The following is a 144,179-nucleotide window of genomic DNA, read 5'->3' as shown; positions in this document are numbered from 1 at the left end:
CTCGAGCAGTAAAAACATCCTGGTTAGCTTAATGACAGCTCCAGAGAAGTAGCAGAATGCATCCATTATTTTTCCCCTCATCTTTTTGAGCACAGCTAATGAAGAGAAACGAAAACCCCTTGCTGAGTGCAAGCAGCAACTGTGAGAGTGATGCACCGAGACGTAGGAAACACACTGGAGTGCAGGAATTCAGTTACACGGCTGTTTGCAAATTAATGGCTAAATCAATTAAATGAAAGCATGGGATTCTCTTGAGGAAAGTCTAGTCGCAAGGAGAAGGGGAGGGGTTGTGGGGTGGGGATGACATAATCACGTTTGCGAATCACCAGCAGTGTGCATGCTTTAATCCATTAATGGGGTTTTTATCTGTGATCATAAAAAGCAGGTTACATTCAGCCTGGAAGGGAGTGAGGGTTGGAGGAGAGGGGAGGGGAGAGAAAGAGCAAGAGACAGAGACAGAGAGAGAGCAAGAGAGAAGGGGAGCACAATTCACTCGGTGAATTGCTTGCGAGCTTGGGGCGGGTAATTAGGGATCTCAGGAGAGCAGTTTCTCAGAATAACCCTCTCTCCTTCCAATGGACCGAATGGAGACAGTGGTTCAGTCCTGCTGATATTTTTTAAGCCCTCCTCGCAGTTTGATGGGCATTCCCAGTGCTTTTGTGCACGTCTCGGGAAGCGTTGACGTGGAAAGGAGCAGCGAGGAGGGGGAGGTTGGAGACAAAAACTGCAGCTCTTCTAAAAATACGGAGGGCATGCAAGAGTGTGAGCAGGCTGGGGAGGAGGGCGAGGTGGGTGCACCTTGCACCATGTTCCCCGGGTGCCAGCGCGGAGCAGTTTCGGAGATGTCCCTCCTGTGACTGGACGCACCATGAGCATCTGGGAGGTGATCCTGGCTTTCGTGGTGGTGGTGCTGATGCTCGTGGCCCTGCTGGCCAACGTGCTGGTGCTGATGTGCTTCCTGTACAGCGCTGACATCCGCAAGCAGGTCCCAGGATTGTTCATCCTCAACCTCACCTTCTGCAACCTGTTGATGACTGTTTTGAACATGCCCCTGACCTTGGCTGGGATCATTTACAAGAGTCAACCGGGAGGAGATCAGATCTGCCACGCTGTGGGTTTCCTGGAGACTTTCCTCACCACGAACTCCATGTTGAGCATGGCAGCTTTGAGCATTGACAGGTGGATTGCTGTGGTCTTCCCTCTAAGTTATCACTCCAAAATGAGGTACAGAGATGCTGCTCTCATACTGAGCTACACGTGGTTGCACTCAGTGTCGTTCCCGATAGTGGCAGCTTCTCTCTCCTGGGTGGGTTTCCATCACCTCTATGCCTCCTGCACCCTGTACAACAAGAGACCAGAGGATAGGACACAGTTTGTGATTTTTACTGGGGTCTTTCACACCCTCAGCTTCCTCCTCTCCCTTATAGTCCTGTGTTTCACATATCTAAAAGTACTGAAGGTGGCACGGTTTCACTGTAAGCGGATTGACGTGATCACTATGCAGACCCTGGTGCTGCTTGTGGACATTCATCCCAGGTAAGGTGCCGGTGTGTTCAGCAAGTGAGACTCTTCGCTGCAGAGGAAGCAAGGACAGGGTTCGGTATGATGTTAAATACAGTCTGATTTGTGTCACAGCAGGGGATGGGGAGGGGGAGAAAGCAAGCATCCTTCTTGTCAGTTTCTATTCTGCATGTTTCCTTTACTTGTATTTGTTTTACCGGCTGCAGAAACAACTCTTTTTTGTGCTGATTAAGGGTTTGTTTGGGAGGCAGAGCAAACAAACAGGCAGTTTTGGCTGGGCATGCACTTCCCTTTGAGACAGTGATCAGATCACTGCCGTTTGTCTCCGAAGTTGATTTAACAGTTGATAGATTTGCATTTTTTGGCACTGTCAGCCCAAAATGCTGCTGGATCCCTAAGAAGGGGCAGGCAGAGGCTGCACATGTCCCTTCAGTTGGAATTCTGATGGGAAGCCGGGTGCTGTGTCCCACTCCTTCACCTGGCAGTTTCCCTATTGCCATGCTCTCTGTAACTTTATCTTTCCTGAAGGCAGAATTGTCAGGGAGTAACATCTGCAAAATGCATACACTCAAGTGCCTATGCTTACATCTAAGTGAGAGACTTCAGTAGTGATGTTAATACAACAAGCAAAGGGAAGTATAAAGTTCATTTCAAATTACAGTCTTTAAGCAAGCCCCTTGTGCCTAGACAGAGGAGGAGAAAAGTCTCTGGGGGCTGGGAGGATAAAGAGGTTGAAGGCAAGCTCCAAAGGAGAATGAATGTGTCCTGGATACTGTGCAAAGAGTCACGTCAGGGATTAGACCCAAACTATAAATCTTGCATGAATAGGTATGTCTGGATCTGGAAGGGATGCAGATTTGGTGTCTGATACAGGGGCAGAAGTCTGCCTGGAGCTAAGGAAAGCTGAGAGTAGTCAAAGAGGGCAGTCCCAAGCCAGACATCCCACCTGATCCCCCTTCGATGTCCTTTGCTCTGCAAGCTGGAGGCAAACAGCAGCTCTCTCCATTAGCAGGGAGCAGGGCTTCAGGACTGAAAGCAATGTGGCTGTCCTCAAAAAAAGGTCATAATTTGGGGATTCCTAAGCCCAAGACAAATAAATCTGAAAGGATCAGGGCAGGACAGCACACTGTTAGAGGAACAGGAACATTTGGTCAGAATTCTCCACTTAAGCTGTTTGATCTTGCTCTTGACCAAGTATGCAGAGCAGAACTTTGGGCAACTCCTATAACTGTTCTTGAGAAACACATGTATAAATCTTCCCTTATTCGCCAAGTCACATAGAGGAAAAAACACCCTCCTGCCCTACGTGCTGTCTGGTTGCTAAACTGTGCCTCAACTGGCCTTAGCTCCTGCACGCACTGTGAGATGTGGTGGTTACTCCCCGACAGTGCCATAAACCTACCAGGGCTATTTGAAATAGCAATCGTTGTGCCTAATGCTTAAAGTATGCTTGGACTGCACAGCAAAGTTTAGGAAAAGGACAAAGATCCCAGTGCTGTTTCCCCTCCTCTGCATTTTTTCTGGTCTAGGTTAACTTGAGGATGTGTGCAGTCATTGCACAGAGGGGTGGATTCAATGGGGCTGTGGGAATAATATCTCCTTTCTTCAGAGGAGGTGAATAACCTGTAGTGCTAACTCTTATTTATCTGTCACATCAGGTTATTCTAATGCTTCTCTCTAAGAAAGGAGTTTTAGCTTCCTTTTTAGATTGCATAACTGGTGGCTGATATGGTCTATGGTGATGTTGCCTTAACTGGGACAACTACCGCCACTGAAAGGGCTAGACCTCAGATAGCCTTCCCTGCTGTGAGAGCTACACAAAAAGCTGAAGGTCTCCTGGAGAAGTCAGTGATGTTCATAAAGCCCTGACACAGCAACAGCATCATTTGAATTACAGAAGTGATATATATATATGTACAGGCGTTTTCACTGTTTACCATAGTACCTAACAGCATAGACATGGGTGCTGGGAGAATTCGCATGAGAGAACTAAGTTTGCAATCCCACCTTAGACTACCCTGACTTCTCTGGCTTTTCACACTGTCTAGTTTCAAGGCTGAGAAATGTGTACAGACAATTTTCTGCTTCCTATGACTCAGAATCCACCCGCAAGGGGGTCCAGCGACAGGCATTATGACAGATGGCTTCATTACCTGTGACTTGGAAAGACATGAGTGATCTTCTGAAGATTATTCAAGATGAGTACAAAGGAAGCGTCTAAATACCACACAGATTTATGTGAATGTTGAGGGCACGTGCCCTTTCGAGTTAGCTTAGGCGTTTTTACTGGATACTGCTTCTTTCTTGACTTTGCTCTTAAGACCAAGATATCTTAGGCATTGTGAGAGTTTGGGCAAGATCCCACTTAAGTGCTTAACCCATGTGTTTCTTCACTCAAATTATCTATACTATCTTTTTTTGTGTATTCAGCTCTATGCATCTTTAAGGTCCAGTATCTCATAAATGTTGTTTAAAATACCAAACCTTCAAAGGGATATTTCCAAGATTTCCTAAGATATCAAGATCTTTAAACAAAAGCTTAGTCAATAATCCACTTCTGTTGCTAGTGTCACTGCTGGAACTCATATGTATGTTCTTATCTTAGTGCATGAAAGTGTGTGCAAAAGCAGAGTACTCATCTGCGTACATTGTCTATGTGAAGAAGTGAGATAAAATACCTTCCCCTGTGATGTGGTATTTATTAGCTACACCTGGAAAGGCTGAACAAAAGAAACTGGTTGAAGCGTACCAGGACTTCCCAAGTCATGTGTGAGCTCCAGGACTGAAAGACAGTTTTCTATGTGCCAGGAAGGAAAAGATGTTACTGGAGAAACTGTTAGAGACAAAAACCATGCCACCTTTACACCCTAACACCCCCCCAGTTTAACCTACTTTGGGGATTGCTTTTCCTACATCACTGTGTGTCTGGGATACTATGAATTTAATAACACACGACTTAGGTTAAGCTGTCAAAGATCATCTGTCTGCACCTAAAAATACTCCAAGTTCTCTAGCTCTTGCAGAACTGAGAGTACATAGGTTCTCTGGAAAAGGTGGATTTTTTTTTCCTTCTGAGCTGTCATTTCTAGCTGCAAATAACTGAGACGCAGAACATGTAACACATTTAGATGTGTTTTCATTCTACTTACGCATATTCTTTGACAGGAAGACAATTTGCTATTTCTAGGAGAACAAACTTTTCCTCCAGAATTTATTTCATTTTGCATACCATGATAACAGCTCCGGGTACTGACAATGTATACCATTATATACCATATATAAAACAGAGCAAAGGAAATACATTTTCCCTACCAGAAACAAAAAGTAATACAAGACTCATTGCCACAGAAATCACTGAAGCACACTGAGATCCTCTGGACATAACATGTTTAGATGATCAAACATATGTAGATAGAGCAAATAACGTAAGAGTGTGGCCATAAATCTCTTAGCTATTAATATATGTAAGTGTGGAATCTGACAATGACTCATCAGTTATAAAATTTATAATGAAAACAGAGATATTGATGCTAAGCAGTTACAAAATGCAGCACATGGGCCAGACCATTCAGTTTGCCCAAGGTGTGATTGTGTTACCACCAGACTTATGCAATGAGTCATCATGTAGCAGTGTTATGTGCGTAGACAGGGGTTTCAGGACTCAGTCTGGCTTTGGTTTTGCCCTTTCCCAAAGGGGTTTGTTCAGGTACAGATGGCCCTGGTGCTCTGGGAGATACAACCAGTGCTGCCCATCCAATCTAACCATCTGGTGAAGAGAGTAACTCATCCATTTCCCTCAAAAGGCACAAAAAGCACAGGAGTTACACAAGCAGGTAGAGATGGAGGATGGGATTTGATCTTATTACTCTGTTAGTAAGCTAATATGCTGATTCCAAAGGAGAGTTCCTGCAGTGAAAGTGTGACCTCAGCTCCTGCTCCAATCACCTAGCTGGCACACCAAAGGCCTTACCAGCTTTTCTGATGCCCTGGTGAGATCACCGGGAAAACCAAAAGAGAAACTCTTGTCCTAAAATGCCACAGGTAGCAAAAAATCCCAGGGGGTGACTAATTTGTATCTGTTTAGTTGGGCATCAAGCCTGGTGTGAGGTGAGCAATCACAATATCACAGCGCTGTGGATTTGTTATATGATTCCCAGCTTTGCAGAGCATTCAGCACAGGCAGAGCACAAAAGATTTATGGCCACACAGTTCACAGCTATGGGACACAGCGATTGCTCCAACATTGGGCTGAATGTTGAGAGCATGATTTTTCCCTGTTATTATTTCATTGTGTTTTATTGCTTATCTTGCTTGGAGGTTTCCCCTATATGAGGCAGTGATGTTGGAATTGCTGTTTCTAGGGAAGTAGCATGCTGCCTACCCCACTCTGGATATTTTCCAAGTCTCTGAATAACATGAGGCAAACTCTGGGTTCAAAAGAGTGCTTACAGTAATTCAAAAAGGAGCTGTAACTGAATTCAAGGCTGAATTCCACCACTTTCACTATATATAAACCTATATGACGGGGGTGTGTGCATATGAATGTATAATCATGTATTTCTCAGTGATTGTTTTTGGAGAGTAGGATGATCATACGATGAATTAATACTTGGTATTGCCCCACATAAATGCAGTGCACGTGGTATTGACTTCTGTGATTACAATAGTTCCTGGAAAGAGTGATTTCCATCGTTCCATAAGTAAAGCCATTAAAATCTGCTACCTGATATCATGATTCATGTTCTTGTTTGTGTTGAATGTCACGCAGCGTAAGAGAGCGTTGTCTAGAAGAACAAAAGAGGAGGAGGCAGCGAGCAACAAAGAAAATAAGTACCTTTATCGGTACTTTCATACTTTGTTTTGCACCTTATGTAATTACGAGGTAAGTGTGAACCTACATACTGGAAAAGAGTACTGAGATGCACTCTTAGCTCAGAGAAGTAGGGCACTCTGAGCCAGGATATGATTCAAGTCTCCTGTAAAAATGTGCACTGTTTCAACTCTTATGACAGAGACTGCATTTACTGAGCTAAAAAAGCCCTATATAAAACGCCATAATGCTTATGTGATCCACTCCTGATGCTGTCCGTGGACCAAACTCTGTCCCATCAACCCAGTCAATGTGTTGGTTGCATGGGAGTAATCTAATTTAGGAAGTCAGCCCATGGGATTTTGCGGGCTTTCTTCAGATTCCCACCCTGGTTCAGGGAGAGATACTTGTCTGAGTAGGTCAGACTGTAAAACTCTGGTCAACAAGATCCAACTGAGGTGAGAACATGGTCCACAGACTTAAATGATAGTTTTGTCTGGCTGGATAGAGTTTATTAGCCATAAACATCAAATATCAAAGCTGTTCTGTTATACAGCTAAAGAAAAATCCTGTGATTTATGGTCAGATGTCTATCTATCTCCTAGTTTATCTTTGGGAATGGCTCCTGTGGGAAACACAAAATTACTCCTATGAAACATAAAGTATTGGAAAGTGAGTATATCCAGAAAAGTGTTATCTAGTTGTTGAAGAAAATTTACAACTTGAATTCCTTATTAAAAGACTCTGGAAAAACTGAAATGCTGCTATGCAGAATGGAGAAAGAAAAGAATATTTTTAAAGTATCTCCTATTCTAATGCTATCAAATAGAAATTATTGGGCTGACTTCAGCCAAACTCAGATCCATCATAAATAATCATTAAAAAAGCTGAATTAAGACTTCATAAAAGTGGGCATGTGCCAACCCCAAGTCTTTCCAATTCAGCATAATATCTTGAATTTCTATTTCTAACAAAACTGCTCACAAGAAGGTATTGCAATCTCCTGGTAAAAACAGAAACCTGCATGTCACATTGGTTTTATGTTCATGATAATAATAGGTAATTGATTCATGCTGTTTATTTGTAACAATGTTGCAAACACATTTGTAACAGTGTTACTAGATTTACCTTCACTTTCACTTAGTAGTCACAAAAAAGCACTGTACCACACACTCTAAGGGAGTATGAGAGGATTTGTAATTATGGACACTTAAGCTTAGTTCTCAGGGTATAAGATATTGAAGTATTTGTCGCTTTGCAAATGGTTAATTTTCATTTTATGCTGGGTCTCTGAACTTAATGAGAATCGTCACAGTCCCAGAATAGCTGGCAGCTTCATCCTGAGTGATGCCGAGTGCTCTAACCAGAACTGTCAGAAGTATTTTTGTGCTCCTCCATAGGCATCTCAGCCCAGCAAACAGGCACCACCTCCTTCACCTTCTCTTAACTCTGTGGAATCCTAATTTGCTTCCCAGTAAACTTAAGATACAGAAGAGGGGTTAGAAAAATCCTTAGCCTCCTCCCTTTAGTCCATACAAGGGCTGTTTAAATATTCCCCTTCAGTCTGTTGAGGACTGATAGCTTTGCCAGAGAGAGCAATGATGAGAAGAGTCAAAATATAGCTTTCTGAACGCATGAAGATGCTTGCCTGCACAGGGATAGACTTGGACACTTGTCAGGCAGGGTAAAGGCTATCATGTCCCTGGACTTTTCAGTTCTGAAACATCAGGGGGATTCTGCTCAACAAGCTACAGGGAATTATGGAATCCTACAATTCTAGAATGGTTTTGGTTGAAATGGACCTTGAAGCTTGTCCAGTCCCAGCCCCTGCCACGGGCAGGGACACCTTCCACTAGAGCAGCTTGCTCCAAGCCCTGTCCAGCCTGGCCTTGAACACTGCCAGAGGTGGGAATTCCCTCTTTAGCTACTTGAGAGACTTTGCTGGACACTATACTGTTCTAGGACTTCCCTATGCCTCACAAGTATAGCTGAGGGTGCTGAAGTGAAGGGGACTAGGAGGCTTTTGAGCTTAATTATGTAATCAAGTATTATCTTCTGGACCAAGGCCAGTGCTTTGTAGGTAGAGGCAGAGATGGGGGCAGTCAATCAGTTCAAGGCAGTGAACAGAAGACAGTTGATGAAGTCTGTTGCTCAGCTTCTCATTTGGACAGCAATAATCTTAAATTAAATGTGCTTTTAAGTACTTCGTGTACTGAGGTGTGAAAGCAGCAAATCAAAGCTTTTATTATAAAACATCTTTCTGCTTCCACACTAAAAACTAAGAGTTGTCTCTAGCAGTTCCATGAACCGGTCACAGAGTTGTGCTAATAACCCTAATCAGATAAATTCTTCTCTAGATAAACCAGAGTTTTTCAGATTACATTAAGGTAAAAATCAGTTTAAGCTCCTCTTTTATCAAGAAAATGCCCTCCTAATTAGTTCAGTAGCTGATTCTTTTTGCTTCAGTGTTTCCACTGTACCTATATGACAGTTGTATTATCCCATAGTAAATATTTTTAGGCATAGCTTGTTTCTTGGTTTGTAAATATTCTATTAGCATACATCTCTTCTTTTGCTATATTTATCATTATGCAATTCAATAACGTTGTTCAAAACACTTTCTGCAAGGAGCTTTTGCATAAGAAAACTTAAAGTAAGTCATACCAATTTCTAATATTCATTTCCAACTCCAGGTATTTCATATTGAAATACAGAACTTTGCATATGGAAGTTAATAAGTGCTGTCAATGTGTGAGGAAATGGGCCTTGAATTAAAAATCCTGAAGTAATAGCAGAAAGACATTCATAACCCCAGTCCTCAGGTTACAGAGGAGGATGGTGGAACAGGCAGATTAATGTTCTCTTTATCATCTCTGGGGGACAAGGATAAGCAAACTGCAACTATGCTTTTAAACTGATTGCCTGCCTTCTGCATGCAGATCTTGCTCAGGCTTAAGAATTCTTCTGCAAGTTTTGTTCCTGCCTGTCTGTGCATATAAATGCATGATTTTCCTATGCAATCATCTTAGGTTGACACATCTGAAGAAAGAGGCCTTCGGGTCAAAAGCTTCAGCTGATGTTAGGTAATTTTCCTCCTGGGTGGAAAAATCTTTTGGTACAAGCTGGCCAGTCCTGTTTGCTGCCCTCATAGCTCTGTGCTGGGAGATGGTTCTTGCAGCTGTGGGGAACAGGAACGACTGAAAGCAATGGTTTGCAGAATTTGCAGTTCTTGCTACAGGAGTCCAAAACTGGTACTGCTTCCTCCCAGAAGCTGTCTGGTTGTAATACGTGCATCACTTCAGACACAAAACTGGCTCAGAGTAAATGAGGTAATGATAATTGTGATGCCATTTTTTGTATTAGGAAACAATTACTAAAATAGGGCTTTCTCACTAGCAAGACAACATACAAAGAATTCAGCCTACCAAGCAATAAAGTGAAAATAAAGTAAAATAAACATCAAGATAGAACTCATGCTCAGCTTATTCATAACAATAGCACAATAGAAACAAATAAAAGTATAATCCTGATACTATGGGACTTGTGTGGAGACAAAAAGAATCTGAAATATGACAGAAATATTAGGAATGCAAGAGCTGATACAAATCCTTAAGGAAAAGACTGTGTTTTTTCTTGTGAGAACTACATCATCTACCAGCTCCAAATACGCTGCCAGCTTTGTTTCGCTCCTGAACAACAAGTATTTTAGATTAAGACTGGTTTATCCATAGTTTTCTCTGTAACTCAGTTAAGTTCTCGGGTTTATGTAATACATAACAGATATCTTGCAGTTGTAGGAGCCTTCAAGCTGGACACGTACATGGTCATGAAAACATTTTACTGTAGTGATTAACTTCATGTGTATATAAAGGGTTTTCAGTGTGTATTATCTGCATCAGAGATCAAAGTATCAAATATCACAGCAAAACATCTTCTAGTTTTGAAATAAAAAGATATTGAAGATCAGAAGGTAGAAGAGTGGCTTATGGAAGCAAGATAGGAACTGATGTAGCTGATACTCTAGAATTTAATTTACAGGTAGCACTGAAATATTAATGCTCCTTCACTGAAAATGTCTTCTTTCTAGCTGAAACATTTCAAGAATATTGAAGCTATGCATGTAATTTCCTTCATAAATGAGAAACAAAACCCTCTTTCAGAGGCAATAAAGTATGGGACGTGCCTTGAAAGACTGAAATTTAATTGTTTGTGCAGAAAATAGAATTGCACAAATTCTGTATTTGCTTCTTGATATCTGCAAACATAATTTACCATCAAAAATAATGCACAAGAATTGTGAAATGTGTAAATATCAAGGATACTTTAGGAATGTAATCAAGGAAGATATTTCAAAGTCTGTTGGTTAAAGTGTAGGCTTAGCTGATCACTCAGTGAAGGTAAAATTAGTAAGTCTAGGCTTGCAACTCTATTTGATATGCTTTAAATGGAGATTGTCAACATCTTGTAGAGCTGACTGACAGAGACTCAGACATAAATCTGTCATATTTTGGTCATTTGAGTCATCCACTGGATTTAATTGAATTCGATCAAATTCACATCTGTAAAACGTTCAGTAAAAAGTAAATCAACCCGATGAAATTTAACACAACGAAACTCAAAATACAAAGAAGGCATTGAATATATGAAGTGAAGAATCACAAAGATGGCTCATGGTAGATTACAAAGTAAATATGACTCAGTAGATGATTAATTTCCAAATAGTAAATTCTCGTTTTCAAGCATAACAATGTGGGTGTCAGAGGGTACATTTTATTAAACAAGAGAGAACACACCAAACGAGACCACCTGGCAGTGTGAGCAAATGACAATTACGTCTGGGTTTCGATCCTACTTTGCAAGAAAGATATCAGCCAGGAGATGCAAGGAAAGGTTGAAAGAACGACATCATTTTTTTGGTGTAGATGAAAGAGAGATAAATGGACAGATGGACATTCTTTGGTATCTCAAAGCTGCTTACGGTGAGAAGCTGACACAAGTGGTACTAGTGGAGGGGCAAGAGCAATTCCCAACTGTTTTCATGTAACATAACCTCATCACCTCAGATGTTTCACACATCTGTGAGTCCAAAGAGTGTTTTGGCTAATGTCACCACCCCTAAAAGCATCATCTTACGGGTGCACATCATTTCCAATGAAAGTGATACACAATGTGAATAAATTGCTAGCACAAAATGCGCACAACTATGCTCAGTATTAGAATTACCAATACTGTGACAGTGGCTTAAGCCCCAGCACTAGGTGCAGACCATGGTGCTAAGCCCAACACACATATCTAGGGAGATACAGAGCTTTTGCCTTGGAGTTTGCAGTCTAGGCAAACTAGAATGGGGAGAGAAGACAGAATCTTGGAGTCAGTGCTGTAACAAATTAAGGCTCCTTAGTCCCACTTTCATGCTCAAATGATGGTCAAATGGTCTCATGCTCAAATGCCATCTGCTCAGATGGCAGACCATGCCATCTGCCAGTGCTATTTTAAACAACATGATGTAGTGAAAGTTTATGGAATGGGAACAAAATGACTAAGGAAAAAATCCTCATCCCTAAACTGCTTGAAGTACCAACACTATTGCCATTGCTGCTGCAGGAATGGTGCTGCAGAATGCACCTTGGATATGGTGCTTTGTCTGAAGACACATTAGCAATTGAAGTATTTTCCAGGCTGGTTTGACAGCACCTTCTCCTGGAGACTGTTTCAGCAAAGGTCTTATTTGCCCTTGCATAGTGGGGCTCTATAGCAGCACATGCAGCTGTTTGTCCTCTAGAAGAATCAATAGTTTCTCAGCAGCTGTAGAGGCATATTGAACAGAACTGCCCTTCAGTGTTGCTCAAAGACATGGAGAGAGAAAACCTTGCGGAGATATCAGTATTTCACTGTTAAATATACTCTATCCTAGTACAAAGTGATCTCTCTGTGTTAGAGCAGTATGAGGAATACATAAAGCTCTTCCTTCTCTCCCTCCATCCCCTAATGAGTTAAAAGTTTTGCCTTGCTGTATTTGTTGCAAATGTAAATGTTTGGCCTTTAAAAGTATGTTTTAAATTCAAGATATATTATGCCATCTCTCAAAGATGCATTTTCCTTCCTTGTGTGCTTTTCCTATGACCCAGACAAAGTGTTTAAAGGATCAAACTCTCTCTCTAGGAGCTGGACTGGCTAAGAAAGCCAGAGAGCACTGGTGATGGTGTTTCTCGAATGCTGACGTGGGGACCTAGAACCACAAGTTCAGACTAGATACTTGATTTTTAGACAGCTAATGGAAGGGGAATATGATTCCCATAAGACCAAGCAATGGCACTTGGTGTCCTGACCTCAGACTTTAGCCGTCAAAGTGTGGTTTTGCATCAGTATTTCAAAAATCATGTTAGGTTATACAGAAATAACTTTATAAAATACTTGTGGTTAAATTTGGTGTGCATGATGGATTCAGTGGTGACACTAAGTGTGAAAGTCATCAGGAAGCATATCTGGGGAGATGATATTCCTGTCATTCCCTTTAGAGCTATATTAAGTCTGTGATGAACTTCAGCTGCCAGAAATGTGATCTTATGGCACACACTAGAAAAATACACAAAAAGCATTAAATAAAGTAAATATATAATGAAGTGAAATGTTACTGTCTAACAAGAAATCTTTTTAGGACTGAAAACCATGGAGTCACTACAGAAAGTAACACACATTGTCTGTATGGATAAATTTGGCACAGAGCCTAAAAGTGTAATGGTTGAGGATATGTTATGGAGGAAATGATTTTGAGTAGATGCTGTGTGACCTATTTCATCAGCAGTAAACTTTCTGTGAAGTGTTGACCAGCTTATCTCAGAGTATTTATGATCCCCACAGTGGTGTTCACCAGGCAGTACAAATAGGGCTAGGGTACAGTAGCCTGCAGAGAAGGGTGCTCCTTTATCAAATTCCTTGATGGCCGGAGTGAGACAGACGAGTTGAAAACCCAGCTCTACATCAGAGATCTGTACTCAAGATTTAGACTCCAAAAGGCATATTCTAATAGCAAATAAATGGGATCTTTTGAAGACTGTTTCATATCCTGATGGAGTTATTCCATTTTGCACTAAATTCTTTCAAGAATTCAACATTTATTGAGGAAAATGAGTAAGAGAACCTGGTAGGAGGTAACACATCCAAGGTCTGCTTCCAGGCTCAGTAAAGGTACAGTTAAACATACAGCCAAGGATGTCTTGAAGTTTGGAGGCCAAGACACTCTGATAGGAGGTGTGTAGTCCCATCCATAGGAAATAGACTTCAAGTTTACATTTGCAGTGTTAGAAATGTATAAGTGAAGGACTACATTTTCATTTTCATGAGTATGCCATTCTTTTGTTTTCTTGCAGCTTTCCAGGAATAAATTGGTGTTTGGGGGGGGGTGTCTTTGCCTTACAGTTGTGCTGTTGTTCCACATTTTTAATGTGAACATTCACTCTTTTAACCTTCCTGTTTCCACAGACTTGTTGAATTATCCTCTGTGGTCCACATCAACTCCCACTGGGGAATCATTTCCAAGTGCTTAGCTTACAGCAAAGCTGTTTCAGACCCTTTTGTGTACTCTTTGCTACGGCATCAGTACAAGAAGACATGGAAAGACATCATAAACAAGATCCTCAAAAGAAGCTCCATCAATTCCTCTGCCCTCACAAGCGAATCGCACAATAGGAATATATTGCAGCTGAACGAATGAGGAGCCTGGTATGGGACCTACAAGACACATAAAATGATATATAGGAAACAAAAGTAACTGGCCTATCCCTAGTATCCTCAGCTGTCAAGGTTTCGGAAGGCAGTCCTGGACAGGTTGAAGCCCAGCCCATGTTTGTCGAGAAGCCCATGTAGCATCTAAGGGAGGCAGGCTGCTTTGTACCTCCTGCCTCCGACTAAAAGAGTGTTATTGATCTGTGGTCCTGCAGGCTTCACTAATACAAATCTCCCATTGATCTCCATCAGCAGTTACACATACATATAGGGGAAAATCTAGTCTTCAACAGAAGGACTCATGACAGTAATGGGAGCAAACTAGTGCCATCATAAGTTTATTCTAAAAAGCCACAGAGGGATATTTGTGCTGCATTTTTCACTGGCTGCAGGTAACACTCCCTCCAATGGGGATGCCAACCTGCCTTTACAAAAACCACCCCAACCTGGTTCTTTGAGTAGGTCGTGTATAGAAAACCTCTTAACAGGAAAAGCTTAATAGAAATACCTTTACCTAGATACTCATTGTGCCCAAAGCATCTTTCAAACTCTTCTAATACACAGTTTTTGAACAATCCTGTAGAATTGAAGGAAGAAAAAAATCACTTTGAAGTACTCTATGGCTGGATTCAGCCCTGTCTTCTCTAAGTTTTTCAAGTAATATTTCCACAGAATACCGTTAGTTTTCTCCCTATTAAATTACAGCAAAATAGAAATGGTAGACAGGATGGAAAGGTCACGATGCCTCCTGCATACCTTCTAGTATATCTGAGCTACAGAGAGATGGATTTTGCTTGATGCTGGAGAATGGGGCCCTGGGCCCAAGGGAAAAAATACCCCAAAGCACCAATCCTCTCAGAACCACCCACCAAACAACAAACCTACCAAAATACCCCCAAAATTGCTTTTTCTAATATCATTAATCATGGTTATTTTACCTACAGATATGTTACTTAAAGGAAAGATGAGCCTAAAGCTGAGTTTAAAAGTATAATTTCTAAACCAAATAGAGTAAAAATAATAGACCCCCCCCCCCCCATGAGTGCAGCCAATCTGAATCTACATCTCAACATGCAAATCTCAGAAGTTTTCAGTATAGACCTTTATAGCTGTAGACTACAGCTATGCACAGTAATGTTACTAACGTTTACTATACCTCCAGTTCAGCCTACAGCTAATATAGGCTTCAATACCAGTAAAATTTTGAAAACCAGACCAATCCTACATGTCACCCTTCCTCAGACACCACCACTGTATCTTAATTTTTGCAAACATGATTTAGTTCATTGGAAGTACAACTACAGCTAGTAGATGGCTTCACAACTGTCATGTAGACGCGATGCTGAAGCCACCCTTTGGTGTCTAATAGAGAGTTACTTTCCTGGGTAATTTTCAGTGACTTCTCTCTCAATTCAGTGAGCACACTATGAAATGAGACAGCTTTTGAAGTGTTTTTTTATTAATTAAATTGGAAAATATCAAGATCAATAATGACTCAGGCTTTATTTCTGTTGTTCTGATTTCTGAAACAATTGGAAACAAAGTTTTTTTCCTCATAAACTCTTAAAATTTTTTTCAGATCCAGAACTACTCATTTCAAATGCTTTATATCTTGATAAGCAAAAGACTTAGTACCAAATCTGACCTTAATTCTGCACATTTTTCTACAGAAAGTGACATAAATTCCAAAAGACAACAGCAAGTTAACATCAGAAATCAAATGAATTTTTGATGAATAGGTCAAGAAAGCTGCTGTCCAGTGGCCATAAAAAAAAGAGTTTCTTCAGTGAGGGTAAATACATGCCCAGATTTTGAATAGTCTTGGTCAATCATGCATGCAATGACAGCTTAAATAATAGCTGATATAACTGAATATTCTTGCTTATATTTTTCATGTTAAGAAAAGATGATCTGCATCATATTGAGAAAATAAGGACCTCAGTACTAAAAAACACGGGATTACATTTTAGTTATTACCTCCCGTGTCCCCCAGGCAAAGGGCACTGATGCCTACAGCTCTGCACAATCCCTGACAGCAAAGGTTAATGAGATAAAATAGTACATTCCCTGTCACTCATTTCAAATTATCAATATCAGTCAGTTTGCAAACATTAGCATGCTCCATTTGGCAAACTCTACCATGAATAGAAGTCTTTGATAGAACAGACATTATGTATTCTTTCATACCTTGTAAAAAGTGTTGTCTGCTGAGGTTTCTGTCTTGTGATTCAAAGCCCAGACAAGTAACTCAGTGAGAGGCTTCACCCCACCATCAGCGTACGTGGCGTCATACCTCAGCTGTTAGTCTGGAGAGCCTTTCTTTAGCCCTTAGCATAGTCCTACAGCTACAAGGAACCATAATAATATATAAATTGTCACGATTTATAAATGGAAGAATTAATATAATGAAGATCATCAACTACAATGTAAATAAAAAAAGGAGCTTCACTATTACTTTTAGTTATAAAAATATAACATAATTACAATAACATATACCCACAAATATAGAGACATACTTTAGAGTAAGTTTTCACAACACTTTCTTCAAAATTAGCCTTTCTCCAGATTAAATGGTCTACCTCATCTTAATCATTTTACTTCTTAGGCATAACCTAATTTTCTCAGGTGCAATAGGTAACAACACCCAGTTCAATACTTGTTTCTTAAGAAATTCATTTGTATCAGAATGCCGGATATTAGAAAATTATTAGTGAGTTTAGAAAGATAAAAACTCTATATAGGATTGTTATATGTTTTACTAAGACCACTTTTACCTGAGTAAACTACAACAGGATGATTTTTAAAGTCCACAGCTGTTGTCAACTTATACATAGGGCTGCTGCCAAAGTCAATGGGTCTTTTGTATGTCAATGAAGATAGTCCCAGAAGGATTTTGAATTTCAGATCAATTATTCACACAGAGTAAGCTAAATTCCCCGGAAACAAAATAAAACCCACTGTACATTTAGGATGGCTAGTTAAACATGGAGAAGAATACAACATTGGACTTGTCTCATTATCCTTGTATATCACAGTCAGTCACTGGTCGATTTACGTGTCACCACGAGCAATAAATCTCTCCCTTTGTATGCATTTAAAAATTCATCTTTCTTTCATGGTGCCTTTCTTGTAGACTTAATCTTAGAGAATAAATATAATTTCCCCTTACTTTCATCAGCTCTTTGACACATTGTCATATTTCTACCATCTGAAGCAGGCAGGAGTTGTAAAGGCTGGTGGCTTGACAAACTGACTCAGTATACAAAATAAAAGTAATACCTAACATTTCCTCATGACGTTTTGTAAGATACTAGAAATATGATTCTGTGGCTCGTTTGGTGCCAGTCAGCTGAATTCTTATAGGCAACTGGCACAAATCTAAAATGTATGTCTAAGTGATGAATGTAGATATAACTATCTGTCTGCTGAGTATATATGTACTATACAACACTGACTCAAGTGAGTTAGAATAATGATAAATGTAATGCACAGTACTTTATTATCTCCGATCATGAAGCAGAATTGTTCTCTCATCTAACAAAAACATGTGTGCGTGCGGGGGGGGGGGGATTGGATTTTCCATTTGTTATTTAAATATTTCTGAAGACGTTTGTGAAGTATGGCTGCAATGTGTGCCCAAAATATGGAACTGCATGTGCAAAACCTGCGCAGCTGCTTCAGCAATATGCAGTGTTCTGTTTGTTGGTAGCTGCGATCCATATGCAATAGCTATTCCTCACATGCATGTCCAACTAACATTTTCTTCATACCTTGTAAATTTGGCAGGCGGAACATTGGCAGATGAAGAAGACATTTCAGTCCACTGTGTCATTTTGCAAATTCTGAGCTTTTTCCTCCATTCATTTTACAGTTATTTATATCATTTCAAAGCCCTAACTGTGAACTAATATCCAGTTTTATGTCATTCTTTTTAAAGCAGTTTAAATGTGAAGATCTGGGTAATTGCATTTACCAAAAACTATGAGAGACTGATAAGACTTTACTGAATAAAATACCACGCGCCAGGTTCTCTCCTAACATAAATCGACATCATAGCTGCTTGTTTCACCTGAGGATCAGGTCCCATTAGATAACTATTTCCGTGTTTTATAGATCCGTCTTCTAAATGTGTAGAGCCCTGTTTTCGTGGTTTTGCAAATGGAAAGATGTCAGCAGGATTTAGTGAGTTCCTCATGTGCGTTTGTGCCCACTTGTAATGTCAGGCGACTGCATGACTGTTCTCTAAACAAGTTCTGTTCCTGTTCTTACTCTGAGTGAAAGACTTCAACAACCTCTTTTCAGTGACCCATAATCAGACTACTTTCTAACATCCCTTATGTGTGAAAAAGATCAAATCTAGACATTAAAAAAGTTCCAGGCAAACCCTTATTAAGCCTGCAGCAGTAGCCACGTGTATCACAGCACCATGGACCTCCAGAGGTCATCTTGTTCAGCCTCCAAAACACATGTCCCTGTCTCTTGCTGTACTTTACCTTCTAAATTCCACCAACGCATCTGTTCATTCTGCAGTAATGCTGGGAATTGGTCTTAGTTTGCTTCTGGTCAACAATGAAATCACCCTTGACAGAATTGATTAAAAAAAAAAAAAAAAATAACTTTGGGAGACAAATTTAACTCCAAGAAACAGCTGCAAAATAACAACTTCAGAGGTTACAAAACTGAGGCAGAAATGGGTCTGAATGGGAGGCTGAGAAGCTATCAACTGGTTTTGCTGCTGCAGCATGCGTTACCCTGGCTGCAGTAGGCTTTTCCTAGTGACCTGTTTCCACACGGAGAGCTCTCCAGATCTCTCAGATACCCACTTACCCCAAAGAGAAAAGTAAAATTTCCATCAAAGCTCAGCAGCTGCCATAGAACGAGCTAAGGCTTAGCCTCCATGTGTTAGGAAAACTCTAATGCTTTTCAGGTGGGCTGTTTGGAAATTACTCACGCTACTTGAATGACCAGAAATCACCTACATCTGGATGAGCCTTACCTTAGGAAACAGTATAAGTCTTAAAGCCCAAGAGGTTTAAGTAGCTTGGAGAAAATAATGCTTTTTTGTACCTGCATGCCTAAGGTTTTATAGTTCCCTCACCCCTCTTAATCCTAAATGAAGAAGGCACTAAGGGATCTGAATATCTTGTCCTATACATTTTTACACACGCAGTGAATACCTTTGAAATGTCCTTTGGGAAACTGATTGTTTTTCACTACAGTTGGAGATGTTTTCTCCCCACGTTAAACATTCTTGTGAATAAATGAAGCTTAAAAGCAAATCCAGAGGCTTCACACCTATGTCAACTCATTGTTACTTGACCCTAAAAATCACAAAATGCTTCAGCACATCACATTCAGCACAGAAAGCTCAGTTAGAGTTTGATCCTATAGTCATTACGTGTCTGTTCCAGCTGGTAGCCCTGGATAGTTAGGGTTAAGCATAGATTTATACATTTGCAGAATCAGGGATTAAATCTTTGTAACCTACCCAAGCCCAAATAAATGAGAACAATAACATTTTAGCCTTAAGTCTAATTTTGTTTTTAATTTGCTTTTTATGCTTTCAGCATTCAGTATATGAAAAATCTTTGATGGGTGAAGTTTCTTTATGAAAACCATCCTGCTCAAAAGGCAGCTGTTCCTGTTGAGGAGGGGATATAAAAGTTTACATGGAGAAAAGAGCTGCTGCAGTCTTTGTAAATTGTCTACTTACCTGTAGTCCTGGTGTGTATCATGTAAATATGTATTTAAGATTGTTGTTTTTTAAGCAAATAATGCTGATCTAATGAAATAGAAATGTTGCTATAGTTTATCATATATGTCTATATTTATAAGAAAGATGCTTAGCCCTATAGACTGTAAGTGCACTTCAGAAATGTGTGTATTGAGAGGCAAATGCATCAGGTGTATGACAGCATGCATGTGCAGTAACTGTGTAGTAAAATATGATTCTTTTTGTCAAAGAAATACTATTGCACATGGTTTTAATGTACCCAAAGGCATGAGTCTACAAAGATACATTACGATAAAGATCTTCATTTGGAGATATTGCTGAATACTGGGATTCGAGTCACCACAGTTGTACAGAGCTTTAAAGCAAAACCTTTTAAAGAATCATGCAAACAGCAAAAAGTTGAAAGCCTCAATCCTCCTGGGATTTGGATCCAGCAAGAGTACCTAGGGAAAAAGAAAAGCAGTGCTTTACCAAGGAAATGCCAGTGCATCCTAGTGAGACATTAGTGGGAATGCAACACGGCCTAGGGTATAAAGTTAGCTGTAGCTTTCCTCTGCTGTCCATCACAGGCAGTCCTATTTAGTCATATTGCACTTACAGTACCTTGAGTTCTTCAACAGAAATTAAAAAAGCCCTGTTGGGTATCAGGGTTTTACATTATCTGCTGACCACAAAATCCGTATGCAAAGACAAGCAGTTTCTACTCCTTTCGCTTTACTAATGTGATCAATGAGCTACAGAGGAAAAAAAACTCCAAATCTCATTAATTGAAGGATTTTTGTTAGGAAAAAAGAAGTCAGTGACAAGGCTGGGGCAAGTTCTCTGTGCTCTGCCATCCAGCCCAGCCTCATTTGAGTAAAACAAAGCTACCTGCATCAGCCAGAGTAAAGAATGGGTCTTTTGATAACAGAAACCATAGGGCTTCCCAGAGAAGATGTTTGAGAAGACATTATCACAGATTGCCTTGGAAAATAGAAATAGATAACTAAAAGGTGCCTTGATTTACCTTTATTTATACACAGGACATTTTTCTAAACCTTAGATTTTTTTTTAGTGTTTTTATTTTCTTAAGATCATAGTAGGATGAAAGATCTCATACATTTGGTAATCACTTTAATTCATAGAATCGTAGAATGCCAGACTGGTTTGGGTTGGAAAGGACCTCAAGATCATCCAGTTCCGATCCCCTGCCACGGGCAGGGACACCTTCCACTAGAGCAGCTTGCTCCAAGCCCCTGTGTCCAACCTGGCCTTGAACACTGCCAGGGATGGGGCATTTAATTATTCCCTTCTGAATTCTTGCAGGAATGTAACATATTGTCAGTCTCCAGATGCAGTTAGATGTAAACATTTTTCCCTAGATTAGATTATTAGATGATTATTTGCTTGTAAAAAATGTTAGGGGCTGGTTTTATAAATCCTCACTGTAAGGACAATGAGGTTGCTTGGATAAGTAAGGACCATTCATATAATGAGAGGAATAAAAGGTCTAGCCCTATGTATGTAAAATTCTGTTTTGCTTTGCAAATAATGAAAATAGATGGTTTCTATTTCTAAAAGCACTTATCCAGTCTGAAGACAGTTCTGAAATAACATTAATAACAGCTGCTGTACATAGGGCATGTTTTGATTATATTATTATAAATATACCACTATAATTTATTGCATTTTACTTTTTTTTGTGTATAAAAGTGAGATCTAATTGCAGGGGCTATTTATGTAGGGGAAAAATGGCAATATAAAGAAAACCTTTCCAAATTGCATGGATAGAGAGATGCACAGACCGATTCGTAATGGCAACATGCTCAAGAGTGCCATGGATTAACATGGATTCCAGGGTCCCGTGTAAGCTAAATTGCATTACTCTCTCAAAAGAGTCACTCATGTAAAGGCAGAAACATAAAGTTCTGCTGTGCTATTACCTACAAAGTAAAGAAATAGTATACAAGAAATCTTAATCCTGACTTCCAATTTCTGAATAAAGGGGCCTGTGGTGTCTATGCTGTTTACAATGGCTTGTGCTTTGTGAATACATATCAGATGTTGTAATATATTTTTATTACATAGAGTTAATGGCTAATACAAAGTGACATATACAAATAAATACAAACTATATCTGTATGTTGTGATTTTGTTAAAGTTGCTGTTAATGAAACGTGGTTATGATCAATGACTTGGTGTGAACTATTTTTTCATATAAAAGTTAATGTTTCCAAAAGTCCGTTTCACTTCATTGTTGCAAAAGTCAAGTAATGTCATTGCAATGATGTGACCGGCTCAGTCCTGCTCATTTTTGGAAAACAAGTACTAACTCAATTGCAATAGAATATTACTTCACTGTTATATGAGCAACACAAGTGAAATAATTGGAGAACCTTAAAACATAAAACATACATCTAGTCTTAATTCACACAACGCGACTTAAATTTACCTGTTCCTTGACATTTTGAGCACATTTCACACTTCGTGTGAAACCAAGGTTTGGGGGAGAGAGTTATTTGTAGTGCGGAGCTCCCTATTCCTGCTCCCTGAGCATCGCTGCCGAAGCAGAGGTCCCACACAAAGGTCTCTGGGTGTTTCAGACTAATTCTGGACACCACTCAAGAATCACACCCTGCAGAGGGAATAGACAGTAGTCCTCACAGAGCAGAGGTCTTTCATTGACAATGTGAAGTCAAAACACTTGGTCCCAAATGTTCTTTTGCTCAGCTGTTTTCTTGACCAGGTTGCTCCAAGCCCCTGTATCCAACCTGGCCTTGAACACTGCCAGGGATGGGGCAGCCACAGCTTCTCTGGGCACCCTGTGCCAGCGCCTCAGCACCCTCACAGGGAAGAGCTTCTGCCTAAGAGCTCATCTCAGTCTCCCCTCGGGCCGGTTAAAGCCATTCCCCTTGGCCTGTCCCTACAGGCCCTTGTCCCAAGCCCCTCTCCAGCTTTCCTGCAGCCCCTTTAGGCACTGGAGCTGCTCTCAGGTCTCCCCTTCAGGAGCCTTCTCTTCTCCCGGCTGCCCCAGCCCAGCTCTCTCAGCCTGGCTCCAGAGCAGAGCTGCTCCAGCCCTCGCAGCATCTCCATGGCCTCCTCTGGCCTTGCTCCAACAGCTCCAGGTCCCTCTTGTGCTGCTGCCCCAGAGCTGGATCAGGGCTGCAGGGGGGTCTCCCCAGAGCACAGCAGAGGGGCAGGATCCCCTCCCTGAGCTGCTGCTCACACTCTGGGGGTGCAGCCCAGCACACAGGGGGGTTCTGGGCTTAAGCGCACACTGAAGCCGGATCACGGGCAGCTTCTTGTCAACCAACACTGCCAAGTCCTTCCCCTCATGGCTGCTCCATCCCTTTTATGCCAGCCTGTAATTGGGTTTGGGATCGCCCTGATTCAGAGGCAGGACCTTGCACTCAGCCCTGTTGAACTGCATGAGGTTCACACAGCCCCAGCTCTCCAGCCTGTCAAGGTGCCTTTCGATGGCATCCCTTCTCTCCAGCGCATCAACCTCGCCTCACAGCTTGGTGTCAATGGGAAACATCACAGCTTCAATAGAGGTGGGTATTGATTGGTGAAAACAGCGAGATCTCCAGTCTTTTTCCTGTAATCTCTAGTCAGAGATTTGAATTGAAGTTTAAATTCCACTCCAGTGGACAGATTAGGCCTCTTAAGGGCTCTTTTGCTTCCCTTACACGTGTTAAATCTCTATTTCAGAAAAGAAGGAGACCCCAGAAGAGCTCACAATTCTCAGACACAGAATAATTTCTGATTTAACCAACATGATTACTTTGTGATACATCTTTATCTTTCCATCCTTTATTTCCACCCTCTATTTCCACCTTTTATTTTAAACAGCTCAGCAAAAAAATGTCCTTCTTTGTGTATGCTCTCCCTTCTTGTCACACACACACATAGATGGTTTCTGCAGATTAACGCCATGCTCTCAGAAAGGCTGGCAGGGCTGCACGAAGTAAATGATTTATTCATGTTCAGCTCACAGCCACTTTCACTTTGTACTGAGGGCAATGAACAGGCTCCAAGTGCACAGATTTGCTGTTGTTTTTGGAAGGAGAAGCTGAAGTCATTCCGGCTCTGCAAACCCTCAATGCCACAATAATGTTAAGAGGAAGACATTTGCCAGCATCACGGATCTGTCCTGGACTCCAGGCTCAGATGAATACTCAAAGGAAACCTGCTAACACAATGTGAGAGATTCTGGGAGTCTGTTCCCTCTGAATCTGTGGGAGGTTTTATTTTGCTCTGGTCTCCATTACAACTGCTTCTTTTTATCCCTGTGGAAGGACCTAAATATTGCCTTTCACATGACAAAGGCTGATGCAAAGGAATAGTAATTCCTGGAAAGTTTTGCCTGGATATTTAGCAGAGAGAATAATTACCCTGGAAAACGCAAGGAAATATAATTTCAAAGGACTTGCCATCCACATGGTTATAAAACTTGGTTCTTCTGCCAGCATTGTGCTAGAACCTAGTTAGAAGCCTCATGTCAACTTTTCCTATCCAGAATTTGAAGGAAACAAGCTGTAACACCAACACCACAGTGGACGTGCATCCAGCATGGCTGGAATAAAACTCTTTATTTCTTTATTTGTATTTAGTTGCATGTACAATGTAGAAAAGGAGCCCAGCCAAGCCATCAGAGTCCATCTCTTTGGTCAGTCTGGCCCCACACACAGGAGCATAACATGAGGAGGTAAATCTCAACACATCACCAGAAGGCCAAGAGGCCTCTGAAGGGAAAAGGTTGTGAGACATTTAGTGGTTTATGGGCCATTAGATAACAACAGGCTGAGCCAAACTGATATTATATCTCCATGCGTGGCTGTACAGACCATTTCCTATGGGCTTGAGCAGGTATGCCATGCAAACAATGCAGAAATACCCATATCTGTGCCATTTACTCAAATGATTTGTGTTAGTGTCACTCCCAATGTATTCCCAATGTATTCATTCACAGAAAGACTCTAATGAAAGATAAAATTGAAGAAAGCAAGCCAACACAAATATTGGGCAGTAAATAAGTGGCTATTCATGTTTAGTGTTGTGTCAGCAGAAACAAAAAGTGTTCCAGAGGAAAAGAAGATTAAACAACTACTCTTCAATGTAGGAAAAGTTCTTTTGGAAGGAGACAGAGCTCTGGAGATGCTTTTGCAGTTAAGCAAAGGAAAAGAGCTCCAGCCATTCCTGCCTTCCCTGTATTCTGCCTAGCACGTGTGTAGCTCTGGAGGCCCTCACTTTGATTAAACTGCAAATTTAGATCATTGCAGCACAGTATTTTCCAATTAATTATTAACCTTCAAGCCCCATATTTGAGTATGCACGTACTGAACCATTATATATGATCATCAGGATCAATTAAGTTTGATGGCACTTTTGAACATTCTTTCAGTTGAAAGAAGCACTAAAAGGAAACACTGCATATCAGCAATATAAAGCAACCTAAATGACTCAGCTTTCCAGCTGGGGCTGGGCATAGCTAATGCTATTTGACTTTTGGTTTTGGTATTAACACCTTAAAATTGCAAAAGTTTCTTTTCAAATTTCTTTTTTCTTTCCAGCATCTCCTGAAAGTGCTTTAAAAAGCCTGTTTCCAAGATGAAAAGTGATGTTCTGACATCTTTCGTAATGGTTTCATCATTACATCTGATGTAATGATTTAAAAATTCATTCTTCACATTTGCTGTCCAGGTATCATATTTTAACAACTGAAGCTACATATAATTTTGCTATATCTCCCTATATGTGATGCTATTTTTGCTTTCATCAGAAAGCTTCTTAAACTGTAAAATAAATTATTATGTACCTTTTCTACAGCCCATAATTCCTTTTGACGTATATTAAATATCTTGATTTTCATGACATATGGAAAGGGATAATGTTGGCTTGATTTACTCTGAACCTAATACTCCCCAAATATTAAATTTACCATTTGTTCAGATTTACCATCACAGATTTCACTAACTTCTTGCAATAAACCTCTCATAGTGCTAGTGTTTGATGAATAGACCCACTGGGGAAGAATCCAGCCCAAAATAGTTTTATTATCTTATAGTTCCTACTTCTTTGTATTGTAAAGCTTCCACTCCCAACAGGCAAACTGTCAAAATCCAATTGTTTCATTGAAAAACAGGTTTCTCTGGAATCCATACAGCTTCATATGAAAAATAAATGTGATATGAGCAGCCATACATGCAAAGCAATAGCATCTGAACTCACACTACTCCCATCAGTTATCACCTTTCAGACGAAGTATACTTAAGGTCTTGCATTTCAGAAAGTGAACACACATTTTCTCCCTCAAGGGCTGTCAGTCATCCCCTATGTTCCCACACTTGCTCCAAGACTGCTCACATTGTGTCCCAGGGCCTGTGTAGGGCACAGCATCTAAGCGAGGACCCAGCATTCTTGATGTCCATGTGCTTCTGGTCTCCAGGTTAGGCTTCCTTTGGCATGCCTGTTTTGCAAAGAACATATTTCCACATTATCATCTAGATCATCAAGACCTGAAGCCACCACTCCAAAGTCATCATTGTTCAAATGGACAGGAGCGAGGACTAGGTATATTAATAGTAAATGCATTTTCATCTTCTTATGCAGTGTAAAAGCTGCCAATTGAGCATATCAGACACCTTTAGGAAGTCCAATGACTTGATAACATAGGAAGTCAAATTTCCTTTTACCTTTAGGAAATTTAATATGTCTCAATAAAATAATGTAATCTGTTCTAGTAAGCATGCCTGTGCATGGGAGCCTTCACTGCTATTTAGAAGAGTCTATGCTCTAGACTAGCTTCTTGGCAGCAAGCTTTGCTTCTGTGGCTTTGCCTCTGTGCAGGGAGACTTTCATGCCAGCTGATACGGTGGTGTCTTGCCTTGTGAATAGGACCACTATTCCAATCAACCGAGACAGGTGTTTTAAGAGAGTAATTCAGAAAGTCCTTGCTGAGCACAGGAAGGCACCTCAGTAAGGTGAGAGGGCCAGCAGCTGAAATGTGTAGTCTTTCTTCCAATAAATTTGCTGAAGACTTCTAATCTGAAATTTGCTTATAACCACCAAATTCCTACTGTATGAGCCCTGCACACTTTTAACAAAACATTTCTATTATAACTATTACTAATGCCAAACAGCTAAAATTCTTATAGGCCCTTAAGGATATATTTATAATATAAGGAATATAAGGAAATAATAAAATGTTATCAGAAATGATAGCAGAAATGTCTTAAAAGATAGCCTGAAGTGACCTGCTAGGATATTGTAAAAACTAGAAGGCCTTGGAGTAAAGTCCTAAATCTGAAAGAATTTGACTATCAAATTCTCTATTTGCAAACAGGAAAGCATAAACACTAGATTTACAATCACGGCTCATCTCTCATGTGTACACTAACAGAATCACTTCCAGCTGCAATGCTTTGGACTGGAGCATAATAAAATAGTTGTTAAAGAAAATATTATAGTGAATCAGACATCTGGGGCTCCCTGCCCCCAGGTAGGCTTAGTTATAACTAATTCAGCTCCAGCAAAAGATAGCCTTATCTCTTTTATAAAACACCCAGTGATGGTTATCAATAACTTCCCTATCCTCTCCAGATTATTTTAGAGTTTTACTGTTCCTGTAGTTAGCTTATTCTCTATAACATTTGAACTTACTGTTGCAAACCTTGATGCAAAATGTATAGGTCTTAATCAATTTTATTCAGCTGCAGTTACAGGAGGAGTCTTTTTAGGAAGTGAGAATCTGAGGGGTTCAATATCTATTTACAAGAGACTAAAACTATAAAGGAAAATATCAGAAAAAAGCCCCATAAAATTCCCCAGCTTTTTTCTCCCACAGAATCCCTTTGAAGTGGATAAACACTTGCACAACAAGACTCTCCAGGCAGATGGATGGGATGCTGGCACAGTTCGGTTGCATTATTTCCAGGCTGCTAATGAGTCAACAGTAACACTCTCACATGGTATTTTTGAAAAGACTTCAGGAAATGAAAAAATTGGAAAAAAAACCCAACAACCCAAACCCCATATTTTCAGAATTTTGATCACTAAAACTAGTCAAAATCAGAGCTTTTTGCTGGTCAATGTCCTGAAGATGAAAGGCTTTGATGGTATTTTATATATAAAATGCACATAACCTACAACATACATGTAGGGGGCTGAAACTAGATGATCCTAAGGTCCTTTTCAACCCAAGCCATTCTGTGACTCTGTGATTCTATGTTATATGTAAACCCTGATGAGACACACACAGGGGCAGCACTGGCAGGTTCCTCCTTGCCTCACTCCCTTCTGGAATGCCTCCAAGACATTCCATCACACACACAAATACCTACTGCCAAAGTGAGGCAGGCAGGGAACAGACAACCTAAATATCTCATCTGCCATGAGGTGGGTGCTCCTCTGCAATTCCCAGCATTAGGACCAAGCCTCAGATTCCTTAAACAGTGCCAGATACCAGGGCCAGCAGGCTGGTCCTGAAACACTGCATATCACTAGATATATCATCTATATGCTTTTCAATTTTTTTAATCAATATCCTTTTCCTTTCTCTGAATGTCATCACGAGTGCTCCCATGATGCTCTTAGGTGAATACTGCTGTCTAAATGGAATGAACATAGCCTAAAGGGATCTCTTCCTCTTTCCTCCACGTGTTTTTAAAACATCTCTATCCCCTTTGTTTTAAAAGACGTGTGAGCAACACAAGCCTTCAAATAGAAACCATTTCCTATACACCCAACCCAGAGTCCTACAAGAGGCATGTGCCTGCTGGGCTCTACCCCACATCCCTTTACGGGGAATAGGAACAAGGCTCCTGCTCCTTCAGGCCAGCCCTGCATGCCACAGTCCCAGGGACGGGGCCGTTGCAGAATCACCCTCTAAGTAGCTATTTCTTTATGTTCAATCCAAATTCAGTCAATCCCTGCTCTTAGCAAAGCACAGTCCCCATGCTGGCTTTGCTTGTCAGATTGGCCTCTCGGCAGTTTGAGATGCTAAAAATTCGACTATTCTGGAGATCAAAAATAGCTATTATGAGAAGCAGGTGTTTTTTAAAAATTCAAAAATCTGATGGTTTTTTGAAATCAGTATCACAAGGTGTTTTTGCTGGGAAAAGATCCACCTGTACACTGTGGATTCCGAGAGAGAGCATGCCGCAAAAGTCAACAGTCAACCTCATACAAATGCCAACAGCAGAATAAATCAGAAGCTAACAGCAAACCTCCAGTACTCTGAGGTCTGATGCAAGCTGTGTCTTTTCTGAACTTGGACGCAAAAGCAAGAATCAGCATGGCACTTTGCTACACTGATTACATATAAAGATCACTTCCTCAGGATTGTAAATCCTCATTTTACCACTATGAGAATAGAAGAAAATATTTGAAGGTTTTAATACATACAAGGTCATGATATGTTAATTTTTACAAGGCTGCTGTTTCCTTCAATTTTCTGGTATAAAGATTGCTTCCAGTGCTTTATTATATGTCCTCATTTAATGCATTTCAAAAATATCTGTGAAGCATGAAACACTGCTGTTGATCTCATTGTGTTCTAATAATTGCATATTTGAAGAAAGCTGAAGACAAAACCTGACTGAAATTAAGCTTGTAATGCAAAAGAACAAGAAAAAAAAAAGAGTAGGAGTATGGTAATTACATGCTTACGACTGTGACAGTAGGCAAAGAAAACAGAGCAGCAGATGGTATCTAAATCTGAAGGAAAATGTAAATGATGCTGAACTCAGACCATTCTCTTTGTTAGAGGTGTATTAAAGTCTCTTATTTAGATGGTGTATTTAGCTGCAGGTAGATGTTGCACCAAAACTGCCTGATAATTCAAGGGCATACATCCAATATAGAAGGGATGTAGAAGCCACCTTTATTTGGATGAGAAATCACTTTATCAATTTCTAGGTACTGAAGGGCCTTTACCTCACTTTCCTGGCCATGGCTACAACTCCGCTTATCAATAAATTTACATTAGATGTTATATTTATCACTTGTAATCACACAGAACATCACCTTTTGTGACCTTGGTAGCCTTAACACGGTTATTTGCAATGAAGTCTGAGTCAGTAGTAACTGGCCTCTAATTCGATGGGAAAAAATCAACATAACACTAAAAGTCAACAAAAAGTATCATCAACATTTTAGGACGTGCTCCCAGGGAGGCTGCTCAGCTGCCTAATGCCAGTGTCATGTGAATGAGTGCAATGGAAAAATCAGGCCGCCCCCGTTTTCCATGTTTCCAATAGAACATGAAAGGCCAGCTCAGTTCATGGAGCAGGTCTGGCCAGCCAAGTGCTGACTTACAAATGAGGTTTTTTCAAGGATGTTACAAAGCAGGGCATGTGTGCAGTCCAAATGTCTCATCAGTGAAAAGTTATGTGTCAGCTTTAGAGAATAATTGGGTGAGTATAAACACAGTTAATAAGTTCCTCTGGCCTTGTTTTGCTCATATTGTTATAATTCTGGAGCGAGCAATGTGTGAACACACTGTAGAGCTAGGCAGCATTTGTCTAAAGATATTTGTACTCATACTTTGTTCCTCCTTTGCAATGCAAAAGAGAGAAGAGGAAGGGAATATATATCTATGCTTCTTCCATATTTACATACTTCTATATTTATATTGCATATAGATACATATGTTTTACAATATATTCATCCAAAGGAATAGTACAAAACCAAAAAAATCTATTATTTGATAAAAATATTAAATTTTAAATTAAAAAATCACTATTATGAAATTATGATTCTTTTTAATTCTCCTGTGTCAAGAGGACACAAAGAATATTGCTGCGTGCCAGCAAAACATAAACACACATGGGCAGTGAGCTCATCATCTCAGAAGAGCTTATGGTTACTTTAGATTGCTTCCTCTATTTTTCGGAGGACTCGCTCAGGCTTCTTCTAGGGATGGAGGCATATTCTTCCTTGTAGTAAAACCAAGCAGATTACATCGGGTTTATTAGGTGGCCAAGGTACTAGCTGTGCCTTTCTAAGTTTACTATTTCCTCCTCCATAACCCAAATTCCATGTGTGTTCCAAAACACCTGCAATTTTAAAGAGTGTCCCAAGGAGAGGCAAGTACCCAGTGTGTCCCTACGACTTCCCAATGTCGTGCAACTTGCTTGGCTCATCTTCACCGTGCATGAGCTTCCATAACATGGCCTGAACCAGCAACACCCCTTTATGTTTTGCATTGTGCTGAGGACCATCATTGCATTGTGCTCACGACCATCATTACATCGTCCTTGTCCCAGGCTGCCTAGCAATATATTTTCTCTTTCTATCTCAGTTCCTACCATCTGACAAGTTATTGCTTGTTATTCTATTTTGCTTCTTTTAATAGATGCAGGTGCACACACTGCTGAAATGCTTTCCCCAGGAGCCCGCAGTTCTTTAATCATCCTATTGAAGTGACTTTGCATTTGCCATAATTTTCACATTAAAATAATCTGCACACATAAAGTTGGTCAAATTATGTGTTGTGAGCAGCTGGTTGAGTTGAGCTCTGTTTGTTTACCCATTGTCCACTGCCTGTTCACAGTTATAGGGAGCTGCTGAGTCACTCCTTATGAGAATAGAAGACAGTCATTTAAAGTTTTTAATACATACAAAGTCATGATATGTGAATTTTTACAAGGCTGCTGTTTCCTTCCATTTCAATTTGAAGCTGTTCAAGAGATTTCAGATACTTTGAGCTGGGAGGGCATGAGCACTATTGTTTATACTGAGATGATCTGAGCTTACTGCTTCTAAAATGCCATGGGGCACCTTGCAGGCTAACACATAACCCAGTGATATGCCTGGTCTTCAGCAGGTTATCACAGTTTTTCTCATCATTAATGCATGTTGCACAGAGTCTTCCTACAGCAGCAGCATAACAAAAATAGCCTCATTGCTAAGTTGGCAGCAGCAGCCTCTATGGATAGAACAGTGAAGCATTAAGCCTTCAAAATAGATATATGTCCTGTTTATGTAGAGCCTGTACATTTTTGCCTTTCCATACTACATTTTTAGTCTTCTGATCTTACTGGCTGACATACATAAAACAAGGGATCTTCCAGGCAGCAGTTTATTGTCATTTGATGTGGTGTAACTGCTTGCTTTAAATATCTTTCTTGCGTGGACAGAATAGATATACATGTCCATTGCCCCTGCCTGGAGCAAAGGGATAAAGATGACAAACTCAGATACCTTCTGGTACTTCTCAAGAATCAACAATAAGAAAAAAAGTTACCATGCTGACCGTGAAGACCTCTCGTTTTTAAATTAACATGGTTTTATATCAGAGTTTCAATAAATTTGGGGAGTTTTGACTTGCAGAAAGAAATGTGCTGAGCCAGCAGCATGCCCAGGTGGCCAAGAATATGATACCTGGCTTGTATCAGCAACAGTGTGGCCAGCAGGGTCCTGCAGTGATTGTCTCCCTCTACTTGGCACTGGTGAGGCTGCACCTCGAATCATGTGCTCAATTTTGGGTTTCTCACTACAAGAAAGACTTTGAGGTGCTGGAGAGGGTCCAGAGAAGGGCAGCAGAGCTGGTGAAGGGTCTGAAGCACAAGTCTTATGAGGAATGGCTGAGGGACCTGGGGGTGTTTAGCCTGGACAGAGGAGGCTGAGGGAAGAGTTTATCGCTCTCTACAACTACCTGAAAGGAGGTTGTAGTGAGGTGGGGAATGGTCTCTATAACAGGACAAGAAGAATGGCTTCAAGTCGTACCAGGACAGGTTTAGATTGGATATTAGGAAACAGTTCTTCACTTAAGGTGTTGTCAATCACTGGAACAGGCTGTCCAGGACAGTGATAGGGTCACCATCACTGGGGGTATTTAGAAGACCTGTAAATGTGCCACTTACGGACATGATTTAGTGGTGGACTTGGCAGTGCTGGATGAACAGTTGGACTCAACAGTCTTAAAGGTCTTTTCCAACCTAAATAATTATGATTCTATGCTTTGAAAGGCTCTATATGTTTAAGAAGATGTCTCCTATTTAGAAATGCTTTCTATGAACTCCTACTCCAGAAATGCAGTCCTGCTCTTGAATGAGTCTCTTTGCTTCTCCAACATGAATTTGCTTATAACATATGTATATATGCATTGTTAAAGCTAACTGAACTTGCAGAAGTTTGAAAATTGTGCCTTTGCTTTTGGAACAACATATCAGTGAATTGAGAAGTACCAAACATTACTGTGACTACTGCTGCCACCATCCCCTCCCCTCCCTCTTTGTGTTATAGAGACAAGCACTGATGATGCTACTCAGTTTATTTGTACATGAAGTACTGTTTGCTTGAACACAGGAGGAACAGAAAACAAGGAAAGCATTTCCTTGCTCCCAAGACTCTTCTCTCTCACCTCCTTCTCCCTCTGGGATGCTCTGCATGAACATACTGTCAGCGTGTTTCAGGCTTTCTCTTGTTATTTTCTTGCCCCTTACACAGTTTCTCTTACAGTCACCTACACAATCACAAACAGCTTCTGGGAAATAACTAGCTAGGAAGAGAGGCAGCTACAGCTGAATTTCAGGGAGTTTTCTGTACAAACCCTAATGTACAATGCTGGATGTGCCAGTTATCCACATCAGTCCCCGCGTCTCCTTGCTGCAAAGCCTGTCTCTATTGGGATTGTTGCTGTTCTCTATTTCTTCCTTTTGCCAGCAGAACAGCATTGCAAAGCTTATTTTCACCAAAACAGGGTAATTTTCACTGTGGTGAAAATAGCAGCAGTGACTTGGGCTGCGGCCTGTCTCTGGGAGACTACTGCTTTTTGATTAAAATACTGTTCATGCAACTTAGAGACAGAAGAAGGGGCAAAGGCAATAGGATACCATGCATACCATGATTAAAGTGACCTTGTAAGTACCGAAAATGTTGTTATAAGCTCAGTGCTAATGTGTATCACAAAATTCCTGAGAACTGCAGTCTACAGAAGCAACAAATGAAAATCAAAATATCTTCATCATAGTACCCGTTCAATATCTCAAACATTTTTAGTCTGGCTCATGCAAAGTAATGAATTTAGCTTAAAAATAATGAAATTAATAGAAAATACAATTGAGGACATTGATATTTTGGGTGGTATGTTTTAGTGGGAGGTGTCCCTGCCCATGGCAGGGGGGTTGGAACTGGGTGATCTTAAGGTCCTTTCCAACTCGGACTATGATTCTATTTAACCATGTTTTCTCCAGATGGTTACAAACTTCTGTTTTTTTGGCTTTCTTTAAAACTCTGAAGGCTTTAAAATAAAAGCAACCAAAAGCTGAATTTCTTCCAGGGACATCTGTATAAATCCCAGTGTTGGCAGCATTTTGCCAGAGCTCAAATGACATCTTTTTATTAGTACTGTTTACAGCAGCACTCACAATGTGCTAGACCCTTCCTAAACATTCAAGTGTGGATGAGTCGTAAAGTTTGATGTAGAAAATCATCATACTTTCATAGTAGGAATCAAATATATATTAACTGTTGGTGAGCCATAACCTGCCTTTGAATTACTGATAAGGAATTCCATCAAATGCAGTGTCAAAGTGGCTGGGCAATTTTATCTTCATGGCAGTAGGTTTTGTATGGCTTCAACAGATGAGAGTTTGTTCTTGTTTCCTTTCTAAAGCCTCTTTACAACCTGCCATATGAAAATATAGCCAAGTTCCTAAATATTTCAAAGTAGCATTTTCAGATTTCGGTTCTAAGGCTGCAGCTTCACCACTGAAACTAATTAAATGAGATATAATCAGGAAAGCTGATAAATGCTACAGACTCCGACATTCTGCTCTGATTTTTACTGTAATAAAGCCACATTCGGACTGTTTGGTTTTCTAATGTCAAACAATTGGCAGCTCTGCAGTGTTAATGCCCCCTGAGGGCTGCCTGTCCTCTTAATTGTTTCTGTCTGCTAAAAGTAAACCTATGAAGTGTATAAAACATACCCCCACACAAGGCACATAGACACACACACTGGTACTGCAGTGGGTCACAGAGATTCATTTCTATTCTATTTCTATTCATTTTTAATATCCTTATTTGCCCCTTCCTCCCTGTCCAAAGTTTATTTTCTTCCTTCTAATGACTGACATTTAATTTATATTAAATTGGGAATGGACAATTTCAACATCCTCAGCAGTTCATGACACTTTTGTAATACCTTTTTAGGTATTCACCCGCTCTTTCCAGATTGTGTGTTTTGGGACAGTGATGACAGAGCTGTGCTTGTGCCTGCTATGGGACAAATGCTCTGGACAAGAGGTGGTAAACAGAGCCTTGGCTTGGCTTATTTCACGCATGCTCCACCCTCCTACAATGAAAAGGATATAACACTATTTTCTCCTTCACAACAAACATGAAATTTGTGTCGCATCACAAACTCTTTGAAGGAATGCTTCTTTGACCATTCCGTTTCCTACCCCGAGCTTTTACCAGCTTTCTTCCTCTTCCGTTGGTGTGAAAACTACCCAGTCTTCTTCCTTCCAGATCCCAAATTTCACAGTAATTTTCTGTTATTTGAAAAACTACAGTTATCAACATTTGAGGAAAAAAAATATGCCAACATCTACATCCAAATTCTCTAGGTTTGACTGGAAATCTTGAAATGCCAATACTTAGGCTGCCCTTTGCTAATCAACTCACTGACTGCTGTTCTTTGTTAGTCAACTCATTGACTGTTGTTCTTTGTTAGTCATCTCACTGACTGCTCCAAAACGAAGGACTATTTGAAAATTCAGGAAAAGGCAAGTTCAGGGAAGATTATTCAGGACAGAAAGAGGAGCAGAAGATTTCAACTTGAATCCTCTTTCCCATCCCTCAGTTTTTCTCTGAAGAATTGATTCTCCCTCTCCCACCCCAATCTCATCCTTTTTCTGATCTCTTTTCCCAAACACTAGACCTAAGAAGTTAACGGCTTCCCTGTAGATTACAAGGATGAGTTATAGGGAAGCTCTATATTTTGTGCAGATCTGGTCCATAATGTTTCTTCTTTATCTGTATTAATGGTGCATTTTCAAGAGCATGGAAAGTTTTTGTCCCCAGAGTTAGTACCAGCAAGCCACCAAGCAAGTGGCAGGGTGAAACCCCATCGTTCTCAAGTCCTTACTACATTTGATTCTCAGCCTGCTAACCACAAATCATCCAGCAGACAAGGAATTAATAATAAATCTAAGAAATGCGATAATCTGAAAAGTACTCTCAGGAGACTCATACTGCTTTAAGAATGATAGATTGCTTCCAAAGTCAAGATGGAAATGAATCAATTCATTTGTACGAACACCTTCATTAGTGAGAAACCGATCCTGTAATGTTGGATTTTCTCCAAATCACGTATGTTCTGCACACCATTTAATGCTTAATGCATGATTATTGACAGTATAGTACCATAGTACTCAAATTTACAGTGATGCAGTCATTAAACTGATCCTTGGCCCTCTTAGGGCAAAAGTATGCAAGGAAACACTGCTGTGAAATGTCAGTAAAACCAGATACCACATGTCTCTGAAGAATAACTCTCAAAGTTCTAACAGTCATAGAATCATAGAATAGTTAGGATTGGAAAGGACCTTAAGATCATCCAGTTCCAACCCTCCTGCCACAGGCAGGGACACCTCACACTAAACCGTATCACCCAAGGCTTCATCCAACCTGGGCTTGAACGCTGCCAGGTGTGGAGCATTTATCACTTCTTTGGGTAACCTCTGCCAGTGCCTCACCACCCTCACAGTAAAGAACTTCTTCCTTATATCCAGCCTGAACTTCCCCTGTTTTAGTTTGAACCCATTACCCCTTGTCCTACTGTTAGTCTTCCACTCCTTTCCAGATTATATTGTAAAGCTCATGGTTTTGCTTGTGCAAACTTGATCTCACTTCAGAGTCACCAGAAGCAGATTTGTCAGCTGGGTTAGAGCTGGGGCATGCTGCTAACCAAATTAATGATTCCACTCACCTGTGAGTTAAACAGCTCAGAAAACTGTAGTAAATAATAATGTGATTTTATCACTTTTTACATTGAAGCTATATAATCAGATCCAGATTCTTGTGGTGAGAAATAGATCTCAAATTTCAATCCCCCTGCTCCATTCAAGTGAGATTATACTGCCAATGATCCTTATTAACCCACGTATTGAATTTCTGTCACATCAAACCAAAGAGTAATTCCATTTTTCATATTTTTACTTGCTGACAATAGGGCTGGCTGAATTTTCTTAAATCTTTAAATAATCGTTTATTCTGAATGCTCTTTTTGTTGCTCTTGGGATTGTAAGGAGTTAATAAGAATCATTTGTGCTGTTGACATAAGTGGTGTATTGAATTCTAGAAAGCAGCTGCTGCAAATTAAGTGAGAGCTAATGGCTAGAATGATTAAAATATGAGGTGGTTGATATAACTTCATATAATAATAGTGGGAATCATTAGTAACTGCTTTCTCTAAACAACATTGGTATTTCAGAATATACAGTACCAATTTGGAACGGAAAAGGACTCAAAAGAAAAAGCTTTCTGTTCCTAATTGTGAATTGATATTACTATTCATAAGTATTGTTTCAAACATGCAAAAGAGGATTTTTTACTCGCTTAATTTGCTTGCAAAAATCAAAATGTTGTTTTGGGTTGGGGTTTTTTGTGCTTGTTTGTTCGCTTGTTTATAGTTTTGAAGGTGTAGGGGGGAATGGGTGGGGGTTTTCATCTCATTCTGTATATATATTTTCAACTACAAGCCTGGTTGGGCTCTTTCCGTATAGGTACTTATCAAGCTGCCATGCTTCAAGCTGCATACTGGGTCTCTATATTTATATATTTCTTTGATCTGTGTATTTCCTTTTCCATATAACCTTTTCTGGCCTGGAAACCTACTGTACAGGCTGATGCTTTACCCTCTAAGACAGTATCTTTCAGGTGCTTTAAGCCCCAGTCTACACTGAATATTGAAATTCCTCAGTGTGGAGTGAAGGGCAGAATGATTTATTTAAGCCACCGGGGAAAAGTATTTGTTTTAACATGGTATTCATTGGCATTGCAAGACAACTTTAAATACATCTATAAAGTCATAAAGTCTTGCAGAAATGGTAACATTTGAATGCAAAGGATTCCTTATGGAGCTATAATTTAATCTTACTTTTTTAGACATCCTCTATTCATTAGTCCATCAACTTTTTCTTTACTGATCAGGACAACAAAGCGCTCTAATTTGCCCACACCTTCTCTTAGATAAGCATTAAGCTAAAAAAGTAGGCATTTGCAGAGCAGTGCAATGCTCCTTTGTAGTATTTTGCTGAAAAACCCCTACTTTCAGAAGTGTTGATGTACCTTCAAGAGCCTCGGTATTGCCTCCAGATGCAATGCTGGCGCTCCAGCTATGCTCTGATGACCTTCCCAGATGAAGATTTGCTCTTCATCTGGGAGCCCCTGTTTGAAAGGTCTCTGAAGATCAGTTTAGTAAAGAGAGACAAGCAAAGCTGCCTAAGCAGAAAACTGTGGGAAATTGTTTAATCCAGCCTGTGCAAACCACCAGACACAGGGGAGGGGAAGATGGATTTAACCTCTGAGCCTGGCAATCCAGCAGATGAATAAAGGCACTCATATAACTGAAAAGGCAGATTAAGTATGTAAACATGCAGCTATAAAGTACCTTTGTGTCCACTGCCTAAAAGTTTTTCACAGGCTTTCTAAAATCCTATTCTTGGCATTTTTGCTAGTAATTGTATTCATTTCATGTAGTTATGAGCAGAAATGTTATACCAAAAAATGTCGAGTCAATACAGCCCCTCTGATATTTATGAAAGGCTTTAAAATGTCATTTTTCTGCCTAATGAGCAAGGAGCAGATAATGAGCATGAGAGCACTGCTGAAAGTTTTCTATGAAGCCATAATTCAAATCTCCATGAAAATAAATATGAGTCACTTGTCAGGTGAAGAGGACAGAGAAGCCACCACAACAACTGAGTGACACATTGTCCTGCAAATCTGAATATGGAATTGGTGGGTTTCTAAGTCTCAGCTAGGTATAAACTGACTATGCAGGCTGTAAAATTGTGGTTATACCAGTGCAAGATGGCAGAGAATGGTTATTTGGTGACTTACTGTTCCAGGCACAAAACTGCATTCACCGGGATGGCTTCATTGAACATAAATTTTGCTGCTAAAGAATCATATTAGAGTGTTACCATGAAATACAAAAGTAATCTCAAGCTAAATGACCTTCAAAAAGAAATTAAAACAAGCACAATAGACTAAAGGTATAAATGCCAGTTAAATTTGGAAAATTAAGGAAATACCAGAATAAAGACCTAAAACTACTATATTAAACACCTGAAGCCACACAGCATTAATAGCTGCTCATTAAGGGCTGGAAAGGACTGAAAAAATTGCTTGCCACTATGATAGCACAAAGAAGCACAGGCAAAAGTGATACTAAAATTACCCATAAAATCAACTGCAAAAATCACTGTCCCTCTCTCAATGTATGCAACCGCTCCAGTAAGAAAGGAAAAAGACATTTGAAAAATTGCATACTCTTAATGAATATGAAATAGGGCTTCTTTGGGTTCCTGCTGGATAGTTTGTAGGTGGGCACAGAGCTCTTTCTCCTGCGGTGTTTCTGTAATGCTGTAGCAGTGTATTGCAGCAGGAGGTGATGCTACCACGATTTGTACAACTTGTATGTGAGTTTACACTTCATCCCTGAGGCTTGTGGTTACAACCTGACTAAATTTATACAGAAAATGATCGAAAAAATAAATGGTAAAGAGGCACTCTGCCTCCAAACTCATGCATTTTCAGACCAATAAAAAACACATCATATGCCAATTTTTAAAGGTTAATCATAGAATCATAGAATGGTTTGGGTTGGAAGAGGCAGTAAAGCTCATCCAGTTCCAACCTTCTACCATGGACAGGGACACCTTCCACTAAACCAGGTCGCCAAAGCCCATCAAATCTGGCCTTGACCACTCTAGGGGATGCCACTTTTACTCTATTTCAAGCTAACGCATCTCTGTTCTGGTGCTTTTCGCAAAGGTCAGCCACCTACCACACCGTGATAAAAGAGTGAATCTGACTATAAAACTTTGTCACTAACTGCCGAAGTCCACACTTTGGAAGGTGTCCCAGATTCACTGAAAATAATGAGCTGAAGACAGAGGAAAAAAACACAACTATACACGGGTAAAAGAAAAGAAAGTAGTTGGTGACAGAAAATGAAAGTATGTGAGAGGCTTAAGATATCTATTTAATTTCTTCACCAGCATAGTCAACAACTTCATTTACATTCAATTTTATCAGTGTGTTTTACCCACAGAGGTCAAAATCCTGGTAAAAGCAATACTCAGATACCTTTAACAGTCTTCTGGTGCCAATAGATTAAATTTGGGTTAGAGATTACCAAGATGCTCTACACTTACACCAACGTGTGTAAATGGAAATAGTTTTAGTAGATACAGTTTTATTGGCTTCAACATTCCCAAGCTGATTTACAGATAGCAAGATCTTTGAGAGGTTATCTTCTTGTAACTACTAAAATGGATGAGAAAAACTGAGATACAGGGTGATGAAGATTATCATAATTAAACAGATAAAAATTAATAACTGGATAGCATGGCATGGGTAGTCAAGGAGAAGCCAGCAACTCCCACTGTTTTTTATGATTGTCAGGGCTCTGCATGGGAGCAGATGACTGATGGTTGGTATTATCAAGAAGAGTAGAATGTGTCCTGTTTTAACCTTTTATTTGTTTAACCTTTAAGGTGTAGGTGAGATTGTGCAGCTGAATTTCTTATTACTGGAAGAGATTGTGTTTTTTATTCTTTCCTATCAGGGATGGTCAAAATTCAGCAAATTCTTCATGTAAGCAGCTATTAAAATGGGTCTGTAATTATAAAAGGATCATATCCATCCTCAAATCTTATCTCCTGCTGTTTCTGCAGGGTTGCTCATTTTCCTACAACACTGAAAGGAGAAGAGATTAAAAGCACAAAATTAATAAAAAAAAACTATTCAAATACATGGAAAAGGTAAATAAATAGAAAACATTGGTACCAGATTTAATATATTGTTGTTGGGATCTATTTAAAGGTTAAATAGCTGTACTAGGTATTACAAAGAAATTAAACATTTTTAACTCCCAAGTGCATAACCAGAGCACTAAATAAGGCACACATTTGTTCAGTATTGTTATACTCAGGGCAGGCATACGCATCTTATCTCAATATAAAACATTGATATACCTGAAGTTCCCAGTAAAATTCCTTTGAACTTGAGTGTTTCCCAGTGTAAAGGTGCCGGACTGTCAAAAAATAATTGCAGAGACAAGTACACTTGACAACTATTAGGCCATTTATTTAGCAATGCCTGGGCTAAAATGGAGTAAGGTCACCTGCATGAGTCATAGTTCTGCTGTGCCAAAGTATGTGTAAGCACTAGCCGTGGCCAGTAAAGAGCACCGAGCCTTCAGCATCTGATGTTACTGAGGTCTTCAACCAGAGTTCATCTAATTTAGCCAATAGACATCAAAGAATTTCCCATCAAATCCACTTGTTGCTATCAAATAAAACAAAACAACTTCTCATGGAGACAACCTCATACCTGAGAACAAAGCATAGGGACCTCTAGGTTTGTAAATTAAATCTCAAACCAGTCTGGAACAAGGTAGAAAGAACTCGCCTGTCAGGAATAAGATAGCGGTTTGTACCCTCAATCTGATTATCAGAGTGATTTAAATTTGTCTAGTTAGTTCCTTGTTTGCCTGTGCATGCCAATCACCCCATTAACTGAGTAGCCATGGGAGGGAAGAAGCCACCTCAGAAACTCAGCCTATAATACAAAAAATCATGTATGACCCTGATCTATTGTGGTGATAATAAAATCCACATATGCCAATGAACAAGCCAAATGCTAACAAATTGTCTACTGTCGTTACTCCTTATTCCAAAATCATTTCCCATCACTGCCTGCACATGACATCATTAATCCTTCCCAGCTGCCAAAAAAAGCCCCTTCTCACCAAGTTGCTGTTATATTTCCTATACAAAGACATATGGTGTATAGAATGCTGTAAGGGTGGTAAACAAAATGAAATAAGTAAAATATAATTCCAGATGTTAACGTAATGACTGGATTATTTGCTTACCTCTATTACTTAATTTAAATGATGCTGACTGGGAGCTGGAATCCCATAATTTCAGTTATAGAAAATTACATCTGCACTCTTTATTTTATTTGAGCCCTTGCTGCCAAATACATTGCTCTTGTTTAAGAGCATCTGCAGAAAAAACATGGGCTGGAATTGTCTAAGAAATTTAAGAACAAAACTATCTATGATTATATTATTCATTCTGTAATCTTTTTCCTTTTATGTGTTTACAAGATCCATTGACGAGAAAAAAAAGATTTAATAGAGATGGCACATGGTATTTTTACAGTAAGCTTTTTACTTGCATTGTATTTTTCCTCTGTTTTTAATGACACTTTGAATGTGTTTTCCAAGAATCAGATCAAATAGGAAACTATAATAGCAATTAAAATGCTTTAAACAATTTTATTTGGAAATGTATGCCACAGTCTTTCTACCAAGCATATGAAGAGATGTTTACTTAGCCCTAGAATTTTGACTGGCTAAAATCGTGCATCTGGCCTTTCATTTGGTATAATAAAGGTCATAACTTTGAAGTTAATGGAGCAAAATTGATTTTCACCAGCTGATACTTTGTGTTTATTTAGTTCTTTCCCAGATCTGAACTGCATATTTCCTGAACCTTGATTCTGTCCTGCTGTATAATTTTGTTACTCAAAAGCCAATAATAAAGCCCAAATCCTGCTCCCATAGAGTTGTAAGGCCAGAAAAGCAGGAGCAGCTGGAGTGGCAAGATGAGCAGAGCACGCAGAGGAATAGAAAATCCTCTCCATCTCAGGGAAGTCAGTGACACAAAGTGTGCATGAGCACAGAAGAACTGAGGCAGGCCAAAAATCAAGGCAAAATATATCAGTGGATTTTTGAACTCTGCACATACCCATGACCAAGCCTGTCCTCTCATACACTATATGACCAGCTGTATTGACAAGAAAGGCTTTGTTTCAAGTCCCTTTCCCAGGTTAGAGAAGGGGTGCCATGCCACATTGCTGAAGTGGTCCTCATCCCATGCCCTTTTTTTTTTACTTTTAATTAAGTGAGTAAAAACTCAGCCTTAAAATCCAGATAAGAAAAAAAAACATTTGTGGCCTTAAACTCTGGAACCACAAAACATCCTTAAATATAAACAACCCAAGCAGGAAATCTAAACTGGGTTATTTGCATCAGTTTTTTTCTCCCAAGTATTATGGTGCTTGCCAAAAGGTGGAAATTCAGGGAAAAGGGAATTGAAATTTTGACACAAATTTTAATGATATTCAATAGAAGTTGTCTCCTTTTCTCTCACATGAGAACAAAACGTAAAGAGTGTAAAATCCTTTCTGAAAGGCAAAAATATACCAATTTTATACTTTAGAAACAACGTTTTACAGTTTTTCATTCAAAACAACACTTCTTTATAAGTCTCTCTTTTCTATTTTAAAGAAAACAGATTTACAAAGGATTAAATAACCCAATAAGCAAAAAAAAAAAATCATTCCAGGTTAACTCAAAACATCTTTCTACATTCGTCCTGCCTCTCTCCCCAGCCCAGGGCTTATTTTGGTTCAACTTGAATTTTGTTTCTTATTTTTTTCCAACTGAACTCCCCCATTATTCATCCAGCTCCACTAACAGAAAAGCCTCGTGCAGAGAAATATGTATGAAAGAGGAGCTATGTAACTCTCACTACGACTAGAGCCAGGCTGATAGAAGCAGAGCTCATGGATGCTGTGGTTCTGCCTGGGCTGAGGTCTATCGCTGCTGCCGCCACTGCCGAGCCCTTTGCCTGAGCCGCCGGATGGACAGGCTGACCGGCTGCTTCCCAAACTTCTTCATGATCTCCTTGATTCTTGCCAGGTTGGTTTTGGAGATGGTGAAATCGCACTGGGTAGCTCCCATGTCGTAGCCGACTTCGCAGGTCTTGGTGGCGGTGGTGTAGCCCTCAGCCTTCACGGCCACCACGTATTCCCCTGGGTTGAGAAGGCGCCAGTAGTCCCCATCGGCTCCTGGTAGGAAAAGAGATGGCTTTCAGGACAGCATTGAGGAAGGTGCTGTTTATGGGAATACAGAAATACCTGCGTATTGACGACACCACAAGCAACAACCCTGCATCCTCTCACCAGGAGGGTGTCAGTGATGCTGTCCCCCATCACACATAGCGTTCTTCGTCCTGCCAACTGTACAGGAAAACCCACCTCAAAAGTTTTCCAAATGATGAAAAATGACAATGGACTTCGATTTTTCTTAAGACTTTTGTCAGATGAAGTCAAAAACATCTTGAGGCAAAGGGTCACCTTGCTGGTGATTCCCAAGGGGGTAAAAAAGATCTTTCCCACACTAATTCTGCTGAAGGAATCAGTGAGGTACCCATATCACTCTCATGAACCTGGCCCGACCGCCTTGACACACATGTTTTGATACTATTTAGTATGCAAAGCATATGAATGCATAATATCAACTCAGAGATCTGAGCATCCTCCTCTATAAAATCTTACACTGAGTTTTACTACACTGATTTTCCTACAGAGCATAATTCATCAAGGTACTTAATCACTTGCTTACCTGTAAGCCCATGAACAGCAATAACCCTAATCAACTAAAGTAGTCAGGGACAAAGCAAGATATATCTTAACACGTCATTGAATCAGGACTTTGATTACTCCTTTCTTCCTTATAAATGGTCTCAAATTACCCATACATACATAAGAATGGCTTTAGACCTCTTTTTAAGTATTATTTTAAATAGCAAATATGATTAGCTGTGGACTGAAAAAGGTGAAACACTAATATCTAAAGTCAGTTTTGTACTCTCTCTTGGGAAAACCAACTGTGAAAGAAAGTGCATATTCAAATGTGCAATTCTATATATAAACAAAAATGCACCATCTCTTGATGAGGAGGAGATATTTTAGTACTAATGCGAACTGGCAGCTTTGGGTTTCTTGCAATGCAGTGTGTTGCAAAAACCTAACTATGGTTTACATAAAGATATTATATTTAGGAAAAGAGCAGACTAACCTCTATGCAAAAAAAAATGGATTTTAAGTGAAGGGTTGGTAAAATAAAAATCATGTTTGCAACCTGCAAGTGTTAATAAAAGAGCATTACCAACTATATCCCGATATTGCAGTCTCTGAACACAAGCATAGCAGCTTGCTTAGGTTTTTCTTTCAGCCCATTTGACCCCACTTGGGGTGATGACGAAGATCCAGATTTTCTACTTCTCAGGGCTCAAGCATTTTTAAGAGGAGCTCTCTAAAAAGCTTTCTATTCAGCTCTCTCTTAACTATTGGGTCCACTGGCACCTTAACCAAAGGACAAAACATAAAGCTGTCCAGGTTTATTGAATTTATCCCAAAGGACTCATCCATAGCTGTAAATGCTCTGGCGATACTACAGGGCTGGCAAAAGGCTACGGATCACCCAGTGTGTGGCCGTGAATGCATCCCTGCTCAGAGGCCGGCTTTGGCCCCTGGTGTTCAAAACTGACCCACATTTTCTGACACATTTAACAAGCGCTTCACCACAGCCCCACACAAGGCCAGAAAAAAAGCAACACATTCACATATCACTGATAAATTACTACAAAGCTGAATATTAAGCTGTTAGCAGGATGCCTTTTACCTCCTTTCCATTTACAAGTAAGCAGCCATTAGCATTTCTGGCAGCTGTCATTGCCCAGAATTTAATACCAGGCTTAAAGGTCTTTTTTTTTTAAAATCAGATTAAATGCAGTAAATAAAAAATTTCAGAGCAGATGGCAAGAGAAAAACAATTAAAAATACAGATAAATGTAGTAAATAATAGGTTTGCTAAAAGAATAGGCTCCAGTGGGAGCAGGTTGGAGGTAGACTACATCTATCTCCATCTATTGGGTCAGGAAAAGAATTGCCATGTCTGCTTGGATAAAATAAAAATGCATAAAAATATGATTATAATATTATTATAACTCAAATATGCCAGGTGAGTCCATAAACCTGTCAATTAAGAGGAACACTCCGAGTGTGGAAGGACAGACCTTTGTTACAGTTGTCATGTTTACACTTAGATGTACCCAATTTCACTAATGTAAATACCTTATAAAAATCTATCCTAATGCTCTGTTACCTGCAAAAGACTCTCCAAGAAACCTAGCCATAGTACTGCACACCCAATGCATGTAACATCTAAACCTTAACTTTACTGAACAGGCAGCCATGAATGAGGATGGAGTTATGAGAATTATGCTTGTCTTAGGGTAATGTTATTAAATATTACTAAACACTTATTCAAAATCTTTGGGTTTTGTTAGATAATATAAACAGGGGAAGTTTAGACTGGATATAAGGATGAAATTCTTTCCTGTTAGGGTGGTGAGGCACTGGAATGGGCTGCCCAGGGAGGTTGTGAATGCTCCATCCCTGTGTTCATGGCAGTGTTCAAGACCAGGTTGGACAAGGCCTTGGGTGCCATGGTTTAGTGTGAGGGGTCCCTGCCCATGGCAGGGGGGTTGGAACTAGATGATCTTAAGGTCCTTTCCAACCCTAACTATTCTATGATTCTATGAAATAATACGAAACATCAAAATATTGATAAAAATTTATCTGCACACTATGTGAAATTATATTAAATATGCTTTATTATTATAAATTGTGGAAAAAATATATTTTAAGAATATATATAATAAAACTATATGTATTATGTAATTACGCAAAGAAAAGATCACACAGAAATGTGCATCTGTATTTGAACTCTGTTCACCAGAAAGAAACTATATATTTCTTCATCAAGATTTGCTGTGAGATTCCCAAAATGCAATTACAGGAAGCAGCACACAAAACTGCCTTTGCACCATGAGGAAAGAGGTGTTCAGGTGCATTTGTTCATCTGACTGATGAATTCTTTTCCAAAGGTTATCTTACAAAGCACAGTTCACATCTAATCGCAACAACATGTAATCACCCAAACTTAACCAATAGTTACATCTGCATCAACAGAAAATGCAATAATTTTCCACAAAGCTCTTACTTCAGAATCAAAATCACTTAGGCTATTAATACTGTCAGCTTAGTGTCAGCAACCCTCTCTTCCCATATAATGTATCATACATCCAAGAAAAAGTAAAAATAAAGAGTGCTTTCCATGCAGTTTTTGTCCATGGGATGAAGCAGAGAAATTTTCTCAAACAAGTAAATGTTCTTAGAGGACCTTTACAGATAACTCTTGTCTGGCTCTACAGGGTAGTCGACCATGTTAATGTATCAAAGAAACAGTAGATAGCAGCTTAGCTCACTTTAAAAAAACCTTACATGAATAGAAATAGCAGCCATAATTTTTCTCCTGCTTGGCCTATTTTTACATCAAGGCAACACAGAGGTTCAAATGGATACATTTTTCAATTTAAAAGGTATAAATGAAAGCAGACCGCTGACAATTCGCCTTCTTTCACTGGAGTTATACATGTCATTTTAGCTTTTTGCCTCCAACATAAATTCTCTAGTTTCAAAGACTAATGAGACATAGAAGTTTCGAAGACTAATGAGACATACATTGTTATCTGTGTAATATAAAACAAAATAGACCTTTTATGTTCCCATCTACAAAGTGATTTGCAAACAGTGTCAGCTTAAATGTCTCATTAAAAAGAAAAATTAAAAAGAATAAGTACTTCTATTTTTACTAACAAGCACAGATGGCTTTGAGCCATAGGAGCTCAGCTCAAAGTCTAGATGTAAATAGCTGCAAGATTTTGCCAGTGTTATGAGGTGGATTTGGGGATCTTGCACATTTATTACACATGTCATTGGGTCTCCTTTCTGTATGCATGTTTGCTGTCTTGAAACTGTTGGTTTTTCTTCCATGCGGCAATCCAACGTACTGAAAGCTGGAGGTTAATCCCCTCTTGCATTTACTCAGCCTCAACCAGAGGCATATATTAATTTTGTTAACAGGGTAATACAAACTACAATTTATGGCAGTCTTTCAAGACCGCCAAGACTTCCACAATGAGGAAAAACAACTGATTACTTTAATTCCTGCTAATATTTCCCAGTGGTCCCATTTGGAAATATTTAAGGCAGAATCATAATTGCCTAATTAACTATCTGTCATTCAGTGTTTTCTCTTACAGCAGAGACAGATTAGCACTGAGATAAAGTTAATCATAAACTAAGTTAGATATTCCAAGTTTTATTATTGGCTCAGATAATTTACTGTAGCAAACATTAAAGATTTGGAAGTCTCTTATCTAAAGCTCTATGATAGTCCATAACCTGAAATCAATAATTTACCTGTCAAAGCGTCATGTACTGTACTTCAGTGGCAAAGCACATGGAAGTGGCAGCAAATGAAAGGCCCAGTATGCCAGTCAGATATATAAATGATATAAAACTAGTGTTCCTCTTTCTAACATTGAGTCAAACCTGGACTATCCAACAAGATTTCTCTGATTAGTTACCATGATGTTATTCTTCCATAAAAGTCCACAGAAAGTTGTTAACCTGTTGCAACCAGCACTTTGAGTGCCATCACTAAAGACTCCTGCTGACATCTTTCACTATTTTTCTTCATTCTTCCTTCTTTGCTGTACCTCTGATGACTGGGTGTATTAAATCACAGTACGCAGACAAAATGAGTACTGGGCTCTGTCCCAGCCACCGCCTCTCAATAGCAATTTTCAGGTATTACTATTAATCTTGTAATTGGCTAGTGTCTATTTAAAGCAGCTCTCTATTTAGTGCCATATCTACTTTCCAAGCTATTAAATAGGCTTAGAGTTTGCTCTGAGTATACATACCTGTGTCTGGGTGTAGATCAAAACTGTGCTAACATGACAAATAGCATTTTTTTAAACTATGCACACTTTGGGCCGAAATTCACCTGCGCAAAGCAGTGTTTCTGCTGAGCCCCATTAAACGACCTTTTATACAGCTGTGATGTTTTACAGGGTACTTTAGGTTGTGAAACTCCTCTTTCCCTGCAATAGCTCTTTCTCCTCTGGACACAGCTCTAAATCACGTCTCCAATACATTCAGAGTCCTATAACTGCTAACAGCTAGAGGAATGCTTTTCACTCAGCAAGGCCTTATATACACTCTTGGTTTTCAGGGCTACAATTACTCTGATTTGCACTACCTTTACATGAGAAAAGGAGCAATAAGAGTGATATGGACTCAGCCTTTCTCGGGCTATTGATTTTTGGCAGATAAAAGGCTATTTTCTCAATACTTTAAGAGGTGGAAAGAGGAAGAGGGCTAGAGAAGAAAGCCACAGTTTGGTTCTTGTCTATGCAGCTGCTTCATGGGAAGAAATGGCTCTGCCCTTATGCAAACTCTGTCCTATTGCCACTCCTTCTGCAACGTTCTCCTTGGACCAAATATTATCTGCTGGCTTTTCTCAGAAAAGAGTTCAAAGTTCAATGAGGTTCTGCATTTTGTTTAAAAACCATAAATCTGTTCATTTGCACTGATGTTTTGAGTTTTTTTTTTACCTGTGCGAATGTCATGGTTAACGCCTTCTACTGAAATAACAGCATTTGGGATTCCCTTTCCATGCGCATCTTTTACTATGCCTTTGATGCCCCGATGAACCTAGTGAAAGAACAGACAAGAAATATTGCACAGCAACAATCACTGCTATTGTTAAAAAGAGTTGGGACATATAATTCCATATGTCAATTACATATATTATGGTTTATACAGTTTTGAAGTATCCTTACTAACCCAGAATATAACCCTTTCAGGCATTAGCTACTTGTGAATCAGCTTACAAATTCTGGTAGGATTCCCAAGATATCAAATTCAAGAGGTAGATAAAACAAGCAGATAAAGCAGCAGACATAAGGGTTTTTCTGGAAGTCCTTTGTAGCAAGCTTTTCACTCACATCAAGTTTTAACAAGCTTCATTGTCTTATTCTCCTAGGTCAAAACAGCCTGGCTGAAGTGATACACTAATACTGCTTGTAGGTAAGGTTTCCAACACAAACATCAATAATCATGCAATTAGCTGTGTAAGAAAAATATCAGAAACCTCAAACTCCCTTTCATTCTGAAAGGAGTCATCAAATTACTCAGAAGTTACTCGTCTGTCAAATACCTGTTCCATAAAAACAATCAGGGACTCGCGGTTGTTTTCCCATTCTTCAGGCAGCTCGCTCTCATGGGGATACTTGTCACAGCCAACGTAGATGGACAGCTCAAAGCAGTTTGTGTGCAGATAACTGAAGTCATTTATGCCTGTCAGTGGGGGGTATAAACCAAATTATTTTATATCTTCTTTTAATCTATTGATCAGACCCGATTTCTTTATGCAAAGTAATCTAACTTATTTAAACACAAACATAGCTGACTTAGACTGCATACATGATGTCAGGGCAAAAGATTTTTAGAAATGCTACATCTCCTGTATCAAAGCATCAGAATAACATCAGAGCTATATATGTGAAAAAAAAGAAGACTTTCTAAAGACAGTATCCCATCAATACACTCAAACCAGAATATATTACACCATGACAACATGGGGCACTGTGTCACCCCAGCACCACATCCCCAATTCCTTTGCCACAAAGAATGGCGTCCTTCTGCCATCACAAAACTTAAAGGAAATAGAAATTTAGCAGAAAACAAATGAACAAACAAATTAAAGTCATTCCAGACAAAGTTTCTATGATATTCTTCACTATGATGGTGATGAGACATTGGAATAGACTGCCCAGAGAAGCTGTGGCTGCCCCATCCATGGCAGAGTTCAAGGCCAGGTTGTATGGGGCTTGGAGCAATCTGTTCTAGTTGAAGGTGTCCCTGCCTGTGGTAGGGGGTTGAAACCAGATGAGCTTTAGGGTCCGTTCCAACACAAACCATTCAGTGATTCTATTGATGAACTTGTGAGTACAAATGCCATCGCTCTGAACATCCCCCTCCCTTCCTCTTTCTTCCCCCAGCTTTATGTGCTGAGCTATGCATATCCTATATGGTGTGAGATATCCCTTAGGTCAGTTGGAGTCAGCTGTCCTGACTGTATCCCCCAACTCCTTGAGCACACCCAGCCTCCTCACTGGTGGGGTGAAGAACAGAGAAGTCCTTGACTCTCTGCAAGCACTGCTCAGCAATAACTCCTTGTGATCAACACTTTTTAGAGCGCAATTCCAAACCATAGCCTCATACCAGCTACTGTGAAGAAACTTCACGGCAGCCCAGCCAAAACCAGCACACCATATTATGGCTTTGTAGAGGACTGGAGTTGCACTATTGTGCTGCAACAGGGATTTCCATGAGAAGTATGTCCTAATCAAAACCCAGGAATCGCAATGCCTCTGACCTCTGAGGAGCTGCAGTTTAAGTCTACGTTACAGAAAGCACTGTGACCTTTGCAAAGGTCCTGGGCACTTAAGGTACTCTGCCTTTAGACACAGATCTCAAACATTTCCATTCTCAGGTTTCTCTCCCATTTCTCACAATTATTTTTCCCTTGGGAAATTCCATTTATTAGTTCTCCACAATCACACAGATAATGTAAGTATATGAACACCAGAGGAATAAATGATGTGAGATTCATTTCCTATTCCACCTGCATTTCTAATAAAAATATATTTTAAAACGTTTACTTATGATCACAAAATGTATTTTAAATGTCAAAGATTAGCAGCAAATGCATTCACCAAGTGGTTCTGATTGAAAAGCGTTAAAAAAACCCTAGTCCTATCCAGTTACCATAGTGCAGTAGTCAGGTATTTAACGAGCCCTCAGTGCCTTCTGGATAAGGAGCAAGAGGATTGTATAATGCAGATGTTAAGTTGTTCAGTTTTGTGGATGAGGAAAGCCTAAATATCAGACAGTGGCATATGCTACTCTGTATAAACATGCTTCCTCTCTGTTTGAGAAACAGATATGATTATTTTCCCCTCACATAATGTATCACATCCTGATTAATCTGTTGTGAAATGTTTTGCAGTACACAGTAATTGCTCAGTTTAAATACATGTATTTAAGAAAACGGCTTTACATTGCCAAGAGTAACTCTGTGAAGTGTCTGAACACGCAAATACAGCCTTGAAAACACTGGAAATAGAATGAATTTCATCTGTTCTTTGTCTTTGTGCAGAAACGTTAATGTAAAATTGCTAAGAACTCGCATTGATTGATGTCCAAAATACGTGCAGGAAATAGCATGGCTGGGTTTCAAAGTAACACAGAGGTGTTCGTGCAAGATATCTGTGGTGCAAAGACTTCTCTAGGGACTGTCTGGTGCTGAAAAGGAATTAGAAAAATCCCTTATAAGTTTTCCCATGTCATCAGCAATGAAAAGTTTATGTGCATGACCACTGCAAGGCCAGGTAGCAGGTGGATGAGGAGAAGATGGGTGGCTTCAAGCTGTGGCACAGCAAGAAGGTGCCACCCAACCAAAGGGCATTCTACAAGCAGCATAGTGGTGTGCCACCTTTGGCTCAGACATTAAGCAAGCAGAGGCTTAGCAGAAGAAAGTGCTACACGTTGATCTGAAAGGTAAAGAAATAGTAGAAGTGGAGCAATAAAACTACATCTGTATAGTCATGGAATTACAGTGAAAAAAATATAGCTTAAATTTGTCTTCAAATCTGGAATCCTATTTGGGCAACCCATTCCAGTGCCTCAACACCCTTACAGTAAAGAATTTCTTCCTTATATCCAATCTAAATGTCCCTTGTTTAAGTTTTAACCTGTTACCCCTTATCCTATCAGTACACTACATATATATAGACATATATATATGTATGCATATATATGTATATACCTGCAATACAAATCACTCTCCTACATTTGTCTAAGTAGACAAGAAGTCTAAAACTATCTTGCAGGTTGGAGGCTGAGTTCAAATGGAAACCACATCTTTTGAGGTTTAAGTCTGGAATCCAAGGTGTAAAGAACTGAAAGTAAAAGCAACATTCCAGCATTTTTCTCACAGACAATCTTGGAAGTCTTACAGTAACGTAAGAGAGCAGGATGTAAAGTATATTGAGAAACATCATAAATCAATATAACAAATCAGATGAACATAATCCAATATACAGTTGTTAGTAAGAAATCAAGATACTACTGAGCATCTATATTGTACATCATTACTTATTGAAACAGTCTGGCAGCTGTTAGTGACATGGCCAATGTCATCTTTTCTGGATCAATTCACAATCATGTTTCTTATAAAGGGAAATTAAACTTATAAATGAGATAATTGAGCAGTCAAGCTAGCATGCAGAGAGGGTATTTTGGGAATTAGCAGAAAGCTGTAGAAATGCATTGTCAGGCATTGGCATTGTGATCTAAGAGTTCAATCTTTCCCCGCAAATTCACCCAACATGTTTTAACCTCCTGAAGAAATATTTGGGAAGTTAATTCCTGGCTCTAGTCTTTAAAGACTGGCCAGGACTAACTTTACAGGGGCCAACATAAGAGCCATAAAAGCCATATCCAAAATTTAGAGATGTTTATGCAGTGAAATTACCTGCAAGTTACAAACACGAGCCAGTTCCAATAAAACCTGGTCTGCACAGACGCACACTTGCATCTGTTTGCCATTACTGCTGCAGTTATTCTCGTCCAAGTGATGGGAGATGCACATCATTTCTTAATTTCATAGAATATGTCGTCTAACTGATGGGTTTATATAAAACAGAGGTTTTGAGCAGGACTGTGACGAATCAACAAAGTGCCTGATTTTGAGGCTGCTTGGAGTGTTCACCCATACAGATAACTATGCCTACCTATGCTGCTAAAAATGTGCTTCTAATTGGGCTTTCCTAAAAACTGATGCTTTGTCTGCAGTGCAGGAGACAGCTCTTCCTTCATGCTCCTTAACAGGGTGACAGGCTTGGGCATATGGTGAATAATTCAGCCTGTACTTTATTCTGGCAGAAGCAATGCCAGAAGCAATGGAGCCCATGCAAAGTTTAAGTGTAAGGGCGTCCACATTGTGTAAAAATTGGAAAGCAGCTTTTTGTGGCATGTTTTTACAATTTGGGTTGAATCTGTGGCTGAGTTCAGCAAGCAGGAGGCTGAAATCATCATTTTCTCATCTGAGGACCACTGGAATGTCTCAGTGGAGTCAATGCTATTGCTCTGACACTGGTTACACCTTTCATGTCCAGCAGCAGTTTTCTGTTGGCATCTCCCAAGATGGCAAATGCTGACAGGTTTCCCCCACTGGTGGGTTTGGGGTGGGTTGGTTTTCTCCTAGCAAACCCCCTTGAATGTACAAAATCTGTAAAACTAATGTATTGCACGTGCTCGTTTGGAAACCTCAGCTGTAAATGAAATTGGTTCCCAGGTATCAGTGACACAGTTTCCTTCAATACTGATACTTGATGAAATAAAGTAAACAGACTTTCAGGTAGGGCAATATTCCTCTTAGGACAAATTTTACCACCATTGCCTCTGCAACATACATCAGGCAGTGATGGCATTATCCTATTTAGCAAGGTAATGCTAATTGCTGTTTCTATAGGCGCTTACTTCCAGCCACGGTATGCCAGGATGCTCCATTAACAGTGCCATCTTCCTTTTGGAAATCCTCTGTGTGACACGCTCTCCTCCTCGCATCTGTCATCAGCCGATGTGTGGAGGCATAGGAATATGCAAGCCAACGAAAGACATGGTCATCTGGGGTAGGTGTGTAATCCTGGGTTTTCCACATGGATCTCACCATGTCATAGGGGTATGCCACCACAAGCTCCCCTCCCTGCAAATTGCCACCCAGCACAAAAGGAATTTTTTCCATCCATGCTATTATTGCCCTTGTCTCCACTGCCACCTGGGAGGAAAAGAAACAGCAGCTTTGATTCAAGCTCTGATATTGGATAATCTCCTATCAAAGGTAGACCAGATGCAGGAGACCTGCTGTAAGTTCCTTAGCTTAGAGTGAGCAGTCAGTACAAGAGATGTGTCCAAGGAGAAAGGCTTCCTAAAATTATGGTGGATGCCAGCCTTGCCCTGGAAATCTCTGATATAAAAGCTATCAAAGCCTTAATATTGGTAATTTATGCAGCAGGAACACTTATGTAGAGTAAGGTCAAGAGCAGCAACCAACAGTGATCAGATCCTGGCACTTCTCCACCCTGCTCTCAGCTGAAATCAGTTTTCAAAGTAAGGGTTTTTTAAACCAGAAATATTTCTAAAGCCCACAGAACCGCAATAGCTCCCCTCAAGCTTGGGGAATTTCAGCCACTATAAATAGTTGCCATTATGTTTAAAAGGCCATGCAAAAATAAGTTAAGTTTTTAGCATTACAATTCAATAAATGACTTTAGCCTAAGCCACTGCATTGGTTTTGTGTATGCCTCAGCAGTTACTCTGTTATTTCAGACAAGAATACATTTCAAATAAGAACAAATAAGAAACCCCCAAGAGACTTCTTTATGGCTACTGAGTTTGCAAAGAGCTCAACTGTGCTGCAAAACTAAGGAGAAGCCTGGTTCACAGCCTTGAGTCGTCCAGGTTCTCACAACACCAGGGGGGAAAGAAAATCCTCCAGGAAGCAGTTTCCTTCCCATTCTAACTGCCTGTAAAATATGGAGGTGAATAATACTTTCATGGTGCACTTTTGTTTCCATTGACTAATGAGGAAGCCTAGGCAAGTAGTTTAGATCATGTATGTAGCTTCACCTGCAAGTTATTGATTTACTGAGAAACATAAAGCTCAGTCTTTCAACATGCCCCAAACTTTGTGCTCCCTCTCTCTGGCCTTACTCACGGTGGCATTTTCAGACAGGTACCAGTCAGGGATAGGGATGTGATGGTTTGGAACTTTTCTTTTACTCTTCTTCTGATCCTCTGACTCCCAGAGCAAAGAGTTTAAATCAGGGAAATTATTGTTGATATCAATGCCGTCCTGAGTCCATCGTCCTAAAGACCAGCCCCCTAATTCTGAACCCTTAGATAAAAGAAAGGAACAAGGGGAAAACAATGTAAAAATTCATTTAAGAATACAAAAACATGTGAGCGCTCAGCAAAGTGTTTGGGGATGTTTCAGAGAAAATCCTATACAGAGAAATGGAAGGATTAATTAATTAACTGAAATGAGTAATTGACTTATTTTGATTTTGTATGAAACTTTGTATAAAGTGAAACAAAACCCATGACAAATTACTTGGGGTTAGCCTAAATGTTGTGGTTTTTATTTCAGACTGATTTTCCACTGGGTGGCAATGGAGATAGCATATATTCCCTTCCATGGTTGTGAGTGGGACTTCTGTATTCCAGTCTTCTACAGACTGCCTTGGGAGATTTTCCAGTGCATTCGACCAGCCCCTGCAACTTTTCCTCCTGGTGCCTGTCTTCTTCCAGACTGAATTATTATGATGCCCAACACATTGTGCTCTCCTTAAAAACACACTATTAAGTTTCAGCTGTGGAGGAATGCAAATTTTCATGTGCTTAGCTTGGTTTCTCATGAGAAACAGACTGCATGAATTTTCCATTTTCCATAACAGTGTTCCCATTGATCTATACACCTCAGTATGGTTTGTCCTGGCATTCATTGTGATCATCCTTTCCATATACACCTTGTTACCCAATGTCACACAGCTTTCTTTTTCCTGTTTCAGTGGTTTATGTTTGATGTGTTTAATCACTTCTTAATTTTGTTTGCTTCTAAAATATGATCTTTGAAAAAGAAAACAATGACAACAGGAGCACATTTCATTCATCAAATAATCATATTACCGCTTTATATGCCTTGTCATATCCATCTGGATTGACTGAGGGCAGGAGGTGGATTCTGGTATCCTCAATTAGATGTACAATGCGTGGGTTCCCAGCCAGGTACTCCTGGCACATAAACTGCATTAGCAAAAGGATTAGCTCACGTCCAAGCACTTCATTCCCATGAGCTCCTGCAATGTACCGGAATTCTGGTTCACCTGTTGAAAACACATGGAGAAGTGTAGACAAAGCAGGAAATCAAGCATCTAACCGGACTTCATTGATGACAATCAGCAACATTTCACTGATAGAGAACTGGAGAAATGTATTAACTGAAGAAATGATAGATGACCATATAACTTTGCAGAAACAAGTGATTATTTGTTGCTGTTTTAGAAGAAGACTTATATATCAGTGATACCTACGGCCAATTTGTAAACCCTTCAAAGACCACTTTCCATTCTTAATTACATTCACAGTTTCTCCATTTTACAGGTAGATTTTAAATGTTTTGATAGCCTAAAAATAGCACGAATATTACACTGCCAGTAGTTCTTTGGGACAGAGATCAAGACTCTTAAAAGATAACAGCCAGTAACCGCACATAATTGATCTCTAACTTCACACATCCCTTTTCCTTCACTAATAATGCGACAATACTTGCACTCAACTACAAAATAATTCAGATGTGATTAGGACTAATACCAGCTGTTAAGAAAAAAACCCTATATTTTAGCTGTCCTTTGTATGAATAACACACCCAAACATCAACAGGAGAGACCCTAACTGCCCAAGCTATGGCTTGTGGCTGGATTCACCCTCCCAGTTTGTCTGGACCCATGAGACACTCCTTGCATGTTTTCTGCAGGACTCTCTAAGCGAAGTGGACAAGGCAAACTAGATTACTTATTCTGGTGTTAACATCTGAGATTCACAGGCTGCAGTCTAACACCAGCTCCTTCCTCGCGTAGGACAAACACATATCCAGGTACTTATGGACATGGCAAAGCACAAGACATCTTTATTCCAGATGCCTCAGGCTCAATTGTAGTGAGATCCTTATTTTTCTTGACAACAGGACAAAAGACCAAATGAGTTCCTATTCTGAAGAATTATATCACTGTAGAAATCGTACCCCAACACTGACCAGTGAAAGATGATTTGGGAGATTTGACTTGTCCTTTTTTGCAATGCATTTACCCCATATAAAAAAGGTAAATTTCTATCCAAAGCTACATAAACCCCCACAACTAAAATCCATTCTCCAGTACTAAAGCTCACTTTTATTTTGTTATTGTAAAGAATAAATCTTATTATCATTAAAGAATTTGATCCCACATTCAAAATGCTTTCTATTTGTGCTCACCCTCCTCTTCCCAATTTAGAAATACAGCGCTGAAGTTCCTCCCACACACATTTGAAATCTTTGCTGCCATGAATATAATCCCATCAGTGATAATTACTGCAGATACAGAGAATGAGGAGAGAAAAAAAAAGCCAAATCCTAACACCCTTCAACAGATTTAGTTAGACTAAATCCTAACCAACTTCGTGTTCTCCTGGGTTGTCAGAAATCTCGACAGCATACAGCTTCAGTCCTTGGTTGCTTTTTCCAATGTTATAAATCCGTGTGATATTTGGGCACATTTTATTCACAGTTTTCATCAACTGCCAATAAAAAAAAAGACATATAGTTAGACAACACCGAATCAAAATAGATTCACTATTAATTGTTTCACTCCATATTGGTTGTGGAAAAAAACTCTTCATTGTCTTTTCTGATTTTTTTCTTAGTTGCAAAAGCCTCATATTTATTTAATGAATTTATGTCTCTGCTACGACACACCATAATGCTTTTTCAGCCAGAGCAAGCTGAATTCTGTCTGCTGAAACACCACAGCACAGGTGATGCTCAAGTTATTTCTTATCAGATGGATTTGTAATATTCTCACAAAATTCAGGATGTGAGAGGGAAGTCCAGTAGGAATAAAACCAGTGAAAACATACTACTTTACCATCAAGAAGTAGTAAATCATACTTCAAAAACATTATGCAGAGGAGGATAATTAGCTGTTTTAGCATTCCTTTCTTTGCTCTCTGTGGGCATACAGTTAAGGGATTTGAGATGCCCCATAGCGTTTAGTGGCATTGCAGTGGTGTTGCATGAGCACTGCAGGTTGCCACAGACACTGCCCAGTGAAGGAGGTTTCTCTCTCCTTCTCCCCTAGCAGCAGTGATTTAATTCAAAACAAACGAAGAGAGAAGGACATCATTTTAAACCTGTATTTCCCAGTAAATTCTTATTACCCCCACCTCCACTGAGGTCAAAACCAAGCCCACCCTTCTTCTATTACAACATGAAATCTCACATGGGAAAATTGTTAACTAAGGCAGCATTGACGTGGGTAAAATAATGAAACAGATAAAATCTGAATGACTCCATAAACAGAAGGATGTACTCCTTCAGTAAATAACAGAGTCCTCAGAATTTGCTTATGATGTTTCAGCAAAAAAAAAAAAATAGAAGTAATAATGGAAATGCCAACAGCCTGTCTGAAGGCATTCATCCCATCAAAATCTATTCTATTCACTTTTTCTGCAGATACTGCATGACATAGTCAAAATAGAATCAAATTGCCTTCGTGCTTACTGAACCCAGGACACTATTGAAGTGCACTTGGGAGGTCATGGTTAAGGGTAGTTCTGTCTAAACCAACGGGGTAATATGGATGTCATCCAGATAAGGATACCTGGAGTCTAAACTGTCACATAACTTTACTGTGGCTTTTCAGGTAAATGTTAAAATTTACAAACAAGACTAGAAATATTTGTGTTAATAGTAATAAGTTATTGTGAATAGCTGTAAATGATGCGAATTTGCCTCCATTTTTATTCATTGGAAGGCATTAATGAAATAAGGACTTTACTGTAAATTGGAACCCTAGGGACTATTAATTAGACAATCTTTTCATAAACAAGGGAGCATACATTAATGAAGAAATAGTGTAGCACAACAAAACTCTTTGCTCACATAGTGCTCATTTAGAAACAATATTGGATGATCACAGGGCCGATGATTTTAAAGAAATGCAATTATTGGATGTGTCTGATTCCCATGCCAACATTTAGCAAATCTAAGCGGAAGCACAATTCACACTGGGAAGATCATTAAAATTCCTCTCATAAAAGGCTTCACTTCTATTTATAATCATGTTGCAAAGAGACTGAAAAGATGCTATTCCTGTATGTTTGTTCATCTCACATGTTGGGTTTATACATGTGAAAAACAATTTCTTTTGAAAATCTAAACTCAGCACTTGTTTAAAAAATACAGTCAGTTCTGCTCCTTCAGTGTATTGTCTAGTGTCATATCTGCTTTTTTTTCATCACTGTCATCATCATCAGTGTGCTGGTATGATGGAACACCCATCTGTTTCTATGGAACTCGTCTTAGCGTTCTGGGCATGCAGAAGTGGGTATTTCATCATTTGTTCCAGCTGAAACACAAAGCTGAAGTCGGAGGCCACTCACATTTTCTAGTGTTTGATATGAGTTATTTACTAACTTTCCAAGACATACTGCCTTAAAACTTTGGGGTCAACCTGCTCTTAATGAACCAAAGATACTATCGATGGATATGGAGCTATGGAGCTCTTTCTAAAGCATCACAGACCAAAACTTAGCCAAGGTCTGCTGCATGGGGATTATTAGCTTATGTCCTTCTGGCAACTAGATGAAAAAGATTATTATTGGATCAAATACTATGTTTTTCTCCAATAGAGATAAATATTATTTTTTCACTCTGCCAATGAGTACAGATACTGCATTAAAAGAAGGTCTATTGTAGGAAGCTAAAAATGGCTTTCTGTAATGTATAAATAATTTTTTTGTCTTAGCCATGTGTTTATTAATTCCTCTCGATACAATCTCTTCAAGCTGCTGGAAACTCGTCCTTGCTGATGTATTGCTGCATCCATGCAGCTCCCCAGGATACGAAATAAGGAAGATGAGCTTGAGCCTGTCATGTCAGAGATGTCTCTGAAATAAAGCTGCAGATAAAAAGCTTTCCTAACATGCCTGTCACTTCAGAGTGCAGAGGACACCAAGAACATCAATTTAGGAAAGCAGTTAAAAGTATGTTAAAAGTTCATTATAAGCAAGAAAAACGCCTAGAACCAAGTTCATATTATATTAGTTACTGGAAATATTTCTATTGGCCTCAGTAAACTCCCCATCACCTCTTTAATTGCAACCATGTGATTACTTCTGAGTCAAACAAAGAATCTTTCCTGAATCAGGGCCTCTGTAGTAGACTTGACTGTGGCTCTTTTGATAACAGTATGGATATAGTAATGTAGTTGAATGTTTATATGTAAATACAGTACTGAAAATGAACATATTTCATCTCTGGTTTTCCTGCAGCCGGCACAATAGGTCACCTGAAATGTCAGTGTTTTCTTTGTGCTTCCTACAAACTGTCAAAGACAATTGATGATAACAGTCACTCGGGGCTTTATTAACAACCAGCAGGACTGTAAAACACTTTCACAATTACGATCACTAACAGTTCTTATTTGACAGTTCTTGTTTGACAGTTCTTATTTGTTTGTCACTACCAATTATTTGCCTTATTTGGACCCTAGAAAAAGACTGCATGCAGCTGTTGAAAAAGCCTGGAACACTGGTTTCTGAAGGCCCAATTCCTTTATTTTGCAGAAGAGGTGTATTAAATGTAGGTCTAAGCGCCATCTACACTTAGAGGATGTAAAAGGATACTCAGTCAATGCCTTTCAGGTTAGGGCTATTCTTTATGCCCTCTGGAGATCATAGCATCATTTAAGTTGGAAAAGACCCCTCAGATCATGTCCAACTGTCAACCTGCCTCTACCAAGATCTCTGTATTTCTCGTTCTGCTGTCAGCCAAAACAAACAGTACCTCCTTCTTGAGCTTGGAGACTATCAGATAGAGATGACTGTCAACCCGGCATTGCATGCAGGCTAGGATGTTCTTTCACACTTAAACCTGTTCAATCATTAACACACACACTGGTCTTTGATGTTGCGTATTATGATTACCTTGAGTCCATAATCACAGGTGACCATGAAAAGTAACACAAGACTTCAGGGGTGCTTGGAGTGGCTTGTCCAAAGGTAAAAGTCACATCTAGTATGTATTTAAAAATTAACAATCCCATTTCCTAAAAAACATATGATCTGGGTTTGTTGTTCAAAGACAAGGTTGTACTCAAATATCCATCTCAAACTATTTCTGGGGTTATCAACCATTTTAACAGCTTTCTGTATACCTCATCCAGTTCCAACCCAGGAAGGTTGATCCAAGCCCCTGTGTCCAACCTGGCCTTGAACACTGCCAGGGATGGGGCAGCCACAGCTTCTCTGGGCACCCTGTGCCAGCGCCTCAGCACCCTCACAGGGAAGAACTTCTGCCTAAGAGCTCATCTCAGTCTCCCCTCAAGGGAGACAAGGTTAAACCATTCCCCCTTGTCCTATCACTACTTGCTCTTATGTGTACTAGATGTACTCTTATTATAAATTCCATCTTCCTAAACAGTGAGTTCTATTAAACTAATCTGGCACTGATGAAATGTCTCCCTCTCATAAAGACGTGACATATTACTATGTAATGCATGCTTCCAAAACACGGCCCAGGGAACATCCTCTCTTTTTCCTTTACTGTTCATGACAAATAACTTCAAAGAACAGGGGTTTTCTATGTTGGTTGGTAGTGAAGTAGCTAATAAAACTGACAGTAATGCACACACACTAATCAAGTTGACTCTAGATATCAACAGTCATTTTTCCATTTTCCTCTCAGGGCAGAAACTATGAAGTTCCAAAAATAGTTTTTGGAATATAAGACTTGTTGCAACCCAACCCACAGTATCCCACCTACCAGCAGCAGAACTGAAGTAGAATCCAATAAGCTGTAAATAAATCCATTATTTTGACAAAGAGAGAGCCAGCAATTGGGAAAGCACAGTCAAAGCCAGTTCACAACTGACAAGCTCTCAGCCATAGTGGCAAATTTTCTACTTTTATGAAAAGTGGAAAAACATTCCACTTTTTCCTGAAGGTATTTCTAACCTGACTGACCTGTCTTTCTGCAACAGGAATGTAAAATACACTTTATTTTATTGTTCTTGACAGTAATTATGCCAATTGAGTGTCTATTTGTTTAGTCTTTGTGCTAAGAAATATAAGCCACGAAATCTCTACCGAAATAATTGTGTGACTCAGTACACAATTGCTCAATAAAAATGAATGGTGATTCATGCAGTATAAATACACTGAAAATTCAGCACACAGCAAATGATTCACACACTTCAAGTCCAAACATGTTAACTTTACATTCGAAGACAAAGTGGGCAGAAATATTTCTTTAGGACAACCCACACTTATGCCTGTGGTGATATGAAGCACAATTTTTTTCCTAGTGGTTTTTTTTTTGTGCGTGTTTGCATAATTTTTCACGACTGTGAAAACAGAATTGGACACTGTATGGTTCATTCTGATTTTCTAAACCCACTGAAATGCAGAAGAATTCTGATGACTAAGACTAAGAAAGGAGTAACCACTAACATTCACCACTCCAATACAGATGGAAGAAAAATGATGGCACATGATATGTAAATACTTCCCCTGCCATGTAGTCATGGTTTAGGTTAAATGATGTACAAATTAAGACTTTGGGATTTTAATAAATTACTTCTTTTAACAGACTAAATTAAGGGAAAAGATTTTTTAGTCTGATTTCAAACACTATTTAATAATATATTTAACAGTGTAGAATTCAGATTCCACAAGTCAAAAACCTGCACCCATCCACACTCCATCTAAGAGATCACACTCCAGCTTCTTTGCCTACCTGCCTCATTTCCTTGTAGTTGTGATGCTTGAAGTCCAGGTTATCTGTGGTTGTCATTTCGTTTCTCCTGTGGTAATAATTATTTGGGTCTGAGGAAAGAAATAAACAGATTTTCATGCGCTTATGAATGCCAGATTTAAAGATGCTTAGCCATCATAGCGCATTCAAAGAATGTGGAAATCTGAATTCCAAGTGCCTATATGTATTTAAAACATCTTTCAAAGGCAAAACTCAAAAACCCAACAAATTTGAAATATTTCTAATTACTGCACAAGTCATGTCACATAGATTCAAACAGAAGGAAGGAGACAGCAGGAATCAGCTTGCTAGAGAACTAGTCTGCACAAAAATCTTAATGTCAACAGAAAAGCAGAAGGGCATCCTTCAGCTATAGAGGAGAGCAAAAGACACTGCAAAATGAGTTAGACACAAGATAAGGGGTGGGGGGTGGAAATCACAACTCAAGAAAAAGCCCCAGTAAATGTTTTTTGTCTACTTGATTTATTTGCTATTAGAAGGAATTATCTTTTAGCTTTCTGGATGAGTATTTTCAGAGTCTATGCTCTGCTTGCAAAATACTGAAAGGCTCTACTGTGGATATTAATCATTCCTGATTATTTTCCTAAACATTTCTTTGCAGTTGTTGGATCTCTTTGTTACTTTAAAATTAGCATATTCATTAATTTGTGGATACAAGTTATAATTTCTGCGCTTGAAGTATCAAAGGAGAACATGTGGATAGAACAAAAACATTTGTTTCCTTGCTTTTCCAAGCCTTTCACCTGGAAAACAAAACAAACCAGGCCAAGACTGCTCAAGGCTCATTTTTGTATATGTGCTCCTTAGTCTAATCTACTGTGATTTGGTTTTAGAAAAAAACAAGTCTATTTGGAAAACGTTGGACACATTCCTTAATTTGCTGTATCTGGGATGTCTGGAATTTTGAGTCTGTGAAACCAGTGGCTGTCAGGAAAAATTTTCTCTTTGCAGAAAACAATCTTTATTTAAGATTGTTGGAAAAAAAGCCAAATATGAAAGCCTACATATGATCCTGCCTTATTGCGACACAAGCAAAGGACATTATCGCTAGAGAAGAAAAATGTTTTGGCTGGCTATTTTCTAAACAGCATCACCCATCAGTTGTGATTGGTTTTGGGGACAATAAGCGTAATGTTTAGTAGGAAGAGTACACAGATATTATCCTCTAACAACACAATGAATTTACGGAAAACTTAAAAATACCTTATAACAACATTTTGAAGCTTCATATTTGACATTAAACCTCTAAATGCTCAAATTTCTTCTTTGCATGGAATTATAAAAGTGTTTGGGTTTTGTCGGTTTTTTTTCTGTTTTTTTTTTTTCTTATGTGGAAAAAAAAAAATTTGAACTATTTAAGTTATTTATGAAATGAAACATGAAAGTTCCATTAAGCTTCACTGTAACATCACTCATGTTCTCTACCACTTATTTACTCTTCATTCACATGCTTGTCTCCAGTTCATCCTCTAAACTACAGCAAAAATGATGGAAGGTTGAACTTTACTCCAAAATATGACTGAAAAATGTCAAAACCCCACCTTGCCTCAACAAAATCTGCTTGTTCAATGCAGACTCTCCTTCCCAGTGAAAACTTATTCTGTAACAAGACCACCAGGAAATGGATTTAAATTAGAGCCTAATCAGGTGAGGAAATAAGATTTCTTTGCTTATTAAAAGAAAAAGAAAGTTTCAAAGAATCCAGAGGGTTAAGTTTCACACAATTCAACTGCATTTTCAGGTGTTCTTTCAAATCTAATTGCAGGCTAAATTGATGCAAGCCCACTGACAGCCATAATGCTGCACTAACACTGCAGATGATTCTGGAATGCCAAATGCTTAAAGGGTCAACCCATATTAATTCATAGAGATTATTCATTAATATATTGATGATTGAGAAATGTAAATCACAAAACCCCTCCCCTTCTGGAGGCGATGTGTTTAATGCCACACAGAATATCTTCACCACTGTAAAAATCTCTCTTGTAACAATATAAAAATAAACATCATAAAACTGCCAGGATATTGAAGGCTTTTCCTTATCACCATGAGCCAAAATACACAGCAGCCGATATTTTTTTCCTAATACTTTAATCCCATTCCTTTCAAAGTCTGGCACTTTTTCCATACATCAAACATTAATATCATGGGAATGACTGTGAACTCTGTAGGGTTGGTGGAAAATAAGTATAAAAATCATACAGTGAGAATGATTGTAACTTTGGTCCTTCCTCAAAAAGAGTGCACAATTTGACAGCTCCCTAGAGAATTAACACTCTTATTTCTGCCAGGCTCTACTGTCAGTCTGCTTGGAGCACTGTATTCCTGCTGCAGCAGAAAAATTAAAAGCTAAAATGTAGAGTCTTGTGCACAGATGGTTAGGTCCACTTTGGCAAAAATTATTTTCTTTAATAAGACAGAGAATAAGAGATTAAGAAACTCAAACCATGGAAGAATTAGAAGGGAAATGCATTCATTTATTCACAGGACTCAGTCTCTTTTACTTCTCAGGAGAAGGGATCCTGCAAAACTGTGGCACTCCCATTTATACAGGGGAATACTGTTTTTTTCTATCATTAATGTGCCTTTACTAGACACTAGAGATAACTAAGTTTGTAGGTAAATGTACCTTCATATTTCTATTCTTTGTAAGTATGGAGAAGTGCCTAGGAAGCTCTAAAATGCCCAACCACTCTCCAGTATGAGAGCTCCAGGAACTACCCATGAAAGTACCAGAGGACTGACTGCTCATCAGTTGGATGTATAGAATGGACTTTCTGTTATATTGCAGCTCTACACAGCACCTCAAGAGGAGGAGCCCCGACGCTTCCAGTGGGTTTCCAGTTATTATTCAAAAAACAACGATGGGTGCTGGTTGTTTCTTACCTCCTTTAGTTTTCAGTATGCTCTGAGCTGGCACAAGAAAGTTATGACATGGGCTTTGCAATGACTTGAAGATGAAATTAACACTCACAAAAAATATTGTCAAAATTCTCTCATTTACTAAGTAAAACCTGCACCCATTCCCCATATGATTTGTTCATGTGCTTCTTTCTTACAGAAGTCCTACACTAAGTTGTATGCTGTCATATCAATGAAGCTTGCAAGCTCACAAGTGGCACTCATATGGTGCTCAAAGTGGACAAGATACTGAAGTCAATCCAAGTGATTTAGATAAAACTCTAGTCTAAATCCTTTAGACTGCCCTAATAATCTCACCGTGCCATTTTGCAAATGACTGATGTTTTCATTTCCATTTAATACAAGTAAATTTGACTTGTCTTCACAAAACTGAACATGCCACAGAGAGCACACGTGAAAAAAATCCTGAAAAAAAATCTGCTGTCAGACAACTCAGATGATTTTTAGTTTTTTTCCACATGATCTATTTCATGGCAGTCATGAGCATTAACATCACACACTAAATCAGCAGTGAAATTATATTCTTCAACCATACATGGAATCTTTTCTATATATGTTCATGTATAGTCAAATACCAAACAAATAATTCCAGTTAAGCATGAGGAATGATGATAATGGGCAAGAGGAAACCCAAACTCTTAGCCTGCAGTATGCTTCTTAAATTTTTCTGCCAATATCTGATTTTTCTAATTATATCCCACAGTTTGATTCTTATAATAACTAGAATTCTTTTGGAATTAGGTGATACAGTCCATTCCAGCCCAAACCATCCTGATTCCCCAAAACTCCATTTTACAAATAAAATATGAAAGAAAATCTTTTAATGAGAACCACTGCATTGCTGGGGGTAGCTACACATTCGTCTTGATAAGTATGGAGAACCAGAATACATTTGCCTTTCCCAGGAGAATGATTGAATATGGCCTCATTTTTACCCAGCAAACTCTTCAGAAAATATTACATTGCCCAATATTAAGTTTTAGCTTTGCAATGACAAAGCAGAACATAAGTGCAGACTGTCACTCTAAGCACAAATTACTCTCGCAAGCAGTTAGCTGAATTTATGCAATATCACTTATAATGAAAGATACTTGCAGAAAGTCACCATTTTATACAAGGTGAGCACTAGAAAACCAGATAGCCTGGCAATAAGAGACAAGCAAGGAAAATAAAACCAAATGGTGCATCCTCGGCAAAACACCTCACTCCATTACAGAGTAGAGTTCATTTTTTATCATGGGTTGAAAGTGATGGCATAATCATGATACCAATGATAGCTTTCTATATAAGAATTATTAAAAATTAAATCTAATAAAAAATTTATTCCATTAAAATAATTGCCCATTGCCTTGAATACTCTACAGTATAAATAAATGCATGAAGAGCTCAGCTAATTTTCTCTCTCGTATCTCTGGGTACTTTTGATCATATGCAGTTTCTTTTTGATTTTCCTTAGGTTCAAGAAAGAAGAGGCATGGAAAGTACATCCAGCCCTCTGAGGCAACTGCAAAAGATTGTGCGTATCAGTCTATGCCTATGTAAATACCGAGATTCTGGGAAAATGGAGAGGGAATTAAATGCTGGCGCTTTTGTCTTCTTTTTCCCCAGTGAGGAATGGCACCTCTGATCCTCTGCTATAGGTAGGCTTTTATGGCATCTTCCCTTTTTTTTCCTTTTCTGGCATCAGCTAAATGTTTTTCCCTTGGTGAAACAGCAAATCACTTCTTCCATCTGAAAGACGGTGCTGACACAGTTGGATAACACAGCTTTTTTTGTAGAGCGCCTGTAATAGGCTAGAAAAAGGTTGTTTGTCAAGACTAGACTACAATAGACCAAAAATGTATAAGTAGTATATTTCACTGATTGAAATTACCATCATTTTATGTAATACAGATTATTTAATCAGTAACTCCTCTGCTCCAGTTATCTAAATAGTAATTTCTCATGATTTTTCCAACTCTTGGTACACCATGCATAGGCAGGAGGTATATTCACAAACCACAGGAATGGGTCCTAACCATTGCCATCTCTTCTGTCGATGCAAACAAGCTTTCCTAGAATATTAATACCTTACTGAGGTTTATCCTTTATCTGGTATTCCTTTCTTACCCTCCCTTGTGAGCCTACGTGATGGAAAGCTGATCTAGAGCACAGCCTGAATGCAAATTGCTGCATTTACTCAGGGATTAATAAAGATAGAAACCCTAACATTATAAGTTTAAAACACAAGAAATTCACAGTTGTGAAAAATTACTTTCCTTCCTTCCACCCTCTTTTTTCTTGGGGTATTTCCCTATGCCCTATATCTGCCTGTCACTGTTGTTTCCTCAGGACACTGTGCGTGGGAGTCCTAAACCACATCCAAACTGCTGCTCTCGACAACGTGATTTCTTGTATGTTCACACACAGAGTGCAAATATAATCAAACCCACAGCAGGTATTCAAGGAAACTGAGCATCGCATAACTTCTTTCATAGGTCTTTGGGCTTTGGAAAGGACAGAGGTGTTTGAATTGACAGAGCTCCACCTCCTGACTTTGAACTTAGGAGACTTGCTCAGTTTTATAGTGGAAAACTCCGTCAGAAAAGAAGACTTCGTTTCTAGTCACACTGCAATAGAGCGTATCAGAGCAGCACTATCACACCAGTGAGTTATCTAACTTGGAACAAGTAAGACACTAATAAAGGGTGAGGAATCCAGTTACAGGGAACTACATATGTCCTACAGGAAGAAAACAGGCCTCTGCAACCCGAGGAACAGGTTTGCTCTAGGAGCTTTGTGTGTAATGGATAAAATGAGCTAGAAGAAAGAAACATCAGTTCTTTCTGAGCTAAAAGGATGGGTAGGCAGCTTATCAAAACCTATTAGTTCTTTCAGTCCAATTACATTTTGAATAAACACACCCCATTCCCAATGCATTTCTCAATGAATGATTCTGGTATTTTCTTTCAGGGATAAATGGAATCAGCAACCGCAGGGAATTAACTCAATAAATGAATACCAGGAAGAAGCACTGATTACATTTCTATGCTAATCCAAGACCTGCAACAAGCTGGAATAGCACTCATTGCAGTGGTGATGGAAGTGCAGCTATGGTCTTACCTTGGTAGCAGTTTCACCCACTGATACAGCCCTCTGAAGCTGAAGGGTGACAAATGCTAACACTGCAAAGCAGAATTTGGCCTTTTATGGGTGTATGTGCAAATGAGAATCAAGTGTAAATAACAGTTGCGTTTAATAAAAATCACTTTTTCAAATATCAACATTTTTTTCTCTTTCCTTTTTAAGTACCTATGTTCTTCCTTGAGCCTCATGCCCTGTGTCATAGGGTGGATCCTCTGCAAACCAGCACAGGAATTTGGGATAGATCACTACTTTCCGACAGCCCACTGGTCCTTTCAAGACAGAAGGGGAAATACTAGCTCTGGAATTGCCCCTTCAGGGTAAAAGCTATAATGGAGGACAAGAAACCCACAAAGTTGAAGTTTTCTAAATCCATGGTTGGAAGAAATCAGAATCCTATTGAAAACATGAATATTCACATACACAGGACACCCTGGTCACTGCCATTCAACTCCAGGATGCATTTGTTACCTACAGAAAAGCAGTTGTCTGAGTGCTGCTAAATTTTACTGCTTCATAGTAATACACCTACCTACTAAGTTTCATGATAATACTTGCCCCATACTTCTCTTTGATAAAGAATTATCCCTTCTGTGCCCCAGACTGGTTTTGTTTCCTGCGTATCTAAACACCTAAAAGACGAAAATCAGGCTACCTCTGCTTGGCATGTGAAGACCCTACATGGACAGTGGAATTGGAGGTAGCAAATCTCTAAGAAGCAGCAGGAACAGATAAAGCAGTAATGGTAGGCTCTGGAAAGGCAATAAAGAAGCCAAACAAAGAACTGTCCCCAAGGTGCAGGAATTTAAGATCAAAGAGCAAAATAAAACAAAGAAAATGAGAGATGTGGAATGAATAGTGGACAATTGAGAAAAGATTTGAAAGCTTATTCCAGTCTTTACCAAGGACTGGACCATTTACCTTCACCTGAGACTTACCAAGGATCATGCTGGATTTGATAGCACTTGAAATTTGCTAGAAATTCTTTACATCCCCAGTTCCCCTCCTTCCCCTCTAACAAGATAAGCACTAGTTCAGTTCCATTATTTGCCTTCAAATTAATTTAGGTAAGTCCTATGGCTTGTATGAAATCATAATAATAAATAATCATCATACTACATAATATAATGCTTTTCCTTGCCTGAGAAACACAAGACATCTGCAAGTGGCTGTCCTGATACATAATCCTATTGCCTCCCCAGTACATGCACACTCTGTAAGATTAATTGTGCTGCACTTCAGCCCAAACAACACAGAAAATCTTGTTAGATCATCCACGCAATGCTGTTTTATTAATAAAACCATTTGTAGATACTATGTGATTGCATTTGAAGATTTATCTTGATACTGATCATGTATCTGGACAGATTTTTTTTTTTTTCTGCATAACTGTACTTACAGGTATTGCATCAAAAGCAAAAATATCCAAAGGAAGTAAAATTTCTGAGTCTTGGTATAGGCAGCCACATCAACATCACTTGAGACTCTTACCTGGCAAAGGACACCCTAAGATTTCCAGTCTCATACAGATGCTACCTTCTTGGAACCAGGACCGTGGGTTTATACGGATATAACGAGCAACCAGTGGCTCCGGCAACATATTGAGAACTGGGATTTCTTTTTCACTGTTTCCTTCAAATACCTATGCAGGCCAAACATACAAAAAATGGAAGATCAGCTCTTCAAAAAGTCTTTTATCGCTTGGGGTAATAGCAACAAAGTCACCTGGTACAGCCCTATGATGACAATGGATAAGGCCAGAGCTGCTCTCCAGAGAACACAATTCCCCCCATGCCCCTCAGAGAGGGGATCCTATACTCTCTCTGGCAGTAGGCGCCTCATGGGCATGAGATGTCCTCAGGGACCGTCAGACTGATGCTAATCCTTGCATGGGCCATGCAACAAGAAACACATCATAGGCCAGACCATTGCCAGGGCGGCATTTGCATCCATAGGCAGACACATGCAGGTTTGCTATATAGGATATTCTGGATCCCTCTCCCTATGATGTGATTTTCTCTTAAAATTAGGGGGAAGACTGAGAGAAATTGCTTTGTAGTCTTTAACTGACCAATCTGGCAAGTCAAAACTCCATGTGGACAGCCCCGCTTTCCCACCTCTGCTCTTCATAAAACTTGTTTTGTGATACTCACCACATCTCCAGATTCGTTTCTGACAGCAGTCCATGCATGACTGTCATTGCTCACCAATACTCTGTAAGAGGTCACCCAGTTACTCCTTGAAAAAGACAAAGAGTAACTAAGTTATTTTTTTCATAACTTAGAATGACTGCAAGCTGTGTTTAGTGTAATAAAGCTTGTAAGACTGCTGGCAATGGAAATCCCATGTGGCACAGTCATGTCAACACTTGGCTGAAAAAGTGACATGCAAATCTAGATTCAACAGCTCATTAGAGCAGCCTAGCACATAGCAAATAAACAGTGAGATAATATCCTGAGGTTCCAGGAGGTGAGGGATTACTGCTCTCCTTTCTTTTTAGATGCAGAATTGGGGATAAATAGCTTATCGAGAGCAGATGCACCCAGTGTTTAGAAATCTTACCTTTTCAGCTACAGAACATTTATTATTTCTGCTGCTGTTATTGGAGAGGATAGAAAAATGTAATAAATCCTCTAGGAAGAAAAGCCTGTGAATTTCAACCAGGAAAATTTCCATTTCTTCCAATACAAGAATGACTAGAGCCTGCAGTCATTCCTGTATTTATTAGCAATAGGTAGAAACAGTAGAAACAGAGAGACAATTCTGCCTTTGCACAGCAGAGTCCAATTGATCACAGCACTAATGCACTGCTACAATACTCACATCCATCTTCAGTAGGCTGATCTTTCTAGCAGCCTGGTAACCAATTTACAGCAAAATACCCTTTAACTTAAAAAAGCAAAATCTTCATTTGTACCTAAATTGTGCCTCACCTTTTTTTTTTTTTACCTAAAGAAGAGTAGAATAAATAGAATGCTGCTTCTTATATTCTGAGTAGATTTAAAGCTCTGTGGCTTTTATACTGCCTGGATATTCCCTCCGGTAAGGTGTATACAGCGATGGAGAACGTAATGCCCCTCATATTTGTTGGCCTGAAAAGGCAACAGTAACACATTCTTTTTTCCCCTAACACCTTCCTGGTTTTAACAGGCAGCGACTTGGAGGAGAACTGTGGCTTGGAGGTGTGTTTGTACTATAAAGTCAGTCCAGGATGATTAAATTCTATATTATTATATATAAACTGATTGTGCGTAACCAGCAGTCCTCTAGAGCAGTCCTTCTTTAACACAGGCTCTCAGATAAGCTACAAAGTCAGATTGCTGGGAATGGAACCAGGATAAGGAAAGCTCTTAGGACTAGAAAGAAGAATAGGGGCAATTTGGGCAGTAATGAGAGAAGCATCAGAGCATATGAATCGGAGATCAAGGAGTACCTGGAAGAACAGACACCTGTAGGAACAACTTTCCGTTGTAGCACACCCATGCAAACACAACATTCTTTGCTTTTTGATCTTTTAAAAATCAACAAATACCCATAAACTACCTATGAACATACAACATTGACTCCACTGTGTTTACATTTAAAGGGACAAATTAGCCTTTATGTGTTCACTGAGAGATTCAGGCTTTTGGTGAAGACCAAGAAAAGGACAGGGGCAGAACAAGAGCAAAATCATCAGCCACAAGACCAGCACATGTTCACTCAGCTTCATCTTGTACAAAATAGTGACCTTAAGATGATGCCAAAGTAAAAGCATGGCAGCAAAATATCTATAATTTTACTCAGAAAATAAAACAGCAGAATGAAATCTAAAGTGGTGCCACTTACATAAAAGATTCAAAGTGATGTCCAGACTTGCAATGGCACCTAAATCCAAAGATTAGGTGTTTAGTAAGATTTAGAAAAGCACTTCTGCATGTAAGTATACTAATACTCCCCAAAGTCAAAGAGGAGATATCATGGGATCTTCAAAAAATGACTGAACAAACCCAGCTCTGTTTCACACACTAAACCAGCCCTGTGCAAATCTTCCACCAGCCTTCTTTAAGGAATAGATTTTGCCATTCATGTTAGTTTGAATGGAAAAAGCTTGACTATTGTCAAGCAGACTGAACTCATTATCATATGAACAGATGAATATACCTATGACTTGTGATGGACACACTACTTCAATGGTCATTAAACAACTGTAACAAGTTAGCAGCACTCTGAAAATACTAATTGTCTGCCTGTCAGTGGAAGATCTCCTGGGGTAAGGGATTTATAGGGGATCTGTTACATGCTGGAGAGACAGTGACATCAGTGTGTTACATAGGTTTCTACTAATTCTTGTAAAGAATTCAACTTTTTTCTTTCAGCTTCGTTGTGTAAGTTAAAGGAAGGCAGATGTACTTCTAGCAGACATGAAAATTAGGAATTTTGGAGGCCTACATCAAAACTCCAGGAAGAAGAAAAATAGCTTTTTCTGATTGGAAACCAACCAACAGTAGAAAAAGCACCCAGAAATTGAACTCAACTACCCAAATTCAAGACCAAAACTCGCAGGTTTAGATGGTGGTGGTAGTGTACACATACAGTACATATTAAATGGTGAGGGTTTTTTTGGTTTAGTTGTTTTGGTGGTTGGGTTTTGGATTTTTTTTTATTATTATTAATATTCTTGGCCTTCTTTCAAAATTAGGCTAAATGGCAATGTCACAAATCAATCAGCATCATTGCTTCTGAAATATTCCAGAACCTTTATCACTTCAGTTGCACAAATAAGATAAGAGCAAGCAATACATTCATTACACCTAGAAAATAAAACCTAAGAGAATACCACAGTCACAAAACCAAGACAATGGTGGACTTTCTTCATAATCGACAATTTTGTAAGAAAATCAGGGCTTTTGATTAAAGAAAAATGGGAATCAAAGTTTTTAACAGAACCAGCTCATTTTAGTGGCATGAGAAACCATTGCTGCTGCACTACCATTTTCATGATAGGGCTTTTATTTCCAGCATTTTAATTTTCTCATTCCCCACAAAGGTGCAAACTTCTCCCAAAAGAGAACGCATACTTGTCAGTTGTACACATTTACCATCTTGAGTGGCAACGTGCTTTTCAGAGGATGTCTGCCAATTAAGATACAAAATGGATTACATCCATTCTTTTACATTTGCAGTATAGGAGGACTACAGAGGGCCATGGAACAAGATAAATTAGCGTAATGTATTAGATCACACACCACATCCTGTTAACTGCGCTTGCCTATAAGGATTAAACATCCACTTTGTATTTACTGAGATGCAGAATAAAACCCTCATGGGTGACTAGATCCTTCTCCCACTGGCACCAAATCCAAAACTGCCTCTAGGGACCTAAATTCTTCCCCCTTTTTTCCCAAACATCATAAGAAAAATGTTTTTTTTTTGTCAATATTAAGGAGGCTACTGTAAATTCAGATTTGCCTCAGAAAGGGCATCTTCTGCTTAAAAATCATGTTCCCCATGGTGGGGAAGGGGAATTCTGCATGCATTCATGCATTCAGAGTATCTGGAAAACTGGCAGAAGCTTCTGACCAGGGAGCCGAGTGTTTTTAAGTCCCACATATTTCTACAGGTACAGACAGGAAGAATAGCATTCAATGTACTAAAATCTCAAAAGCTGCAGATTTTCTACACATGCGCAGCACAGGAGGTCTTCTAGGAAGCAGATGGATATGTTGCACATGCTCAAATCAACAACCAGTCTGTTTACATTAAGTACAGCTCTTCCTAGAATTGAAGAGCTTAATATCTACACAGTGCTCTGTTCATTCATGTAGACACAGAAATCTAAAGGTTTTTGGGGAGATCCATCACAGAAACATGATAGCTAAGTGTCCTGGGTTCAGCAGTAGCAGTCATTTTTTCCTCCTTCTTAGTAGCTGGTGCAGTGCTGTGGTTTTGACTTTTGGCCTGGGAACAGCACTGATAACACCGATGTTTTTAGTTACTGCTCACATGTTTAGTCTGACCAAGGACTTTTTGAGCCTCATGCTCTGCCAGGGAAGAGGGGAAACCAGGAGGAAGCAGAGACAGGACACCTGACCCAAATTGACCAAAGAAGTATTGCATACCACAGCACACCATGCCCAGGATGTAACTGGGAGTTACCCAGAAGGGCTAGTTCACTGCGGGGTGGGACTAGGTATTGGTTGGTGCTTGGTCAGGCTGGATATTATCAGTGGGCAGGTGGTATTGTATTCTCTTCCCTTGTTATTTCCTTTATCGTTATTATTATTGGTGGTAGCAGCAGTGGTTTGTGTTATACCTTAGATAATAAACTGTTCTTATCTCAGCCCGTGGAAGTTGCATTCTTTCAGTTCTCCTCCCCATCCCTCTGGGTGCGGGGAGAAGAAAAGGGAGTGGAGTGAGAAAGAAACTGCGTGGCTGATTTATGGCTGACTGGGTTTAAACCACGACACTGAGATAAGGTCTTTTGATAGCATTAGTATTGGGGCATGCCATCTGTATTGTTATCTGACAACAGGGAGATCTATCATTAATTTCTATACATTAATTTCTTCAGCACACCACATGGAAACTTTTTGGGACCCATCAGCACTGAACAATGAAGCTATCTAAGGAAAACTGAAAGAAAGCTGCAATGCTTTCCAGTACTTTGGATGTCCCTACAATTACCATTGAGAAGCTCTTCTAAATTCACTCCATGAAATCTTCTTGGACCCACCATTGTATGCCTCAGAAATACATATACTTATTGGTTTCATAGAGTCAGGGAGACACCATTCAGGGAAGTCCTATGCCAACATTCAGAGAAGAGTGTGTTAGTTATTAAGCCCTTTCTTGGCAGGAAGCTAGGCAATACAGAAGTTATTGCATGACAGTACCTTCTGAAGTGTTTCAGGTTACCTCTAGTTCATCATGCTCTAACAAAGCGCTACTTACATGACTACCTCATTTAATTCACCAATGTTAGAAAAGGATCATGAGATACAGATTTGGCAGGAACCATTTGGGTTCAGGTGCTTCCCATTAATAATCCTTCTTAAAATTTATGCCAGCCTTATCTCCTCAGGAGAAACCCACCAGGAAAATCTCAGTATCTATTGCCAACATTAATCAAGTCATTTCACAGAAATTAGACGCAAAAAAATCAAAACTGGATTCAAAATCACTGCAGCGAATTTAACTATTATTAATTAGTTGGGGTTTATCTGTAACGCATTAGCTTTAGACAAGGCTTATTTGAACATCTTTGACGTTAAGTTTCTTGAGATGCAAGGAAATATTCAGCCTGGCCACTCTCATTTTAAAAAAAAAGAAAAAGACAAACTGAGGGATTGAGTGACTTGTCCAGGGACACGGAGGAAACCTGAATCAAAGCGGAGAATTAAAAGCAGATCTCCCACAGCCTTAGCAGCTTCCTGCCTAGAGAATCAGCTTTTTCTTACCCAACCACAGTAGCATCAGGCTGCAGTGTGTAGGGAAAGATACCACCAGAACAACAGAACACCCTTCTGCCTTGTCTTTCCCAGTATAACTTGCTTACTTTTCTTTATGTGTATTGGACACCTAGAAGACTCTCAACCCAGCACAGCACTTAGTGAGTGCTAAATGAGAAGCAGTGGAGGGACGCCAGGCTTTTGGCTGCCCAGCTTCCAGCAGGTAAGTACATCAGCTGAGACATCTGACTATTTGTGTTTGGTTTTATATCGTTTGAACTGTGCTTGCTGCATGTAATACCTTAAGGCCAATCTCCTCAATTATGGAAAGCTGAATAAGCAACAAGTGAAGTAAATCTGATACTCTTATCCTAGTCTCCAAGGATGCTTTTCCGCATCACTAAAACCCCACACGAATTGAGATAAATAAGGAAAGCTGTCAGGTGCTGGTCAGCAGAAGCCAAAGGCAACAGTGGAAGAGATGGTGTGGATGCGACTAGCAAACATTGGCAGAGTTCATGTTAGCATCATCTGCAATGGACGTGGCTCCAGCTGACCATCTTATTCTGCTGTTATGAGAGTCTCATCTCTCTGCATTACAAAATCCTAAAATTAATAGAAAATAGAACCAGACAAGCACATAGATATGCATCCATCAATAATATATAAATCAACAAGCCAAAACACTTGAAATAGCAGAACACCTATACAAAAGCCAACATGTTAGTTAAGCTTTAAACTACTCATGCAACAGAATCAGCATGCTGACAATTAAATGGCTTTCTGCTTGAGAAGTAATTTGTAGTCTCATGCAATTAAATGCAAAGCCATTAACATTAATATTCTATAATAATATTTATACTGATAAAAATTTAACATTGCCAAACAGTTCCAAAAGGAAGCCAAATCAAAAACTGCTCAGGCTCGCCACAGGTAGCACAGCAAGCTTCACAAACTAATTCAATCAGTGTGATTTAAGAGCTGGAGCTTGACTAGCAAGCAAGGGTAATTCTTTTAAATAGCTGAAATTTTGAAAGCTTAAGTTTTAAAATTGCTTCTATCTGACTTAAATGAATACACTGAAACCAGGCCCTGCAGAGGGCCTGTGAAGAAAAGCTCAGGGCCAGAATTTGACTTGCATAGAATGAATTCAGCAATGATTTTTATAGCGCTCTTCTCAGCGAGGAGGAGTTGGGGTTGCAAAGGTGTTCCCCACCTGACGGTTGTCACTTACAGCCAGGTTTTGACAAGATTCTGGTCTCTGACTTTCTAGAAAGTCCAGTGCTAGCTGTGGGTATTTCCTTTTGCTCTTGTACAGTCAGACAGTAACATCTGAAGGTGTCTTTGTGGGGTCAAAGACATCCTCTACCCCAAAGATTCTGTGGTCTTAGCATCTATCATTTAAAGCCACTCTATGCAAAGAGACCTGCTTGTGTTTGAAATTATTCCTATACCTGATCCTCCCCTTTCAGGTCTCCTGCATCTGCTAAACACAACCAAGCTGTGATTCCTTTCCTTATAAACTTCCTTTTGTGAAGTTTTTAATTTACCATTCTTTTTTTGTGCCTATTACACCTTTGTAAATCAGTCATGTGTCTGAGGAGAAAAATCTCAGCTATACAGGCACTGCCACACCATGTCCTTTTGTCTCCTTCCCTGTGAATATTAAAGTAATGGAAAACGAAAAGCTCTGACAGTAAACAGCAAATACTGTCATTTGTGTGCACAGCCGTGAGCATATTTAAAGTAATGCTGAAAGAGCTCAGATCTACCAAGATCACACAAAAATGCAGCCAAGTATCCCTTGGTGCATGCAGAAGTGATGAAGGGCATGGATGGAGGGGAAAGGAACTGCTGCCTCATGTCCCCCAGCTAACCCCATACACAATCATTCTCATTGCAACAAGTCATAATGCACATGCAAAATATACAGATCAAGGCTGTGATTAATAAGTGCAAGTAGATGCCTGTATTCATTTGATGTATCCTCTTCCTAAAGGCTTTGGCTCATTCGATTTCTAACTACCCATTGTAGGCCCTCCCAAGGAGGTTAAGAAGCTTTCCTTCCTCTTCTGAGCATCCTGTGAGCCTCACTTTGCAAAGCAGGCTCTCTCAACACAGCACCACCCTTTGAAAGGTTGGACCAGATGACTCTTGAGGTCCCTTCCAATCTCATACTCTAAGATTCTATGATTGCAGTGATAAGACAAGAGGTAAGGGGTTCAAACTGAAACAGGCGAAGTTCAGGTTAGATATAAGGAAGAGGTCCTTTACTATGAGGATGGTGAGGAACTGGAACAGGGTGCCCAAGAGTGTTGTGAATGCTCCACCCCTGGCATTGTTCAAAGCCAGGTTGGACAGAGCCTCAGGAGACATGGTCTAGTGTGAGGTGTCCCTGCCCACAGCAGCAGGGTTGGAACTGGATGATCTTAAGGTCTTTTTCCAACACTAAGTATTTTGTGAATATATGATTCAAACCTGCTCCCTTCCAGTGCTTCACCATGAGTCACCAAGTCTTTGGTGTACATGAGTCATAGCTGGAGCAAGAGCACCATGACAAAACATACCCACAACAGAACGAGTTTTGACATTCTTGCCAATCTTGTGAAAATATAAGCACATTTCTGAGTGTGCTGTCAGAATCCCACCTACATGGGATCATCTGAGCTGGTCACAAAGCCAGCTCCTCATTGATGACTACTCAGCAGTGAGAAATGCTCTACGAAAGTCCTGCATAAAGTACAAGCACCAAGGTGGAAGATGAACATGGCACAGGGACTGAAATTAAGCAAGTGGAGAGCACTGAAGGCTGAAGCTGCCAAAGGCTAACTCTCAGAGCTTCAGCAACTGAAAGCCCATGAGATAGCTCCACCATTTTAATGGAAAAATATAACTTAAAAAAGCCAATTATAAACACTAGTATAATATGTAACTAGTGACATTAATATATCAGGGGAGCTTTTTCTATACTGAACTCAGGTTGTTTTATAACTCACATCAATATACTTGATATGATTTCAGTGGATTTGGAGCAATTCACTCTACCAGAGCCTGACTTCAGGGAAGCTGTAATAACCTCTGCAGTCCTGTCATCCAGTCAGGGCAAATAACAGTTTGCACTGATTTAATGCACCATAACAATTCAAGTCTGTACACAGCAGCTGCTTATTTTATTATGTAATTTGGATAAAACATAGAGACATTTTCACTGGATTTGCTGAAGTTTCATCGGGGTAGGTTTTCATAGGTACTGCTTTGAAAGTCAACACCAAGTACCACTTCTGTCCTTGTGAGCTGGACAGGATTTATTCTACAGTTTATTCTATTATGCTTCCAAAGCAGTACTGCACTGCTGTTGTATTTTGCCCCTTCATATCTGCAGTGAAAAATTCTTTTTCTTAGGTATACGTAGAAACAATACAAATACCTGTGAGTAATCACTACACTGTCCCACATGCCAATGCAGGTACACTGAAAGGATTATCACTGCTCTTTATACTCTTGTTATTGGAATACTGAAGATGCTGATGTGATTATCACTTCATGAGGCCAATCTTACTGCTGAGATCATGAACTTAATACCATGAACGAGTGATAAACTGGGAAGGAAGCAAGGATTTTCGGCCTCTTGCAAGCGAGGAAGTTTACCACCTTGCAATCCTCACACACAGACTGTCCATAAAAACAAATCTCAGCTCTTGAGGAACTGCCAATGAGTACAGCAATAAGTTAAAATCTGGGGCAACACATTCATTTTGTGACTAAAGAACTGTACTTCTTTCTGTACTGCACCACCAAAATTAGAAGCAAACCGCACTGACCTAAATCTATCCTCAACTATATCTCTGGAAGGTACCCAACTTGCTCCAGAGCTACAATTCCCTAAGGACAGTTTGTCAAAAGGGATTTTGGGAGATCATGAAGGGCTACACTGCACACAGAGAAGGATGACGGTGTACTGCAAGAAAAAAGCTTGCAAACTCATTCCTCTATTCATCTGCCTTTAACAAAAGCAGAATCAGAAAAAACCTGATGCGCTGGATATTCATTATGTGCTATCCCTACAGAGTATCACAAGGAAATCAAACAAGTGACCCAGTAGGGAACGTGTAATGGTGAATACACAGCTTCTAGATAAAACTTAGCTTCAACAGCAATGAACAAAAGCCACAAGTTTTAAAAGTGTCAGTTTAGAAGCAATATGTGCAAGTCATTGTAATTATTCCTTCCAGCCAGCAACACCATTGATTTGTTGTCTCCTCAAAACAACTAACCTTTAAAGTGTTGTTGCATGCAGACAGATCTCTACATAAATTAGACTTGAAAATGACCACATCCCCCCTTTTCTTTTTTTGCTCCTTCTTCAAGACATTGTCCCATCCCTGGTAATGTTCAAGGCCAGGCTGGATGAGGCTTGGAGAAACTTGCTCTAGTTGAAGGTGTCCCTACACATGGCAGGGGGCTGGAACTGGATAATCTTAAGTTCCTTTCCAACCGTACCCATTCTAGGAGTCTGATTCTATGATCTTGGGCATCATGGTTTAGTAGGGGGTGTCCCTGCCCACAGCAGGAGGGTTGGAACTAAATGATCTTAAGGTCCTTTCCAACCCTAACTATGCTATGATTCTATGATCTTACATGAAAGTAAGAAAATCCTCAATATTTCCATGACTCTGAAAAGTCATAACGATATACAAGGAAATAAGTTTATTTTGACTTTTCGAAAGATTTCAGATTTTCCCCTAGGAATTTGAGCATTCTGCACAATTTCATCCATGTTTTGATTGTTGTTGTCATGTTATTTCATGACATGCAGCAATAGTGCATAATTTAACATGGCTGAAAGGTTAATTTTAAGAAAATGCATCAAATCAAACACACTTTACTCAGTGACATATTGCATCTTCTTCTAAAAATCAAAACAGCTTTTGCATTGAAACCGTCTACAGCTTTATATTATAGTCAGTACTGTAATATATTTAGACGTGTGGGTTTTCTCTTGATACAAAAGGTGGTGTTAAATTATCAAAAGACAGTTTGGGTTGTGGGAAACATGTTTCCTGTGTGTCTTAGATTCTTGCCAAACTGCTAAGAGTGATTAATATCTTTTCCCTCTGTCAAGGGAGTGCATATTTTAAAGTATCACATCATTGCTTTAAATATATGGCAAGATTCCATGGTGATGCTTCCAGTGTCCCACTCAACACCCTTGAACAGTTGTTTGAAGATACTTGGTTCATAAAACTGAAAGATGTACCGGCAGCAATACAAAGAATTGCATACTGCGTTTCTCCCCAAAATATGCAGCCATAAACCCTCCTGTAGCCCAGCTATGGCACCATCCACCTCTCAGAGATGGATGTCACATACCTTTCTAAAAGGCCACATCATTAACACAACTTTGTCTAGTTTGAGAAGGCAAACAAAACAGCTCTGCAGAAAGATGCCACTGACATCTATCAACCACACAGTGAAACAGTGTAGTGACTGTCCAGAGACAACAACCTCCCGATGTTCTCAGTTTATACAAAGGAACTGATGTTCTGCCCACTCTCGAGGTGTTAGCTTTTATTTGAATCAACTAACACTTGTGGCACTCCCAAGATCTGGATATCTTCAGTGTAAAAATCAAAAAGAGGAGCCCTGGTTTTAGCAGCTGGCCCCCACTTTATACATGAAATTTAAAGCCTGCAGATCTTCTCAATAATATAAGCACGGTTTGCCATTTACAATGGTAAAAGAGTGCTTTGCCATGATTTCAGGTGTCCCAAGAATGACTGAGGTAGCTGAACATCAACAGCCCTTGAGCTTATGCGCTTGCTTTGACTGGTAAAAAAAAACCTCCTCAATTTCAGCACGTTTTGCTCAAAACCTGGCTTTGCTTGTTACAGGAGTTAAAAAGAAAAGCAGAAAGATTTAATTCCACATGACTATTATGGAATTCACAGCCAGGCAGCCTGAGCACACGGTTTGACTCAGAAGTGTTTTTCCTTTAAAAGGAAATGATTAAATAATTCAAGTATTCATTACTAACCAAGGATGGCTTCCTTCTTTCTCTAGTCAGCTCATCTGTGCTTCCAAATAGCTGTTTCTGTACCTAAGCCTCTTCCTCCTCAAGGCTCTCATGCCTCAAGCCAAAGAGCCCTGGACTATGAAGCAGAGCCACAACACACAGCAGAAGACAGACAAGAAACAGCAACTTCCCATGAGATTAGGAGAGAAATATTCGAGGTGAAACAATTCCTGCCAGCACAAAGTGACAACCCCGCACATTTGTGTGTTGTTTGCATTGTGTCAAGATTAATCTTCAACTTATCATTGCCTATGAAGCTCAAAAAAGCCCCAACAAGCAAGGCTGGATGTGAATAGACTATCTTTCAACAGAGTAGGGCATCAGCAAAACCAGACTACAGTTGCCAGTGCTGCTGTAAAGGAGCAAAGGGTTGCTTCCACCACCAGTATACTAGCTCTGGCTATAGCTTCAGACATACAAGCAGAATCAAAGGCCAGACTGTTAATAACTCAAATGGTGCAACCCTACAGTGAGGGGCAAAGCTATTTGATGCAGGATTCAGCAGGGTCTTCTTGTCTGCCCTCCCAATGCTCATTTTACATGTCCTCATTAAGTCAAAAGGAGGAAGCTAAAGGGACCAGGACAGGTTCAAAACTGATCAAGGCAGAAGCTCGGGGGGGGGACTTTTGGTTAAGTACATTGTTCCACTTTGTTGTTGAACAAGAATCTTCAAAAAGAGGAGGGGAAAAAAGGTTGCTTTTCTGGTTCTTTATCCCTCTCACACAATAGCTTTGGTGAACTTTGCATACACCCTACTGTCTTGATTTTTATTTTTAATATAACAGTGGGAAAGTCTCCAAGGCTTAAATAAAAATCTTATCATGGCAGGCTTTTGCTTCTAATACAACACAGATCAGAGGGGTGGTTTTTTGGCACTCGTGCCTGAAACAGCTTATTCTCCAACATACGATTATATTAGTTATGAAAGCACTATATTATTGTCACAATTTCATCAAGTTGGGAAAGTGCCTCAGGTAACAGAATGGCATCTTCTTGTGCAAACTTTCATATCCTATACAGATCTTTTATGATACTATCACTGTCAGTAGCTAAGTGTAAGAGAAGGATAATGTATCTGCTTTGTTTCTAATGCCTATTATAGCAAAACAGTCTCAAAAGAACCCACCACACCAATAAAAGTACTATTGATGTGTTTATGCGGAGCTGGCTTCTAAAGCCAATTCACTGCATGCAACCCCTGTGATTACAGTCAGGTCATCATCTCCTGAGTTTCCCACAAGCACCAAAACATCTATCAGTGCCTCTGAAACTCAGCCTAAGACAGATTCTACTCCAAGCTCAGGGTTTCTGCTGTTCTTTGGATTCAGTTTTGCTTTGCGTAGCTCTCCTCCACACCAGGATTTCATGGTTCTTTCCTTTCTTGACTGAGGAATTGGGGTAGAAAGTCATACTGAGATCATCTTTCAGATGCAATGACATGAAGAATTCAGAAAGCAGCATCTGCCATCTTCCTGGGTATGATGTTCCCAGGTGCTCAGACTCTGGAAACCCTAGGACACCCACCTTGGCCCAGAACAGGATTGCATACATCAGCCTAAACTCTTTCTAAAGCACTTTGAGGAGTACCAACTTGCTTTTAGAAATATCCAAGAAGTTACACATGAGAAGCAGAGCACACAAACGTCAAACACATTGGTTTTATCTGTTCAATCTGATGAGGGGAGAGATTTCTGGAGGTGGACTCCAGGAAAGCCAGTCCCACAGCCAAAGCTGTATCAAGAGATGGCAAGTAGGACGGAGGCCATCACACGCTGACAAGAAAAGCCACCTCCTCGACAGTTCATTGTATGCAAGCTGGAGATAGGGAAAGAGGACACCACCTCCTGGGACTATATTTTCCCACACCTCTGGCCCTTCTATAGGTCAGATATTAGTCTTACAAGATGTATTTACCAGGAGACATTAGCAAAGCTGATCCAGTTGAAACCATCTTTGCTCCTATGAGGCAGCAACGTGCCTGTTTCTCCATACATCTGAGTAAAGACCCAGAAGGAGCCTGGGCCTCCTCTCCCAGCATCAGCCCTGCTCTTTCTGTAGACCTTTAGGGCCCTGCCCACCAGCTCTTTGTGGGGGAAAGAGGGCAAAAGCAAGACTTAGTAGTTTAAAAACCAAACAAACTGAAGATGACTGTGAATGTCAACTATAAATAGAGCATCAAGTGCTGCTGTATACCTGCAGTAGAGCTGAACTGAAAATAGCAATATGACAAGATGAAGCCATGCAGCACTGGTGTTGAGAAACAGCAATGTCAAGAGTATGAATATAGAAAAGAATAAGACTTTTCTACAGTAATTATCTACCTAACACAGAACAATGTGGAATAAATATAGAAATTTTATTGCCAAAAAGGCTCCTACTCCCACAGCGGTGCTCAAAGAGATGAAAAGCTCCAGAAAATTAAATGATAGAAGAAAAATAAAGACTACCTTTTTTGTTTTTTAAATATGCTTGTATTTTTCTGGTTTACCTTTTGTTCTATGGCACATTCCTTTTCTTAAGGGAGATTTCTGACCAGAATGGATCCAAGCCTGTGCATCTCCCGAATACTTGGTCAAAAGGTCTAGTAGTGCAAGTGGGAGTATTTGCTTACATAAGGCAATGAGACTCCACAAGAAATTAAGGTACTGAACAAGCACTGTAAAGATCAGGAACAAAACAAACCCTTGCCTTCAGTTCCCGTTTAGGCTAGCCGACTGCTCTATTCCTCATAGACAATTCTCACCTCATTCACACTTGGCTGGGTTATAGAGTGATATGTTCACCTACACTCAGAAGCTGGTCCCAAAAGAGTGAATGCAACCAAGCCTGCTCACAAGTCATTTCCCAGTGCCATATACTCATCCTGTCACGCAAGCAGTAACCAGAAAGGTCACAAATGTTTTCAGTGTTGGAAGTGGGCAGCACTTTCAGTACAAAGCTAAGGTCCTGAGCTAGGTGTGCCTGCACTTCCTCCTCAGACCAATGCAGCAAGGCAGCTCTCATAGCAAGCGTTCCTTCCTCAAAGCTTTTTGGAAAGCTGGCTTGAACTGCATGGAGTCTTGCTTGCATTCATAAGCACAGCACAACGTGCCTGCTACCAAACACTGCAGTCCTCATCCACACACACTGCAGGGTTTTGGTTATATTAGAAGTTCTTCTTTAGAACAAAAGCAATTCAGCTATAAAATTTGGTAACAGCTCATTTAGAAACCACATTATTTTGACATTTTACCAATGATTTGTTGGTTGCCTATGCATTGGGCAATCTCAAAGATGAGTGGTTATTCTAAACCAATATCTAACAAACCTAGTATCTAAACTAACCAATTTAAATACTGGGAAAGAATTAGGACCTTTAAGTCAAATTTGAAAGGTGAACACAAAGGCACGATCTGACGGAATCATGTTGATTCCTTTGCCAGGTATAAATAATGCCTATAGAAGTTCTCTTCCTATAAACATGTATTTTAGGCCATATATAATCATATAATCACTTTGCCTTTTACTGTTTCTCTATGCAATTATTTGATGCCACACAGCATTTCCATTCTTTCTTTTTCCCCCCCTTGAAGAAACAACACACAACACAGCATGAATTCCTTGGTCTGAAAGCTCAGAAACTCATGGAGAAAAGTAAGCCTGTACTTACGACCAGAGGGAGTTTCTCCCCTGTGTGATGACTCCAGTGAATTTTGTTAGCCTTCGAGCATCTACTTCAATCCACTGATATGGGTCATTTCTTCCTGCACACCAAGCACCATCATAAAAATCATTTTCGTTAACACCTGCCTGAAAAGAAGGAGAAAACTGTCTTTATAAATCAGAACCAAGAAACCAAAGGTCTTTCATGGGAAAAACGAGAATAACACACAAAGTCATCACTCATTCCACTTCCTCCTCTGGCACCACTTTTAAGACCCCTGGGACAGTCATTCTCACCAAAATATTTCCGTACTCAAAGCAGGGAGGGAAATTCTGCAAAGTCCTTTTGAAAACTAAGAACCATTACATATAAATTCAAGTTAGGGTTAGAAAGCATAAATAGGGCTTCAGTTCACTCTACCAGTCTGTGGCCTGAGAGAGCCTTTATCCAGAAGAAAGGATCCCCATGGTCTTCACAGTTATGAAAGTCCTAAGAAGTCAGCTCCAATCCATGTAAATAATGGTCAGTGCTGGAACAATGTCATTTCCCTTGGCAAAGGAGAGAGTAGGGCATATGGAGATAATATTACTATTTCCCATCAATTTTTAGTCCCAGATTTATTAATTTTCATCACAAGGGTGTCAAAGGTTAAAAATTCAGGAGTGCCCAGCTGTCCTTCAACTTGTACATCAGTCTTTATGCCAATTTCTTCTGGCAAAACCAGCTCAAAAAGCCCTCTCAATATTTTCAGAGAAATAGCTGCAAGGTATTTTGAGTAAACTGTATTCCAAATACAGCTGAAATATTTAAGGAAACATCGCATCTGAAGTCTTTAGATATTTACCTTATTACTAAAGCCCAGGAAATTTTTGGCACCAAGCAGCTACTGCCATAGAGAGCACAGAAGCTTTTCCATATGGTTCTCTGAGGCTACATGCAGTTTTATGATAACCCATTTGTGTTGAATATGGATTTATTGTTGCCATCCATGGAATTCTAAGAAAACATATCCTTAAATATGTCCCAGATATAAATGAAGGGTCTGGAAAACTTTGTTATATTAGAGACGTATCTTAAAGCTCTGATATAAAGCTACTGCCTATTCAGTGGTAAACTTTCAGCTGGTGTGTGTGTATATTTAAAACATAAATGAAGTATCCAAGAGCACAAGCGTCAATTAAATTTCCCTGAATTATGCCTCAGCTTCCCTCTGAGCAGCATTAGCAGATGTTACAGTCATAGCTGGGTTACAATGGCAGCGATCTGACATTTTTAATGACCATTTCCATCAAAATGGGCATTGTGTGGGTCTAACTCAAAGTGAAGATGCAGTGGGAAGAGAGATTAACTACAAGCCTGGTGGCATCTGAAGGAAGTGCTGCAAAACAGACACAGATTCAATTCCTAAAACTTCTTATTTTCTCAGGTACTCAAATCTGAGTAAGAGCAGCTTAAAACAACTTGTTTTCCTAAATTCCAAAATTACCTTAAGCCACCTACTTTTATGTATTAACTCGATATTTTAAAATGGAGTTTGCCTAAGGGTTGGAGATAAAGGGAAAAACCTCTATTAACAATGGAAGTTACATTTTTCAAGGAGAACTGAACAACAGGAAAACAGGAGAATACAAATGTGATCACTGACCTGAGTAATAACTTTTCACAAGGAAAAGTTTCAATGCATTTTAGAATAAGATGAAATTTGAAGTAGCCTTCGGGTTTAAAACCAGTGCTTGCCAGGAAGCATTAAGATCTGCAGAGCACCTTGAACCAGCGTTATGCTAATCCCATTCACAGTGATGAAATTCGACCAATTTCTCTGCACCAAGCACCTGCATCTCTCACTGCATCAGCTGAGATCCTTGGCCCTCATTCAGACTGAGGATATTTCCCATTGGTGTGATGATCATCAGGGTGTAAACCTCTCCTCTACGTTACTGTGAGAGGTGGGAAACAGAGGACAGAAAGAAAAGCTTATATGCAAAATAAAAACCCCAATTCTAATTTACTTACTAAAATCTCCATGGTTTCAATTGGCCTTAAGCATATGTTTAAATTGCATATCAAATATGGGGAGTCTAAAGAACATGCTTACAGTTATGCACATCTTAAAGTAATATGGCCTTAAAAAGTGGCAAAGAGAGCATTAAAGAAAAGAAACAATGCTGCTTCTTGTTCCTGCTTTCTTATTTCTTGCTATTAGCTTCTCTGAAGCAAAAAGTATTTTTACTAAGCAGAAAGAAGCAGGTATCTGTGTATAACTAGCACAGAGCACTATGTGAAAAAGGGGACTTTAATCAATGAGATGTTCTTGTTAGAAATATTTCTGAGGGAAAAGAATAGAAATAAACACGTTAAAACTTCTCTTTTCAAGCTTTCAGTCTGTATTTTTTCTTAAGGTGCTTGAAGTTTTGAATTTGCCCTACAGCCACTTCAAAATACTGTTTCTAAAACAAAAAACCCACCTTATAAATGCAATCAAATATTTAGTAGATATTTAAATTTCTTTGGGAAAAACGTTAATTCCTGAAAGATGAGAATGGCCATCATCAAATATTCAATCAAAGGATATAGAACCAGATACCTTGGCTCAGTAAGATGGTGACTTGAATTTAAAAGTTGTATATTGAATTAAAGGAGATATGAATTAAATGATAATCTGTATAATTTGTATATAATGAATTAAAGGGATAATTAAATTTATGACAAAATTATGATTTTATGAATTAGAAGTTATGACACACCCAAGCTATACATTTTAAACACCTAAGTTGTCTTTATAAGGAGTGCAGTAGCTAATTAAAAATGAAATTAAGGACTAAGTCTTAAGCAAACCCTTGTTTCCATCACTCAATTTTCAATAATAACTCAAAATTAACCCAGATTTCATAAATGCTAAAACATTCCTGAATATGCAGTATTGTATGAAAAAATACCTTTTTTTGATATAGAATAAGGGACTTCTTTTATGTCACTCCTAAAAAAGTTCTCTATAAATATGACTGTTGAAAATCACAAATCAAGTAAAACAAACCAACTGCTTATTATGTATCCAGAAGCTAAGATGAAGGGAAATCAAAAGGTTATGATCCCCTTACAAATGATGACTTGTGGTTTTAATTCATGTTCCTCTTTAGAGTTAGATATGTGCAAAACAGAACAAACACTTGCTCACATTATCACTGTTCCAAAAGCCTTATTCTATAACACAAAGATGTTACTGCCTAAATGTATTCAAACGAAGAAAGCAATTTCAGTCTGCTGCCATAAGTCAGCTAGAGAAGCAGCAGGAACACAGAATATCAAACCACGTCTGTTTAAATTCTTCTCCTGCTTCCCAGAAGGATGATCACAAAAATTATTTTACCATAGGAAGTTTAGAAGGAAAATAAGAAATAGAAAAGCATTACTCATCACAGGTATTTATAGCAAGCACTGTCAGTAGAGGAGAGGTAAAGCACGGAGGCTGGAAGTGTAACTTCAGTAATTGTGTTTTGCTTATGTTTTGAGAATGGAGCTTTTCAGAAGGAACTCATGAAACAAAGAAAAGACAAAAAGCAATACATTCTGCTTATCTGCATACACACAATTGTATTACTTGCTCAATCTTCACTGCTGTTGGATTTCTCCAATCAGGAAAATGAGGAAGGGGAAGAAATATCATTCTACTAATTATTTCAGATTTAACCACTGCTAATTACTGGGTAAGTGACAAATACTAATGACTTTCATCCCTGAAGGCAGAGGGCCTCAATGAATATTATTCTATGCTATGATTTTTCCTCATGATGTTAAATTACTACTCATGGTACTACTGCAGTTGCAGGCTGGATCTCATTGCTCCTGCCTGCCAGAGCTCCCAGCTTAATCACCACGCTCACACAGGACCAGAAGCAAAATCAGGTCCCACACAACGTGAGGTCACAAGAGGTACAGCTCCCAGAAGGTCTTATCCAGCCCTGATAAGCTTGTCCTTCTTTGGAATAAAGCGTAAACCGACTGATTAATGCTATACACTTCAAATAGTCTAATCAGAAAAAACTAACCCTCAAAGGCCTTTGAAAAATTTCATTATTCTACAAATTCCCTGTGCATTGGGGTAGTGCCAGTTACCTGGGGTGAGCCCTAAGCTCCTCAGCTGACTTTGCAGCAGATGATAATGCTGGGCAGACAGCAGATTTTGTCTTATTTCAGGAAGAAGCACAATGGTTTCTTCCAGACATATGAATACTGGGATGGCTCTGTGGTTATACCCAGAGCAGGCCACCAGCCCATAAAACTGCTAATCACCAGACACATAGCATAGCGCTCTGGTGAAACTTCAGAGGCACATCAGCCTCTCCGAGTCTGACTTGGGCAGAGTGTTTACTTCATGTGTAGTATTAAAGAGCATGAAAACACAGCTGCCTAAATACCAGTGCCTTTTGTCTTTGCCCAGCACACCGCAACCACCCTTCTAAACAAACAGAAGCCACCAGGGACCTGGTTGCACACCTGACGCATCAGTCCTCCATAGCACTTATTCTCAGTTATAAGCATATATCTTTTTAAACACTAGAATTCTAAATACTTAAATTCTAAATGTAAAAATTTTGAGACTGAAATTCAGAACTCTTTACACAAAATAAAATTAAGCCCTAAACTCCGAGTGACGGGGAAGAAATCTGCGAATTCAAAGTGGCTTTGAACAGATTTTACCTACTAATTTTAACCTGACCCCAAAGGAAATACTATCTAAAGAGAAATAAACGCAAGCCCATACTTTTAACACTGCTAGTCATCGTAACACTAAGTGGTCAAGGGGCTTGGGGGAATTACTGTATGGATAGCATACAGATAAGCTTTCAGTAAGGGTAAAAGGTTTTGACTCAAGCATTGCTAAGTATCTTTATTAAAGACACAGCAAATAAAAAGGGCTACATTTAAACAAAAAAAAGTAAGCCAGAGAAGTCACTTGACTATAAGCCAGGTGGTTGGGTTCATTGTAGATGAGCCTCACACAGTCCTGGGATCAGGACTATACCAGAAAAAGTCCCTATACCAGGAAAGAGCAAAAGCAGCTTTTGGATAATAAGGAGAATCAATCCATGCAGAATTTGTACAGCTCAGGAAAATGACGACGCAAAATCTATATGAAGCAGAAGCATGACATTGCAAAGCCTTTGTTCACAGGAAAAAGAGACCCATGAATTTTGAATGGAGAAGAGTATAAAAACCCAGTTTGCAAAACGCTGTACCCCTGGCTTCACTGGAGGCTCTGGATTATCTTTGGGGGAAACACCATTCATGGTTAAGACTTTTACCCATCTTTATTTTAATGCAGCATTACTGGTGATGACATGACACACAACTAGATGGACTCCTGATCTGAACCAGTAGGGTCATTCTTGTCTTTAAGTAAATTGAACTTTAACACCAGCATGAAAAATAAGGGACCACAATCAGAGACTCACATCACTGCCCTTGGTCTTATGCCACTATATAACAAAAAACAATAATAATATAATTAAACATTCCTATAGAGCCAACCTGAATATCATTTGCATACCATGATTTGTGTCCATGAGGTTTAATTCCTAGCAAACAATATGAAGTAAAGACACAAACTACCTTGCACAGATCTCAAAAGAAGTTCCATATGAAGTCCTCCAGCTGGCTGTTTCTCATGCAACTGCATAGCAAAACAGCTTTCTGACTAACATTAACTGATTAAAACAGGCAGTGAAGAAAAGAAGAGGTTCCCCATTCCCCATAGACAAACTCACATAGCGGAGACACTGGAAGACGCTGAAGCAAAGGGAAACACTTGCATAATGGGATTTTAACCAACAGTAGTCCCACCTTCCAGCAGCTGCCCCCCATTACATGGCAGTAGGCACCACGTGAAATTGTTCTACTGATTAGAGCTCATCCTTCCTAGTCCCAGCCTAACTCCCCTAGTTCATTAACTAGCAAACCCTTTCAGCTGGAGAACAAAACAGTCTAATGGAGGGTCTAATAACAGGTAAGTAATAGATTAAGAAAGCTTTAGAGATTTTTTTGTTGTTGATTTGGTGTTAGTATCCTGTTTATGACTCTGAGCCTTAAATGTTGTGTTTTACTATGCAAAGTAGCTTTTTTTCTCATTGGAAAAGACTGTCATTCTGAAAACAGCACTAATAGAGTGGAAAACAGAAACAAGAAATGGGGGAAATAGAATTTGGTCCTGCAAAGCAGCTAAGCACATCTTTCATATTAAATAAAAGGAGCTAAACTAGATTGCTTGCTAGTGACTTCTGAACTGAAGCAATTTTTGGTAGTACAATCACTGCCTTTGAAAAACTGCCTTGGGGCAAGTGCTTCACTTGAAACCACACTTCTAATTAACCACTGTCATTAGCAAACAACGAAAAAAGCAATTTGCTGTGTAAGCTTCCTTCCAGGCTGATTGCTAAGGGAGCAGCTCTGGGCTGCCTTCACCTTTGCTTGCTCATAGAGGTCTGTTTGGATTTGCACCCTCGGCACACTGAGGTTGGAGTTTTTCTAACTAAGCCCCATGAATCTGCAGGTTATCCATCAACCTTATTCACTCCTATAATTCCAGTGTTTCCCCTTCATTTGAATTACATGAGCTGACAAAGTAGTCAGAACCAATAATCATCCATTGGTTCTCTTTATACAACAGTACAACCTTAAGCCATTCTCCCACTTAGGAGAAAAAAAATGGATGTTACCTGAATATTAAGCCTTCCTCTGTGGGCCCCAAGGCCATACCGCTTTGCTGTAGAGGCATGGAGCTGGAAGTCAGTAATTTTTAATGTCTCTAGTCCAAGTGGAGGGCAATCTACAAAACAAAAGATTGATTAAAACTTAGTTAAAAAAGAAACAGAACAAGTATTCAAAGTTTCTGGATTTCAATTGTGCCAAACTGGCTGGAGTCCTCGGCTGGTACAAATGAGCACAGCATCACTGGAGTCAACGAGGAATGGCAGGTCTTACAAAATCAATGAAGGAATACCCTTGTCTTGGGTGCCATGGTTTAGTGTGAGGTGTCCCTGCCCAGGGCAGGGAGTTGGAACTGGATGGTCCTTTCCAACCCTACCTATTCTATGGTTCTATGATTCTACTGATTTACACCAGGTGAGGTTCTGGCTTTTTGAGGGTCTCAGTTATTACTGCTTGCTACATGCTTCCAGTTTTCATGGATATGCACAGTATTTCCTGCCTAGTGCCTTTCAGTACAAAATGCCAGTAAAATGGCCTTTTATTTTTCTTCCCTTTTGGCATTTACTTTTTCATCTCTTGTTTTGATTATTCTCCCCCGTACTCATTCCAAGCTACTGTATGAAGTTATGTTTCCAATTAAAATCTGTTTTGGAAACTTCAAGTACATGTTGCACAACAGCATCTGGTCCAGAGGTCTGGGACTGGGGACAGCCACGCTCTTGCTTGACTAAGGACAAAGAGGGCAATTATGAAACAGGGGCCACCTCAGCTCCAAATTGTGCAAAGCTTTGAAGAAAGAAAAGCAGATGTTACTCCAGCAGCTGGAGCCAGCCTGGAGCTCTGGTTTTGGAAGACAAGAAGTTGGAAAGAGTCTGCTTCATGATTATCAGAAAAATATCCCCTGCTCTAAAATGACCCCAGTACCACAGTATTTAAGTAAGTCCCTCATAGGGGTTGGAACTAAATGATCTTAAGGTCCTTTCCAACCCTAACTATTCTATGATTCTATGATTCATAGTGCTTAGTATATTTATCCTCAAAACAGCATGGTGAGGTGGGGAAGACCCATCTCAGGGTTTCACAGGAGGTGAACAAAACCACAGAGAAACACTTTGGGAGCACCTCAGTGGGACAACAGGGCAGGATTTAGTGACTGAAATCAGTATGAGCTGGAATAGGAAGTCTGTGTGGGGCAGAGGTGGAAAGCAGCATCATACTTACTATTTAGATCAGGTACTGGTTAGGTTAGACTAGGATTTGCACTGCTCTGTCTTTACCACTTCTGGGCTTGGATAGAGGACAGATTTTTTTCTGCAGTTAAATGTGGGAGGATTATTGTAACTTGCACAACAGGCTGTGACAGAGACAGAAGCTGAACACCAGCAATGGATCCCAGGCCACATTTCCAATCCCCAGGCCACCCCTCCCTATCCATCCCTTCTCACTGCCTGCCTGACAGCTGGGATTGAAATCTCTTTTGTGCTGCAGTTGCTGGAGAATTCATAGGATAACACCACACAATCCCAGCCTGGTTCGTGTTGGAAGGGACCTTAAAGCTCATCCAGCTCCAACCCCTGCCACAGGCAGGGACCCCTTCCACTAGAGCAGCTTGCTCCAAGCCCCTGTGTCCAACCTGGCCTTGAACACTGCCAGGGATGGGGCAGCCACAGCTTCTCTGGGCACCCTGTGCCAGCGCCTCAGCACCCTCCCAGGGAAGAGCTTCTGCCTAAGATCCCATCTAAAACCCCTGAAGCCATTACCCCTTGTGCTACCTCTACTTGCCCTTATAATAAATCCCTTTCTAGTTTTCTTGTAGGCCTCTTTAGGTACTGGAAGACTGCTTGTAAAGAGCCCAATCCTGTGCTCTATGCTTGTGTGTCACTTACATATATATGTTTAATCACTCACCAAAATGTTGTGAGGATATGTACCTGAGAATCTCATCCTGGCTGTGTCTGTCAGGTGTAGTTTTGCATTGCTATGTACAAACTGGCAAAAATGTATGGTATTTCATATGTTCCTCCTTAGCACATAATAACCTAAAATCCCTCAGGAAAAATGTTATGTGTTGCCATTTCACCCTGGTATTTCTTTGCTCATCCGTAGGAGAATTGTCGCATAAATCCAGGGCCAACTGTCTCCATCAGAGCCAGTGAAGATAAATGCTAAACATTTAAGTATCTTCTAAAGCACCAACAATGATCTTAGCCTTACACAGGAGACAAAATGTAGACAGTTCCTCATTTTGAAGAGCTTTCAATCTAATTATCCAAAACAGAGAAGAGACAGGATGTATAAGGGAAGCCAGAAGAAGGAATAATTTGTTGGATTTTTGTTTCATTGGCTGATTGTTTTAATTGCATTTCCTTAGAGAGTGTTTCATCTTTCATCATACTCCAAGTGGAAGAAGTTTCAGGCTCTGACAGATCTCTACTGGGAATATATTGCATAGCTGGGAACCGCCTGCCTTTCTTTAACAAGAACCTCAAGACAGGTTTGGAAATCAATCTCATGGTGTAATCCCGCAAACACTTTTGCACTTTGGTGTATTTTGCTCTGTGAAGAGTGTAGCATTCCCAGGCACGCAAAAGCTATTCAGAAGTACTTGCACCAAGCAAGAAAAACAAGCTGCTTTTATATACTCGGCTCATAAAATATCATTTAATGCCATCTTTATACTCTGCCTAACAAGGCTGAGGAGTGACCTATAGGTATTGCTAGGAGTCAATAAGAGTAGAAACAAAGAGAACAGGCAGATCCATCTGCAATGGATCCCCTAAAGCTCTGTCTCTTCCACATTGTTTTTCACACCCTGTTCTCTGCTATTGAACAGAAGCAATGGCTGTGGAGCTGCCCTGGGGACAGCCAGCACATCACTGCTCCATTGCTCTCTCCAGCATGGAGACCTGTTTTCATGCACCATTTGTGAACCTGCCAGCTCCCTGTCCAAAGTGACCTGCAGTGACTTACACCTGGCAGTCTATGTACGAGAAGTGGGTTTGGTTTTATTCAGGCTGAAATGTTACTAATTGACTATAAAACTGGCATATTCTTGGGCTGCCTGTGGATTTCAGGGAGGGTGTCTTAGACTGCAAGACGAGTATTTACAGGCTGGAAAATCTGCCTGCATGTATTTGTATGTATTATCTCTGTTTCTAGAGAAACTGAAGCCTAATAATAGACTCAAAAATGTTCTATGGGTCTCAGATAAACACGCCTGACTGCTCTTTATTTTTCAAGGATGAATTATTTGTATTGTCTATGAACGCATCAGATTAACAGGCCAATATTATGAAATGCTCAATTTAACCAGAAGTTTCAATGAAAGGAAGATTGAGCTTTAAGATTAAGCAAGAGCCCTATGATACGGAGTATAGATACCTTTGATGAAAACTGTGCAATGCATTGTTAACAACATGCTGTCTTTTCTCAGCGTGGTCAAGCCTTGCAATACGTTAGCTGAAATCATTAGGATCTTTACCATCAGTTCAATGGTATCCAGGATTTTACTTTTTACTGTTATTTATATAAACTAGTAGGAGAACACCTAAGTTGCTTTCCCTTAAAGTGAACTAGACTTGAAGCTGGAACTTCACAAACATACCAAATCACATAAAGACCTTATTTTCTTTTAACTTGGTAAGAAAAAATCAAGAATTTTGCTCCAGTACTTGACTGAAAATTAATGGAAAGCATTCCTTAGCCCCTCTTTTTCCAGTGACCATCCCAAACCAGGAACAGAGCAGCAGGATTCTCCATGAAAGACCATTGACCTTTAGATGTTTCTGTGTGCACAGCTTCGCGCAGGAATGATATTCTTGGAGTCATCCAGCCTATTGTTTTCAGTAGCTTTGATGTATGGAATTTGTGCTGTTTTCCACAAGAGAAGACCTTTGATTTTGCTTTTAAATGAAATTATGTCTTTTATTCATAGCCATAATATTTGACTATTAACACATTAAGCATACTAATTTTTTCCACATGCATATGAACTCCAGCATCTATAAAGGGATGAAAACAGGAGCATATTAGACCAAAACATCAATCTGGAATGCACAAAAATATTTGGGGTAAGTTTTTCAGTACAGCCTCATCTGACTGACTCCAAGTTACTCAACACAACCCAGCTGAAGTCATTTCACTACAGAAAAGAAAATGTCCTGAGTTATACTGTGACTTTAACTTCAGCTAAATTATTTTGTTGGGGTGTGTGTCTCCTGTTTCTTAAAGCTACTAGGGGGTTGTCCTGGGTTTAGCAGTATCAGTCAACCCAGGGGTTGAAACTTAAACAAGGGAAGTTTAGATTGGATAAAACTTAAACAAGGGGTTAAAACTTAAAAAAGGGAAGTTTAGATTGGATATAAGGAGGAAGTTCTTTACCGTGAAGGTGGTGAGGCACTGGAATGGGTTGCCCAGGGAAGTTGTGAATTCTCCATCCCTGGTGGTGTTCATGGCCAGGTTGAACAAAGCCTTAGTTGACATGGTTTAGTGTGAGATGTCCCTGCTCATGGCAGGGGGTTGGAACTGGATGATCTTAAGGTCCTTTCCAACCCTAACTATCCTATGATTCTATGATAACCAGGACAACCTGCTTTTGAAAAGCATACATGAAAAGAAACTGATTCCTGGCATTCATCAAGACTACCATTTATAAAGTATTGTTTTAATGCATTTTATTTAACTTTAAGAAATCTTTGCTATAACAATGAAAATTGCCACACAGTCAGTAAGACTTCCTGAATGATTTTGTATTCTCCCTGCTAACTTGAAAAACCCTTGCAGAAGCTAGAGAAATTAAGCAGCATAAATAATCAGGGCAGTTCATACCTCATAGATGCAACTGGAAATGATCAAGTTATTTGGTTTTTTTTTTTAACTGGTTGAAAACACAATCATTATAAAATATAGGAAATTCAAGTATGGCTTTCAAAGACATTTCAAACCACATCCTATGTACATAAAAACTTACTAACATAATGCAGCTAATGCATTTATGTTTTAGAGCAACTGAAAAGCAAGCATTAAGCTTGCAGATGCAGGGAAGAGCCTGAGGTATGGACATTTCTCTTACTCTGGCCTGTATCCAAACATGATTTCATATGTGATTTGCAACCACAAATAGGTATTCACATGCCATTAATAAGATGTCTGGTTCAAATTAGTTAATTCATTCCAAGACCTAAAAAGACACAGAGCTTGGATTTAGACTTAATGACATTTGTATCTTGAAGAGTGTTACTGTGAGGTTTCCATTTCAAAATTGCTTTCCCATTAGCTATGTTAAATAGCTGTATCTCAGGGCCCATTATTTTCAATTATGCATCTATTAGCCAGACTGGTGATTGCATCTGAGCTAAGGACAGCAAAGCATTTCTGACACATCAACACTGTTAGCAATCACCTCTCCCTTGAAGTCAGGAAGAGCAAACATTTGAGATTACTTCAGTCACAATCTTACCTCTGAAATCTGAATTTACCAGTTATAATTTAGGTTTTGCCTGTACTAAGAGCACTATCTAAAGCTATCCCTTCTCAAGCCAGCATCAACTCAAATTGCAGTCTCAGCATGGCTCTGTACAAGGGTATTAGCCCAGGTGTGGGAGCAGTTTCAGCTTCAGAATGGCTGTGTCCTACTGATGCAGCATCTTCCACTGAAGATGGTGGTCAAAAAGCCCACCTTCTGCAGAGCCAGCTTGGTGGTCCTTACACCTGTGGTGTAATTACAGCTGCTCTGTAGCTGTTCTTTATGATAAAGCTGTATCAGCAGGCATTCTTAGAAAACATACTAATTCTCTAGGTAGAAGACAAATGTATGAGCAGGGCAAGGAAAACACTTCTGTTCATCTTTATTAATTATTAATTATTTTATTTTCATCTGGTCTAAGTAAAGATTGTCAGATAAGTACAGATTGTCTTTCTAGTTCTTGTATCTAATAAGTATGCATTTAGGAAATCAGTCTGTACTGTTCTTTTGGAGGCACAGCAGACAAATGATTTTAAATAATAAAGAATATTTGTCATCAATTTAGGAATATGGTTAGTTTCTCAAATGGAAAGAAGAAAAGAAGCATCATGTTTCCTCTTCAGTTATATTTTGAAGAGCCATACTCACAATCCTCCTCAACTCCTGCAAGTCTGTGCTTGTCTCATGCACAGTGATACTCAAATCTAGAAACGGAGAAATATCAGCCTTATGTAGTCTGACAGTCTCCTTGATATTTGTAGGCAGAATGTACCCTGACTATTCATTTTTGACGATTCTAAATGTGCTTTAGCTCCAAGAGCTTTGTCATTTTTAAATAGAGAAGAATCCTCTTGCACTTCAAAATATTTCTTTGGGGAGGAAGGATGTTACACTGCAGAGATACAGAAGTTCAGAGAAGACAAGAGGAGGTCAAGGCAGAGCTGACAGTGAGGTAACACAGAATTTTCTCTATGCAAAGAATGGTCTTAGTTCCAGGATTTTTTGTTGTTGCTGTTGCTATCTGTAGCCTTGCATTTGGGGCTTGAGCTTGCACCACCAAAATTAACAGAACATCACTGTGATAAATATGAAGACCTTATCACTCTTCCAGTGTAACTAATTTAACTAATGCATTTCCACCAAACTATACACTACCAGTATGATTTTCAGTGACACGACACATCCCAAGTTATCACTGCGTTCAGCAGCAACAGACAATGAAGTGTCATTAAAAATTGTCATAGAATCATAGAATGGTTTGGGTTGGAAAGGACCTTAAGATCATCCAGTTCCAGCTCCCCTGCCATGTGCAGGGATGTCTCACTGGTCGGTTTAGGGAGTCAAAACCACGTTGCACATCTTGGCCTTAGTGTGACTGGAGCTTGGCCAAGTCAGTGGATGATGGTAGCTAACAGGCATCTACAGCAACAGAGGTGATCTGTCACTTGGGAAGGGAAGCAGGTGCCAGAATGGTGTCCTCTAGGAGCTACTTCTATTTCTAGTAACAACCTATCACTGTAATTAATACCAGTTTCTTCTTTCTTTAAAACCATTTGCTCATGAGGCTTGGCTATAAACTTGTCCCTTCATTGGAGACCTTATTCTCTGGGGACTCAACACATATCCTGCCAGCACAAAATATGGTCAGATATCTCCCCTGGCAAAATCCCATGTAATAAGACAGATTTAGTTATAGGTTTTGATTCCCTGTTTCTTTTTCTGGGTTACCCCAGGGTAGATGCAGAATTTAGCTCTTGTTTAAGCAACACAAATGTATAGCTAATGATGAAGATGCAAATCTGTGAAGCTACTGATATAGGCAAGTTAAGTTATACACGATTAAGCGTATACTCTGGTGGATGAAGATTTTAACGCTTTTTATACTATTCATAGTATTCTTTGACATTTATAGTCTTGGACAAAAATTCTTAATGAAGTCAATATAATAAATCCTCCCCTAAAATCTATTTTTGAGCTTTTCCTATGAAAAGTGTGGCTGATAATTCATCTTTCAACAGCAAAACTTTTAAAGGAAACTCCATCAGTCCAATTGCTTTGTCTTACGTAATACGTAGGTCACAGGTATGCAAAATAGTTTAATATTGCAATGCACCTGAAAGGCGAAATAACAGTAAAAGCATATTTCTGCTGCCATGCTGCTTGCTGAAAACACCTTTGCATTGCTGTTCTGTGACAGTCTTTGTGGGGGCTGAATTAAACAGAACAAGGTTCTCCATTTTCTAAATAGTTTGTTATATTTACAGTATTAGGACATTTGTGGGGGGAACACGGTCTAGCTAAAACTTGCTGTTTTGACAATGCAATTGTGGAAGGGTGAGATTTCCACAGATGTTCATGAGTCACACTCCATACGTGGTATGGCTCAGCTTTTCCCTGGAAACAGCTCTATGGATTTCAGTCTGAGCAGTATTCTGACTTTGTTCATGTCTGATGTGTTGCTATCAATACATACTGGTTTCATTTCTGGCCTGAGTTCAGGCCACCAGTCCCCATGCACCCCAGATTAACTGAAGCAGTACAGGCAGATGAAGGTTCTTCAAGCACACACAGTTTGCTTTTATTTGCTTTTTCTTACAAACTCATTTCCAGGGCACTAAAAGAACAGAGCAAGCAATGTGCACTTACAACAAATCCCCTATATAGAAGTCAAAATACTGAATTATATTCTCAGATCAAAGATGAAATAAAAGATTAAACAGATGCCAAAATTTTGTCTCCTAAGTCAACATTAATTGTTCTCTAATGCTGCATCAAAGCTGTATATTTTTCTAGGACAAGTAGTAAATACTGCAAGGGGTTTAAGACGTCGGGGACTTCACTCAGAAGGAAGGGCAGTATTTATCACAACACTGCAACATACGCTATTTCTATTATTAGTAATATTCTATTATATTAATATTATTATTCCTATTCTATTATCTTAGTATTATTATTGCTATTCTATTATAGTAATATTTTATTGCAATATATGCTTACCCTATGGTTGCTGTTGAAGATTTGAAGAAAAAAGCCCCAACAAAACCCACAAACACTTTTGGTTAGAAGCCACAAAACCCAGCTCTGTCAGAGGTCTGACCCAAAGCTCCTTTGAGTCAGCAGGCACATTTTCATTGGCTCTAGGTGAGGAAAAAGCCTAAGTGAGAGTCCCATGAATGTTACCCATTTGATATCCAGAGCTGTGTTTGATGATCAGATATGCCTCTTATTTGCATCCATCTTTTCTGGGGCTGTTTCTGGGCCAAGGGGCTGTGCTTTGATATCCTGTTAGCCTGTGAGGATATACTTTTTAATCCTATCTTGCTCACCAGGCACTGCTTTGTCTTCCAGGTATACACACTCCTTTCCCTGCTAAGGCTCTCACCAGAAGATTTGCTGCCATGGTCTTTCATGTCTTGAGTACTACCCATGCTTCAAAAACTGAACCAGCTCTTTAGGAATGGAGGGAGTTACAGAGAGGTTGCAAACAGCTCCTGCCTGATGGCAAAAGGCCAGTCCTGGACAGGGAAAGTGCTCTCCCATGGTGCAGACACCAAACACTTCCATGCTGTCTATTATGCCACCTAAACACAGTGCACCAGAGAGAAGGACTGGGCACAACCATCACTTGAAAAGTTGCAGGGTACAGACTCCACGCAAGGGTAAAAGTGTCTATGCTCCTCCTTCCAAGGTTGAGGGAAAATGCAAGGATTAAAGGCAAATAAAGAATAAATTAAGAATTATCTTGATCCTTTAGGTCAGGTCTGACATGAAAACGAGCATTTCTGAGATTCAGAAAGTGCACTTTTTATTGCATTATTATTCACATTTTTGCTCCCTCACAAATCCGGGTTGCGGCTGGTTCTAGATACAGCAAAACAGCACACTTAGCAGGGAGAGCTTCTATTATTCCTGGCACAGCTGGAAGCAGGAAGCTCCAGAAAGCCTGCTCTCTGTGAGTTTGCTGGCCAACCTTTCAGACTCATGAGGCTTATCCAGACTCCAGATACCATACACATTCCCTGAGCTGCCCACTGCTGCCATTGTGTTGCCTGCTTAGGAGACAATCTGATTTATGATGTGGACAATGCAGGAGCCTGATCCCACATGCACAAAGTCAGCATGCTTAGGCACAAGAAGCATCTCCCATTTTAACTCCTGACTCTGTTTCTTGCTGCCTGTGGTCCTGCTCAGGAGGAAGAAGCAACCACAACCATACATGCCTCAGGCATCAGCCTCCTCCAGGTAGAGGGATGTTACAGCTGAACCCAGGTCAATAGGTGTGGAAACACTGTCCATAGCTCTTGTATGCCTTAAACTGCCTTAATTTCTCTTTTCCCATGCCTTTTTATGAGAAGAGAAAGGCAGAGGAAAGGGAGGTGCATGCAAGCAACCCAGTATTCCTGTCTTGCTGCCCATGGGAACATCACCTTGCTGACCTGATACGGGAAAGAATGAGGATGGGAATAATATTGCAAACCTGGCCATGGTTCCCAGGCCATTAACAGAAGAAAGAATGTGAGGACAAGCTGCATTCAGTGCAGTCTGAATTCACTGTAGGCATAGCTCCAGGAAAGGTTTCCAGATGCTCGTGATACAAGGTACCCTCTGATCTGTATCCAAACCTGACAAGTCCTCCGCTTTCTCTACAAAGGAGTATGTGTAGTCATTCTGAAAGAGACATATTATTACCTTTAATGGACAAAAAAACCCTCAGCCTGAAAAATATCATATCGATATGGTACTTTTTATTATGAGTTTTGACTAAGGCTGAATTCTGTGCTATTAATTTTAACACGTCTCCTCTGATGTTTTTCTGAAGCACAGGATGAAGGCTTTCTGTAATTCCAGCTAAAGCCACAAAACTCAGTACAGCCATCAAAAATGAGAACCATCCTTTTTATTCCCACAGCCAAACAAGTGGATTCAGCCAAACAATGGAGAAAAACCTTGAGACAGACCACTTGCACAATGGCTGGGTATAGGACTAAAATTACCATTAGAAACGCATATCTGTCCAATGTCTTCATGCCAGAAATAGCTTAAAACATCAAATCACTGCAATATTCTGCAAGACCAAAGATTCTACAATGAGAAAATGAAATGTGGCCATTAGAAATGAGCACTGAAACTTCAAATACCATTAACAAGTACAAAATCAAGACAGAAAATAGCTACTTTCTTAAGGTACATCCCTGTCTCAATAAAGGAGATATCTTAAAAATGCTAAAGTTTAACCACATTAACAACCCCATTTGAGTGTATTTTACTAAGAATAGTAAAACTGCATAAAACCCGTTATATGAGTATAAAATTGGCTCATGGTGCAATTATTTTCCTCCCTCTCTATGAAAGCTATAGTAGTAACTTTATACAGAAGTAAATGTATCCATAGTGAGGTATAGCACATTCACTTTGCAGTTGTACAGAGTGACAGCAGGGTCATGAAATTCCTTACACATAAATAACCTGGAAAAAGTCCATAACTCTGGGCCTTGGAAATACACATCTACCAAGAATTTTGCCAGCTTTAAGGATTTTGGAGTAGAGACATATTTTTGGAGCAAAATAGGGATCCCAGGTGGCACAAGGAAGTATCCAAGTGGGAAGACATAGGAAAGGGGCTGTATATGCTCCATCAGGAGGATCAGAATTGCACACGTGAGGTTATATCAGACTCAGTGGTGAAATACGCATGAACAACTTCAGCAGCTCTCTAAAAACTCCTGATTTCACTGAGATGGATGGCACTATTATGAAATGACCCAGTTTTCACTCTCCTAAGCACACACACGAAGCCCACACACATAGAGCAAGAAAAACTTGAGAGATTGTAAAGGAGTTCTCATTAGTAGTGACAAGCCATTAAATTTTATTCCCATTACTATAGTTACCTCTACTCCTAAGTACTAAATTTACACTTGAGAAATGTAGTCACTTCCAGGTCAGTAGTACTTAACATTACTTAACTTTTAATCAAGTTAAGCATAGTCTGAACTATGTTTCTTTCACTTTTTTATAAGGCAGAAAATGCGCTGAAAATGATACTGAAACAGCTGTATTAGCTTCCTTTGATGAAGCAGTCCAAAGTCTAACACAAATAAATCAGAGATGAAGATAGAACCACTTTTCTATTCAGTTCTGTATTTCACAGTAGGCTGTTTTCTACCCATTTAGCTTTCTGACTGAGCTCTTGATGTGCGCCAGCAAACTTGAGAGCCAGTGTGATGAAGTAGTATGAGCAGCAGACAGTCATTAGTCATCTTAGCTGTGAGCTGGAATGTCATCTTTCATTTTTTCATGATTAAAAGTAGAAATACCCATTTACCAACAGAACGTAGAAGTATTCTATTCTCCTGTATATTCTATTCACAGCATATTCTGCAGTGAGACCTGGTTAACAGGATCATCTTTCTGAAAGTCATTCCTCCCCTGCTGCTCTGTGGAAAAATAATCTTAGTCAATTTTAAATCTTCCCAAAGAATATGCTGCTGATCAGAAGTGACATTAAACTTTGCCTCTTCTGCATGTAGAAACACACATAACTGCAAACACGCCTCCATGCACAATCAAGAAGACCCTCAAAGACGGCCTGACCACTTCAGCAGAGGTTTCCATCATAACCCAGCACCTAATTGTATTTCTACCCCTTGCAATTAATATCTTTCCTCCTCTAGAAGCAGTAATTCTTCTGCAAGGAAGCATCACTGGAGGTGGAAATGGTTGTTCGAGCTTCAGAGTTTATCTGTGAGCCGTCACACTGCACAGGCTGCTCTCAGTTGCTGCCTAGTCCTCGTCCAGGTTGCACATCTGGGCTAAATACTCGACCTATATAGGGAGCCTGTGACAGGAAATACCTAAAATCAATCCAGCTTGGTTTTAAAACCTTTTATAAAGTGCAAGTCTCTGTTTTATGCAGACCTGGGGTGTCTGCTCCAGCAGCAAGTTCAGACATGTATACCTTTTTTCTAACATCACATCTATTCTTATTATTTCGCATGAAACAATAAGAGGAATGAATAAAACCAAACACTTCTCATAAAGCATAGAAGTCACCGTAGTGCCTGGAGCTATTGCTCAGCAATTTCAAACGGAAGTTGCGTGGTTACAATTAACCTGAAGTCAAACTTCCCATCCCTGAAAAGGAAATCAGGTTGTATTTCCTAGAGCACATTAAAAAGAAGTTTAGTTGGCTTGTTTGCTTTGCACTGAATTATTCTTTTTCCTGGACTTTCTTATTCTTAAATGCATGGTTGATCCAAGTCTAGCTCTAAGACAGTACTAAAGAGTCAGAAGTGGCTAATACATTTAAAGCCCAAACGAGTGGAAAACTCTTTCAGTGAAGGGATCAAAAATTGGCCAAATGCACACAGAAAACAACCAGAGGTTCTTCAGATATACCCAGAAGTCCTGAAAAGCAAAAGATTTGGGAATTCACATAACAGAGCTTTCTTCTTTCCTTAAATGCACCCTATGTCCAACAGTTGTACCCTTGAGAAGCACCCTGAAAGCAGAGTATTTAACAGTTTGAAGCATCAGGAAGTAAAACTTCACAGAACAATTAAATCTCTAAGATTTGAGAAAATCAAATCCAGGCCTGGATTGAAAACCAATAAACATAAAGACAGCATAAAGAGCAAGAGTGGAATTGCCGGGATGGAAGGAGGGATGCAGAAGGTATGCTTTGCCTGGGAACAGGGCTGTGACTGCCATTTGGGCTCACAGTGGAGACACAAACCCCAGGGCAGCACAGGAATCCCATTGGAAAATGCACCATTGATGAAGAAATCTAAGGACAGAGCCCAGTTTGCAAAAGCAATGAATTATCCATGTTTTTGAAGGAGCTCATAAAACACACGCACTCTGCTGTCAGGCTCTCCCTTTCCCACATTTCACCTGCTGTGCTTCCCATGAGCTTTTGCTCATCTTCCTCAAGGATTTCAGCTGCTAAACAATGTTTTAGCTTTTGCTTGTCCATTGTGAAGATGGCGCTTTGCACACACCATAGTCCCTCCTTTTCACTTCCCCCTCTCTACCTGCCCCCAAACCACTCTTGGAAGAGCCTATTTAGGGAGCTAAAGACTAAGATTAAATGAAAAATGCCTGAAACCCAAGCGAGCACCAGGATTCTGTGGGTTTAGGAGCTTTATTCTTAATATCTTTTTAATTTTGAGCGTTCACCATTGTCACAAGCCTCGAGCTTCCTGCCTGCAGGAAATGTGCTAAAAATACCATGAGAAAGACATGGCTCTTGCTATTTCTGAGCTGACCAGAAGGAAGAACTGGAGGCTCAGCAGGGAAGCTGTTATGAAGCTCCGGCTCCATGCTACAGAACTGAAATAGTTCAAGCAAGGTTCAGACAAATATCTCGCAGGGTGGGCACCTCTCCAACTCAAATGAGTGAGTGTTCAGAGGTCCTTCCGCCCTATTCCAGCTTCCTACGATCTTGCAGCTTTATGCAGCCCGCAAAAGATTCCCAAAATCCAGTCTGTCTAAACATCCTTTCTGCTTTGTTTAACAATTCAGCCCTGGTCCAGCAAAGGCTCATAATCAGAAGCTGAACATTTAACACAGAGGAGGCTTCACTGATTCAATGCTAAGTGTGTCAGGCGCTTCAAACGATATGAAATGTGAGTTATCAGAGAGTTTGATATTGCATGTCTGCTTGATCAAGGCTGAAAGCCCAGAGATCCAAAGCGAAGGCAATGCATTTACCAGCCTGTGGACTGCTCAGGAGAACACTCAAATAAACCCTAGTTTCTGTTATTTGCCCAGTGAGGTTTGCCATCCTTTCCCTGGAGAAAGGAGTCATGCTAGCAACAGTACATGCTGTCATCATGCCTCCACTGCAAAACATGAATATGCTAGTGTGAAAAGTGCAGGTCATTAATTGGGGATTTATCATTAACTCAACTGCTGCCCCGGAGAGTCCATCCTCCTTCCCACCCACAGGAGCTGGAAGTATTTGCTAAGCAGAGGTATACTGCACTTGAAAAGCTGTGAACTAGAGAAAGCTTGGAGATAAGCTACCCTGAGGATTGAAAAAGAATATCTTTAACTTGCTAATTGGGAGGAAAAAGTCTTATTCAGAATTAATGAACAGAATTATGGAGTGGTTTTGCAGAACAATAGTGCTATTTTCTCTCCTCTTTTTCAGAGCTCTGTGGTATTTTAGCTGCCTAACTCCATACCAGCACTTTTTGATCATAATCTGAAAACTTTCCCATTCTATTCCTTTTCTGTGTAAGGGCTCCTCATGTACAATTGCCATTTGACTGGCATTCAAGCATCAAAGCCCCCCAAAGTACATATTTGGTGTTGGTGTATTACTAATATCAAACAATTCAGTTGTGTCTGCAGTATTTTGTGTTCCACATGCTACTAGTCCTCATCATGATTTGGATTATTTAGAAAGCAGACCTGTAAAACTTTACCTCCCCACCCCTTTTTGCTTGATAGCTTAAAATAACACTAATACTTTCAGCTGCAAGTTGCGAGCTTTGCTTCTTGTTCATTGTGGACTTGAGCTATTGCTTGCAAACAGACATCACTCTCTTTGTTGTAGAAGTGTTTTCAGGTCCTAAGCAAGAGGCAGTAGTCTTGCAGAAGAAATGGGTCAAGAATATATTATCTTTCATATTTTCTTCTCTTTTAAGCTAAAGAATTCAGCTAAGGAATTTATCCATTTTCTTCTCTGAGCTCATGCATCCCACCCATCTCTTGTCCTCTGCAGTACCTGGGCTCATTTTGTCAGTATTTCCAAAGGTCTTTGGAAGAGCACTCACAGCTTCTTGCCTCTATTTATGACTCACCAATCATCTGTTCCACTACAAGATGGAAACAAGATTTTTTGGGGGCCTCTTTTTGTCACTTGCATGTACTTAATGAAAAACCCGATGCAAAGGAGCTGGACCAGATGTGAGACACTCATCTGAGGAGCCTGCAAGAGTTTTGGACTGAAGTCCTCTGCTGGGATCCTAAAGCATTCAGAAGAGCCGAAGGAAGAATGTACCTGCCAAAAGAGCTGTAAGACATTTTTCTCTTTGTCTTAGCTTGGGTGTGTGCTGGACTTTGGCTACAACTGGCCTTGGCTACTTGTCTCCTCAGCCCTCTATGCACTAGCAACATAAGAATTATCACCTCACCTTAGTGGACATGCACTGATGATTGGGGCATGTCCCCATGCTCTTGGGTCACCTGTATCTTGGAGAATCTGAGTTCAGATTTACCATGGGAAATTCCAGCCTTCCCTCCATCCATGTATACAAGCCATCTATAACCCAGACATACTTTTGGCAGAGTTCTCAATGGAATTTTTGCTCAGAGTTTGAAGTGAGTAAAAAAAGTGCAGTTTAAATACTCAGTGGGATAAAACTGGGTGTATCCTTTGGGACAGGGAACTTGCCATCCAGCTTGTGGTGGCAAATGTTATTCTAACTGTTTCTGGAATATTTTCTGTAACTTTTCAGTATATGAGCAATTAAGGGGGGAAAGAGAAAAATCATGTTGTTATAAGCTGAAGTTTTAGGTTCTGCTTTTAGGCAATCACATACAAAAGGCTGTTTGGCTGAAATGGAAGTTTCTGTTCTAAGTCAGTGAAAGATCACTGGGAGGGTTGAGATCTGGTGCCATGTTCTAACATCCTCTGTCATGTGTATGGGGCAAACTCATTACACTATAGAAAATTATCCTGGGGGAAAAAAGAGTGTATTGAAAGCAAATCTGGCATAAGGGTGGTTATAATGGTGAGTGCTTACATCCAGATTTCAGATCAGCTCTTCTAAGATACTTTGAAGTTTTCCCTGCATTTGACAGATGTTTTAGGAGGACCCTGAAAGTAGAGGGGAGCCATAAACCTGTCACCATAAACCAATGTATTTCTGAAGAAGAGAACATAAAAATACTCTAATTTCTGGGAAAGAATGAGAAAGATGGTTTTCAGTTGCTCCCATTGCAAACAACACTGTCTCCCAGCACACCGTGATGATTAATGCACTCAGGAAGTTTACAGTAAATCTTGGATGTGTTAGAGGAAGGAGATACTTGGCCTTGCTCTGTGCTCTCATGTCAAACATAACTCCCCTTGAAATGGGAGACCGTTTTGCTTTCTAAAGTTCTTATGAGGAAACAGGTAAAAGGCAAATCTAGGGACAACGGAGACTGCAGAACTCCTGAACCCCTCCATAAGCCAAAGAAAACCAGAAGTCAGGTAGGAACATTTGGGGTTCCCCCTCAGGTTTCCTTTTAGGTCCCAGCCAGGAGGATCAATCTTGTAGAGCCAAAAAGAAGGGAAATGACAAGAAAACTACTAAATTTGTGATGCATGAGAACGTGAGGGAGATATCATCTACAGGAAGCACTGAAGCTCCATGATCTAAGTAAGGAAATTAGATTTAGGAAGCTCTCTCAGCCGTTGTCTGGATGAGATACTGTGGTCCAAAAGAAAGAACAACTTAAATACAGGTCTCTGGTGCTTTAGCCAATTGAGTCCCATTATAGAACAGGTGAATGCTGTACCTGGTAGTGTCTCCTGGGTGGTGAAGATCTGCCTGCCATGTACTAGGATTCAAAACTAAGCATTTGTCTGTCCTGAATGGATCAGTACACTGTAAACTTAACCAACATAACAAGCTCTGGGAGGAACATGGCCACCAGATAAGGCAATGGAACAGGATGTTTCCCTTTATCTGACTTCAAACGACTCCCCAGATGGCTAAAGCACCCACATGGCTGTCATGAACACACATCTCATAGGGAAAGTTGCTGAACATCAACCTGCTGACGTACATGGGTGCTATCAGCCCATGCTGCAGGAGATACTTCTTTTCTCATGAACATCAGAAGGAGCTGAATGGAGGCTGGAGGACAAAGATGAGTATTTGTACATTTTGGTATTTGTATTAGCTTTCAATGAATGAAATAGAGAAATATCAATTGGTTTCCATCACCACCACCAAAACAATCACTACCTGTGGCTGTATTTCTAAGGATAGGAGCTTAGATTGCAGTCTGTTGTTAAGCACAAAAATCATACCTCTTTCAAACCTCTCATCTTTTTAGAAGTTTATAACTATAAAAATACACTTAATCCTTTAATATTGACTTCATGAATATCTACTTTGTGTTGTTAGTTGAACTGGGTCATCGGGAGTCATTTTGATTACAGAACAAGACTATTGCCAGGCACATACCTCACATAATTCACAAGCAGCTCAAGACTGACGTACAGTTATACAAGAAGTCTGTCAGGCAATTCATTAAAAACAACAAAGGAAAAGATAAACCACAAAATAAATCTGTGATTAACCAAAAACCAAAAGCCACAAAGGTGCTCAATTAATCAGGTTCACTATTCATTTTGAGAGTAATATGTTTTATATAGCCAGAAACTGCAGAGTAAATGCATTATGTAGTAGCAGACAGAAGTAAGAAGACATGTAAGCTCCCACTACATGAGTTATGTTTCTATTACATTCCTTGCTTGGACTGTTCGATGCAGCAGCACTTTTGCAACTACACTATCCTGCTAATGCTTGTGTGAAAGCAGTAGCAGAACTGGGTTTACTGTTATTCGCAGACCTGTACATTTACAGGATTCCCACACTGTAAATAACCACAAGCAACCAGGGGATTAATCCTAATTCTGGGAGCTTCCACTATTAAATAAGGTACTCAACTCATCCATGAGCAATAGTTACTGGAAGTCACTATGGTCTGCTGAAGCTTGCCAGAGTTTTTGTGATTTTCTGCACTGCCTATCTAAATCCCAACAGACACAGAGTAATGCAGTCCCACACAGACCATGCAGCACAGTTTTGGGCTCACTCATGTGCTGGAACAGGAAATCATTCACTTTTCCTAATCCAAGTTTAGATATGTTTTCTCAGCTCTGACATATAGTAGTATATCATGTAATATTTTTAAGAAATTCTTGTAAAATACACTTTACAGTGTATTTGGCCTGATTCCCCTCTATAAGAAAGCTCCTTTAAGCACCTCTCCAGAATCAGAAAGTCACTTTAAAGCCTCTTTTTGCTTAGAAAAATGATGCAGATCACTGTGGAAATAAGGAAGGTAAACCCTATCTTTCCTTGTGTCCACTTAGCCTATAATAATGGTACAAATCCTTGCTCGCCAATGCCCATACGTTACCTACCAGAAGTATTTTATGTCCAAAAGGGCACTTAGGTATCTATCAACAGATTCACTAGACTATCCTTCATAATTCAATTCAAACAGGGTGAGAGAGATTCACAGCTAAACCCAAGTACCCTAAAGAAGCTTTAAATGATCCCCACATACTTCCGCTGATGGCTTCATAGGCACTCTGGCTCTGAGTCACCATCTGGCATCTCTTAATTCCCCCTCTTGTTTCTCTCACCTTTTTTAGGTTGCCATTTTTAGCTACGGGTAGAAAAGAGAAGCGGTTTTCCTTTTACACCTATCGATTTAGCACTGTCTGTGATTGCATGAAAAATAAACCTCCTTGCTCTTCTCTGGTGGTGTACCATCCCTTCCAGCACACAGCAGACACCCAGAGCACCCTGTTCTTTCCCACACTGGGATGATAAAACTGCAAGGGAATGGAATCACAAATGTTCACAAATGTTAGCTGGGCTACAAGGAAATTGGAAACGTGCTTGCATCAGAAATAATGAATTAACACTGCAGTGTAGTTTGCTAACAGTTTAATGTGGTAGTTTTCATTACTTGATCAGATATGTAAAAACCCAACCAAACATCTTTTGAAGTCAACCAAAATAGCCAGAGAAAGGCTTCTGGAGGAGCAAGGCTAGCCCCTGAAAGAGGCAGATGTGCTCAGTGATCAGCATCATCTGTGGCTCAGGAAAAGAAGTCCCCAACAGGAAAATAATCAGACAGCAGCAGTGTTAGAGACCCATCTGGGGCTGGCCGCAGTGTCCTCTAAATGCCTTTATCCCACTGTCCATGCCCTTTATTCTTGTTTGCACATGGACAGTGTGTTCAGGCAGGTTACTGAGAAGTAACTTCTACACTGGAGATGTAACTGCACAGATACGATGGCCATGACCATCCTTGAATGAAATCCCATGCAAAAATGAAGGAAACTCAAATGATCTCTTTGATTAATGGCTTACTGAATTAAATAGGACCAAAGTGTCCACTAAGGTATATCCTTGGGACAGAAAGATTAAAGGTGATTGTATGTTTCCAATATGAGTGACTATTCCTGCAACCCCTATTTTCTCTGGTGAATATCTGAACTGAGTTAGGGCTACTGAATGTTTTTCATGTGTAATCACTGGATTGTAAAAGACAAATAATTTGGACTACATCAGAGCTTTGCTTGCTCCCATTTTCCTTGAGTACCCAAACCCCTAGTGTTAAAGGCACGTATTTACATGTTCATTTCAAAAAGTTTTGCTTGATAAAAAGGACTAGAAGATACATACTCACCATAGGCCTGACAAAAAGATCAAGTCTAATGTAGTCTTTTTATCATAACAACACAAGCACAAGCAACAATTATGTGTGAATATGAGAACCAAATCTCAGCTCTGTACCCTGATAACAAATCTGTTGGTAGTCTCCTTTTAACACAACGAATTGGGCAAGGCTCAAAAATCCCAGGAACAAAAGGCTCAGACATTGAAAAAGCAATAAATTACTTCTTCTGCAGCATGCCTTCCGCTTCCACTACTTCATCTTTTTGACAGATTCTATGATCACACAGCTGACAGAAGTGTTCATTCCAAAACCAAAGGAAATAAGTGCAATTTGATTGTGAGCTGTCTGATTGACCTGTCTAACCAGCTCACTGAACAGAGAATAACATTAAAAACCAAGAATGAATTCAAATAATGAGTGACTGACTCGCAATATGCTGGAATTTCAGGAACAAGTCTAGACTCAAGTTCATGCTATTAAAATCTATTCAGTGAAACCATCCCTTTTTTAAAGAGGTATTTTTCTCACCTTAAGTTTGAATTCAGAGAAGGCTGATGGGAGAATTACTGTAGGAAAGTTTTCTCTAGCATAATCAAATGTGTTTATTCTGATTTATTTTTCTCATGTTACATTATTCACTGAAATCATGAGTAAGGAAAGATGCTAATCAAAAAGGTTTGGCCAGTGTTGAGGGCATTGCTCGTTGTTCATTCTTGCTCATCCTTTGTCTCCTTTCGTTGGGGCATTCTTTAAAGTACGGGCTCTTAAATGGAATGGCTATGTTACATTTTATTATTCTACATATTTGTAGAAGTGCTGAGGGAAAAATAGAAGCTGGTAGATGAAAGCACACTCATTAAAAGCCACATGTTTTCATCTTTGCTTGTCACATCTGGCAATTAGGATGTGATACAGGCCACATTAAAATTCATGGGATATGCACCTAGGGCCAATGAGTTCATTCTGAGAAGTTGCTGGCATAAGAATTATAAGCAAAAGCTTTATAATTGAAATCTACATTCTAGGTCACAAGAGCGCTCCACTTTCTCTCGGCTTCTCAGGAATGGAGCCAGCTACAGGGTTTAACAGAAGTGATACAAATGGGCTAGAAAACAGCAGCGCTGGTAATTACCCAGCATATGGGTAATTCTGTGCTTAGTCCCTATACAAGTCCCTATACAAGTCATTTATCGCTAAGTAGCTTTCATTAAATAACAGCCTATGTAAGCAGTCATCCCCCAACCTTCATTTTACCCTCTGATTCAGCTCCCTAACCCAAAAACCTGTTTCCTGTCCCCCCTGAATCTCATTTGTACTTCCAGCTCCTTCCCCATTTCCCTTCATATCTTCCCCCTAAGCTCCCTGACACATTGCTGACAGCCTTTGCTGGCTCTGCTCCCTGACAGACCCATACCAGTCACCCCATCTGGCTTGTGGCCCTCGCGTTTCACTTGAAGGCACCCTGTGTCTAATAGCTGCTTCCTAGCCAGAGCTCTGAGGCATTACCATATCTTCAATGTGCCAGCAAAGCTCAACACGCTGCACTTCAAATGTCTTTGCAAAATTGACTTCGATGACTCTCTTTGCTCCTAGGCTTCCTCCTGACTCTCTAGGTAAGCCTTCAGCCTGCCTGTGTTTTCACTCTCCCATTTTTGCATCTTTGCTCCCTTTTCCATCTTTGCTCTAGTTAAACCCATCCAAAATCACAACTCTAGGAAGCAGTGCTGCTGATTCACAAGCTACCTTTTCCTTCTGTGTTTCCTTCTGTTCTATCTGGAAACCTGGTGTGTCTTGGTGACCTTTTCTTAAGTACTTTCAGCTATCTGTTCAATGTCTTATATATCACTCATATCTTCATCGCAGTGAACAAATTCATCATTCAAATGCCAGCGACACCATAAACATCCATGCTTTCAACTTCATACCCTCTTCATGCCTTCATCACCATTTAACAGCCAAATCTTTCCAGTTTTTCCTGAATAACATCTGTATGATTCAGCTTTTCCTCCTCAGTCACTCATCGATGTCTCTCTCCAAGCCTTCATTATCTCATCTCTTGATAAGTGCCTCGATTAATGCACCACCAGTTCTATTTTTATCCATGCAAATCCTTTCTGCAAGATAATTTCATGGTTGCTTGCACTGGTCGTTTTATCCTCTTTTTGCCTTCCTTTACTAACTCCTCCTCAGATACAAATCCAGCGAGATCCTGAGCCAGACAAGAAATTCCTATACACTACATAAATTTAAAAAAACAACTAACCAAAACCCCTCAGAATTACAGTGTTGAGCAGCTGGCAACATTACACACAAAAAAAAGTATATTTGGCAAGCAAACAGGGATGCATCTGAAAAGTTTCATTGAGCCTGGGGAAAGCAGCAGATGAGACAAGGCAAAGTCCTTTTTGTCCAAATGAACCTGCTTGAGCAAGCCCGGAGAGGCCACGGAGCTGCTGCAAGGGCTGGAGCAGCTCTGCTCTGGAGCCAGGCTGAGAGAGCTGGGCTGGGTCAGCCTGGAGAAGAGAAGGCTCCTGAAGGGGAGACCTGAGAGCAGCTCCAGTGCCTGAAGGGGCTGCAGGAAAGCTGGAGAGGGGCTTGGGACAAGGGCCTGTAGGGACAGGCCAAGGGGAATGGCTTTAACCTGCCAGAGGGGAGACTGAGATGAGCTCTTAGGCAGAAGCTCTTCCCTGGGAGGGTGCTGAGGCGCTGGCACAGGGTGCCCAGAGAAGCTGTGGCTGCCCCATCCCTGGCAGTGTTCAAGGCCAGGTTGGACACAGGGGCTTGAAGCAAGCTGCTCTAGTGGAAGGTGTCCCTGCCCGTGGCAGGGGATGGAACTGGATGAGCTTTAAGGTCCCTTCCAACACAAACCAGGCTGGGATTCTCTGATTCTACGAAATCATGATAACTACATACAAACACACATCATGCAGAGATTACACAGAAATAAAATACTGTGAGATTTGTGAAATACAAAATAAATGTGCAGTAAACCCCATGCTGCCATATAAATAAACATTACTCCTTTATTTTTTGAGGACATTAAGAACAGAGGCATGGCCAGAACAAGAACTACTCTAAAAAGTATTAGTTTTGTAAATCAAATAAAAATAATTATAGATATAACTGTGGCAGATTTGGGTGCAATAGGAATTAAAAGGGGGAACCTTTCAGTCACAACCCACAGCAATGTGCAGCACTGAGCAGTGTTCATAGGGATCTCAACCCCATAAACCTCCTAGTGACAGATTTTTTTACTGTATGCAGGCAGACCTCCCAAACCATTTATATGGATCTGTCCCACAGCTCATAGCTGAGAAGGCATATATTAAATCTATTAAAAGGCCTCATAAAAGAAAAATATTGATGTTAATAAGACTCTTTCCAGTGATTTGAATAGGCTTTGGATAGAAGCCTACATAAACAAGGATGGAATTAGAAAATGGAAATATGTATATACAGAAACCTGTCAATCCAACTGCTTACCTCCCAAGGATGACCTGATACCACTTTATTTATAAGCTGTTTAAAGGGCAAAGAGACTGATTGATATTTTGAACTGTTACCTGGATCAAGTATTTGCAAATATTGATCCTAATAATTATTTGAACCCCCCACACACATTGCAACCCCACTATCATCAATAGGATTTCTCTCTACATTGATCTTTCACAGATAAAATATATATGTTCTCTCTACCTTCAGTAATAAGGTTAAATAAATGGAGTCGGTGTCATCTGTTCTGTGCTGTGTCCTTCAGACTGCTATGTTCGATTCCAGCTTTGATTCAAAGCTAGGGCTGATCAGTACCAGCTGCTCAGCCAAAGGGCAGATCACACATTTCTTGTTTCTCCTCTTTCTTCATCCCAGCTCCCAGCCAGACTATTGTTTGTTGTAACTAATTAATCCCTCATGCCCTGGCTGCCAGGGAAGCTCACAAACCCCACATTTTTGTATTTATTGCATGTCTAATACATTAATTCCAGTTCTGGATATATTTATTAACACATTAAAGTATACACATACACACAACACCCATATTTACACAGCCAGATTTAGAGTTACTAGTCATGGATATGTGTTTGATAGCTGCTATTATTACTTTTAGCTGTCCTCTTAACAGGTCAGATGTGAGAAATTATAGTCATTTATCATTATTTAGACACCTGGGATTATCAGATCTTCATTTCAAACCAATTCCTGGTGACACAGTGACATGGCATTAAGCATTGGGGTCACTGCTCTGGCAGGACCTGACCCTCACCTGCATTTGGGAGAGTTAAAAGGAAACATTTCAAGTATTATAGCTAGACCTTTTAACGCTGCATTTAAAAATGCCAGACACTTCCTGCTAAAAACCTCCTGTTTTCACTTACATCTTTAACAAATGGTAACCATCCTCTTGCTGTGTGTTTGCCTGAGGGCTTATTATGGCTATTGCAGTTAAAATAGTTCAGCTGCTCCCAAGGAAATACAGCATTTTCCCATATTGAAGTAAGTCTAACAGGCAGATTGCTGAACTGGTGTCAAGCCTTCCTGTGCTGGAGCAAGAAGTGAGTTTGGTGGAGGGAATTAGTGGCTTGTTACACCTCTGGCTGTTGTTTTTCTTAGAATCATAGAATCCCAGACTAGTCTGGGTTGGAAAGGACCTTAAGATCATCCAGTTCCAACCCCCTGCCATGGGCAGGGACACCTCACAACAGACCATGTAACTCAAGACTCTGTCCAACATGGCCTTGAACACTGCCAGGGATGGAGCATTTATCACTTATTTGGGCAACCTGTTCCAGCGCTCATAAGCTCATAGGCTTTAAAACCTCTTATTACACATGGCTGGTGAAAGCTTGGTAGCTCAGTTGGTTCAAAAGAGCATCAGCCAGGAGAGACTGAGCTCTTTCCAGGTGCTTTTGGTGGTGCATCACAAGCCCTTGCCAGGATCCCCTTGACTTTCTGCTTGGCCATGCTGTGAAACAGGAGGAGGCTGAGGAAGGACCTTACCTGATGGAATGCAGAAATAAAATGATTCCCTGGACTCAGAGAGCCAGGTAGGGTGAAAGGTAAAAATGAGTAAATTAGAAGAATTCTTCACATGTCAATTGGTTGGCACAAAATGAAGTGTTTTCTAGAGAAGGCTTAAGGAGGTCTATTTTTCTTTTTCTAATTCCGTATTTTCCTATATACAAAAATGTGATTCCATGGCCAAATTCAGACTACATGCAAGACCTCAGTATGCTCCCCTAGTAGGTCATCAGTGTTACACAGTTTGAATTTTGTACTGCTGTACCTGCAGTGCATAAACTAAATCAGGCTTGGAAGGGATGAGTGTTCCACAATGATGGAGGTGGTTGTTGGTACTGCTGCTGCCTTCTTTGCACTTGTAAGGTGCTCATTGCCATGGGTGGAGAACAAGGAAGATGCCTATCTGTAAAGAGAAATGAACCCTGCTCTTGCAGACTGGTTGCTGGCCTTATTGGTGTCATGTTTGGTGGAGTACGTGAAGCCATGGGGTTGAGGAAATCAGGGAAATGCCAACAGGGAAGGTGAAAGCAGAGCTGAACTGGAGAACATCCCATTGCAGGCTGGAAATCTGTATTGTCTGCACCACACTGAAGAAGAGTAATCCTGGTACCTAAGTAGGTAGCTTTAAAATCCATGTGTTGCACATAGTTAGATAATAAAGCCAATAAACTAGTCCTTGTCATGGTCCAGGCAGTATTTTCAGTGGCAATTCAAACTGCCTGCCCCACAGTTTTCCATACTTCAGAAATGGTATTTTCTTATCAGTATTTATTATTATAAGAGCTCATCTATTTGCTTATCAAAAGGTAATGAATTTGTTAGCGTTAATATTAAATGGAAAGTATTTTGTTTACTATCTCCCAGATGTAACTGGCAAAAGCTAAAGCCGCTCTACAACCCTGGATCCGCTGTTTTCCTGTACTCCATGTATTAATGGCTCTGCATTGCAAACTTTGCTCCTTATGCTCCAGCTGTTGACATTATAAGTTTCCTTCTGAAGTAAAGCAGAGTGTAGCTATAGGGATTTATAAGTCAAAAGGTCATGGGTGAAACTCACTCCTAAACCTACTGGTATCCCAAACCATTAAAGCACCAACCATATGTGTGGGAAGCACAGAAAGAAATTACTCTTCTTCCAGGAACAACTGAATGGTAAAAGCTGATCAAGTTTCTGCAGACTTTAATAGTTGCATATTTTCACCCCATCAAACAGAGAAAATAGAGAATGGGATTAACGGTGGCCTTTTTTTAGCGTAAGTCATTTTTGTTGCTGTTTAATTTCTTTATTTTGCAGGTCAGTAATTAAATTGAACTTGTTATGACTTAGTCTTTTACAGGAAGATCTTTGTTTACAGATCTCCCTCTGGAGGCCTTTAAAGTGAAATCTGAAAGCAATTCACAGGTTTACAAGTAAAGTAATTCAGGAACCTCTCATAAATTAAAAAAAAAGCCAAAGAACAAAGTAAGGTGGCACCATATACAATCAGCTTTTACAGAATCCACCTCTCCTCTTTCGCTTATAGAACAACAGCTTTAATAGCAACCCAGTTGTCAAGTGTAAGTAAGAAGTTAAAATCCATATACTAGCTAGAGCGCAGCATAAGATATAATCACCACTCTAAAATGTCTTTACTTGATGAAGAAAGGGTTAAAAAGCCTATAAAAGTTCTGTTTTGTGGGATAATGTGTTGCCATCATCATTGCCACGACCATGGTTACTGTTATTATTACCAAGACTGCTATTAACTGGATATTCATTAATGTTAAAAGTCACAGTCAGCATGAGATTAGCAGACTCCAAGCTCTGGAGGAGGAGGTGGAAAGTTACCTGGTGGAGTTTCAAGAATGGCTTTTCCTTTTTTGTTGCTTTTCTTCGCTTTTAACTCTTTCCTGCTGGGTTTGAACTGGGGGTGCTCCTCTGTATCTGCAGCACGGATAGGTCCTTCCTCTCCGGGCTGCTCCGTGAAAGGGAAAAACTCTTCACCAGGATATGGAAAGGAATAATAGTGATCCCTGTTGCTAATCTCCTGCAGGTAATAATCCTGATCGTCCATGGGTACCGCCTGGGACACGTCCCTCAGCAATGCCACCCCAAAGGCGCAGAGAGCGAGGCAGAGTTGAGAAGAGCATGAGCCTTTCTTGCTAAGGGCAATCATTACCCTTTGCTTGTGCAGCAATCTCTGCAAGCCCCAGAACTTTATATGGAAAGGGAGAAAACAGCCTCGGCACCAAACCCCCCCGAAGGAGACGCAGAGGGCTACAGGATCCTGCCTGTGAAAAGCGCCTCCGCTTTGGGATAGTTTAGCAGGAGTTGCGAGGAGCGCAGCGGGACGGGGCTGCGGAGGGAGGAGGCAGGACGGGGATGCATGTGATCGTCGGGCTCCCCAGCCAGGCAGACGGACCAGCGCAGCTTTTGGCAGGTGGGATCCCCAGCACGGTTAGCTTCCTGCTTGCCCTCTCATGCCTTTTGTGTCGCTGTGGCTGCTTTCTTTCCAAAGTAAGAGTTACGAGAGAGTTCCATCTGAATCCCCCAACGGTTTCTGCAGCCTTCCCGCACGGAGCTGATCTCAAGAGCACTTATTCAGAGAACAGTAAACTTGGCAGCCAGCCTTTGCCTCCCAGCCTGTCTTCACAGTGTTCCCCCCCCTACCCCAGGAGGTGCTGTGCAGATGGGGTGGGCACACAGAGCCTAGGATGAGCCCTGCCTGTGGCTGGCAGGGTTCATCCGCCTGTGCTTTGACCCTGCGTGCACATGAAGATGTGGGTCTGTGGCAGATGAGCTTCGTTCCATATATGTTGTGCTGTATTCCCTTTCATTGTATTACATTCTTTTCCTTTTAGCTTTAACAAATGTGGGATCCCTCTCTAGCACTCATCTCAGCCTCGCTTGTCTATATATTATATATATATGTTATGTATATATGACTTACATACTTTCTGTAAAAAGTGTATTATAGAAAATTTAGATGTTATTTTATATCAATATACATAAAAATATAAGTAATATACGAGTCTATCTATATAGATATTAGTAAGAAATTCTTCCCTGTGAGGGTGCTGAGGCGCTGGCACAGGGTGCCCAGAGAAGCTGTGGCTGCCCCATCCCTGGCAGTGTTCAAGGCCAGGTTGGACACAGGGGCTTGGAGCAAGCTGCTCTAGTGGAAGGTGTCCCTGTCTGTGGCAGGGTTTGGAACTGGATGAGCTTTAAGGTCCCTTCCAACACAAACCAGGCTGGGATTCTGTGATTCTATAACTAATAAATCTCAACATGTGCCTATTTAATGCTTCTCCTAGGGTATATGGGAGCTCTCTGGACTCAGCCCACCTGAAAAACAAGGACATGCTTCATCAGTGGCCCCTTTTCTCGCTCTTTTTGAATGATCTTGACGTTTATTCACTCTGGAACATCTTCTAAACAGTTTAGGATGTATTGTGCTAGCAGCTGCAAGCATGCAACCCTGTGTCTTCAATAGAATCAATTTGTTTGAAGATAAAAATCTTATCTTTCATCTTTTTCATACTTCTAAAAACAACCTTCTCTGCTGAAAGAAACGTGCAGCACTTGGCTCACATGAAATATGAATCCTTACTCCTGTGTTGAAAACACCAGCTTATATTTTCATCATGTATATTGTATATCTTGCCATTGTCCAGTCATCTGAGAGACAGCAATACATCTGTTACCCCACTCTTTAGTCTGCCTTTGCAATCACATTTCATGTGTGTTTCTCATAACTTTAATACTGTAATTATCACAATTTCATACCTTGCTTCCTGTATCTTTTGGTGTATTTGGTGTCAGACTGTGGTGATCCAGTCCCATATATTTAATGATGGTCCTTCCTTTCTAGTCACTAGTTCTAAAAGCAATTTTGTGATTATATGATGACTGTTTTCTAAAAAGACAAATGAAAATATGTTTTCCCCAGCAATTCTATTGTCATCCTTCAGTTTTACATGTTTTAACATCTGGAAACTATGACTTTTTCTATTTTAAATATAGAAATTTTCATTTTCTAAAACTGCGATAAAACACACTTTGCTTTTTCACTGCTTTACTGAATTATGTATTTTATTTTGATTTCATTTGATGAAAAACTGCTTCCCATCAAACTTTTCAGATAGCTTCATCTGAAATAGACGGCATTGTCCCCTTTGGCACAGAGCGTGCAGTGACTGGGTGCAATGTGGGAGCTAAGACCCACTGGATATGGTGTGTGCAACAGACTGCTTGTTCCCTGTATCCGGTGGCATGCTGAATATCCTGTATATCCCATCTTAGTGACTTCACAGAGTTCTTACTCTGTTTGCCCTTTCCAAATTACCCGGTCCTCTCTTCCCTTGGTCCTAACTTCTAAGGGCAGAGCACAAGCTGCACAAAATAGGCATAATTCTGTTACCGTTTGCAGCACAGTCACTCTTTTGCAAGTATGGTGGACATTCACATACCTAGAGAAGTAATAGAAAAATGGACTTTTCCATGGCATCATTAATGATCTATTTTTCCAGTAACTAAAGGAGCTTTAGCTACAAATTAGTATTTGACTCATTGCAGTAGTTGAAGGACGTGTAGAAGCAGGAGAGGATTTACATTTCCAAACATAACAAGAAGTGTTTTCATAAAATATCAAGTCAAAAGTACATTAATAAAAAAGAATGAGGATTGTGATTAGGGGGAATTTTACATTATCTGCTTCTGGCAACTTTAAATGTATAGATTTCAAGAATTTATGTATGTAAACATTATGTCTTTTCTCTCCCATATGTTAACTTTTCTATCTATAAAGAGACAACTGTGTGGGCTTTATTTTTTTAATTTATTCCATATATTTTAATTTATTCTATATATTCATATACAATGTGCTATATTGGATTTGGACCTCTTTAGAAGGTGAGTATGCATAGTTAGCTGTATGTATAAAGTATAGCAGCAAAACATTCTGGCAATAACAGACATGTACTTATTTCATGTATATAAAAAAATATATTTAAGTGACACAAATACCCACCCAAATGTTACCCAGCTCACCCATCACAATGCCTCATCATTCCTGTATCCAGTAACTCATTGTTCTATGTTCATGTCATTTAAGTGAGGCGTTGGTAGTTAAATTAGGGGCCAAGCCAAGTACAGGCAGCATTTTGCCTCATTCTGTCATCTCACCCCTAATGATTTTGGATTTTTCTGGCATATTACAAAACACCGGAGATCCCAATGAAGTTTCCATGCATTGCAGATAGCTGGGAGTCCCTGCAAGGGCTTCCTCACCAAGTGAAAGGCCAGCACATCAGCATGCTGAGAACAGGAGAAGCCATCCCTAAGTATGACTCCTGGGACCCCTGAGCCGGAAGAGAAGCCTAGTGAGCTGTTTGTGGTCAGCCATGAGAATGTACCCAGCAGGACACAGCAAGGGACTCAAGAAGTGGCAGGCTCGCTGGTGCACCTCCACTTTTGCAGGTAAGAACTTTGCAGAACTTCAGGAGGTGCCATGCGCACTCCTTCACTTCTTGCAGTTGCCACAGATAACTCTCTTTTCACTCCAAGCATTCCTTCCTTAAGATTTATGGAATCATTTAAGACCAAGCCAAGGGCAAGGTCCTACACCTGGGTCGGAGCAAACCCAGGCACAGCTACAGGTTGGACAAAGAAGAGATTCAGAGCAGCCCTGCGGAGGAGGACTTGGGGGTGTTGGTCAGTGAGAAAATGAACATGAGCCGGTGTCCTGGGTTCAGCAGTAGCAGTCGTGTTTCTCCTTCGTGGTAGCTGGTGCAGTGCTGTGTTTTGACTTCCAGCCTGGGAACAGTGCTGGTGAAGCCGATGTTTTCGGTTGTTGCTAAGTGATGTTTACCCTGACCAAGGACTTTGTGAGGCTCATGCTCTGCCAGGGAGGAGGGGAAGCCGGGAGGAAGCAGAGACGGGGTGCCGTCTCCCACGGGTTGAGACAAGAACAGTCCAGCAACCAATGTACAACACAAATCACCACCGCTACCACCAACGACAACAATGATAAGAGAAAGTAACAAGGGAAGAGAATACGATAACACCAGCCAAAAAACGAGTCCCACCCGGAAGCCCTTGTCCTTCTGGGTAACTCCCAGTCACCCCCCACCCCGGCCATGATGTGCTGTGGTATGGAATACCTCCCTGGCTAGCCCGGGTCAGGCGCCCCATCTCTGCTTCCTCACGGCTTCCCCTCCTCCCTGGCAGAGCATGAGCCTCACAAAGTCCTTGCTCAGGGTAAACATCACTTAGCAACAACCAAAAACATCGGCTTCACCAGCCCTGTTCCCAGGCTGGAAGTCAAAACACAGCACTGCACCAGCTACCACGAAGGAGAAACATGACTGCTACTGCTGAACCCAGGACAGCCGGCTTCAGTGTGCGCTTGCAGCCCAGAAAGCAACCGTATCCTGGGCTGCATCAAAAGGAGCGTGACCAGCAGGTCAGAGGAGGTGATCCTGCCCCTCTACTCTGCTCTTGTGAGACCTCACCTGGAGCATTGTGTGCAGTTCTGGTGTCCTCAACATAAAAAGGACATGGAACTGTTGGAACAAGTCCAGAGGAGGCCACGAGGATGATCAGGGGACTGGAGCACCTCCTGTATGAAGACAGGCTGAGAAAGTTGGGGCTGTTCAGCCTGGAGAAGAGAAGGCTGCGTGGAGACCTCAGAGCAGCTTCCAGTGTCTGAAGGGGGCCTATAGGGATGCTGGGGAGGGACTCTTCATTAGGGTCTGTAGTGATAGGACAAGGGGTAACGGGTTCAAACTGAAACAGTGGAAGTTTAGATTGGATATAAGGAAGAAATTCTTTCCTGTTAGGGTGGTGAGGCACTGGAATGGGTTGCCCAGGGAGGTTGTGAATGCTCCATCCCTGGCAGTGTTCAAGTCCAGGCTGGACAGAGCCTTGGGTGCCATGGTTTAGTGTGAGGTGTCCCTGCCCATGGCAGGTTCTTAAGGTCCTTTCCAACCCTAAGTATTCTATGATTCTATTACTCACCCAAATTTACCTATCAATATCTATTCCTGGGTCTCATCCCGTGTCAATAATCACCCCCCCTGTTTTAATTTCTCCTGAATTCTAATACTTTATATGGATATACATGCACTGCTTCCCCTTCCAGACCCACCTCTCATTACAGGATGTGCATGCATCCAGCCAGCTGGAAAACCACACAAAAGTTTGTCTCTAGGCAGAATTTTGGTGTTCCTCACTGCAAGATGTTTTTCTTTCTGTCTGTCAGCACCCGAGTAACTGACAACTTACAGGAACAAAGGTGTTTTTTCTTCTTAGAGTATTAAGATCACTGAAGGCTCAGATGTTTTGGGCCCAAGGGCTGTTCCTTATTTTTGCCTGTGAAGTATCACAACAGCTTTCAAAAAGTTTGCAGTTGATGTGGAAGGAGATAGAGCAAACTAATATTTTATAGAACAACTGTAACCAGCATTATCCTCCCCTCCTGGACTAATGCCAGTGATAATGTGCAAGTCATTCTACACTTTGCTTTAAATCTTTATCCTGCTGAAGTGAAACACAATGTGCTGTTATCTGCAAATGAGCAGGGCTCATTTCTGTTCCCAAGAAGTACTCATTTGAAAGATGATGGTTTAACCTCCAAGCTGAGTTAACACTTCTCAAGCCGTGTATTTTCATAGAATCATAGAATCATAGAATCGTTAGGGTTGGAAAGGACCTTAACATCATCAAGTTCCAACCCTCCTGCCATGGGCAGGGACACCTCACACTAAACCATCTCACCCAAGGCTCTGTCCAGCCTGGACTTGAACACTGCCAGGGATGGAGCATTCACAACTTCCTTGGGCACCCCATTCCAGTGCCTCACCACCCTTACAGCAAAGAATTTCCTCCTTATATCCAGTCCAAACTTCCCCTCTTTAAGTTTTTAACCCGTTACCCCTTGTCCTGTCACTACAGTCCCTAATGAAGAGTCCCTCCCCAGCATCCCTATAGGCCCCCTTCAGATACTGGAAGGCTGCTATGAGGTCTCCAGGCAGCCTTCTCTTCTCCAGGCTGAACAGCCCCAACTTTCTCAGCCTGTCTTCATACAGGAGGTGCTCCAGTCCCTGATCATCCTCGTGGCCTCCTCTGGACTTGTTCCAACAGTTCCATGTCCTTTTCATGTTGAGGACACCAGAACTGCACACAATGCTCCAGGTGAGGTCTCACAAGAGCAGAGCAGAGGGGCAGGATCACCTCCTTCGACCTGCTGGTCACGCTCCTTTTGATGCAGCCCAGGATACGGTTGCTTTCTGGGCTGCAAGCGCACAGTGAAGCCGGCTCATGTTCATTTTCTCATCAACCAACACCCCCAAGTCCTTCTCTGCAGGGCTGCTCTGAATCTCTTCTTTTGAGCCAGTTTCAACACCACCCCTGGAAAAAGAGGCACTTGCAGCTCCCCCTTGCCCCTAAACACAGGCAATAAGTTACATTTAGCCTGGCAAGTTCCTATGTCACCCTGGAGCTGGAGATGCTCAGTGCCAGCAGCTGGAGGGCACACGTGCGCCACTCTTCCCTGCCCTTCTCTTGCCTCGAGATGGTGTTTCCCAGCTCTTATTTTACATGCACCATTTTGACATTATGTGGCTTTAGTGGAACTAGTGGTTTGTGTATGGGAAAACTAGGCTTTTCCCCTACCAACTCTGCAGTTGTGTTTCTCTCTATCTGGTTGTCAACAGCCATAGCGTCATGAAGTTCTCAAAGCAAGTGGTTCCAGTGCTGGCACGATCGGCAGAGGAGCGCTCCACTGTGTTGCACAACAACCCCATGCAATGCTATGGACTCAGGGATGAGTGGTTGGAAAGCTCCTTGGCAGGAAAGGACCTAGGGGTACTGACTGAAGGAGCTGAACATGAGCAGCTTGTGCCCAGGCAGCCAAAAGGCCATCAGCATCCTGGGCTGCATCAGCAATAACATAGCCAGCAGGGCCAGGGCAGTGGTTGTTTCCCTGTGCTGGGCACTGGTGAGGCTGCACCTCAAATCCTGTGTTCAGCTCTGGGCCCCTTGCTACAAGAGAGACATTGAGGTGCTGGAGCTGGGCTAGAGAAGAGCAACGGAGCTGTTGCAGAGCCTGTAGCACAAGTGTGATGGGGAATGGCTGAGGGACCTGGGGGGGTTTAGTCTGGAGAAGAGAAGGCTCAGGGGGGACCTTATCGCTCCCTACAACGCCCTGACAGGAGGATGGAGCCAGGAGGGTGCTGGGCTCTGCTCCCAAGTAACAAGCAATAAGACAAGAGAAAATGGCCTTGAATTGCACCAGAGGAGGTTTAGATTGGATATTAGCAGACATTTCTCCACTGAAAGTGTTGTCAAGCACTGGAACAGGCTGCCCTGGACATATATAAAAGACATGTAGATGTGGCACTTTGGGACCTGGTTTAGTGGTGGTCTTGGCAGTCCTGACGTAAAAGTTGGACTTGATCTTGAAGGTCTTTTCCAACCTAAATGATTCTGTGATTCTGTGAAGTGCAGATTCAGGAGCACATTTTTAGTGAAGAGAGTTGTATGCATAGGCACAGTCCTTGCCCAAGATCTTCATTTGTATTTATACTACATAACCAATGATTGCATGTTTATGCTTAATTCAAAGTGCCCAGTGACTCTTCCAACTTGGTTGGAAAGAAAAGATTAAAAAAGAGGTATCCCTCTTTCTTTGCAATTCCACGGTAACTTTCCGAGATAGCACATAAGGTTTCTATATGCCTTGGCAACAAAGCAACACTAAAAATAACTCCTTCCGAACACCAGTAAAGTTTCTGTTCCTTTTGTAATTCAGATCTGTAGTAAATCATGGAGCACAGAGTGGAGCAAGAAAATAGAATTACACTTTTTAAACACTCGTTTTCTTTTCCTCATAATGCATTTACTCCTGCTGTCAACAAGGTCAAACCACCGCAGAGGAAACAGAAACCTAAAACTGACATCGGGAAATACAAAGAAAGCTGTATTTAACATTTATGTGTCTCTTGGATGTCTGTTTCTTACATATGTAACAGAGACAAGTACTACCTGGCTGTCCTTCTGCTTACTTGTGTACACTGTGCACATCCCTGGGGTACCCAGGCATGTAAAAGCCTATTTGCACTTGTTGATAAGGCCTTAAAACAGTGGCTCTTATGTCAACAATTACTAGGAACAAAGCCAAGCTTTCATATGGAGACATTTTACTCATGTTTAAGAGGCATTTGACTTCAAAGGGAATGTCATTATTTTACCAGATGAGGGATGCCAAAACTACACAGGATCTTAACATTTATCACTGAGCATATCAAAGAATGATACAAAATAAAGTGAGTCTAAAGAAGAGGCAGTTACGCTCCCCTCCCTCACGAGCACTCTGCTCTTTCCTTTAGGTAAACAGGTTTTAAAATGAACTAAAATAAACATTAATGACATTAATGGAGGCAATTATTTTGTTTAGCAGTTGCTTATTTTAACTGGCTGGGAATGCAGCATGCATCCTGACTGGTGAAATTAGCTCAGTGTATTCTCTCTAACTTCTTCTCCTAAGAGCAACGTGACCTTCAGATAATCATTCAGCATATTGTCCTTGTGCTTGTGCCTGATGAAGGAGCTCAGACTGCCATGGAAACAAAAGTTCCTTGTTCTCTTGTACTTCCTTGTGCTGTGATATCATTTTCATTATATGAATCCTTTTCTTAGTAAGAAACGGAATTGTGGGATTTTGATGTTTTGAGCATCCTGAAGGCATCATCTTAGGTGATGGCTTAGTTCATGGCAGAAATGCTTTGAATGTGGAGCAGAGATTACACTCATCATCATTATTATTATTTAGGGCTATTTAAATCAGATGCATCTGCATCAGTCCATTTCTGCTGGAGAAATGAAAAATACCTACTCTTTTCCAGAGTTTGCTTTATTTTTCCCTTCCATGCTGAACAGATGAGAAGAAATCATTTTAAGAAATCAACATTAACCAATGACATAAACAAACCAAAAAGAATTTCTGGCATTTTTGCAATAGTTCTTTTCTCTTTTTTTTTTTTTTTTTATGCTGAGAACTATATTTCTGCATGCCCTAGAATGCCTGTAGATTTTGTATTGACAACACATTGCCCTAGCATTTGGCAGCCACTGCTGGATCGAAGCCAGCAGGATTATCACTAGGAAAGAGACTGAAAAGGCTGCCATGTGATTAAGCAATCTGTAATCCTAACAGTACAAAAAGGAGAACTAATAATACATATTTTTACTTTTGGTTGATCCGTCAGCATTTGACTGTAGGTCTGCATTAGCTGATGGTTTAGAGTATTTTGCATTGTTCAAAAATGAGCAAATTTGGTCAATTTTTTTATTTTACCTGTAAGACTGAGCCAGTGTTAAGGCACCAGAGGTAACTGGATAACAGTAGCTTTATGGAACAGTTGGAGGAAATGGGATGAGATGCTCCCGCTGTGCACTCAACCAGGCTGCTGCAACGTCCTTTTCAGCTCACTGGTATGAAAACAGCCACTTCCAGCAAATTCCCATGGACATCACCTACCTGCCAACGGTTGAATTTCAAAACGTAATGACTCTCACATTTCAGTCTGGTATTTCCTGGACCAGAATTGGCTGTACATGTGCCATGCAAAGTGTGAGCAATATGTTTAATGCATCCCAGGCAGCAGCAGGGAAATGCAATGCGGATTTTGTCTGAAACCTACTCAAAAGCCTTTTTTCCTGGGATTTCTTCAATTTCCACAGCTTAAGTGTAGCTTGAGAAGTCATGGACAAAAGTCCATTGGGAACTGAATATGACACATAAATATAATAGCCTTTGTTATGCTAAATACAATAGAGCTGGCAAATGCAACACCAGCAGAGAGCAGTCCTTAAAATTTCTGTATTTAAGGATTGCATTTTAAAGACAGAACAACAAGGAATTATTCCTTTCAGATACAAGTTGTATTCATGGCTGTGATTCATTTTGATGAATAAATACATAATGCGATACTTCCTATGAGAGCCCTGTCTCTGCGTAGCTTATGTTCAAGTCCAAACAGATTCAATGTAATTTAGTGATGTTTCATTATTTAAAGCTAGTGCATTTGCTTAAAGGCGGGAAGAGCTGATTTTGTTTATCTTCATAATCACAGATTTTTGAGAATATGCTGGAAGTTTCTTCCATAATGCGTTCACTTATGAAAACAGTGACAATTCAGGATCTAGGGGAAAGAAAAGCTCTTGAATGAGTTTTTACTTGTCATACAGAAGGCATAAAAGATTCATGTCACACTTACATTACCGAATATGCCAATATGATTTCACAGCTGGGTAATAAACTTGTTTGAACCTGGCTTGTAGCCATTAAAAAAGGGCTTGTGCCAGCATGTTTGAAGGGTGAAGCAATAGGCTCTAAAGATGGAGTGAAACCTTTAAGGCTATGCAGATGTTTACTAATAGGTGGTATAACATAAAGTTCCAGAGAATATTTTGCCATCTCATGTCACGAATGCCCAATTATTTGAAATGCACTGAGTTTTCCACACTAATTCTGCCAAGGAAGTCGGGTCATGAAAATTGCCTTGCAGTTTTAAATCTATCTTAACATATTTAGTTTCCAAAAAATCATAGAACAGTTTAGAGTAAAATGGACTTTTGGGAGACCAGCATCTCCCTTTTTAATCCCAGTTGTATGTTAAGCTATAAGATCTCTAAGACACAGTTTATTTCTTGCAATGTGGTTTTATGTCCCACTCATTAGTGGGATCAACACTGTTAGAGATATTACTGACTTCAACAGAGTTCTATCATAAAGAGTATCACTAACATTTGGGTTACTGAACTTGAGTTTTAGAAATACTGAAACTTCGCCAGGTACACCCCATAATGCAGTTCAGATTGGTTTTGCTTGCTTCATACTGGTTATGGGAAACACAGTCCAAGTAAAATACCTTGGCTTCACTTGAGACCCGATAAGCTTGTCAGCTGAGTAGGGAGTAATTTCCAGAAGTATCCATCAGGACTTAAATGGCTTATCACAGAAATAATGATAATAACAATGATAATACTGTTTTTTAAAAGAAATCCCTTGTGACTAATAGAACTGCTGTCTCCTTTGCAACAGTATCCAGACAAACGAGTTTCTTATTTCTTTTTTACTGCTATAACTGAATTGAGATCAAAATTGGTACAAAGTGATTTCAGAACTCTCATGGTGTTTTTAAGGATGCTGTTATGTGCTGTTATTGCTTATGAGCTTCTCTTCCTCTCCTGCCCGTGGTCCCTGCATGTTAGCCTTGGGATGGACCTCTTCTTAGGCTCTGATGTTGTATGGCTTTGACCACAGCGTATTAGGGGAGAGGCTGAACTCAGAGGGCTGGTAAAGCAAGGACCAAATTGCTTCTCCAGAGGGTGAGGCATTAGAGTCAAACAGGCTCCCTGGTGCTTCGGTGTCACTGTCACAGATTTTAATACAAATCTTGCTGAAGAGACCTGCCTTCATGCTGGTGACTTTCTTCTTCTTCATTGCTCCTCTCTGCTTCTCAGTGGCCACAGTCTCAGGCCTCCATTCCATGGGAAATCTCAGATGTGTAGTTTTGGAATGAGAGCAACAGACCTCCTGCAAGGCTGAACACCAGGGAATGGGCACGTCTGCAGACCCGAGCTTTGTGGTTGGCCTGATGTTCCTACATGGAATAAAACTGCACCATAATTATCTTTCCCACCTAGTTTCACAGGTGATTTGAAGCTGTATTAAGATGTTTTTTCTGACTATAAACATGTATTTTCAAATATTCATCATCTGTGTTTTATTCACTTTGGACAAAATCCTGACAGAAACTCACAAGAGGCTCCAGATCACTTGCAGAGAACATTACCAAAGGCCTCTTTGCCAAAAAATGAAAAGTTAGCTCCCCTCTCTCCAGAGACCTCCATCATCCACTAGCATATTTTGATTATTTAATGCTGAGTGACAGCTTCAGGTTTTAAGGGTACTTTACATGTATTTTAAATGAGATTACACCCATATGAATTCATGATGTTTTATAAATTGGAGTAATCACTTGCAAACACTCATGTGAAAACTGTGATTATATCAAAGATGTCACAGCCTCCCTATACATCTGGATTATCTCCAACAAACTCAAACTGCTAGAGGGGTTTCAGAGGCATCATTTTCCATCGTTGCTCCCTCAAGGTCTGTGGAAGATAATGTATTTATTAGGGTCTTTGGAAATGCCTGTCCCGTTGTGTTGCACTGTCACCAGGCTGTCTGTTGTCTTGTCTTTCCGAGGTGAGTGTCCACCTGCAGTGCCCTCATCCTAGTGATGCTGGAACAGCTGATGGATTTCATTTGAGCTGAACGTGAAAATCAAGTTGGCAAATAAATCCCTCTCACACAGTATGAAAATTGGCTGAATACTGAAAGCACGGCCAAATTAGTAACTCTAGAGATGGAAATCTGCACTGTGGATTTAACAGTTTTCAGTTCTGTTTAGCTAGCTGGTATCTCATCATACTGATAGCTTTAGACCAACCCAAGCACATGAATCCTCTTGCCAAGACAGCAATTTGGGAATGTGAAAGAGAGCCAAGGGTACTCAGTAAGATCAGAGGAGCAGAAGATATGAAGAAAAACTGAACTCACTGTGATGAGCAGCCATAGGTATCAAGTCATAGCATCCCAGACTGGTTTGTGTTGGAAAGGACCTTAAAGCTCATCCAGGTCCAAGCCCCTGCCATGGGCAAGGACACCTTCCACTAGAGCAGCTTGCTCCAAGCCCCTGTGTCCAACCTGGCCTTGAACACTGCCAGGGATGGGGCAGCCACAGCTTCTCTGGGCACCCTGTCCAGTCATTATAGAAGAGCCCTGTAGGAGACATACAATGGAGATCTAGAAGAAATGATGCTCAGTATCTTTTCTGTCTACACATGCTACCTGTGCCTCAAGTCCCCCAAAGACACTTGCTGCAAGGCTGGGGTTTCTTTTCCTATTTCTATATCTGCCTCCCTTTTCCCAAAGGCTGCAATGGTCTTCCAGACTCTCTGCCCCGGTCAAAATATTGTGTCATAGGTCTCCCATGGTGTGTAGAGGGGAAGTACTACTGCTATATTCATGCAAGAGACAATGACTGCCTGAAGCTGCCATTTCTGCACCAACATTTTGGTGTTTGATTTCCATACCCTTTGCAATACTAAGAGGCAGGGGAGGAAGGCAGACTGCCTAAGGCTCTTCCTGAGTGAGCTTCCAGACATGTAGGCAGCACATCACCAAACGGAAGGATTTTTATAGGCACATTTTATTTCAATCACATATATTCATCTGAAGTGCAGAGGAAAAAGGAAACTTCACTCACAATGCCTTTCCTACCAATGAAGTCGCCATATGTAGAATTCAGGTTGCAGCTAAGAACCGCTGGGCTTTTTAACAGCTGTGAGTATGTGTCGTGATTGGTTTCATAAATTAATATGAACACAGTCTTTGGCAGCAGATCATCTTCCCTGAACTTTTATGACAAGACGAGCTGTCAGCCGCTGCCTGCTTTAATCCCAGGGCTGCAATTACTTCGTTTCTTGCTTCAGTAGGCGCTTTGCTTCAAGACCTTGGTGAATACTATTTGAGCAGGGTGGAAAAGTCCTTCACTCTCCTGAGCAATTGGCAGTCTGTGAACATGGGTGAAGGGCTCTGAGCCATGAGGAAGAGAATCAGGTAGGTATGGGGCTCACCAGTGGTCGTCTTTACATGCCTGTGCACCTCCTTGCATGGATCCACAATTCACTGCTGTATAGTGTTTAGTTATTCAAGGCACTCAAGAATCCACTCAGACAAATTAAGGGTTTTCCAATGTCATTTTCCTGTGTGAAATGCTCCATGTCATGAGCCTTCCTGTATCTACAAACATCTACTGCCTCCAGGGCTGCATGGTGAACTGTGTCTAAGCAACCTGAGGGCCAGCACAGCAGGGAAGAAGGATGTGATGTGCCTAGAAAGTTTTCTTCTGCTGTAACGGATCTATCTTCACCTTGGTAGTGGAAAAATATATTTAAAAGTTCAGGTCAGCTGCAGGATCACTTACAGCTACTTTCTACATAGTTCGCTTCTAACTGATGCATCACACATACCAGACTAATGGATTAGAGGGCAACTTTGGCTTCATCTTCCTTTATCTTGGAAAATATGGGTAATGGCATTAAGTGTATTTTTCCATAAATAATTTGTATGAGGCCAACCTTGTAATTGCAATGGAAAATATTTGTTGTAATTTCGACCAATCATGTGTAAATTCCTCCTGCCTACTTGTCACGAAAGAAAAAATACTTAAAAGGCAACGTTGAAAATGCCCTGGAAAACACCAGAAGCTTAATCCAAAACACTAGGGTAGAGAAAGGCAAAGCAAGACCCAGTAATTTCCAGACAGACGGTCAAATTCCCCAGATAATCATTAATCTGGGAAAATAAAATCCTTGCAATTTCTAAGATTATTAGATATGGGTGTTGGTTGCTACTGATTTAAACTTTCTAGTATTTAAACACTTACTCCTGCATAAATAGCATTGCCTTTCCTCATCAGCAACAGCAGTAGACATGAACCACATGAAGGGATCAGATGCAAACCACAAGCTCATCCTGCCTGTGACCTGCCGGGAATGCGAATTCCACTGGCTGCAAACCTTGTGCAAACATCACTCCCAGCTCTAATTTACAACAGTTTTCTTTTCAAATAGCTTTAATGAGATGGTGTTTACAGAGCCCTGCTTGTGGTGCTGGGGAGCCCGGCAGCCAGTGGTGCAGCCCTGCCTGGTGGGCAACCCTGCGGTGCTGAGGCACGCAGCCAGCTTCAAGCTCCATCAGGCCAAAATAGACTTACTTCAAGACACAGCAATTAAAAATCCCCTGATTTTCTCTCATGATTTCTTTTCAGGCAACCCCTTTATTTTGTAGCATGGTCCTTAATGCCCATGCCATTATTTCACATGGCTCCTTACTCCATTTATTAAAATGTTGCTCTTTTCAGCATCTTATGTATCTCCAAATACCTTTCTTGCTAAGAAAACAAGGTAAAACCAGAAGGTTTTATTATCAGCCCAACAGAATCACAGAATCATAGAATAATTATGGTTATAATAAAATAAGATCATCTAGTTCCAACCCCCCTGCCATAGGCAGGGACACCTCACACTAAACCCGTCTATCGAGGTAACACTGCCTTCACAGGCAGACATTTCTGCTTGGTCTGTCAGTCTCTTTCATTTGCTTGTCAGAAAGCAAATGTCTGGCTATAAGGAAAGGTTTAAAGTGGCACAGGTGTGGTTCTGGTCTCTTCTGAGTGGGCTGTAACCATGCTGCTATAAATAAAATATCAGAAGTTAATTCTGGGGAATCAGAAATGTGTGTTCTTCTTTAAACAGATAAGCAGCAATACCACACTCTTTCAAAATCAGATTTAGGACTCAAGAGAGAGGAAAACTCTTTGTTTCTCTAAGTTTCTCCCTTTCCCCCCAGGCACAGAAATACTCTTTGCATATTTTCCTTTTGTCCAACTTCTTTTTACTAGCAACAACATGTGGTCCAGCCACGAGCAGAGAAAGCTGAGGAATAGCAGAGCTGAGCATTGACTCTGGCACTGGCTCGCAATGTGAATGCAAACTCGTTGCTTTTAATTTCTGTAACTCACTTTCTGTTTATTCTCCTAATAAAAACTGCATTTTTAAGCAGCTGATAAGAGCTATTAGCATTATTCACTTGTACTTTCATGTCCATTTGTCTATTGAACACAGGTTCAGTATTACCAGATACTTTCAGTATTGAGCACTTACATTAGGGACATCAATTAACAAGTTGGCTACAAATGGTCAACTCCATAGTCCTGACAAGGACAAGGCAGGAAAAATCATGGCATCTGCTCAAAGAGTGCCACCTGGTTGCAGTCTGTTCTCCAAACTGTTTCTTGAAGAGTCTATGACTTGTAAACAACCAACCAGTTTCACAGACATCCTGTTTGTAAAAGGGATTGTAAGAGTCTCCCTCCAGCTAACGGGACTTCTGAGGTCTCACAACAGTGCAAATTTCCTGGCTAAAATGGTGATAAAGCATAATCATGGTTTTCCTTTGCCACAAAAGAGAAACAAAACCACTAGGTAGGATGCCAACTATATTAATAGTTATTCATGTAAAAGGTACTTTCCAAAGCAAATGAGGCTGAATGTTTATACTTTGCACTGAAATTAGGGTAGTTCATTTAGCATGCAAATATTTCAGTTATACTCAAAATATAATTTTCTGCATATAGCAAGTGTGTTATGTGCATATGTTTTTATAGGAAGATATAGGATCAGCCTTGTTCAGCCTGGAGAAGAGAAGGCTCTGGAGAGACCTAATAACAGTTTTCCAATATGTAAAGGGCCTGACAAGAAATCTGGAGAGGTGCTTTTTATAAGGACAAGTAGAGATAGGACAAGGGGGAATGGGGATTTAAACTGACAGAGAAGATATTCAGATTAGACATTAAGCAGAAGCTCTTCCCTGTGAGGGTGCTGAGGCGCTGGCACAGGGTGCCCAGAGAAGCTGTGGCTGCCCCATCCCTGGCAGTGTTCAAAGCCAGGTTGGACACAGGGGCTTGGAGCAAGCTGCTCTAGTGGAAGGTGTCCCTGGCCATGGCAGGGTTTGGAATTGGGTGAGCTTTATGTTCCTTTCCAACCCAAACCTTTCTATGGTTCCTTATGATTCTATGATTGCTGAGCCTTTGCCCGGCATTGCCAGAGGTGTGGCAGCAGGACTCAAGTTGATGCAGAGACTCAAATCCTCCTTTATTACCACCAAGCCCTTTTTATCCCCTTGTTCGGTACTTTCCCAACCTGCACATACATACAACGCTCAATATCTCATTGGCCCCTGTAAAACTCTCCGGGGAAATAGTCCAATCACAGTGTTGCAGACCCTCTCACAACCCCCACATCCTCTGGCCTCCAAATGGCCATCCAATGACCTCCAAAACTACATCCTGGCCCAACCTCCCAAGGCTTGCTGGTTTACCTTCCCTGTCCTTCAAGGTTCAAACTCATCGCCCCAGGGCTTGTCAAGCACCAAGGACTCAGAGCTCATTCCCAAACTTTTTCATGCAAATCTTATCACCTTTTCTCCCCACACTGGCTAGCTGAGCCTTAATGGATGCTCTGACCTGGCCAGCACAGCCCTGGTCTGCTGTGACAAACTCTGCCGATGGGATGAAGAGTGGCTTGACTTCTTCCATGAGTGCTGCTAATGAGGGTTTAAGAATGAGGTCAGGGATTTGGTTTTATCCAGAAGAGCATGCAGCTGATAATGATGTGTAACTTCTCCTCTCTCCACACTTATCATTAATTCAAGCTAATTCTGAAGAGTAGGCTCATGATCTGGATGGTAAAAATTTTTATAATTGGATGTTTGACTCCCTTTGCAGAAGCTCAGAGGAGCTGAATCCTGTTGCACAAAAGCAGCAGAAACTCTTAAAAATGTCTGTTGACATTCTGGAAGGCTGATGTCATCATACAGCTCTTTTCTTAATATAAGGATGATACGTGTGGCTGCCTGCAGGATTAACTCTTCTTTCTGTGTAGCTCTGGAGAGTTAATGATTAACACTTCCATCACATGATAGCAGTCAGAATATCTTAGCTTAAATTACTATTATTACATCTCTAAATAAATGCAGATCCTAATACCAAATAAACAGCAGCAGCAGCCAAGCCAACCTTTAAGTATAACGTGCAAATGAGATCAATGCAAATAGTAATCCTAGGTCATTAATAAGAATGTGTGAGTTTTGTTCTCTCTATGGGTAGATGCTGTCTCAGGGGGGATCTTGCTTCTTGATGCTATTGATACTTGTTCTAAAAGAATCCCTCCTGTACCGACCTGTTTGCATCCCCAGATTCCCTCAGCATCTATCCTGTGACAAGCCCCTGGCTGATGGATTAATTTAAACTGTAAATGGAATTTTTAGAGGATGCTCGGAAAACACTGCCATATCCCCCAGACAGGCAGTGAATCAGCCCAGTGAACAGCCTAGAAGCTGTCTTCATGCAGGAATAGCTGCAAGGGTGTGAAACCCTGTCTGCTTTTGATGGCCTCCCCAAGAGTGCTGTCTGTCCATCACGATGCCAAGATTTCACCAGGGCCTCAGTGAAAGCTTTGGGGTAGATGTGCTGTGGAGAGTCACTGTCAGTTATTTCAGACCACTTCACTACTCCTAAGTGTTTCAAGAGCAACTAATGGTGGCAGCTCAGGGTTTGTGTTGCTGAACACCAGCTTTCCATCATTTCCCTCATGTTGTTGGAATACTGAGTTGTGATCTACTTTTTTTCCTTCCCTCTTCTATTAGTATGTTCTTGTGTACAGCCCTCTGCTCTCTGGGGACATCACATGGACATCAGTGGTTTGGAGCTCCCAAGGTGTGTTAGCTTAAAGTCCATGGGCAATGCTGGGCAGAGCTGTGTATAGGCAGACACCACTAAGATCAGACCAAATATCTGTCACAAAACCAGAACAGAACCTCAGGCCAGGTTGGATGAGCAACCTGGTCTAGTGGAAGCTGTCCCTGTCTGTGCTGGGAGGTTGGAACTGGATGAGCTTTAAGGTGCTTTCCAACCCAAACCAGTCGGGGATTCTGTGATTCTATGACAGTCCATGTTACATAATAACCCATTGCAATAAAAATTATTGTCAATAATGTTTTATGGTGACTGGGATACTTACAATGCATCTCTCCACATAAACTGTCTGTTGTATGTTAACAAGTCAGTTCAAGCTACGGGCTGCTCCTTACCCAGAGCATCAGTGCTCTGTAGTTCATAGAATTAATGTGGGAAAGGAAATCAGTAGTAACTTTAAAACTCTGCAGCCTCCATGTTCTCTGTCAAACCCCAATGAGCCAGGACAACTGGAACAAAGGTTATTAGAGAAAACGTTCTCACAGTATGGATGGAAAAGCCTAATTAATTAACAAAACAGGGTAATTAGAGAAGCAAACTGGGATTTGGTAACCACATCCAGAGCCCTAATAAAATTAATCACATGTGCACAATTAACATGCTGTGAAGATTTGGACCAATAGGTTAGAACGTTGGAGTCTCCTCTGAACATCAGGAAAAGGTGAGGAAGATCCTGTGACTGGCTCATTGCTCACATTAACTGTTGGGCATCAGTGCAGGAGGCACTATAATGTTAAGATCCATGGTCATTTCTGCAATGCCATCAGTGATAGCATTGAACCAGGGTCAGCTTGTATAGCTCAAGGGTGCCTGCTTACCTCCAGCTTCTTGAGCATTTCCTCAAATGCGATGGATCCATTTAAATGAGATTGTACATAAATGCCCCTTTAATTACTAATGAAAGCAGCTGCAGGGACATGTTCATTTACCCAGCCTCCAGCATGGCTCATGCTGAGACCCATCAGTGCTGCCAGAGCTGCCTGCACCAGGCATGCTGGTAGTATACAAGACTGAAGCACATGCAGGTATAAATTGCTGTCAATCTGGTGCAAAGAAAACTGGTATTTCACCCTGGCTGCCTAGGTTTTCTGGAATAGATGACACAGTCCTGGCTTCCACTAAGTTTACTCTCCAAGCTGCCAGAGGGAGAAAGACTGTCCTTAATGATGTGTCTGCAGCCAGCTTGCCCTGTCCATTCCTCCTTTCTCTTCCTTGATATGTCCCTTAATGCTCGTGTGGGCAGAGGGATGTAACAGCCTGCAGCACTCCTGTGTCTGTCAGAAAGGGTCCTTGTTTCTTCCTTGTGAGTTTCATCATGGATTGCTCTGCAAAATTCAGCCCCTGGAAGCCTCTGGAGCAGGATAGAACACAAGGGAAAGCCCAAGGGAATTAAGGTCCACCGTCAGGGTGAGTGCAGCAGCAGCCAGAATAGAAATAACTCTCATAGCTCACATTCAAAGAACAGAAACCTGAAGTTTCAATCAGCAAAATGCTTTCACTTTGCAGAAGCAGAGCTTTTGTTAAAGTTTCATTTCCACACCTTTAATAGGAGCCATTTATTTATGAGAATCGTGAAAGTAAAAGAGAAAGCTTCAGCCTTTGGCCTGTTGCTACCCTTGACAGCATTTGCAGGTACTATCATCTTACACTTTTTGAACTTCATGTCATTCTTTTACTCTGGATCAAGTGGTTATGTTATCAGGCAGTCCAAAACAACACCAGCCATAGCGCAGAAAGACGCCTTCTCTATAAGAGTGAACAGTGTCACATACACATCTTGTGGCTGACTGGTTCACACTAAAGAGAGCAACTTAACTTGAGACATTCTTCTCAATGTCATTTTGAAGGGTAACTATTTAAAGGTGAAATCTGAGACTTAAAAAGTCTGAGAGAGTGAGATGAGGAGAAAGTACTTTTGAATTTCACAGTTGAAATGCCAATATTTGCGATGCCAACCCACACAACTGTTGGCAATCTGAGAAACATTTCAGAACAGAGCTACAAGAAGGATGCCAGCATAAGAAATACTGCCCTCCAAACACTAAAAACCCCTCTGTTTTTCTGCACTATGCAACTGAACACTAGCTGTGGATTAAAAGTCCCCTGGGTGGAAGTAGGTTTCCAACAGCAGAGGGCTCTTTTGGCTCAGCAAATGATGGAATTACCAGCTCTAGTAGCTGAAACCAACTGATAAAACAAATAAAAAGCAGAACAGAAATGAGCTGCAAATTTTTAGCAGCAAGGCTAAACTTTATTGGAATGACTTAACTGATGACAGATGTGATAGAGAAGTGAGAATGCCTTTAAAAGTTATGAATTTTGGGGTAGAAGTAACCTAATAAAACTCCCTTTCTAGCCTGTATTGTGTAATAGTTCAAAAGGGGTAACTACAAAACTCCATCTCAAATTTACAGCTTCTCATTCCTCTATGACAAATGTCATGCGTTGAGGATGGAGGGTTAACATGATTCTAATTTTAATGTTTGATATGTTTCTACTGTAGAAATTTATTTTGATACACAGAATTTTCACATTTATTTTGGATTTACAGCTACTCAAGCTCACCAGCCTGATGCATTTAAAAAGTGTTTGGAAATACCAGCTCAGGCTTCAATGTAAGATTTGGAGACAAATCAGGGTAAAGTAGCAGAAATCTTTAGGGTTCTTGATCACTGGAAAATGATACTTTTTTCCCATAAGGGCACGAAATGAACATTAGAGATCTCTAATTTAGTAACAACAAAGTTACTTAGTCATGCATCTTTTATTCCCGAGGCCACTTGATAGACTCAGGATCTTGGAAGATAAAAGCGGGAATGAGCAGATGTGCATGTAGATGCAGAACATTAATACTCTTGTCTTAGCTGAGTTTATCATGACCTCAACCAGATCACTGACGTCGATACAACTTCAATATTTTTAGGCACATTTCATTTTCTCTCAGCAGGGCAAGCATTAGGAAAGTGCTTTGATAAATATTCTATCTAAGCAATATAAAGTAGTCCTTTGGTATGGAGGACACTCCATACCACTTCTAGATCAAAACTTGGCATTAATGTTTGATGTTTAATGTCAGGTCAAGAAGCTTCTTACAATAAGGTAAATAGCTTGTATTATTTGGTGAATAATCCTTTTCTATGAATTGGCGTATTTTTCTCTCCGTTCTGAATTTCTTGCTAATATTTATTGTAGAAAACATTGCTGGATTTCTCTGGGAAAATTGTGATTAATCTGTGCTTGATCTAAGTCTGCCAATTAGAGGTTACCTTAGCTCAGCATCATGCATTATTATACCAAAACAATCCAATATTATACAGTCCGTTTGTGGGATCTCTTCATGGGACACAGGGACTATTTGACTGTAAATTCCATGTAGTCATCTCTTTGAAATTCATAAATAAATACCATATGTCGAACCTTTTCACATGCCCTTGTGTAAATTGTTGTTTTGTTTGCACTATGTAACCAGATGCTGCTATATAAAATATCTCCCATAATGAGAGCTGTTACTAGAGGCTGCAAAGAGCACATGCCGTTAGCAAAATGAAAAGTGTTCTTGCCTTTTTTCCTCTGTGTACAGCAGCTTATAATATTTTATCTCTTACTTAGAATGGATTCAGTCTTGATTTACACGCTCCTGAAAGAAGAAACAGGCTATATGTATGCAATGCCCAGTGCCAGCATTCCCGTTAGCCTTGAAGACTGCTCATTCTCCTCTTCCTTTGAGGTGATCATAGAATCCTGGAATGGTTTGGGTTGGAAAGGATCTTAAAGCTCATCCAGTTCCAACCCCTGCCACAGGCAGGGACACCTTCCACTAGAGCAGCTTGCTCCAAGTCCCTGTGTCCAACCTGGCCTTGAGCACTGCCAGGGATGGGGCAGCCACAGCTTCTCTGGGCACCCTGTGCCAGTGCCTCAGCGCCCTCATAGTGAAGAACATTTTTCCTGATATCTAATCCAAATCTCCCCTCTGTCAGTTTAAAGCCATTCCCTCTTTGTCCTGCCCCTACCTGCCATTGTAAAAAGTCCCTCTCCAGATTTCCTGTAGGCTCCCTGTATGTATTGGAAGGATGTAATATCACCTTTTCCCAGTCATTGTGCCAAGGCTCATGCATAAAGCTGCAGAGCTTACAAGAGCAAGAGCAAGTGAAGGCCTTGGGACACAAGCTTTGCCTTTGTTGCTGATTCTTTTGATATATGTTCTTGGGCTTAAACTTTTTGTACCTCCACACAAAGAAATACAATCAGAAAACCTGAACATTTTCCATTCTGAGGTATTTCATGGCAGATTACTTGAGAGCACACGTTGCACCTTCTCTATGTATCTGCTGCCTCTGTGCTGTATTTATGTCTGGAACCGCTGAGCCAGGAGGCAGATAAAGATCTACCCTGGTCTTTAACCTTTCCAGGATGAAGGGAACTGAGCTGGAGACTTTACAATTAACTTGGAAGATTCTTCCCTTTCTGTTTCCAAGATCCTCCTTCACAAGCAATAAAAGGCTGGGGAAAATATCGACATTTGTGAGTATTTCTCTCTCAAAACAACTGTGCCCATTTCTATGCCAGCATCTTTTCAGACCTGACTGCTCCTTTCTGAAGCACTTAAAGGGATCTGGAGCAGGACCTGCATGTATGATCTCCAAATTATTATTATTGCAGAGCTTGAACCCCACCAAAGAGAACCTTAAAGGGGAAGATGGGGGGAAGCTCACAGACACTGAGTGCTCAGAGGGTTAAGAACCCGCCTAAGAAGGACCTGTTCTCCCTTTGAGACCAAAAGGCAGATCAAGCCACATTTATGAGTCTTGTGACAAAAGAAAGACTTTCTTCAAATAATGAATACAGTATCTCACAACAGTCTTCTGCTTCGATCTAATCAGCTACCCTTATCACTGCTCTCTGCAAAGACTTTGTGCTGTCATTCACATGTGGAGATGTTTGAAGCAATTAGAAGAAAGCAAGATGAGCTGTTCTGCCACTTCATTTTGGAGTTCATTGAAATGGCTCTTGTCATAAAATGCAACAGACCACCAACTGCTAGGAAATTCAATCAGAATACAGCATTATAGTGAAAAAATAGCTCACTAAGGAGCAAGTTCAGTTCTGTTCGACTAAACAATGTGTTAAGAATATCTCTGAGCATATGGCTCCCCTATGATCCCCATTTAAAAACAATCTGAACTGATTGATGAGGGAAATTAAAGGGTACATCTAAGCATTTCCTACAGCTGTTGAAAGAGAAAATTATTTATTTAATCTTACCCATATGAATATAGGACTCATCTTTCTATAAGGCCCCCAGCTATACCAGCATGTTTTCAACATGATCAGCAAAAGGGTCATAAGGCCCTCCGTAATGCTTAGCCCATAAAGGCTGCTTTTAGCCACCTACTGGCGTTGCTCACATCTATCACCATCAGAGTCTGTCTCTGGAAATGAAATCAAACTAGTGATGTGTTACTATTTTTATTACTATTAGAGATATCTCAAAGCGTGAACAAGAACTTCTGG

The 144,179-nt window shown here is 40.4% G+C and overlaps 2 protein-coding genes across 4 annotated transcripts; one reads left to right on the top strand and one right to left on the bottom strand.

The window, feature by feature from the left end:
- Positions 1-439: 439 nt before the first annotated feature.
- GPR26 (G protein-coupled receptor 26) lies at positions 440-15,573 on the top strand. Of its 2 annotated transcripts, XM_062635211.1 has the most exons (3): positions 440-1,536; positions 6,290-6,403; positions 13,814-15,573. In XM_062635211.1, exons 1-3 carry the CDS (start codon positions 869-871, stop codon positions 14,043-14,045), a joined length of 1,014 nt encoding a protein of 337 aa, XP_062491195.1. In that variant the 5' UTR covers positions 440-868; the 3' UTR covers positions 14,046-15,573. The 2 variants fall into 2 exon arrangements, with proteins under 2 accessions (XP_062491195.1, XP_062491196.1); XM_062635212.1 differs by lacking the exon at positions 6,290-6,403.
- Positions 15,574-39,969: 24,396 nt separating this feature from the next.
- On the bottom strand, positions 39,970-120,576 carry CPXM2 (carboxypeptidase X, M14 family member 2). Of its 2 annotated transcripts, XM_062635209.1 has the most exons (13): positions 120,067-120,576; positions 93,343-93,452; positions 86,636-86,775; positions 71,637-71,721; positions 70,975-71,125; positions 63,400-63,488; positions 58,058-58,181; positions 56,535-56,731; positions 55,564-55,743; positions 54,327-54,624; positions 49,939-50,078; positions 49,334-49,433; positions 39,970-43,871 (listed from the first exon to the last, which is right to left on the bottom strand). In XM_062635209.1, exons 1-13 carry the CDS (start codon positions 120,392-120,394, stop codon positions 43,618-43,620), a joined length of 2,196 nt encoding a protein of 731 aa, XP_062491193.1. In that variant the 5' UTR covers positions 120,395-120,576; the 3' UTR covers positions 39,970-43,617. The 2 variants fall into 2 exon arrangements, with proteins under 2 accessions (XP_062491193.1, XP_062491194.1); XM_062635210.1 differs by lacking the exons at positions 93,343-93,452; positions 120,067-120,576 and adding an exon at positions 88,462-88,574.
- Between the last annotated feature and the right edge of the window lie 23,603 nt (positions 120,577-144,179).

This window comes from Pezoporus occidentalis, unplaced genomic scaffold, assembly GCF_034315485.1.
Source record: "Pezoporus occidentalis ecotype Australia unplaced genomic scaffold, CSIRO_AGI_Poc_V1 ctg45, whole genome shotgun sequence".
NCBI classification, from domain to species: domain Eukaryota; kingdom Metazoa; phylum Chordata; class Aves; order Psittaciformes; family Psittacidae; genus Pezoporus; species Pezoporus occidentalis.
The sequence above is the reverse complement of the archived record's forward strand: the minus strand, read 5'-3'. Positions and strand labels throughout refer to the sequence as shown.

Excerpts from the sequence above, each read along its gene's own strand:
- GPR26 (XM_062635211.1), top strand. The coding sequence starts at position 869 with ATGAGCATCTGGGAGGTGATCCTGGCTTTCGTGGTGGTGGTGCTGATG. Across the intron at positions 1,537-6,289 it reads CTTGTGGACATTCATCCCAG|CGTAAGAGAGCGTTGTCTAG; the intron begins GTAAGGTGCCGG and ends AATGTCACGCAG. Across the intron at positions 6,404-13,813 it reads GCACCTTATGTAATTACGAG|ACTTGTTGAATTATCCTCTG; the intron begins GTAAGTGTGAAC and ends CTGTTTCCACAG.
- CPXM2 (XM_062635209.1), bottom strand. The coding sequence starts at position 120,394 with ATGATTGCCCTTAGCAAGAAAGGCTCATGCTCTTCTCAACTCTGCCTC. Across the intron at positions 54,625-55,563 it reads ACCTGTCTGAAAATGCCACC|GTGGCAGTGGAGACAAGGGC; the intron begins GTGAGTAAGGCC and ends TTTTCCTCCCAG. Across the intron at positions 50,079-54,326 it reads CTGGCATACCGTGGCTGGAA|GCATAAATGACTTCAGTTAT; the intron begins GTAAGCGCCTAT and ends CCCCACTGACAG.